Source organism: Vigna unguiculata, chromosome 5 (genome assembly GCF_004118075.2).
Source record: "Vigna unguiculata cultivar IT97K-499-35 chromosome 5, ASM411807v1, whole genome shotgun sequence".
Lineage (NCBI taxonomy): Eukaryota > Viridiplantae > Streptophyta > Magnoliopsida > Fabales > Fabaceae > Vigna > Vigna unguiculata.
Window position 1 is genome coordinate 1503851 of NC_040283.1, and position 143664 is coordinate 1647514.

Here is a 143664-nt window from a genome sequence, read left to right on the forward strand (position 1 = left end):
AGGATTATGCAGAGTGAAAAAAAAAAATCCGATGAAACTAAACTCATTGCCACTAAATCACAACAAACAAAACCAGAGCTCCAAACAGCGCGCATGCATGCTAAGTTGACTCCTTACACAAGACAAAAACAAAACCAAAGCCCAATCGAATCTAATTCAATAGAATCACACAGAACCAAACCTTCTGTTTTTCGGCATCTATGTATCCCTTCACGCCAGGAACCAATCTGTGAATTGAAACAGGGATCCCAAATTAGATTAATTAAAAGCACATAGAAAAGAGTAATTGACATGTATAATATGCGTGAATATTAATATTAATGTTAATTCGTGAGATATAGCATTGCATGGAGTGGTGTTTTGTACTTGACGGCGTTCATGATAAACCCTAGGAGCGTGGCTTTGAGCCCGTTCTCGGAGAGGAGGCGTAAGAAGGAGCGAAGCGAGTGAGCGAGAAAGAGAGAAAGCAGAGGAACGAGAAGCAGAGCAAGTGGTTCGTATTGAGAGAGGAAGGAATTCGCAGAGACTCTGAAGTGAGAGATCGAAGTAGAAGAAAAATCCATTGGGGTTGGTGAGAACGAAGAAAGGTAGCAATGGAGAAGAGAAAAAAACGGTAGTAGAAGACAGACAGAGAGAGAAGAGTAGTATATTATATACTGTTCAGTGTTTGTTTGGTGAAAGAAAGAGATAACAATGGTGTCATGTTGCGTGGACAAATGGGCTATGAGTTGCGTGGCGTGGCATAACACAACATTTTAAGGTTAAAATGTCTGATTCTTACTGATTTCAATAAAACATGTTTTCACGATCAACATAATATCATCGTCTTGTTTGGTTTTGGTTTGACTCACGGTTGAATTTTATCACCTTGGTGAAACAGTTTAAGATGGGTGATTTTTTTTTTTTACAAAATTACCAAAATAGATAGTTGAAAAAAATATGAAAATTGATAAGGTGTTAATTTTGTACAATTTTATTGTAAATAAATCATATAAAAATATAAAAATATTTTTAAGTTGAAATTGAGTTAAGATGATACAACTTTAACTCAATATACTTTAAATTAAAATCATGTTAAAATTACATTATTTTAACTCAATTTTAATAAAAATGATGTTAAGATGACACGATTTTAGTTAAAGTATTTTAAATTGATGTTATATAATTTTATATGACTTCAACTTTAAATGTCAACTTAATATTATTTTTTATTATAGAATTGTACCACCTTAATTAACTTGTTATTTTGGTTTTTTTTTAATTACTCATTTTAGTAATTTAAAAAAAAAGACAATTGTGCTAGAATACTTGTGAATTTATATTGGTTCTATGTTAATGTTTATAGTAAAATTTATGAGTTTTTTTTTCTTTCTTTTCAATTTCTTAGACATTTCAAAATATTTTACTTAATTAAATATGTTAGTTAAATACCATTTATTTATGTAACGTTTTGTTTATCTTAACTCCCTTTATTATATCATTGAAACTGAAAACTACAATGAATAAAAATTGAATTGGTTTTGAATAGTTAATTTTCGGTTAAATGTGATTTTAATCTTTAAATATTCGTTCCTATAAAAACTGTTTACATATTAGTCTTTGAATTTTAAAAATAAACTTATATGATTTTTTTAACTTAATTATGTCAAATTTTTGTAGTGTGTAAATAATCAAATTCTTTCGATTTATAAACAATTTTAATACAATTAAAACAATTTTAATATAATTAAGTTAAAAAGGTTGTATTAATTCATTTCTAAAATTTTTAAATCGAAATGTATCAAATTTTGTTAAATATAAACAAAATTATAATTTTACGTTAAATTTTAGAAATTAAAAATATATTTAATTTTTTAAATATTTAATGAATTATAATTTTATAGTATCTTTTTATTAATTAAAATATCCTTTCACAATATGTGTAAAGAGTAATTTAATTTGTTTAAAATATTAATTAACTTCCTTATACATGTAAAGGCATAATCTAATAAAATTTATATTTATCGGATAAATCTTTTGACGTTTTTAATCATTATAAATTTACTTTTATTACCATTACTTAATTAAGATTCTATATTCTTTAAAATTTATTATTTTTCTTGTGCATGTAAAAAGAACTTAGTGGGACACAACCTTACAAATTCCCATTGTTAAGTTCAATCTTTTAAAACGCTTACAGTATTGGAAAAATTAAAAGTCCTTTTATTAATATTAATTATTTAATAAATTTGTTTTTTTAATATTAATTACTTTCGTAAATAATCGCGTATTCATAAAAAGTAATATTGCAAAGTTTACCTTTTTAAAATATCTAATGGATTAAGAATTGTATAACGTGTTAATATCAATTAATTTAGAACTTCACATTTACGTGTAAATAGTATCAGATTCTTTCCTAACTAGAAGTATAATTACGTGAGGATTATTAATTATATTTTAAATATTGAGTATTAAAGGACAACTTTTTAATATTGTTTTAAAAGTTGAGTTTTAAAAACTATTTGAATAAAATGAAAAATGAAAAGCTTTAATTTTTAGAAATAACTATTTCACAAAATTTAAATTTTTTAAATTGTTACCGTGTGAAAATTATTATTTTTTCACTAATTTTTTAACATGGGTGAATCCTTTGAAGATTAAATAACTTTTTGAGAATACACTTTTAATAGTGTCTGCCGTAATTAAAGTCATTAAAGTGAGTTTTTATTTTATAATTCCACGACACATAGCTATTTTATCTATGCATATATCTTCTTTTTATGTAAATAAAATTGTTTGAACTCCAAATAAATAATTGAAATAATGTATTAAAAAAGAGTATGGGCAAAGAATTTCGTAGTTTAAAAAAGAAAAATATATTATATTTTTAATTATATTAATAATGTATAAATCATATCTTTTGTTTAGACATAACAATTCGAATGTATTCCATTTTATTTTTTCTTATTATACATTTGTTCTTCCCTAGTTGATAATTGGCATCTCAATTGATTAATTTGTTGAGAATTAGTTAGTTGATAATTTTCTTCTCATTTGATTAATTTATTGATAATTGGTTAGTTGACCAAACCTTTTTTTGTTTCTTATAAGGAATTGTAAAAATCAAACATTGGAAGGACAAAAGTACCAAATGTTATAGATGTGTTCATTATTTCTTCTTCTAGTACATGTTAACAAACATTGTTTTGTAAGTTTCTACGTTGTTCTTTCGACCTTTAGTTGTTAAGAAACATTATTTTCTAAGTTTCTCCTCTTCAAAAGGCCAAGGAGAGGATTATATGCTACCTAATCAAAATTATTTTCAAAAGATAATTACTATTTTTTAAATATATTAGATAAATGATCTTATAAATAATAACATATTATTAAAAAATTAATGCGTCCTTCTACATATATCATTCACAAATAGACCAATATTATTTTGTGTGATTTAAAAAAAAAATCATCCATATTTTGACTTAAACAAAATATTATGGACTAAACCATTATTACATAATTATTTAACTTATAAATTGATGGAAATAAAGTATTAAAGGGACTGTATTAATATTATGATTAAATATGTTTTTGTCCCTTAATTTTTAGTGAATTTTGGAATTAGTCCATTTCGAAACTTTGGACCAATTTAGTTATTTACAGTTCGAAATACGTAGATTTAGTCATTTTAATCAAATTTTGTTATGTTAAGTTTATTTGACATTTCAAGTGCATCATAATAGTATTTGACTTAACATTCAAGCAAAAATATGTCAAACAATATCAACAACTCAAATATAATATTGAAATGCATACGAAACATAAAATAAACCCAACAAAATTTGATTAAAATAACTAAATTCACGTATTTTGAAAGATGAATGACTAAATTGATATAAAATTTCAAAATAACTAATTACAAAGTTCACTAAAAGTTAAGGGACAAAAAACATATCTAACCCTTAATATTAAACTAATGGGATATTTCTGCTAATAAAATTACTTTGTGTAGTATGCACATAGAGAACTGAAAACTATATGTTCAAAACATACACCAAATAAGATTTGTTAAACATTTAATTAGTGACAATGATGGATAAAAATAGAAATTTTTGGTGACCTATGAGTTTTCAATCTTGACCAAATTTCATTTTCGAAACGTCAAAGGAGATTGAAGAGTGTCTTTCAAAATTTTGTTGTGTCCCTCTCTTTCTATTTTCATAAATAAACATGAAATAAAAGTCAAGTCCAATTTTTTTATATCATACCATTAATTTTAATATTTAATTTAAGTTGTAAGTTAGTAAATAAAATGTAATTTCATCATTCAATGGGATTGTAACTTTTTCTTGGCTAGAATGAACTTTTTTAGTATTTAAAAATATAAATAAAAATAAAATTTCAATACACTTGGACTAACTTAATATGAAAATAATGCTAAAAAATGTATTCTACATTTAAAAAGCAAATAAAATTTCCAACTATTAAATCCATCCATGTAACTACTAATCAACATATAAACGCAACCAACTAATATTATATTTAATTGCATGTTTTTTAATTTATCAGTTTTTAAATTTACATTATCATAAGATCTACTAGTTTTTTTATTGGTGGGAGTCATTTTCATATCATACTTCCCTCATTTATTACTTCTCGAAATAATATATATATATATATATATATATATATATATATATATATATATATATATAAAAGTTCCTAATATATATTGATATTGATATTTTAAAATACTATTAACAAAAATACGAAAACAATTTGTAGAGAAATCTTCGATTTATATTATTACATAGTCCAATATAATTTATTTTAAGATACCTAAACAAAAATTAATTATATATATATATATATATATATATATATATATATATATACGAAAACAATTATAATTTTGGTCTAATAATAATTTTATTGTGCACTATTTGAACAACAAGCAATATTCTATCGTCTATATGTTCGTTCGACGTTAAGTTTCTTCCTCTTACATATTCAAATTCCATAGCAATGCCTAGTTATTTCTATTTAAAAACATGGCTACAAGTATGATTACGCTCCCAATAATAGCTACGAATAATTATCTATTTCTTTCAAGTTATTATTATATAATTATATTTCGAGTGTAGGGATCAAACACCTATTAAGAACCACTTCAATTTTACTTCTCTTTTCTCTATGTCTTCTCTTTTCGTAATCCGCTCTAACTTCCTTGTCAAGAAATCTTCCTCCTGCTCGATTGGTTGAATAGACGATCAGAGTACCTGTCTAAAAGGCTCTGATGCTTAAGTTAGTTGAGGGACCGATCGGTGTATAAGTATAGCCGCTGTAATAAATGTGAATTAAAGATTCTCATCAACCTATCTTTGGACCCTATTTATAGTTTCCGGTGTGGGCCTGTAATTAGGGTTCCTTAATCACGACCCAATGATCCTTTAATCAAGATTACTTACTTGTTTAATGTTAATTAATCCAGCTGACTGGTCTCGTTTGGCCGATCGATCGATGACCGCTTGACTAGGTGGGTTATCTTTTAAGTTTAACAACCTTAAGTGAATATTTAATCTATATGGTCGATCGACTGATGATCATATGTAAAACAATACGTGAATCACCTATGGGGCCGATCGACTGATGGACCTTTATAGGATAACGCGTGGTCTATCTGGGGACCGATCGACCGATGGTCCCTTATGAAGTGACGCGATTCATCTGTGGGACCGATCAACCGATGGCCCCCTGTGAGGATGCGATTCATCCGTGGGACCGATCAACCGATGTCCCCCTGTGAGGATGCGTTTCATCAGTGGGACCGATCGACCGATGACCCCTTGTGACGCTCATATGTAGTTTATTTAAGTGACCGATTAATTCGACGGTCGATGGGTTCGCATGGTTTCTGTGGGCCGATCGACCGATGGTTCTGTTTCATAGATAAGCCCTCCCAGCCTTGTTCGATGGACCGGAGGATTGGGTGTTGCCGATGGTCTGATGGGACATACAATACAAATTATATTAATATTATATAAAGAACACTAATATGTTTTTGATCTCTCAAGTTTCAGTCAAATTTAGAATTAGTTTATCTTTAAAATTTTTGACCAATTTAGGCATTTATCTTCAAATATGTATGTATTTAGTCATTTTAACTAGATTTTAAGTTTATCTGACATTTTAAGCGCATTTCATGATAGTATTTGAATTGTTTAATCAATTTTCGCTTAAATGCTAACTCAAATATTATTAAAAAACACGTTTAAAACTTCAAATAAACTTAACAAAATTTGATTAAACTAATTAAATTCACGCATTTCTATATATGAAAGACTAGTTAAAAGTTTCGATGATGGACTAATTCTAAATTTCAATTAAACTTGAGGGACCAAAAACATATTTAACCCTATAAAAAATATTAAAATTTGTAAAGCCTTAAAAATAAAAATCTTACACATATCTAACTTCCATATCCCTCTTTCTATATGGATTTAGACTAAAGTTATGGCTTAGCCTATGAATTGATGTATATGGCAATATCACAAATATTAGAAATGAAAGAGATAAATATATCATAAGTGCCAAAGTATGTGTGATGACTTTCAACCACCTCTTATTGCAAGGTCATAGAATTTGTATGTCAAGTTCCATCCTAAAAAATTAGTCATCAATTTTATTTATCTTTCTATTGAGAAGATTTCAGGTGTGAAATAATTTCACATTATATCTCTAAGAAAATCCTAAATAATAAGTCATAAATTTTATTTATATTTCTGTTAAGAGATTCTCACTGTGAAATAAATCATCATTTTTCACGTTCTACTTCTTCCCTTACTATAGACAACTTAATCCAATCATCTAAATAAACTTGTATTATACTTCTACAATAGATAAACCAAAAATTCATATTTACAAAAGATCCATCTAATTAATCATTAATCATCAATACAATTTAATTAATGTGAATACGAAAAAACCTTACAATGTTTTTCTTAAAACTCATCAAATTGCAAGATCTACTACTAGATAAGAAGTTGGCAACCTTTAATTTTTTTTTATATATCTATAAAATTTCAATCATGTAATTAAAATATATTTGCTAAATTGAAGATATTAACATAACATATATAAGATATGTGATGTATTATAAAAACTAACAACAAATATTAAAAAATTTCTTTAGAGGACGAATATAATTTTTGTCAAATAAATAGTTTTATCATAAAAAACAGTATTTGTGTATATTATTATTATTTTAAATACAAGATAAAATAACTCATTAATATTTTTAACATTTTCAGTGTGATTTATTATTTAATTTGCATAAATATGATGCTAACATATCAAATTCTAATTGATATTTTTATATTATTTTATCTTTATTATGACTATATCGTTTTTTTAAAAAAATATTATATATATATATATATATATATATATATATATATATATATATATATATATATATCAAAATCAAAATTATCATGTGGTTTTTATTATATTATTTTTAAAATTGGGCTACGAGTAATTCTAGTGTGTACTATTTGAACCAATTGCAGACAAAACCCCTCTCTCTTGCTCGCGTTAGGGTTTCTTCCTCTTTCAAACTCTATCGCAGGTTGTTCGTTCTATTCAAGCCATGGCGACAAGTATGATTCACTCCTAACAATCTCTTTAGATTTTTGTTTCGCTCACTTAATGCCATTGAATGATTTATTGTTTTACGCATGCAGCTACGACTAGATCTTTTCTCCAAGTCGCAGCGACGGAGGAGGCGGCGCCGCCTCTTAGAGTCGTCCAGATTGAAGGACTGGTATGGATTCTATGCTTTACAAACTTCAATGGCTCCACTGTTGTTCAATTTTTGCTTTGTATATATGGGGTTAATTTGGAAGGGTATTTTGTTTAGCTTCAATTTGTTTATTGCTTGTGTTAATCTGTACTTGTTTTCTCCAATTATATGGATTTTCAAATGACAACATTTATTATGTTGATGGGGATCTGGTAGTAGGATTCATGTTATATGCTTTTGTGGCAGGTCCTTGTATTGTTAGTGAATATTCATTAATTCTTTGCTCTGTGAAGAAATACTGACGCCAATCTGGTGCTATTGTGTCTTGGTTGAACAGGTCATTCTTAAGATAATTAAGCATTGTAAGGACCATTCGCCTTCTTTAGTCACTGGACAACTTCTTGGGTTGGATGTTGGCAGTGTTCTTGAAGTTACCAACTGTTTCCCCTTTCCAGTATGATATTTCCTTACTTTTTCCTTTTTGTTTCTCCATTTTTTGAATCCTTCAGCACTGCCCTCCTAAATTCATCGTTGTTTCGGTTGCTAAAAATTGCAGATGAGGGAGGAGGACGAGGAAATTGAAGCTGATGGTGCTAATTACCAGTTGGAGATGATGAGATGCTTGAGGGAGGTTAATGTTGACAACAATACTGTTGGATGGTATGTATGATTAGTGGTTTGTTTGATGTGATGAAATTTTGGTTCAAGACGTTCTTTCTTTGTAATAATTTCTCCTACTCATGGGATAATTCTCCGAATCCAGGTACCAATCTACATTGCTCGGCTCCTTTCAGACTGTGGAACTTATTGAAACCTTTATGAATTACCAGGTAGCGAATGCTTGTCAATTTATTTAGTTTTGCATAAATTTGCTTCAGCTGGGATTTCATGCTAAATGACGTTATTCACAAATGCTCCGGTAGTTTGATATTTACCATAACATGCCTCTCATGACTATTTTACTTAGGTCAAATGAAGCCATTATTAGGAGGTGATTACTATATCATAATAACCTGTGAAACTATAAATTGGTAATGCCCAACTGGCCAACACAGGATACGGTCTGCACCGCCTAGGATTTGACCTTCTGTGAATTCATGATAATGTGGCACGATGCCATTCTTGACCAATTGTGTCAGATATGAAAGTTACCCGTTACTATTCACTTGGAATTTTATGCATGCTTAACTGTATTATATTTACAAACATGCTTATTATATTGCTTCGAATTAGAATTACTCTTTTCTGAAATTAGGGAAGTTGAGTGGAGTATGTACAATGACAAACATAACACAATGTTTGTATATAACCAGATGATGTGATGGCATGTATTTTCCGTTGTTCAGGTTTACTTTTACTTCAATTTATTGTAAAAGTGGCTGCTGGTGATTTCCGATATTTAAAATAGAAAAGTTTGTTTTTTGATGCAGTCTGTTGTGCACTTTTTCTTTTCTTTTTGCTGAAGACAATATTTTCAACAGTATCCAGTCCGGTGAAATGACCTTTTGTTTCAAACTTAACAATGTTTTTCAGGAGAATATTAGACGTTGTGTTTGCATAATATATGATCCATCAAGGTCTGACCAAGGTGTTCTAGCTCTGAAGGCCTTGAAGCTTTCTGATTCATTCATGGAACTCTATCGCAGCAATAATTTTACTGGAGAGAAGTATGAATTTTCTTCTGTGTCTTCTTGTCTAAAAGTTGAACCTCATCTGATTTCTTATTTTTCTGTCTTGTGAAATAGATTGAGGGAGAAGAACTTATCATGGGTGGATATATTTGAGGAAATACCGGTAAGATTTTCCAGGAATTTGCCTTTCCTTTTTGGGTGGTTTGACCAATAGAATGGTAACAATCTTCGTCATATCTGTTAATGCAACAGTTAGGAATTAGCTAGAAATGCTACTGGCATTAAGATATATAATATTGTTGCATATTTTATAGATGGAAGTGTATTAATTGGTTTTGAATTTTTTTTGGTAGGTTTTTTATTAATGGTGACCATTCTTCATATTTTTTTTTTAATATATCAGATCAAAGTTTCAAATTCTGCCCTTATCAGTGCTTTCATGACCGAGCTGGAACCTGATACTCCAGTCACCCAGGTGAACAATGATTTTTAGTAGGGATTCTTTTGGCCATTTCAAATTTATTTTATGTTTACATCTGCTTTTGTGCCATTGCAGTGTGATTATGATCGTCTGCAATTGTCAACCAATTCATTAATGGAGAGGAATATGGAGTTTTTGATAGAATGCATGGATGACTTGTCACTAGAACAACAAAAGGTTATTTTAGCTCTTTTTGTGTGTGGGTGTTTCGTTGTTTCACAATGTAACTGACTGAAATTTGTTCTATCTTAGTTCCAATTCTACTATAGGAGCTTGTCTCGTCAACAAGCTCAGCAGCAAGCATGGCTTCAAAAGAGAAGGTACGTTTAAGATTTTGTCTTTTAACTAGAATCTTCATTATATTTTCTTTGTAAGACTAGGTTTCATAGATCACCAGTTAGTTTTTTATGTTGTTTGAAAATATGGTCAACGTTTGAATGGAGGCTTTTTTGCCACTAATGTTTATGTTTTAGTTTAGATTCCATGTCTTTGAATATGGGTTTTCTAATTGTTTTAGATTCTGTCTGTTCTCATGATTTATTGAATACTTTGTGAAATCTACATACATAGCCATTTAATATTAGATTTCCATTTTAGGAAGCTACAATATGCTACCTAGCGGGTGGCCAATCTGCATTACCCACCAATGATTTAAACACCGTTGTTAACATATATTTTATTTCGTTTATTTAAATAACTTTTTAAGTTTTTATCTATTTTTTTTATATGTTAGAATTTCCCCACCTTTTTTGATTTTTTTTATGAAAAAATCCTCTACCTACAAAATGGAAATGAAGGAGTTTTAGTGCCTTAGTTTTACAAAATAACTTGTGATTATACTTATGATTAAACTGATTTAACAAAGGTTTTTGCAAACAATAAAAAGCTAGCACATGAATATAGGTTGTTAGCTTTACAGAATTTTTCAAATTAGACGTCCATTCAAATTACAGCATGTCATTAGACAACATCATAGTTGCATGAATCTCGATTTTATTTACTGTTAATTTAGCACCGGCATCATAGTTGCATGAATCTCGATTTTATTTACTGTTAATTTAGCACCGGAGGTAGGAAGCACAAATGTTTATTGGGAAGAATTGTGACCTGTGATTCCTTTGAACTGCTACTGAATCAGCAGAATAGCAGTTTTTCTGCGTCATGCACTTTTGCTCTATTTCATTAGAGTTTTTGCTAAGTTTTAAATGAACTGGGGTTGAAGGGATAAACTTTTACACCTAATCATACAGAGTCAAAATATAAGGACAAGAAACTCAATTATTATATTTTTGAAATGGTCCCCTCCCTCTACATCTTTCTCATTGCGTGTGCTAAGGGTATGATATGATGCTCAGTGTATTATATGTTAGGAAATAGTGATTTACTGTTTTTTCTTTTGGAGGGGCTGGACCATTGCAATCGTTATACTTTGCTTTATCATTTTTTATTTTCTCATATCCCATATCCAATAAATGATAAATGTATGTATGGTAATTGTAGCACAATTTTTAACTTTTTATTTTCAACTGAACATTATGGTTATCCAGCAGTCTTTTGAATATTCACAGACCTGATCAACAATTTTAATATTGGCTGTTTTTTTTTAAGCACACATGAAAGTTAATGATTGCAATAGATAGCTTATCCTTGTATTCAATTATTGATTCAGCATATTATATATTTTTGTTTTTGTAACAATAGGGCGGAGAACATGGCTCGTAAAGCTGCTGGAGAAGAGCCCTTGCCGGAAGAAGATCCTTCAAATCCCGTTTTCAAGCCCCTCCCGGAGCCATCACGGTTGGAGAGCTTCCTCATAACAAATCAAATCTCCAACTACTGTAATCAAATCAATGGGTACGTGACTAGATTTTGATGATGACCATGCTCCTCTTTTTTCATGTTTGAGGAGCAAATATACGAAGTTACCGATTTGAAGTTTCTGACTTTATTTTGTTACTTGTCATTGCCTTTAGCCGATTGAGTTTAATCGTCCGCACATTTTCTGTTGCATATTCTGCAGGGTGTCAGGGCAGAGCTTTAACAGGCTGTATTTGATGAAGGCTTTGCATGAGGATTGAGAAGGGAATTTTTGTCTGCCATTCTTATGGTTTAGTCCAATTTCTTTTCCATATAGGACGAGACTTTTCTGGTGAATTTGGCAGTATATTAGAGGATTATGATTTTAAGGCGACGCAATTTTTGTTTATTTTATGAACCCACCCATTATATGTATAATCTGTTCTTTAGAGATACATGCTGTGCCACTTTTTGCTTGTTATTTGAGTTGTGCCGCAAAATTGAGCATTCAGTTGTATTTTTTCCAGCTAATTATTTTGTGGAAAATATAAGCACCATTAAGGAAAATAAGGAGGTTTCTTTTATTTGAAGTTAGAAGACCAATGATCGCACTTTCTAATGCATTTACTGGCAGAGAATACTTTTTTGAAAATCCAAGTGGGCCTTGTAATGCGCAGGATACGTATTTAAGGAATAAACATTTCAGAATAAGCAAATCTGAAACCACTTGATTTCACATTCTCTGAATGCGATAAGTATTTGAAGCATTTTACCCTTTTGTGGAAGCTTTTACGATTGGATGGAAAATTCTGTTTTTATTGGGTATTAATTTTCATTTATCGGCTATCTCTTTCTATATACAGGGAGACTTATCAAAATTGATACATTCCAATAAACCTTAACCATTCATAAAAACAAATAAAAAAGAAAGTATAAGTAAAATTCCTCTTCTGCGTATCTTGCCGGATAAAAATTACGTCTATAACAATGCATAAGTTTTGGTTCTTTAATTCCATATTATTACGTGGTAAACTTTTCTTTCCTAGAACTCACCCTGTCCTCTCCGATGAACAACGTTTGTGATATGATTAAAAATTTGGTAAATGAAATTCGTAAAGCTTGTGTCAGTATAAGAGAAATCAAGAGTTGAGAATAACGGATTTATATAACGATTTCCATTTATGCGAGGAAAATCTGCTTGTACTTAAAAGAACAATCCACATAAACCAAATGGCTAAGGAAATTGAAAAGGATACACAACATAAAAAGAAAAAAAAAATCTTAGTAGTTAACAGATATTTTTCTATATGACAAGCTAGTTTATCAGAACACTTCCATCCTTTGAGGAACTGGGGTTTTAATGACCTGCAGTATTTGCACCACTTCAGCCATAGTTGGTCTGCTAGAAGGAATTTGAGAGGTGCATACCATTGCTAGCTTCAGAACAGGCAATACCTCATCTTCTGGGTACTCATTCATACTTTGATCAACACACTCCAAGACATTACCTTGCTCAAGCAGCACCCTCACATGGTCATTCAGTATAAGCACATTGTCTTCACCATACTCCACTGGCCTCCTACCTGTCACCAGCTCAAGGATCATCACCCCAAAACCATACACATCACATTTCTCATTCACCCTTAGGCTCTGGCATGCCAATTCTGGTGCCACATACCCTAATGCACTCTGAAACCTATTACTCATCACATGCCTGTCCAGCTTTGTCAGAAGCCGAGCTAACCCGAAATCTGAGATCTTGGGGTTGCAATTTTCATCTAGCAGAATATTACTTGGCTTTATGTTGTAGTGTATGATTGGTGGACGGAAAGAATGGTGCAAATGAGCAAGCCCTTTTGCTGTTCCAAGCAAAATTTTGAACCTTAAAGGCCAAGAAAGAGGAGGACTAGAAGGAAGCCTCTCATGTAGCTTGGCTTGCAAGCTACCATTTGGTGCAAACTCAGTTACTAAAAGCTGTAATTGAGGAGTCCAATAGTATCCTTTCAATGCTATTAGATTTGGGTGCCTTGCTTTCCCTAGGATTCGAACCTCCCTATCAAAGTCTTCTGGATATTGGATTATGTTTGTGGATATAAGCTTCTTGATTGCTACCATTCTACCTTGTGATCCCAATGGAACCTTGTAGAGGGTTCCAAACACTCCTTCTCCAATCTCTGATGCCTTGTTGAGCAAGGACTCAGGATTGCCGATCCAATCTGGTGAGGACTGGGAATCAAACAGGATCAACTTTCCTGTGGCTGGACTCCCTGATCTTGAAGAGCTTGAGCACATGCTTTCCAAAGCATTATCCACAAATGATAGCCTTCTCCTCACAGAAACATTAAGCAGGCTAACAGCAATCACTCCTAATACAATCACAAAAGATGCAGATATTGCTACAATGGCAGATACGCTGAGGAACCTGTGGCGGTGGACCGATCCGGACTCAGATGATTCGTTTCTTTGCCTTTGAGGGCTTATTTGGTTGTTATATGCATTTGGGTCAAGCACTAGTGGCTTTGGGACATTCATCTTGCAGGGTCCCTGCAACAAGGGTGAGCATAGACCCAGGTTTCCTTCCAAGGAACTTTTGTCCAAGTTCTGAAATATGCTACCTGTGGGAAGCCTTCCTGTGAGCCTGTTGTATGATATGTTCACAGCAAGTAGACTCTGAAGCATTCCAAGCTCCATTGGTATCTCTCCACTTAGTTCATTGAATTCCAGTTTGAGGATTTTTAGCTTGTTTAGCTTTGACATGGACTTTGGAATTGAACCAGTCAAGTTATTGTGAGACAAACTCCTGCATAAAAGTAGAACAAATTAGTATCTTCCAAAAGAGTCTTGCACAAAAAGTAAAACTTTGGCTTGAGAAATAGGATGCATACAGCAAGTAAAGAGAGCTACAATTCCCAATCTCTTCTGGAATATTCCCTTGCAATGAATTTCCATCTAGTTGGAGAACAGCCAAATTGCCTGAGTCGCATATATCTGCTGGAACTGAACCACGCAAGGCACTGTTTCGAATGTCCAAAACTGCTAGATTCTGAAGGAGGCCAAATTCTGGAGGCATCTGTGATTGAAGATCATTCCAAGACAGATTCAAATAACTCAGTTTTGAAAGAAGGCCGGTTTCTGCAGGGATATTTCCTTGGAGATGGTTATCAGAAAGATCCAAGCTTGATAGAGTTTCCAAGAGCCTGCTTGATCCTTCTGGAATTGAGCCACTCAGTTCATTTCTGGACAAGTCCATTTCCTCCAATCCTAGGCCAAACAAACCCTCTGGAATGGAGCCATTGAAACCATTGCCTCTGAGATGGATCACAGATAACTTTGTGCAGGAACTTAATGATGATGGAATAGTTCCAACAAGCTTGTTACTTGAAAGTCTCAGATGAGACAGTGATCCCAGTTCCCCTATTGACTGTGGAATGCTTCCAGTGAACTGATTGTGATCCAGCTCTAGGTACTCCAGACTGGTAAGGTTACCAATCCATGGAGGGAATTCGCTGGTGAAAAAATTATTTGATGCCTTGAAATAGCTCAAAGAGCTAAGCCTCCCAAGTGACTCAGGTAGTGCTCCACTGAACTGATTATCACTAAAATCCAACCTACTCAGATGCAGGCAGAATCCAATATCAGTGGATAAAGGACCTGAAAACTGGTTACCTTGTAGTAAGATCTCCTTCAAGTTATGTATGGATGAAACTCCATTAGGTAAAGACCCAGATAAGGCATTGTTGGATAGATCCAAAGTTCTAAGCCTGGTCAGTGACCAAATCCCATTAAAGTCCACATTACCAGAGAAACGATTATTGGAAAGATTAAGGCTATTCAATGAGGAACATCTAGACAGTGAGCCAGGAACCGGCCCATCAAACATGTTCCTAGCTAGAGAAATCTGATGAAGGGAAGAACAAGTATCAAAAAAATTCTCAGGGATTGGTCCCGAGAATGAATTCTGAGAAAGATCAAGAAACTTGATTGAATTCATATTCACAAAAGAAGTAGGGATTGAACCAGAAAGAGCATTGTGACTAAGGTTGAGTCTCTCAAGAGTATTGGAAAGAGTAAGAGATGGACTAATACTCCCACTCAAGTTGTTATGAGAAAGGGACAATACCGTAAGATGCTGCAACTTCTCAAGCCCTCTTCCAATTTTCCCAGATAATCCCAAGCCATCCAATGAGACCTCAGAAACTCTTCCGCTCTGAGGATTGCACTGCACGAACTGCCATGAACAAGGATTCGCATCGTCTTCATTCCATGAAGCAAGATGAGAAGAAGGGTCTTGAAGGTCTGATTTGAACACAATCAAGCCAAGAACATCATCATTCAACTGAACAGGCACGTCATTGTTTCCCAAACATGTCAGAAAACAGGAAACTGAAATCAGCAAACTCAAAACTGTCGATTGAAACCGAGAAAGACTCATTCTTTTTCTTCTTCCTCTTGATGGGGCTGTGGTGGAGTTATGTTTCTATGTTTAGCAGTTAGCTATGGTTATGAATTATTTCTCTTTGGGATAGCATAGTATGTGAAAACTGTAATGACCGGTAGATGTTACACTACATTTGCGAAAACGATTTTACATGTGTGTTCACGAGAAGGAGAGAAGAATATTTTACAAAAATGGACATTGAAGAAAGCAAATAATGGGTGAATATGGTATTGTTAGTGAAGTCCGTGATCAAACAGTTTTGGTCCAACAAACGTGGCTAAGCTACTGACAAATTGCCACCCCATTACACCTTACAAAAACAAGCCTTTGTCGTGTCCTACAACCTCAACCTCCTTGTTCCTTCCCTTTCTCTTGTTTTCGAATATTCAGTGAGTTAAATATGCATTTTTTTTAGTGTAAATTCCAGAATAGTTTTGTGACGTGTTAACTCTTTCCTTGTGAGGTTTTGTAGTTTTACTATCATTCAAATGGTGTTGTTGAATGATATGATTCATTGATCTTGATGCCTCTGTGAGGAGGAGGAACCATTTTTTAGTTGAAACTGCTGATACTATGACACTTCCTTCTCTTGTCTCTGCAAAATGTTCTGTGTGTGTGGTTTGTTTTTCTCTGCTGATTTCAAGATTTGAGAAAAGAAAAATAGGTACTCTTCTTCAATCTAGAGAAAAGAATCTGGTAGAGTCAATTCTGATTTTGTTAGAGAGGGATGAAAAATAATATTCTATTTGGTATACATAGAATAAAAAATAATATAGCAGCAACTAGATGGGTAGAAAATGTTAACATAGCTTGAGCAAGAGTGTATAAAGAATAAGGTAAGTGAATGATAAATTTATGCAGAAGAAAATTAAATAATTGAACTACGTCATCAGAATTTTTTGGTTGGAAATATTGTTTAACCCGAGTCACAGTCACTCCATTATTATAGTAATGCTATGCTGTAGATGAAGAGATATATAGCAGTAGGTGACAAAAACCATGTTGCTATCTTGTGAAATGCAAATCAGAAACTCATTTAAATTTTTCAGTGTATCACCTTCCTAAGTGAAGAAACACATGACAGTTACAACTTTTTCTTTTTTTCATGGTTTAACTCTTGCAGAGTATAGAGAAATATTACTGGGGAGATTTTTATGAGAATATCTTCTTCACTTTAGCTACAATTTTCATCTGCCAGATAAGTGTAATCCATGAAATAAAGATCTGAGTTGTAATTTCTTTTTATTTCTAGTAAATTTTAGTTAAAAATAAAAATATATTGTTAATATTCTCTTATTTGTTACTATAATAATTGTTTTAAGGTTATTATAATATATATATAAATATATATATATATATATATATATATATATATATATATATATATATATATATATATATATAAGCATTTGATATTCTCACTTCTTTTAGATGGACTTTTATTTAACTTCCAAAACTCTTCTTTAACAAAATGAAATCATTAAATAGCAATTAATTGTAGGGACTAACATAAGAAGTTACTACATTAAATAATATATTATAAATTAAAATTTATTGATACGTAAAATATTTTATTATAAATAAAAAGTAATAATTGATCTGTGAAATATGTTCTAAAATGATTTTTAACTTTAACTATCAAAGTTTTTAGTTATTTAATATTATTAATTTTAAATTAGAATATGGTTTAGATATTAATTTCTTTCATACTTTTATGACTAAAATTGCACTAATTAATTTCAGAAACTAATTATAATTTTTTATTTATAATAAAAATTATTTTAAATACTAATAATTTTATATTTTAAACATAATATCAAATTAATTTAATATATTAAATAGTTATTTTTTAATCTCTAGAAGTAATTACTGTTTAAGTATTTTCTTTTAATGAAGCTACTCTTTCATACACGAGACATTACAAGAGTTAAATATACAATTATGTACAATTTTCACCATCAACTTCAGAAATATATAATTAATGTACAAATTTACTTATAAAAAGTTGAAATCTTATGATTCGTTATTAGTTGTTTGTGGGTCTTTTAAGAAAGATTATGTTCACAAATATTTGATACTAATGAATGAGATACATTCTCTTAAAATGAACCATTTTGGTCGAATAATAAATTTTTAAAATTTGTTTACCTATTATATATATATATATATACTCATCCAAACTCTTACAAAAAAACTACCACTGATTTTTTTATAAGAAGAGACACCAAAAAAATTTGTATGTGAACAAATATATATTAAAAATTAGGACAACCTTCAAATCAGAAACTCATATTTATATGTATTTCTACTTATAAATAATTTATATTACTCATTTTTATACTATATAAAACTTTCAAGTTATCTTAACCTTATTCTAACTCGAAATCTTGAAAACAATATATTCATAAACTTTTTTTGACTATATATTATTGAATTTGTTTCCTTGTACTTAAAGTAAATAAACTTATTATTTTGCAATTCTTTATTTATTGAATTGAAAGTTTGAAAAATCCGTGCAATAAGTGAATATTTGTACATCTTCTTTTGATTGTGAACGTAAAGCAAAGTGGACCATGAAAGTACTGTGTCAGGATGAAGCAAAAGTCCTCTATTAATTCTACTTTTCTTTTTTCAGTTCAATCTTTCATGACTTTTATGTATCCCAAATCTAAATGTTTTTATGCTCTTGATTTATAGAAAACTATGTTAGGTATAAAATTAAAATATATACATGCTTTTTATACTACTACCAGAATCTATTATTTATAAGTATTTCTTATATTGAATGAAATTATATTTTATGTTTTTTGTTCAAATCAACACTTATTTAAAAATAAAAATCAATATGCTTATTTCTATTCCTATGAAAGAGAGTGAGTATTTTATGAATATTCTTTTTAGAGGACAACAAAGGTACCGTGTTATTGTGAAAAAAATTACCAAAACAAAGTTATGAATATGACATGTCGAAAAAAAAAATATATATATATATATATATTATCAAATTTAATTCAAAGCTTTAAGATAATAACTAGGATAAAAATTATCTCATTAATAATATATTATAGTTCTAATCAAATGAAGGAATAAAAAACTTTTACAATATTAGTAGATATATTGTTTATATATACAACTTTATTTTCATCCCATCACAGGGTTGTTGGCAAGATTTATGTTTTCTATTTTTTTTCTTCTTCTGATAATTTTTTGGGTTTGCCCCCACAAATTGAAATTTTAAAAATAAAATGAAATGATTAATATTTTTAAAACAAAAAAAGCCCGCTTGTTTGCTTTAGTTTATTATTCAAAAAAAAATAATAATTAAAATAACCAATCTAATCCAAACGTATTTTATTTAATATAGACTTTTCTTAATCATTTAGCAGGTTAAGAAAATATTAAGAGATTTTTGTTTTAATTTATTTTTTAATTGAATTTTTGTACAATGAACACTGTTCACGAGTACATGAAATGATGCACCAACATGTATCTTATGATGTTTAACTAACATGATTAACTGCAGAAACATAAATTACCTTTTAAAGTTACTTTTTACTATTGATTAATGATACATAATTATCTTTTATTTTCAAACACCAAAACAACATCTAAACTTTCCTATACTTAAAAGATAAAGGAAAGTTTCATTATTCGAACAAATAATAAAGAAAAAAATAATGATCGATTTGTTTTGATGATATAAATATATCCTATGATTAATTTCTATACTCTTTCAATACTTTCCAAAACTATCAGGACCCATAAAGAGTAATAGCAATGGTAATTGAATTTGATTTAATGAAATATTACCTAGAAAAAGTTTTTCTCCACACATTTTACCATATATTTTTAAACATCTATAGGTTTTACCTTTTCATTAAATTTTGTAATTAAATCCAAAGATTGGAGTCTCAAGACACTTTTGTAAAACCCTAGAATTCGTAGGTTACCATATTTAAATCTCATTGAGTTTGGTATTGACATAATTATATAACATCAGAATTAACATCAGAATTAAGTTAGAATCTATTACGAATAACTATTGTCTTGTTTAGTTAGTTTAATGGTTGGATAAATTAGCATTAGGTTAAAAAATTAGAATGCAACTTTGATATTATACTCTTTCAATTATAATTATTTAGGATACATATATCTGTAACAAAATATAATAAGATTTAATTATTTAGCGTATCAATTTTTTTTCAAAACTATCTTTAATTCTAACTATTTATTCTATGTAAAAGACGTACAACACAGCTATTTATTTATTTTTTATTGTTTACAATAAATACAAGAAAAAATAAAAAGCATATTTGTTTTGTTGGTGTGTGTGTGGGTCCAAGGCAACATGGGTTGCGCGTGAATGTGGTCACAAATCACAACATAAGATCCAAATTTCATTCACGGGATTCTTCTGTCACTCTCTCTCTCTCTTGTCTTTGTCCCCATTTTTTCAATTGCCTCTTTCAAATTTCAATTTCAACCAACCATCCCTTCAAAACCCTATTTTAATTTCATTCTTCTAAATCATGTGCATTTCCAAAGCTTCAATCTTTATCCTAAAATCTCTTGCTTTCTAACAGGTAAAAGTCCAAGTCAAATAGAACAGACACTTGTTCTCTTGCCTCAAATATTTCCTATGAAAATGTGCTGATTCAATACTGCATAAACAAATCTCAATTACATCCTAAATTAAAAAATATAAGATATTTTTAGTTTCTAAATTTTGATTTAAAATTATAATTTGTTTATATTCAAAATTTTGATATATTTTGGTTTCTAAATTTTAAAAGTAATGAATACAATCATTTTAATTTCAATTATGTTAATTTTTTTGAACGTGTCTAATACGTTTTATGTTAATATTGAAATTATTTACATTATTTGACACATTTTTAATTTTATATTTACTGAAAAATGTGTTCGACATTTAAAAAAATTAACATATTTAAATTAAAATAATTATATTCATTATTTTTTAAGTTTAAATATTATAATAGATCAAAATTTTAAATATGAACTAATTCTAAATTTGATTCAAAGCTCATAAATTAAAAAGATATTTGAGGTTAAAGAAAAATCTAATAAATGAGTTAAAATAAGAATGTTTTCTATTAGAAGAATAATTGATCTCAGAAATACGGTAAAATTCTACTTTTGTGACAAGACACATACTACAGATGAAGATTTAACTCTGCTCAGTAGTGAAGGATCACCAACTTCAGCTTTATTCATTCTTTCTGTTTTTCTTTTTTCTTTCAAATTTTGAACTCTGAATGAATGATTAGTTCGGTACTTTGTTGCTCAGAAATGGTGTATATTTTTAGTGACCTTCCTGCTACAAAACAAGCATTATTGAGCATAGTCATCATAAGGAAAGTGCATTGTGACACATTGTGTTGTAATGCATAATTATTTTATATGATTTCAAAGTTAATGTAATGGAATGGATAAGCAAACATCTAAAGTTGGTTAGTGTCCTTTATTAAGTTGGAAGTATACACACAATGATACCTAATTAGGGTGCTTCAGAAGAGCCATAAACATTTCTCTGATTTATTCTCATTCTTTGGAATGTTGAAAAAGGACACTACACTTCTTTCAAAAGAAAATTAGTCTCTATCTACAGCAAAGAGGGTTTGTCAGCAATTCAGTGACAAAAGATGTGATAAATCCAACAGTTTGAGTTTTTTTTTTTTTTTTTTTTTTTTTTTTTAAATACAAAAATCTGTAATTTTTATTTTAAAATCGTGTTAATTTGATACAATTTTAATTGATTGTAACTTTTGTATTTTTATTTAAAGTAATGTGATATAAATTAAAATGGTATCGAGCACAATTTTAATTTATCTAATATAAAGTGAAGTTGTATCAGTTTGGTATATAATGCTGTAATTTTTCTTTTTTAATTTAAATTAAAATCAGACTAATTTAGTGTAATTTTTCAATAACATGACTTCAAAATTATATCATTACAGTAGTTTTGAAGTTAAGATGTTGTGGAGTTTTTTGTTTCTCACTCTTTATTAGTTAAAATTTTAAATAGAGAAGAAAAAAAATAGAGGCATTTGATGGAAATAATGGAGAACCATTTATTCTAATTTTTTGTGCATTTTTATGTGATGTGATATGTCACTAAATTGTTCTCAAAGAAAATGTCTCTTATTGACCAGCTTCTTAACAACATTAGCTCCTACAAAATCATTCACATTTCAATGTGTTTTTTTTTTTCTCTCTGCATGATTTGTTTTCTCAGCTTTACCTGAATTTCATGCACCTTATCTCCTTATTATCTGCATGCCAACACATTAAAACCAGGAACCTTCCCACTTTCCATTTTTGTCTGTTGTTCACAGATTCTTTCCATTAAATCATACTCTACCATGTGTTTGGAAGAACAAAAATATACCCTCAGAAAGACTTCACATAACTTGTTTTAGTTTATTAAGTGTTCTTAAGTTTGAGAGAAAATTTTGTATAATAATCTTATTTCATACAAAAATAAATAAATAAATGTTCTCTTATCAGTTCAAGGTGGTGATTATGTTTCCGTTAGGTATGGGCCAGCTGAACACTGTAGTGTTATACCATTCAATTTCAAACCATTCCTCTCGCACATAATATTTCTTTTTTGAAAACTTAGTGTGTTTAAATTTAACTCATTCTTATAAAATTAGTTTGAATGATAAGACTTGTTTCTTCTTATATACTAGTTATTGTTAACTTCTTTACAAATGCACTAGTAGTAGGAATAGTATAAAGGATAAATCAAGTTGCCTCTACCATGATTAATGCTAGTTAGACAATTTTTTTACTAACTAATCTTTTAAGAACTTTAAATAAATAGTGTTTTTTATCAGCACTTTAAATAAATAGTTAAGTTGAGAGAATAACTTCTTTCCTTAAATTTGAACAATAAATTAAACAAGATGTGCATAAATTTTCTAAAAGTGTTGTAAAAGGGGAAAATGCTGATGAAGAAGACAAAAAAGGTTATCTATCTAGGAAAAGAGAAAATTATAAACGAAATCTTTGCCATTGATTTAAAAATAAAGTAATCTCACAGTCCTCAATTTGTTTCTCCGTTTTTCAACACTACCAATCACCATTTTTCCATCCATTTTTGTTTACTTTCCACACATAGAATGAATTTTTTCACTTTCTTCTTTCTATTATTCTCTTTACCTTGTGCACTCTCCCTTCTTATAGATTTCAATTCATATTAAGAAAAAACATCATGGCCTAAGCAATCAATGACGTTTCCTTAATAAACAACATATAAACTATTTACAGAAGGAGAGAAATGTTTTCAACATACCATTTTAATATAAACTACACTAATTAACTTGCACTTCTTTTTTACTTAGTTTAAGTCTACATAAAACTTGTATACTAGTGAAGAATTTGTTCCAAGCATTTATCCAGAAAAAGGACATTCAACATGCCAAGGCACGGCCACACCTTAGAAGTTTGCTTAGCCGAACACCATTTGCTTTCCAAATAATATAAACCAAACTATAACCACTGTTGGATGCAGATGAAGACAATGTATATAACATTAAAACCATGCAATTCTGTGATTTCTGCAGGTGGCATTCACATGAAAAACTCAGAAATAAAGGGAAGGTGAGGCATGATTTCATTGTACAACTATCTTATGATGCTGTGGTCTTGATTAATCAGACTGACCTACATCAAGTACTGAGAAAGGAGAAGGACCTAGAATATCAAACTGCTCTATAAATCAACATCAATGATTTTTCCTAAATCAACAGGCAGGAATAAAGATCAATAGTAAGCATCAAGATATTGATATTGGTGCTTCCTATTATACTGTAGCAAGCTTGCATATGTCCTGTCCCAGATTCCAATATACATACACTCATCATCAGGACTCAGACAAACCCCAGAAATTTCCCCAAAGAAATCAATCTCTTGCCTTTTTTTGTAGTCTGCCTTTGTGCTGTAAACGTGCACAAAATCTGCAGGCTCAGCAACCACCATATATTGACCATCTGAAGAAAACCGAATAGACCGGGTTGCCCCTAGGTTACCCCTGAGAATGGCAACAGGAGACGATAAGTTTCTAACATCCCATACTCTGCAAGTCTTGTCCTGATTCCCCGTTGCAAAGGTACATCCATTGGGATGCCATGCAGAAGCAAAGGAGTAATCTCGATGACCCACCAAAGTAGCAACAGTCTAAGAAATCAAACAAGTCACAAAGATGTTAGAGGAAGTTTCTTCAGCATGGTATGCTGTTTTTGGAATGTACAAATCTACAAGGTAACTACATAATGCTTAATTATTTCATTATATTCGTATCTTCATCTCCCTTTCCCAACACTTTTCATATCTAGCATGCATTCACTATCCCTTGGAGATGTTTAACAATGAATACCCGTATGACCATATCATAGCATATATGTTCAATGAAAGTTTTACTTGTTTCACATTCACTACTCATACTGATCCATTAGCAAATGCATGAACTAAATCAAAGACAGCATTCACCGGGAAAAAGACAAAAAGAACATACTTGAACAAAAATTTCCAATAAATGTATGATCAAGAGAAACCAAGTACCTTCCCATTCTGAGGATCCACCAGCAGCCCATCTAGGTTATCTCCAACAACAGTCATAAGCTTACGGTCTGGACTGATTGATGTGTGCTGCATAAGGAATCAAGGCAGATCAAAAATTGAATTTTCTTGAAGTAGAAATGAAGTAGAAAAAATAGTTGAAGTTCATACAAATTGTGAATGCAACTGCCATGCTCAAATCAAGAAAACCAGTTTAAGATAATCAAACAGTAGAAGAAAAAATTTAACAACATGGAAACTAGTTAACTTCAATCCATATTGGCTTTAATTGGTTATGCTCTCTTTCCTTTTAATCAAGACATGCAATTTGGAATCTGAATTCCTGTGGTATTTTTCAAAATTTCAAACAAATATTATTTCAATTTCTCACTTATCCTCCTATAACGGAAAGATTATCCCCATATAAGTCCATTTGGAAATCAAAAGATTCTTAAAAGGTCAACTTTTTGAGCAAGAAATGAGTTTGTCCAAGTGGGATGAATCAGTTTCTTCATGTTCCCTTTTAAGGGTTTGGAAATACAAAAAAAATGAAAATCAAAACAATATGGCTGGATAGTTTGTAGGGTGTATGAAAGGAATGCTTGTATTTATGATTACAAGGGTACATCATATCCTTTAAATTTGTCATGGGTAGAGTATTGTTTATGCGGTTTCTCTTCAGTGTTCTGCACAGTTATTATTTCATGGAATCAACATATAAGATATGCAAAGAGATTGGACAACACTCCTACACTAACTAGGTTTTACAGTTATAGGACTTCAGTATTTTGGTGTCTTTGTTTTTGTTTTCTTTATAAGTCCTAACAGTTCTTATCCTGAAACATTTGGTACTGTTTTCTTTTTCTCTTTCTAATATATTTTCTTCTAACCAACTGAAAAAAGAAAGAAGGAACTATATATAAGAAAGGAAAATTTGAAATGAACCTGAGTGAGAGAATAATTAGCTAACAAGCAGCAATTAAAAAAGAAAATAAAATAAAAAATATACTACATAAGCCAGATTTCTCTTAGAGGTGCTTACATTCACTGGCCAAGAGAACTGGAAGTTATTCAAAAGCTGAAACCTTTCTGTGTCATATTCTCTCACACCACAATCATTATTGGAAGCAATAATATGTGTCGCGCCACTGCAAAAGTTTTAATGTCAATCCATGTTCATGTTCCAAACAGACAAATAAACTTGGTATGAAAAATACCTCAAGCTGTCATATATTTCAATTGCATTTGTTATAGCATTATCATCATGTGTGGTCCGTGTACAAAAGCTTACTCCTTTCTGATCCAAACGCTGCATTCAGAATAGACACTATAAGTTGCATCACACAATCCTAATCTTAGTATGATAATTGAGAATGGGGAGAAATAGTAGTCTTGCGTAGTAGCAATAATTCCTATCACATACCCAATAAAAGGAAACAATTAATCTATATACTATATATATATTGCCAACCCAAATAGAAGGAAGCCCCAAGAAGAGAACAAAGGAGAAAAGGAAAAACACGACAATCATAGAATGAGCTTGATTGAGAAGTTACTGTGAATTATGATAGAAACAAGAGTATTGGAAATAAGGGAGAGCAAGCTCCTCACAAGTAGAGGTAGTAATTTTAAAGTGAAAACAAGATGGTATTCCTGTAATTATCAGTAAAATAAAAATGAATATCAAGAAACACTTTTTTGAGCCTAACCGATCCAAACAGATCTTTTGTTCACAAGATTCACTAATAAATCTAGATATTAGTCCTCAAAGTCAAAGTTCAACAATATTTAACAGGGAATCTAACAGAAAATGAAATCTGACAAAAATGTTTCCCTCTTTAGAACATATAAGAATTTTCGCACAATAAGAGTGAGTTTAAACAAAAACTTTTAGTAACTTAATGCAAAGGACCACCTATCAACAAAACCCTACATAACACTGATTCCATATTGATAACCTGCTATTCTTTTAATGAACACGTAGCCCTTTATGACCACCTGCCTTATATTTTACATGGGAGAATTTATTCACAGCAACCCGCACATTCAACAAAATTTAATGTCTCCCATTGGATAGATGTTCAAGCAATACATAAATATATCATCAATAATACAAAGTCATTCATCTTTTAATAGAGTATCGGAAGCATAAATCATGTGAACTCACCTTACAAGTAAGCTCTCCTTGGAAGCCACCAGCAACAAGAAGTTTATCCTTGACAGCCAATGTGCTAATTTGGGTCTGAGAAAATCCTTCCAACAAATTTCCTGCATGTCTCTACAAGACCAAAGAATGCACAGTTAAGTAAAGCAAAGAAATAAGATACGTATACTTAAATAAAGCAATGCTGAAGCCATTTTGATTGTTCTAGTATAAAATTCGTTATAATTTGCACTCTTAACTAAATTATTTTTTAAAATGAACCATGTTAACTTCTCTGATTCATTAACCACACATGTATACTCATCAACTGTAGGTTTTTTAAGTTTAAAGAAAATATAGGTTCCGCATAAGTCTTGCATTCATAAAGCACGGAAAAGACACAAATAACACTTCAATTCCTCTTATAGATGAACAAGATTGTGTAAGAGACTGCATTACCTCTGTTGGGGCCACATGCCCAGCAAAATTGATTATCTCAGACAAGACACCACTTATAGATGACCAGTGATTAACTGAGTAGTTGGAGACAAGGTAGACATCATGCTTTGAAGTTGCCCATACTAAGTTTCTCAGCTGCATGCCACAAACAAATGTCACTAGGGTAGATTTTTTTCTTCTTCAGTAAAAGCCATTACATTAAGCTTGAAAATTATTTAGAAAAGGAACTCAAACCTACTTTTGTAAGACCACAAACTATACAGAGAAACAGAACCGCTGTGTCAAATGAAAATGGACACATGCTTGTTTTATTTTTATTTGATATAATATAAAACAAACCCAATCCATCTTCTACAGGACTGCTGTTTCTCAATATCCACGAATAAAATCAATGTACAAGAGGTACAGCCACACACAAGCCATAACATTTTGGTTAATTATATAACACAGAAAACCACCCAAACAACATATATCCTTGCACACGCTCAAGTTTAAATTTTCAAATCATGTTAAAGCAAAGTTTATCAGCCATTCAAATCGCAGGAAAATAACTAGGTACATCACCACATGAAAAAGTCAACAAACCTGAAAATGAAGGATGGTAGGCTTAACCATTCTTGTGTTATAGAAGAATTCATAGTAATTGCCACCCTTCTCCATTTGCTTGCACTCCTGGACCCCAAATAAGAGAAAAATAAATAAATAAACTTTGAACATCAAAACATTTAGTCAAACGAATTCACTGCTATTTCCCTGCTCCCAACAACCCTAAACAAAGGACAATAAAAAAGGGCAAAGAAGAAAAAAAAAAGGAAAAGACCTTGTCCACAGCATCCCCAGATGTAAGAATGTTCTCAAAATTCCTGTATTGCTCAAGCCTTGTCAACCTGTACCTTTCCCTTGATATGTTCAACCTCTCCCATGGAATTCCCTGAATGTCCTTTCCCTTTCTTGCTTGAGCAGCTGATGTATCAGTCACCTTTGTAAGCTGTTCCAATCACCAAACACATACACAAAAAAAAAATAATAATAAACCAAATTCCCTCTCAGTTCAATGAATAGATACATAAAACAACTCAAAAAACTAAAAATTAAAAATAAAAATGCAAACCTAAAAAGAGAATAGGAAATACCATTTCATATTCATCAAGAGCAGCATCCCCACCATGGTTTTGGTAATCAATTTCGTCAAAGAAATCGTCTTCGTCCATTTGATCAAAAGGGTTCATGTCATCATGGTTGGACATGGTGCTTTTGTGCGTCCAAGTTCAACCCTTTTTCTATAGATTGCAGTGTGTCCGTGCATTCGTTATAGGCATAGAAAGGAGAATGAAGAAACGAAAAAAACACGGTTACCTCTTCTCCTGAATCTTAATATATCAATATAAAATTTCTGAGCGAAGGAATAAAGCAATAAATGGGATAAAAGGGTTTCTTCTGTACCGTGTGCTTCCAAAGAAAAAAACTAAAATATCCACATAAATAATTAATATCTCATTATGAAGGCAGTTATTTTTCTTATTTTAATACGTAAGTCCAAAAGAAACGTTATAAATCCTGTGAAAAAATACAACAAAAAATTAATATAATGTTTAATTTTAATAAATTAAATATATTGATAACGTATAAATTTTGCAGTCAATAAATTTATATTACCGTTTAAAAATATTAACAATGTTAAATTTAATTGAAATTTATTCATATCTTTTGATATATTTTTTATTTTTAAATTTAAAAATAAATTTTAACTTAAATATTTTAAGACAGACATTTGAACTTGAACATGTTATACAAGTTAAAAAACTTTAGTATATTTGGATTTAAGAACTGTATTTCTTCATTTTTAAGATTTAGAGAATAAAATATATAAAAATTTGAGAAAAACTAAATTCTAATTTTACTTCAAGGATAGAAATTAAATATCTATTTAAACTCAAACATATTTAACAAATAAAAAAAAACTTTAATTAAAATAATCGTATTTAGTTATTTTTAAAATTTGGAGATTAAAATATATGAAAATTTGAGAGTGAAACTGAATTTGAATCTCATATTCAAGGATAGAAATTACATACCTATTTAATTTTAAATTTATTTATTATAGGTGAAATTTATTTAAAAAAGTGATGGAGGTGATTAATTAAGTTGATGTTGAATGGGTTGATATAGAAGTAAAAAGGTGTGAAGATGATAAGAATATTAGTGGTGATAATTACCAAGGCAGGGAAAGGCATTGGGTAGTATCGATTGCATTGCGAATTGCGATGGTAATGGGAATGTGGATATGAATTGAGTAAAGAGACATTTATTGATTATGTTTTGTGTTTTGTTGTGTTGTGTGTGTGGACAAAAAAGAAAGAGATGATGACAACCTCGTGCTCTCTCTTCTCTTCATCTTCTTTCTTTTTCTTCTATTTATTTATTCATTATCTTCCACCGCACTACCTAATACCTTATCCCTACCACCAATCTTTAGCAATAGTAATAATAATCTACTACTCTACTTTCTACGTAATTATTTGAAACATTTCTTCACTACTAGTAAATTATTGCAACATCCGCAATCAATTTTTTTTTTTTCAAATTTTCAGGTTCTGTGGTTCTTAGATTGTGTAGTCAGTATATAAAAAATTTGGACGAAAAAAGACATGCCCATTCAAAAAGTGAAAACATGCCACAAACCGCAATCAAAAGCTTCCTATTTTATTCATCAAACCTACTTACTATACCTCATCGACAAAACCAAACAGAAACAACAAGCTTTCTGTTCACTTCTTTAATCTTAGTTACAACCTACTTAACACTCCCTCCAGTGCCTTATAAAGATACAAGTGGGTTTATTATTTTATTCTACTTACATTATTTAATCGAATATTTAAAAATAAAATTTAAATTAATGATATTACTAATTAACTTATTTATTTCTTATAGAAAAGAGGAATGAATGTAGCTTGTAGGGATAGGTTCTATGAAATGAACAAAGAACCTTAACAGAGACGAAATGGCTTACGTAAAGGATGTTTACTGAATCAATTGACAGGAATATGCTATGCTGTGCTGTGCTACAGAGTTTTGACAAAGACAAAAGAGTTGAAAGTGTCACTTCTTATGTGTTGGTGGGGTTATCCCAGTTACATTACTCGTGCGATTGATCTTGACATTACTATTCATTTTCATTTATAGACAATGATACTTTAATTTACACAAGTAATCTCCCTAACATCCATAGTAAATACTTGATAAGGCACGGAACCGAATAATTAAATGACGATCAGCAAGAGCAAAAATAATTGCATAATTAAATGAAGAATCAGCATGAGAAAAAATAATTGCATAATTAGATGAAGAATCAGCAACAAGAATTTACTGCATGAACGAATTTCAATCTCTCCAATGCGTCAATGGTTCATGGACTCTATTGGCATTTGCTTCTCTACAACACCATTACAGGTGTGGGAAAATGTCCAAATTGTTTATGGATTGGATTCCAGGTTATAAAATTCAAAAAGCTATTTCAGATTTTTCAATCAGAAAATCTTTCCCTAGATTGGACAATCTAAAATTTAAAAATATACTTCAGATTGGACAATCTAAAATAAATATAAGAGGAAGCAACCGTGAGAATGGAAGAAGAAATACCCTCCTCTTCTGGCTGGGCACCTATTACTACTTTCGGTCTAGAGTAGAGTAGTTCATATGTCGTATAGAGCCGTTCCTCTTCTTTCCAAGAGTATTGCTTGTAAATGAATAATGAACTTCATCAAATGTACCAGAGAAATAAACTTCAACGTGTGGTAATAATAAGCAACTTACAAAGGTTTCACTTTACAAACCTCAACCGAAAATCCACAATCCATGAGCAGCAATAGCCATGCTCTCTGCTGCTCCGAGAGTCGGTCACTGTGGCCTTTAACTTCAACAAGCTTGGCTTCACCACTGTATTCTCCATGGAAACGCCATAGCAGCAAATCAGGCATCCCACTAGACCAGCTCCGATAATCTTGAGCCAGAAGTTGGCAGAGAGATGCCAAACAAGTGCCCCCAACACAAGTAACAACAGCCCGAAGTACATCCAAAGAATGGGAGTCCCAATTAACTCCTCTACATGCTGTTCCAATATGTGTTTCCCATGACTTAATAAGAAACTCCTCAGCCATGCCATCACGAATCTGCTGCAGATGGGATTCTATGACACTCTTTCTTGAAGTATAAAAACCATCAGTACCAAAATCTAAAGGAGCATTCTGTAAATTCAAGACCAATAAGTAAAATTACAATGAATGAATGTCTGTTCATAGCAAACACTAAATACGAGTTTTCTAACAATATTTTTTTAACCCTAATTGAGTAAAAGGCAAAAGTACATATAATCAACATTAAGTGCTGATGATAAAAAATGATGGCATCAGGTAAAGGAAGGCGCAACGACGTCAAAAGTGGTAATTCTAGCATAACACAGTTAAACAAATGTCTTTGGTTAAACTACAACAGAATAACCAAGAAAATAATCAGATTCATGACGGATGATGAAAAATATCCATGTAAAGAAAAATATCCTCTATCCCTTAATTTGTCATGCATTAATTTTAAAGGTAGGAAGAGCCAACGAGGCTTCCCTAAACCAGCTTCTGAGAAGTGACTTGAAAGACTTCTTCAGATAGTGAACTCGAGCACGGGTCAAAAAGGCTCAGCAAACTGGTAACGTAAAGGAACAATGGAAAGGGGACTAGAGACAGGTAAAAAGGGAAAAGTAAAACTTGAAAATGACCTTTGTCAACAATCTATATATAGTTGAAACTGCTATGGAAATTTTATTCTACAAAATCTCCAAGACATCGTACACGAAATATAGTAATGCAGCACAAAGTTGAAAGCTGAGAAAGATGGGAAGGTTAATTACTGAATAAAATGTACCTGAAATCTAGTATAAAAGACATTTGGTACATCAGCATATACGACATCCCACATAAGTAGCCCAAAAATGGTTAACCATATCCCACTCTCTGCGTGAACACCTTGCCATCCACCTCCGTCCGCAGCATAGTAATTCAAAGCAAGCTCTTCCACTCCACATTGTTTCCCCTCTTCATTGTAGTACCTACTCTTTCCTCCCAAATCAGAATTCAATGGTCTCCCTTGAACAAAAACCTGAACCATTACGACAGCCACAATGAGAAGGCCTTGTTAAAGAAAATCAGAAATGTTAGGACACGAGCAAATTATAGGTAAGAATCAATGAATCATAAAACAATAAAGCAATTTACCTGAGGGATCTTCTGCAGTGCAGACCTAGAAAAACTAGGAACTTTCCAGCGCCTTGGTGGTTTACCTAGACGAAGAACCCGCCTTTGCAGTGCCATTCTTGAACCAGCACGTATCCATGGATCCAGCAACCCGTTTTCAGCTACTTGGAGACTCTCATCAATGAAGCCCAGGTGCTCCAAATCAATTGATAACCTCAGTGTCCAATATCCTCTTCTTAAATCAGAAGGGAAACCATTTAGCAGCCATCTGAGCAAATTAATTGCGTCAGTGTACCTGAGAAGCAAATGTCAGTTCTTCTATGTACCCATGTAAGCAAATGCATATGCTCCACCTATTTCTACATAAATGAAAACCATGCTTACTTAACATCGTTAGAGTTAAGGCTGTATGGAAACGTAACATTATTGGAGTTCATTCCATTAGGAGCACGATCTAGAGTTCATCTTTTATATGTGACGCTATTTCACTCAGTAAATATGGACAAAATCTATTGTTGAGGTTGAGGATGAAATGGTGCAGGAAGATGAGTTGTGCAGACCTAGAGTTGATAAATCAATGACAGTAAGTGGACAGGGCATGTAAAGCAATGAGGTGTGCCCAAAGAGACCTGAAACTTTGCATTCATAGTACTCATAAGTTGACATAGCAATCGTTTGATCATCACACTTGACCAGATTTTATGGTGTAAGTGGTTATAGAAGATAGACCAGGCAGCTTAGAACAAGTTTGTTTGAATACTTCGTATGACCAGTTTCAACATTGTTGAGATGTAGTATTTTTATTTATCATGTATGGGATCCTTTCTTTAGGGTTAGGGGTTAGGACTGGGCCTTGACCCTTTGTATTCTACTTACTATCTTCTTATATAAACAGTAGTAAAACAGTAACAGTGAGATGTTTTTTCACTGTTTCATTTATCTGAAATCTCTTCAAGATGGTATCAAGAGCCAGAACATGAGTCTGGTTCGTCTTCACTGTTTGTCACAGTGACTGTCATCGTCCGCCGTCTTCCGCAACTGTCCGCCGCGGCCGTCCGCCGCGCCGTCCGCCGTCGCCGCCGTCGCCGCCGGCGAGTATACTCCGGCGAAGTCAGGGTTAGGTGCGCCTCGAGGAGCGCAACCCATCCCCGCAAGTCACGTCCCCGGAAACCTCCGCACGCGCCGCCACGCTCCGCTTCTCTCCGGCGACCTTCACGCGCGTGTACACCACGCGCCGCCTTCCCGGCGCCGGAATCGCGCCGCGCCACCGTCGTTCGTCTCGCCGGAGCCTCCTGGTCTTATATCTGCTCTTGGTTCTCTGTTTCGGTGACCATATCTTGACCCTAGGGTTTCTTCTCAAAAGTTAAGTTTTTTTTTAATGGCTTCTACGGGTGGAATGTCTCCCTCTCTATCAGCTACTCCTATTATTACCTCTGCGAAACTGAACTGGAAAAATTACTCCTCTTGGTCAGCTTCGGTGGAGTTGTGGTTTCTTGGTCAAGGTTATCATGATCATCTTGAAAAAGAGGTCTCTAATATTTCAGAGGAAGAGAAACCTAAGTGGCAGAAATTGGATTTTCAGTTGTGTGCTGTTTTATGGCAATCAGTTGAGCAAGAGGTCTTAGACATTTTGAGACCTTACAAGACATGCTTCTCTTTTTGGAAAAGGGCACAAGATATTTTTGCTAACGACATTCAACGCCTCTTTGATGCAACTCAAAGAGTAGCCTCACTCAAACAAATCAATCATGATATGGTTTCTCATATCGGAAAGGCTAGGGCTGCAGTAGAAGAATTGAAGAGTTTTTTTGTGGCTGATTCATTAGAAGATATCAACAAAAAACTTGATAAGTTTTACATGGTCTTAATTCTGAGGAGCCTACACTCAACTTTTGATCATGTGCGTGATCAAGTTTTAGCCGGTGATCAAATCCCTTCGATGGACAACTTAGTTACTAGACTTCTTCGTGTACCTACATTGGTCAAAGATGAAAGTTCAACTGATGTTTTTGAAACATCAGCAATGGTAGCACCACGAGGAAGAGGAGGAGGTCGGAGCAACCGTGGAGGACGTGGTGGTCGAAGTGGGCGTCCTCAATGCTCATATTGTAATAGAATGGGCCATACCCAAGACAAGTGTTATTCCTTACATGGTTTTCCCGATAAAGCTGCTCATGTGTCCAAGTCTGATCATTCAGAATCTAGAATTTCTGATGAAGAGTACCAAGAATTCTTGAGGTACAAATCTGAGAAATCCAACAATCCTGGCCCATCCTCTTCAATGTCAACTGCATGCATCTCTCAATCTGTGGAAGGTCTTAGTCCATGGATTCTTGACTCAGGTGCCTCAGATCATGTCTCTGGTAACATTTCCTCATTTTCCTCCATTTCCTCTCCCAAAAGTCCTCATTTTATTACTGTTGCAAGTGGATCCAAAGTGGCATCTCAAGGAATTGGCAAAGTTTCTTTATCACCTTCACTAAATTTAAACTCTGTTTTGTACATTCCTCATTGTCCTTACAATTTAATCTCTTTGAGTCAATTGACTCGTTCCTTAAATTGTTCTGTAACCTTTACTGCTAATTCCTTTGCTATACAGGAACATGGTACGGGTCGTCTGATTGGAGAAGGACATGAGTCACGGGGACTTTATTTCCTAAAACCAAGCTCCTCAGTATCTTGTTTTGCAACTTCATCCCCAAAACTTTTGCATGATCGTTTAGGTCACCCAAATTTGTCTAAGTTGAAGATGATGGTTCCGAGTCTCCAACACATTCAAGCCTTAGATTGTGAATCGTGTCAGTTAGGAAAGCATGTTAGATCTTCCTTCCCTAAAAAGTCTGAGACACGATGTAATTTTGCTTTTTCTACTGTTCATTCTGATGTTTGGGGACCAAGTCGTGTCACTTCTTTTGGTTTTAACTATTTTGTAACGTTCATTGATGAATTCTCTCGATGTACTTGGGTTTATCTAATGAAAGAAAGATCGGAACTTTTATCCATATTTGTGTCCTTCTTTAATGAAATTAAGAACCAATTTGGGAAGACAATTAAAATTCTCAGAAGTGATAATGCTAAGGAATATTTTTCTGCTGCGTTTTCCTCATTTTTATCTTCCCAAGGAATTTTACATCAGTCAACATGTCCTCATACTCCACAACAAAATGGCATAGCCGAAAGAAAGAATAGACACCTTATCGAAACTGCACGCTCTCTCATGTTGAATACCAATGTTCCTATTCATCATTGGGGAGATGCAGTCCTCACTGCTTGTTTTCTAATCAATAGGATGCCTTCTTCTTCTATTGAAAATAAAATTCCTCACTCGATAATTTTTCCAAATGATCCTTTGTATCGTGTTTCTCCACGTGTGTTTGGATGTACTTGTTTTGTTCATAATGTCTCTCCAGGTCTTGATAAACTTTCTGCAAAGGCTATTAAGTGTGTCTTTTTGGGATATTCTCGCCTTCAGAAAGGGTATAAATGTTATTCTCCCTCAACCAAAAGGTATTATATGTCTGCTGATGTTACATTCTTTGAGGACACACCTTTTTTCTTGTCCTCCATGGAGGAGAGTTCATCTATTCAACAAGTCCTTCCTTTACCATCCTGTGATCCCTTGGTTCTTCCTGAAACTCAACCTCAAAATGCCAATGACATTGTTCAACCACCTCTTCTCACATATCAGCGTCGCACTCCAGTGACTCCTTCCTTGCCTGAAGACCCCTGTGACTCAAATCCTTCTCCACCAGATTCTCGAATCATGGATCCTTCATCCTCTTCATCTTCTCTTGACTCCGATCACACTTGGCCTATTGCCCTTCGGAAAGGTACTCGCTCTACTCGTAATCCACATCCTATTTATAACTTTTTGAGTTATCATCGTTTGTCTCCTCCATATTTCTCTTTTGTTTCCTCCTTGTCTACCATTAAGGTTCCTAAGAATGTTGATGAGGCACTTGGTCATCCTGGATGGAGACAAGCCATGATTGATGAAATGCAGGCACTTGAACACAGTGGGACTTGGGAACTTGTCTCTCTTCCTCCTGGTAAGAAGTCTGTGGGCTGTAGATGGGTCTACGCTATTAAGGTTGGTCCGACTGGCGCTGTAGACCGACTCAAAGCCCGTCTCGTCGCTAAGGGGTATACTCAGGTTTACGGTCTTGACTATTGTGATACTTTTTCTCCTGTGGCTAAAATAAGTTCTGTTCGTCTTTTCCTTGCTATGGCTGCCATTCGCCAATGGCCTCTGTATCAGTTGGACATTAAAAATGCCTTTCTTCATGGTGATCTGGAAGAGGAGATATACATGGAGCAACCTCCTGGGTTTGTTGCTCAGGGGGAGTCTGGGTTAGTTTGTAAGTTGCATCGTTCTCTCTATGGCTTGAAGCAATCTCCTCGAGCTTGGTTTGGTAAATTTAGTCGTGTTGTGCAAAATTTTGGATTGAAACGTTGTGAAGCGGATCATTCAGTATTTTATGGTCATACTTCTCCTGACAAATGTGTTTATCTTATGGTTTATGTTGATGATATTGTTATCACAGGAAATGATATCACTAGAATTGCTCAATTGAAGAACCATTTGTTTAGCCACTTTCAGACCAAAGATTTGGGTCGTCTTAAATATTTTCTTGGTATTGAAGTGGCGCAATCAAAAGAAGGTGTCATCATTGCACAGAGAAAATATGCTCTTGATATTTTGGAAGAAACAGGTCTGACAAATTGCAAGCCCATTGATAGCCCTATGGACTCAAATCAAAAATTAACAAGAGATCAAAGTGAACTTTTCTCAGATCCAGAGAGGTATAGAAGGTTGGTTGGAAAACTCATCTACCTTACTATAACAAGACCTGATCTTTCTTATCCAGTGGGAGTTGTTAGTCAATTTATGCAAAATCCCCACATTGATCATTGGAATGCTGTGATTCGCATTCTCAGATATGTAAAAGGGAACCCAGGACAAGGATTGTTGTATGAGAACAAGGGAAGTACTCAAGTTGAAGCGTATTGTGATGCAGATTGGGCTGGTTGTCCAATTGATAGAAGATCTACCACAGGGTATTGTGTATTCCTTGGAGGGAACCTTGTATCTTGGAAAAGTAAGAAACAAAGTGTTGTTGCTCGATCTAGTGCAGAGGCGGAATATCGATCTATGGCTCTAGCTACATGTGAACTAGTATGGATTAAACAACTCCTTCAAGAGTTGAAATTTTGTGAAAATGAGCAGATGAAGTTATATTGTGACAACCAAGCAGCCCTTCACATTGCCTCCAATCCGGTGTTTCATGAGAGAACAAAGCATATAGAAATTGATTGTCATTTTGTTAGAGAGAAATTACTATCCAAGGATCTTGTTACAGAGTTTGTCGGCTCTAATGAACAACTTGCAGACATTCTGACTAAATCTTTAAGAGGGCCTAGAATTCAATTTATATGTTCCAAGCTTGGAGCATATGATCTATATGCTCCAGCTTGAGGGGGAGTGTTGAGATGTAGTATTTTTATTTATCATGTATGGGATCCTTTCTTTAGGGTTAGGGGTTAGGACTGGGCCTTGACCCTTTGTATTCTACTTACTATCTTCTTATATAAACAGTAGTAAAACAGTAACAGTGAGATGTTTTTTCACTGTTTCATTTATCTGAAATCTCTTCAAGAAACATAAACTATAACAAAAGAGAGCATCAGCGAATTAGCAATCATCACATTTCAAATTGGTTCTTAAAGACAGTAATCACTAGAATCAAAGGCTTTGTCATAATCATTACATAAAGAAGCATAAGATATTGGTGCCATTAGGGCAGAACCAAGACCGGTAAGAAACATTCAATTACAGTTCTAGCTTCTACTTCTCCACATCATTAGTAACAAGAAACAGGGATCTGACATGACTCATACAGCTTCAAGGAAATAGATACAGAAAAAATCCATCACATAGTACACATTCAAATTGTTTCCACTGTAACAATGTGAGCTGGACTGCCGACTCTATTTCACACATTCACAGCTATTTCGACACTTCTCACATAGCAGTCTTAGATCCACAAAAAGGAGATAGGCCACAAATAGTGCTTCGAGTACTTCTGGGTCTTAATGTCAAAGATTGTACTACTGTTCATGGCATGGGCAACTGGCAGCAACATGGGTTTCTTCTTCTACAGATTGGGGTTTGCAGTACTTCTAGTATTGAAAAGTACCATATCACTACAATAGTACTCACAGGTTGCAGCAAATGAATTCTGTTTTGGCCACTAGCTCACGCAACAAGATTCATTAGGGCTTGTACAATTGGGTTTGTATCAGTTCTGTTCTGTGTGTAATTGAAGAAAATCTTCTTCCTCTGATTTTGTATTTCACTGCAACTATAGTAATAAGAGAAACTCGACCAGATTTTATGTTTACATTATCCACTTTATAACAACTATGGTGCAAGGAATTGATCTTACTATTTTTTATTTTACAGAAACTGTTTGTAGAATAAATATAAAGGAAAATGGTTGAAGTAAATGGGGAAAGAAGTCGCTGTTGTTGTGTAAATTCTAGAACATACAATACATTTAAATGTATGTAAGCCATATCATATGTTGGTTTTTTAAGACTTCCCATATCCTCGTATCATTAGGATTTAACTATCTGGGGTTCATAGTTAAACTATGATAGTTCACACCTAAAGAGCATTATAGTGCTAGATACAGTCATCCATGGAAGGATCTAATAAATTCTATAACAGAAACCGTTAAAAGTTAAAATACCATCATCCGCTTTTGTCTTAGGTAGTAGACTAGACATGAGAGTGAGTCCTTGTCGAGTGGAAGGAACAGTAGATAAATAATAAGTGAGTTCTTGTCAAGTGGATGGAACAATAGATAAATAATTGAGGATAATTTGCATTGATTTAGTGCAACTCTACTGCCCCACTGATTTATGATTGCCGTTCCTAAAACTGATTCTAATAATACCATACTACACAAGCTCCAAAACATTTTTACCATGATTTTTAAAGACTTCACTCTCATACATGTTTACTACATGCCGTATAGGTTTTGATGTCGTTATGTATCCATTTGAACAAGATTTAAGAGTTTGCTGATAAACCTCAAAACTCCATACCTGCGCTCCTGCTCAAGGAAGGAAATCCCCACGGTGACCACTTTGGAGTATACCCATGATGCTGTAAATAAGTGCCGAATTGAAGATACTGATTCAGAAGTTGAGTACCGATCTGGAAAATCAGTAGATACACGGGATTCAGCTATCTTTATGCACCTTAATACCACTTCAATTTTGTTTGTATCAAGAGCTTCATCCATAATTTGTGCCACTTCAATAGCCTGAAAACCTAATGTCATACATGGAAGAAGGAACGGAAGACCACTAACATCTCTGCACTTGAACATGTACCTCTTCATAAGAAAGCAGATTCCTGCGATTTGAGAAAATTGGTTCTGATATTATGCAGTTGTAAGCTGGATACTTAATTTTTCCCATATCCACAAGTAAAAAGGATGACAGATCTTGTTCTCCATTTAAGAAGAAAAGTCTCTGCAAAAGGAATATCACTTGCATAAGACCTAAATATTATCCAATTTGAATAAATCCTTCAATAAAAATTACTAGAGATCAAAGAGGCACCTCAATACGCCACATAAGAGATTCTGCTTTTGATGAAATCCTAATACAAGAACCAGATCTTTCCAAAATCATAGTTGATAATTGTGACCTGCACTCAACGGGAAGCAAATATTAAATAAAACATATTTGACTCCACAAATTATAAAAGCACAACTAGAAGTTTAATACCAAGGCACACCAGCGTCTCTAGAAATAATGGATGAAATCAAATGCTGCTTCTTCAATCCATGACCACCACCCTAGAACATTTATAGAATATACTATATTCAATAGCTAGTTCATAAGAAAACTGACAAGGAGACAGAGCAAATAACACACATCAGATGCATTACCTAATTAATTTTTTAACATCTAGGTTTGTATAGAGAAACAAAAAATATTCAATTGTTTGGCCCGTATCTGTCCACACAGCTCTCTTACTATGTAGTCATCAGAAGCCAATTTTCTATTTAGGAACTTCTACAGTGGATACAACCAAATTTAGAAGGATCCATCCAAAAAGCTCCACTCACTTGTGACAGGAGACACATTATGATCAGGATGCACTCCTATCTAAGGATAACAAACTAAGAAAAAAAAAAAGTGAACCAAAAAGAAAAAAAAAAGGTTGGCAATGTGTCAAGAAAATGTAAGAACTGAAATATTGACACTTAACTTGGCTCCATAAGTACAAACCATCCATTTGACAACATTTTGCAATCGAAGATAGGCTATGTAGCTGATCAAATCAAATCAATGCAAATCATACAGAACCAATTTTCCTAAAACTTAAAGGCAAACGATCTTATGCACTCATTTAATTTAGAAAATAACAGAAAAACGCAATAACCTAATAGGTAGGCACTGAACATCAACTCATGTCATTGCCCTTAACTTCTTTGGAAGCAAAGTAACAAACGGTAAACTCAGAACCTTCAAAAACAATAAATTTGACCACGACAGATTTCACAACAGGCAAATTCATATCACTTAATGTGTATCAGAGGATACAACTACTATTTAATAGCAAAAAGAAATTGACACACAGGTAACTTGCACACAACGACCAACTGCCTACTATAAAAATTAATAAGAAAAACATCATTTGCACAACTAGCTCAATCCATTCATAATGAAGTTTCATACCGGGAATACATATACACACACATATGTGTGTGTGTGTGCATACATATATGTATATATACATATATATAGTCCTAAAAGAAGCAATTAAGTCTTACCTTCTTTAGTGAAATGCTCCAAATTTCACGCAATTCAGAAACATTGAGGACGTGCAAGATATCTTTCACATCACTCATACATAGTTGATTCGCACCTTCAATAAAATGTATGTATTCTTTCTCTGAAATATGTATACCATACAGGTTACAAAGGTTGAATAAGATTTAATAGCGAAAGATCGAATCATATTTGTATGGAAAGAAGAAATGAGCCTTACGAATTATATTGAATTACCAGCAAGTTCCTTGACTGCCTTTTGAGTATCCACTATTTCAGAATATGATATGCTAGACATGCGAAACCAAGGTCCTTCATGAGAACCCAATATGAAAAATATATCAATTCCAAATCAACAAAAACTTCAAAAATGATTAATAGGCAGCTCAGAAAATCTCTTTAAACAATAGACATATTCTCTTTTAACACGTTGCACAAAAAGATATCTATTTAGATACAAACAGAAGCATTTCTTTTAGAGACGAGTGGGACTGTCACGACATGAATAATCAGGGTATCAACATTTGTGATGTGATATATGTTTTAGTGCCCCATGGAAGACAACAGGAATTTGAAATAAGTATGAAACAAGTTCAATTTCAAAATTCAAATAACCTTTTCTAGTGTGTAGCCGGATAAAAAGCCTCTGACTGTCATTTGAGAGTAAAGTGAATGAATCTGTCCAATCATCCATAGATGAGACACTGTTTAAAATATTTGACTAAGAATTTAAAATAAAATAAAAGTCACAAGTATTAATACCCATATAGGTTTTTTCATCTTCAGTTAAAAGGTGAATATTATTTCTTAACACTTCTTGTAGCATAAGACAAAAATTCAGCTGATACTTTACAGATGAAGGAGGATTCCTGCTTTCAAATTTAACAACATGTTGAACATTTTTCCATAAGCATATAAAGGTCTCATCAGCGTGCTTGCTTTCACCATCTGCTGTTTTGTGGCACGTAACCTGAATTGGGACGATTTCAAGAGAATGTTTTGGAACAGAAGTAACATGCCCCTGGGACAAGTTCCAAAGAGAAAAATGATGAGGCTGAGTATTAAGTTGCTTAATCCACAATCTTTTGAGTAATTAGAAGAATTGTCAAGTGATCTTTAGTATAAATGAGTAGACCAAACAAGTGGGCCAGTAATTTCAAAAGAATGCCAGCCATTACGTAATTAGAGCACTTATCCAATAATTCTAGAAGAATGCCAGTCATCACTAATAGGTGGTTATTGAGTTATACTACAACGTCTTTAGTTTCCTTTATATGCTGTGAAACCCAAAACGCTAAACTTACCCTGTTGAGAACAACAATAATCAAAAATTTAACGTTGAAACCACCTGAAAAATCCCTTTAAGTATACATCCAATGAAACTACAGCCACCCATTATCATTTATTCGTATATTCTAGAAAACTTTACAAATTATATTGAACTCCCCCCCACCCCCCAAGCTATCTTCCAACAATCAATTTCAGTAACATACATGTGACAACGTATAAACTACAGATATTTACAACTATGTCAAAGAATTTGACTGCAATAATCAACAAAAACTGCTCAGACAATCTGGCTCCAAGCATTAATGACATTTAACAGACCACTCACATACTTCAAAAAGAGTATCAGAACTAGAACAATCACATAATCCAAAACTCTACTCTTCAAGCACCTTCTATTGCAATAATCCAATTGACACAGCTGAAAGAAAAAAGAGAAGTGACAAAGGCACATTAATACATAAAAAGCTCATTAACATTCCAAAATGTTGAATACCTGAAATCCAAGGCCATAGTTGTCAATAAGAGGAGATAGGTACTGGGCTAGATGGCGGGGAAGAAAACCTAACGACTTACAGCACGCAGAATCCCCAGAAACAACCTGAACCAAGAGCAACAATGAGGTCCTTCAAACTACATACAGAAGATACCACAATTACATAGGGAAAAAAAGGAACAAACCTTAACGGCATTGGGATCCTTAACATTTTCAGGGTCCCGCAAAAGAGATATAGCGGTTCCAGCACATATTTCATCTGGGTTATCAGCGTGCCTCCGGCCAACGATGAAAGTTTCAAGCGTGGCGCCAAGCACGTCAACTGGTTTAGAATCATCAGGCACAAGCACGTCAACTGGTTTAGAATCATCAGGCACAAACACGTCAACTGGTTTAGAATCATCAGGCACCCCACTGTTCACGGGCGAGGAAGATGAGGAAGTGGCAACAATTGTAGTATTAACTACAGTCTCGTGTTTTTGAGGCAGTTCTTGTTCATCGCATTTTTCTTCTTCTTCACAACCGTTGTTTGGAAGAGGAAGGAAGGAGGCACTGTCAGATTCGTGAGTGAGACTCTGGAGTTTAGGTTTGGAATTGGATGGGGAAAAGTTTAACTCAAGGAGGGTGCGTTGGGAAAGCTTTCGTTTTGTTGCTGGTTTTGGTTGTGAATGAGAAAGACACGCATCTGAGAGTGAAAATCGAGATGTGAGAGTTTAAAGAAACATTGATGTAAACGAGAACATAAACGAGAATAGCGTGCACACATACCAAGATGAGAGTTTATGCGGTTGTGATCATCACCGGGAAGGTTGCAGCCGCAAACAGGGCATTGCACGTCGCCGTTTTGATCTGGTTGCTGTGATGGTTCTTCCGCAACCTGAAAATGAAAACGATGAGACGAGGATGTGTCACTCAAAAGATCAGCAAAAAGAAAGAGATCCGATGCAATACCGGGTTGGGGCTGGGGTTGGGGCTAAGGTTAGGGTTAGGATTAGGGTTAGGGATGGGATAGGAGAGGATAGAGCGGCGATTGGGGAGGAAGCGCCTCCGTCTGCCGATTAATCGAATCAAGCTTTCTCTGCCTGTGAGCACCATTCCTAATGTCACTACTGCACACACGCTTCACACAGGGAAAGAGAGGGAAAAATAACCAGACCCTTAAATCTCCCGCCATTTTCACCATTTTTATTATGATTCGTGAAAAATAAATTAAATGAAATTGATTCAAGTCTCCCACTGTCTTCTGTTTTAATATTTTATAATAATGATAATAACCAAAGGACAGCAAAGTCCCAGCACTATATTATTTTACTACATATATTATATACATTTGTTTATATACTATAATAATACGTTTATATTATTTTACATATTTTATTTAAACGACAATATATGTATAAGAGGGAAAACAATATATGTATAAGAGGGAAAACACGATTACATATGTTTAATTTTTTATTACACAATTAAAATTATATTTACTTCCAGAAAACCGTTCGTATTTCAATTATCATCATATATCTAAGCAAGTGTGATGATAATTACTAGGTACACAAGTTCGATTATTGTGTACACATATTTATGATAATATATTAAGAGGTTATAATAGTATAATATTATTAAATTAATATATAAAATAAAATAAAATAAATAGATAAATTAATTATTAATAAATAAAAAATTATAAATAATTTTATAAAAAATAAGTAAAAGTAAATATTAATTTTAAAAAAATAATAAATAATTATATTATAAAAATAGAATTGATATTATGAAATAAAAACAAAATAGAAAATTCTTGTCGTATATTTTTTGTAAATATTTGTTGAAAAAGTTAGGTACGCAAAAAAGAAACGTTCATAAAAAAGTTAATACTGTCGTCAAATGTAAGTATAGATAATTAAGTTATTATGTATGTACTCATTGAAGCATAAATGTATTATTAAAAATGTAGTAAATATATCATCATTTATACTATTTGCAGTATTATTCTCTCTCTCCCTCTATATATTCAATATTCATTTTTATATATTCACATTTTAAATATATAAATGTATTATTATAAAGGTACATAATACTTAAACTACTCCCTATAATAAATACTTTTCTCGTTCAATATAATAAATATATTTATCTCTTTTAATATATTTACAAAGTTCATTATATAATTAATTGGTGACTGGCTAAGGACAAGACTATAAATTCGAGAATAATTGAGAGAGCTCATTACCACAGTTTAATGTAATTAAGGGTTTTTTTTTTTTTCTCTCATGGGTATGAAAACTGAATCGATCCATCAATTTTATTAAGAATGTCTAGTTATCGATTAGCTGGTTAGCTAACATTAAAGTAAGACCAGTTCATAATTGGTAAAGAATTCTCGTTAAACTAATCTAAAATTACTTAAATTTAATGCAAAATATCGTTTTGAACAAAAGGATTAAGAAAGAAATAAACATTTAAAAACTCACATAAATATGAATTATCTTCTCAATTAATATTGATTTTAATTGATAAAACTAACAGATTAGCCATCATATAACTCTACAATTAAAAATATTTAATTTTTCATTATTTAAATTAATGTACTATTTAAAATATTTCATAATAGTAAAAATATAATTCAAACATTGAATGAATCTCTTACCAATCCAAGGACCAGTCTTCTATAAAGATTACTAACAGTAGTATTTTAATTTTGAACACTGGTATTTTTCTTAATTTTTGTTTAAAATTATTTTATCCTTACAAAAGATGTCAAATAATCATCAAATGGTGTCAAATAACATTTTTTCCTATATTGAACAATTCATACAAAAAATCAAGCACTCATGATATGCCTTAAACCGTAAAATCATTCATCAAGTAGTAATTTCTCACCGAGAATTATTTGTGTAGAAAATATTTATTAATTATTGATTTTTATATTTAAGTATGTCAGATTTGGTAAAGCACCAATATTATTTCCAACAGCTCTGTTTTGCTCTTTCCACCTTCCAAAAGAATCATTATCAAAATGCAGCAGACCTGCTAATATATCCATATAACAGAATGATCCAAACAACAAAAATGCACTTACAACGGTTTCTAAGCCGTTTTGTATAATTAGGGCTATGCGAAAATTTGTTAACAAGATTTGTATAAAATTCACATATAATAGGCTGAACAAAAGAGTTCGCGACAACTCAATGGTCACTCTTTCCTTGACCAGCTTTCCCAGTTCAATATTGGACAGATTCTTATTTAGTTTAATCCTAATGAAACTCGAGAGAAACATCTCTGCAAAATTCAATGCCCAGTCGTTTATAATCTGGCCTGGGCATACTATAATTGATGGTGCATACTTCTTTTGAACAGTCACCAACTGGTGAGGATTTTCACCCCCACCATAGGTCCAATAATCTATGGTTGTTTACTGCAGAATAAAAAAAGGAAAAAGGGACATGCTATTACTGTTAACTAGTCGAACGAGTTTGTTGGACTACTGAATCTGTGGCACTGCGGGTTCTGCTCAGAAATGGAGCATAGACGCCAGATAACCTACTCAGCCCAAACAAGCCAGAACTAGATCCATTGGTTCTACTCTCCTGAAAAGACATGCCCAGACTAACAAGGTCAACACTCAAAAACATGTATTTAAGAAAAATGTGGGTAACAGACAATAAAATCAGACAAATACCAATGTAAATTACAACTACAGACAACTGTAATCAAATGGAAGATATTTTTTTTTTATTGTGAAAGTCACATCCATAAAAATATAACTGGGTTTTCCAAGGAAAATGCATAATTTCACAAATACGAAAACAAACTTGTCAACATTTAGCCACACATCCCACAAATATGTAAAATGAAAAACCACGGTAGCAAAAAACATAGCCAAGCATCCCTAAACGAGGTAATGTGAAACAACGTTCCCACTTCACACCTCTCTAGTAAATTAATCCGAGTTAGCAAAACAGAATATTGCAAACCTGGACAGATCCACCGGAATTTGATGGAGATGGTTGATCAGTCGATACTGTTGATGGTGATCCAGCCTGTTAAGAAAACAAAAAAAATGGTAGGAAAAACTAACAATTAGCACAAGTAGTGAAGCTGTAGTAAAAGCATTCAATTAAAAGTAAAACACAGTTACAAAGACTGCACAACTTATTTGAGGGATTTGGATGAGTTGAGAGAAGAGAAAAGTGACAAAACCCCTGATGTAGAAGACTTTTATGAGAGGAAGGGATGGGGAAGTCATGACAAGGAGCACAAATAAACAAATACACCAAAAGCCACGCCCTTAATTTGGACTTGTTTATGTGATTCTTTACAAATACCAATTGCATTACTAGATTCAGAGTTTGATTGGTTGAGCAAGAGACAATAAGTTGGAATGAAGAAAAAAATATTTAAGTCATGGTCCAAACTGAAAATAAGTACATTTTTTTCCAGCTTCCCCTGTAGGCAAGTGTAACCTTCATCTCAACTCCCCTAAGGTCCACCTTCGAACCATGCAGATACTAAGACTATACATACTCGGGAAGTATAATTTCTATATCGAAGTTACCTTAGCTGATGGCGTAACAGATGGTAGCTCAAGAGACAGCCTAGACGAACCCGACTGTGAACCCTGTATAATACAGACTAGGAGTAAGCATAGGAACAATTTTCAAAGGAAGTGAACAAGCTAAAGTCTTCGGGTGGGGGTGAGGGGGCTACAATACAAAACCAAACTTGATGACTGCATTCATTCTTTAGCTTACAGCTTTATTTTCTAGGTCAATGAATAAAATATACTGTTAAACTAACAGCAAGACATCCTATAAATTTACAACATAATATACCAGCGTGTCTAATTGATAAGAACAGTTCACCCGCAGTCAAATTGCACTCATAAAATGAAAGTGGGGAAAAATGCTTACCCTGGAAGAGGGTGAAACGGGTGGCAGTTCAATGGCTGGCCTGGAAGAACTGGATGATGATGGCTATATAATAAAAACAGAAGTGTTAGCAAATTATATGGTCAAAAACCAGTAACATAATAGACCCCAAATCTGAAGTTAAGACCGCAAAGCCAAGACAAACAAATAAAAATGACATTGCAACAAACGTTTGGTTCATGCCTGGATATACTCTGTGGGTCTGCTATTTTCCAAAGTCTTGGTAAATTGACACAACATGGTCACTCCTTCGGTTGTGGCCACCTACACGGATTAAAGTTAGTAAATAATAAATCACAGATATAATATAACCAATACTCATAGCATAAAAAATTAAATTATGCAGTGACCGAAGTCAAATTGGCTATACCTGCTTCTCTTCTATTTCTTTAATTCTAGATTCCTGAGAAGAAAAGTAATCAAGCTAAGTTAAACAAGTAACAAAAAAATTAAAAGAAATAACAATATTCTAGCAATTGATTTACCAGAACACGGACTGCAACATGAACAGACTTGAAATTTCCACTTATCGTGTCTGCCTTCTGTTGAGTTACGGATATCTGTAACAGAAGATGTTCTAATGTTAAACAATGAAGAAGGAAAAACTAGAAATCATAAAATCTTTACTTACCTCCTCCCTGGTACTTTCAGTAAGGGCAGCACATTCGTCTAAATTTTCATCCAAACGGTTCATTCTTGAAGATAATTTCTTCTTTACGTCCTGAAATCATAGCAGATGACTAAATATTATTCATTCTCACTATTAGTAAAAGAACTGTTAGTATTATTCTGAATGGCCGGAGAAAGTCGGAAAAGTAATCCGACCAGAAAACAAGATTTAGAAGCATTATCTTTTATAGAGCACACAAAGTTCCATTAAAAAAAATTGTTTGAAATATAGGAAATAATATATTTTGACAATGGAAACATACTAATTTTAATGATGATAAATATTGCACTTAAAGCTGTCAGAAAATGTTTACATGAATAATATTAAACTCAAAGGCTTGAAAGAGAAATCAAGCTCAAAAATTATTTGAAAGCAGTCATAAAAGAGAGAACAAAATTAGAGTTCAGCAGGTTTACTACCAAATCTACTCACAAAAATTATATTGTCATTGATAAAAGTCCCATAATACATATCATAATATGCACTTTCAGTGTTCTAGAGGATTCGCACATGGGCTCAATATCAAAAAAATGAACAAACTAAGATCCTCATCAAGTTCATGTTTTGTATATTTTCTAGTCCACAAACATCTGAACAAATACTACATAGTTGTATTATTAAAAATATTTACTCGTTTGCTACTTGACATTTTGCTTTATACTATATAGCTATTCTACCCAAGAGACAGTTGTCATTCATTGTCATCTCTAAAAGAAAATGCCTGGTTTTGACACAATCAAAGAAGAAGAAACTATACAATAGAAAAGAAAAATTACATCAATTGTTCCATACAGCTTCCCCATCTGATTACCAATAGATGTGCAAGCGTCAGACAGACTACGTTTAGTTGCAAACATCAAATCAGGAAGCTTCCATCCCTGCAAGCACAACAAGAGTCATAAAACGGAATCACAAGAGTGGGAAATTGAAGATTTGGAGAAAGTAAGGTAATAAGATTACAGTAAGATTAATTATTAAAAAGGATAGAGAAAAAGTGAACAAGCATCCAACTTCTGGCATAAAATTCAGTTTAGACAATTTTACGCACAATGACAGACCTTTGCATAAGAGGGGACAAAACCTTTGAGAAGTTGGAGCAATAATACATGTAGATTGTTGCACTATTACTACCCAACAATTTCAATGATTTGCTCTCATAGTTTTAAGAGTTTTCACTTTTGGTATACAAACTTCGTTCCTGAACTTTTCACTCCAACTAACAATCATCTAACAGCAAGCAATGACACGATGAATTGAGCTAAAACTAAACCAGTGAAGACATTTCTAAGAAAAGAATGATAAATGTAATTTGGCTAACTTAAAAAGATTATTTGCAACAACTCAAACAAACATGAATGATTGCTATGCGAACAGGTCATAATATAAATTTTAGAAAATACCCTCTCAAAAAAGGTTTATATATTTTACAACATTGGAAAACTTTCAATCATATGCTTGACATCCATCAATGGCAGAAGCCAAAACTTCATTTTATAATCCCAATATTGCAGCATATGACACAGTCGTAGTGGGGGGACCTTCACAACTTTCCTATGGCATGAGGGTATAAACAAGAATTCAGATTCTCCAAAGCCTCTCCAGCTAGGCTTCTCTCCATCCCAAATATCAACTATCCATCACGTTCTCTAGTTACTATGTTCAATTTCAAAAGTTGAGATCATGGCTGGATCCATGTTCATATAGCAGATAGCACTTATTGAAAGCACCAATAAAAAAATTCAATTTTTATCCCTAAAAGCTCCCAACCTGAATGTATCACTACAGCATCCAGTTACTTAAATCAATGATTGAGAGAATAAAAGATATTACCTTCCACCATACGTATCCATATCCAACCACAACAATAACAACCACTGTTACATATTTTTTTCCACCTGTGCATTTCTCAAACATGTCAGAAAAGAACACTGGCGTAAAGAAAACAAGGAAACACAGGTTAACTTGTGCAAAGTATGGAGACACCCACAGGATTTGCAAACTAACACGTCAGCTTTTATTAAATTGCTGAAGAAATAAAAGGCACCCCACAAAGTGTAAAAGAAAGTAGTTAACCAGCACCTGTCCCACTTGCATTTACAATGGTGATTGATCTATCTCTAGCAAGAAGCTGTAGTTCCTGACGAAGACTGTTTACCTGTAGATGAACAGTTAGCAATTTCAATTACCCCGTATTTCTGTTTATTTACAAATACAGCATTTGTTTTTGTAGCCAACTCAAAAGGGAAATAAAAAGCCCACTTCAACTACTAAAAGTTATATCTCTTATAATATAAACTGAGAAATGTGGTCATGCTTTCATTATTCAATTCAAAGACAGGAACAATGTTTAAGGTTAGCACTTACATTATACATTTACTTACACAGAACATATTTTCATAATACAACTTAATTGCTATAAATGAGACAATTAAAAGTAAAAGATTATTGCATATTGCTCAGAACTATGTATTATAAGATTCACTAAATGATGTTCTGCATGATGCATGCAATTTAACTGAATAAAGAACTATTCCTCATTAAATTTAAATATAATGAATAACTAAAAGGCAGCAGAAACAACATGCAAACCTGAGCCATCAAAGCATCATTATATGGCAGCTTTTTAACAGCTGGAGCAGGATCACTGCTTTTGAATTGATTCAAAACAACCTGGTCAAAAAGTCTACAATCAGCAAAAAACCCGCACATTTCACTGACAATAAATGCTAGTTGAAATATACTGATTATATTGATGGATATTGAAACCAATCACTAATATAAAATAATAGCATCCAGAATATTACCGAACTTGGGATTTTAGAATATAACAAAGGTTGAAAGAATATGACTGAACTTCTCAAGTATATATGACAACCAACTGTATCCCAGCAGGTGGAATAAGCCAAGTTGACGAAGCAGGTTTCTAATGAAAAACCAAAGTTTTGGTAAAACTAATTAGAATGCTTTATTATTTAATAGTGTCTCATAACATTTTCATGTTCTTCATCTGCCTTTGTTGGTCTTCTCACATGACTAAACAACGTTGGGAAAGTTCCCACCATCACCTACTCCTCAATAGATGCAACTCCAACTGTCTTCAACAAACTAGACCTTCATCATCACTTACACATCCACCTCAGTGCTCTAAACTCAGCTCCTTTCTCTTTTTCTTCTTGATAAGTTTCCAATGATCTATTTATTCTCAATAATAGGCGTGAGCCTCTGCTGGTCTTCTCTCACTAGACAAAACAACTTGGGAAAGTTTCCATCGTCCTTTCCTAAATAGATGCTACTCCAACTGTCTCCCACAAACTTTAATTTGCAATATTACCTTACTCATCCACCTCAGGGCTCCACACCCAGATACTCTTTTTTTCTCCCTGATGACCATAAAAATTAGCAGCAAAAATTCACAACCATTCATCCAGCAAAACTTTCCTTTAGAGTTTGATAGACACCTTACAATCACATATCAAAACTTATACATGTAGTCCCCCAAAAAATGAACCCCATATGTATTACATTCTCATCAATCCCTATATCACTTTGAAGTGTACATTGTAGAATAGTGGATCTAATTCCAGAAACCTAAATCATATGACTTGGGCTCTGTCTAATCCACAATTTTCGCCATCAAAACACTTTTATCTCACATCTTCCTACATTTACATGTCATATACTTTTTCTTACTCCTACTAAGTCAAATATCCTCTGATTCCAGATGAAGTTTAGCTCAAATAAATAAAAAGCACTGTAACAATTCAAGTCAAGACAAGAACAATGGACCATGTATTCAAATAATATGATCTTAAAGCTTAGCTTGGCCAGCTTTGAAAAAATAAAACTTCAGCTAGACTTGTTTAACTTGTTCATGGATTCATTCTTGTTTAAATGAGTTAGAGTGTTATGATATCATTTTAACACATTATTTTTAATGTTTTGTTAGAATTTTGAAATACAATCCCACACCGTAACCAATTCTACCCTCCCTACCCAAATCCCCAGTTCCCGTAGCTACAGCACATACTAGGTCTCCTTGAACTTCTGCTAATTTGCACAATATCCCATACATACCAAAAGAGGAGAACCGCATTGTATATGTGAAAGAAAAACACTATAAAATTAAAAAAACAATCATAACACATTAAACACACAATTCACTAAAAGCTTACATAAGAAATAACAAAAACAACGCCAACCAGAGAAACAAACTCTCGGGAACTAACCTTGAAAGCACCGGAGACGAGACCAGAAAAGTCAGGCAGACTGCCTTCCTTAGCAATTACTGAACCAACAACACCTAAAACACAAAAGAATTTTGAATTTCAGCCAAAGGTTCTGTCTAATCCTAGCCTAAGAAACACCATGAACACACCTACGAGAACGTCACCACGTTCACTAATCCTAGCTTACAAAACACCATGCACACACCTACGAGAACGTCACCACGTTCACTAATCTCTGACATTCCAACACTCAATATACAAATGCAACACAATAACCCTACCAATAGACAAATTGTTGTTCCATAAAAAACAAAGGAACCTAAATTGCGATGGAACAAAATTTGGAATAAAGCAATTGAAATAAAAGAAAAAGAGGGAGATGATTAATTGGAGCAAGTGATGCGAGAGTGAACCTGCACCGATGAGAATGGTGAGCTTGCCGAGTGGGAGAGCCATCGCACCGCAGTGAGTCTCAGCAAGTAGCTAGCACTCTGTTGCAAAGCATTTAGAGCGAAACGCTGCGTTTGGGCTGACGATGTGATGTGAAATTGTGCGTTTAGGGTTCTTCGCTGTTTGTGTTTCCCGGTGGTGTGAATTGATCAGCGAGCCAGAAGAGACCACGAAACCCTTGGCAACCCTTGGCTATGGAAGGCACACACTGCTCCTATTTTTCCTCACTGGACCCTAGTTTTGAAGTTGTGGAAAAAATTAAATAATGGTATATTAATAGTATATTCTCTTTACTTGGGTAACAAACAATACATAAAATATAATTTAGGGTTAATAATTATAATAGTATACATTTTGTTACTCAATTATAATTATTTTGTAAGTTATTTGTGTTAGGTGTTTCCATGTTCTTTAACTTTTCACCTCCGTAAATACATACGCGGTGCATGTGTTTATGATTTTTTTAATATTATATCAGTAGGTGATGATATTGTAATATTATTAAGTTAATATATAAATTAGATATATAAACTAAAATTATATTTATTAAGAATAAAATAAAATATATTAGAATAAATGAAAAAATAACCATTGATAAATAAAGAAATAAAAAAAATAGAGATCCGATCTTATAAAAAAATTTGTAAAATATAACGGTCAACTTTTAAAAAATTAATAAATTATTAAATTTAAAGAATAAATTTGATATTTTAAAATGTAAATACGAAAGGGGGAATTCCTCTATATTTTGTCGTAGATTATAAAAAGGTTAGAAATATGGAATCTCTTGATTATAATATTTGTTAAAATAGACGACATTGTTTTGATGTTTTGTCATCATTTTTCAGTGCATACATATAATATTTAATCGGCAGCTAAACTAAACAAAAGAGATGTGAAAATGAAATAAAAGTGAATAGAAACTTAACATTGGCAAAAAAGCCTAACTTAATATTTATTTATTTTTAATTTTATTTATTTATTTATCTTATAATTTATATCTATGTATAAAGGATTTTTTTCATATTTACTTTTCAAATTTATCTATAAATAAAACAAATTTAAATGAAAATTATTATTTTATTATTTTTACTATTTTTAAAATTTAATCGTTTTTTTCAATTTAATAAATTTTATCATTTTTTCATTTTTTCATTATAAAATTATTTATAAATAAAATTAATTTACAATAAAATTATAAAAATTATTTACTTTTAGTTTTATAATCATAATAATAATTCATTTTTTTATAAAAAAATAACTATACATATGTGTGTAATATGTTTTTATTAATTTATATATTATATTATATAAAAGACATTCATTTTTCTAATGTATATTTTTTTTTCAAATTTATCCTTTAGTAAGTTAATGTTTATAATTATAATAAAATATAAAATGTTATCTGCAAAAACTATATATAATATAAAAAATAGTTTTTCTGATTATGTATTATTTTTCCAAGCTTACCTTTTACTACGTTGGTATTTATATTTATAATAAAATATAAAACTATCTACAAAATAAATAAAAATTATCTAAATAATATAATAAAAATATTTATATTTAGTTTTATAATTTTAATTTTATTATTTTTTATTATCATTTAAAAAATAACATACACGAAAAATATGTTTTTACTAATATTCTTTTAATAGTAACTAACGAAAACACATACATTATTATTGCGTCTGTCTTTGTAATTTTTGTATAAGGTTGAGTTAAGATTAATAATATTTATTTCTGGAATATATAATTAAATTTTAAAATAATTGTTAAAAGACAAAATAATTTGTTAATAACGGTTAAAGGTGAAATATTTATAAAAAAATTAATTTTTAAATTAATAATTAAGGGTAAAATTAGAATAATGAAATGTGAAAATAAAATAAGGAATCTTCTTTATATATTGTTGTAGATAAATATAAAAAATTAACTCTTTTGTATTTGTTGAAATAAAAAATAATTATTAGATTTAAAAAAATATGTTCATAAGAAATAGTTTTGAAATAAATAACTTCCGTAATTTTGTTATAGATAGTGGATTGAGTCTTACAAAAATTAACTAAAAACGCAAAGGATAATTTATTTAATAAACTGTGTATATTAAAAACTATGGTTATAAACTGTTATAAAAAAATAATCTTTATTAATATGTACAGATAAAAAATGAATTGTTTTTTTTATTAAATATTAAACCAAAACTTAAACCTATCATTAAGATAGAGAAATAAGATGATTAAGCTTTAGAACTTTGTTTCTCTTTTGTTGAAGATCGTGGTGTTTAGGTTTGAATAATAGTAAAAAAGCATCGCGTTATCTCAATTGATAATAAATATTTAATTAAAATATATAAAAATTATGAATATTCAATAAAACAAAATTTAAGAAAATTTAACCAAAAACATTTAAATTTATGAATAAGTTAATTTTAGAATTAAATATATTTTTAATTTATATATTTATATACCGAATTAGAATTTGTGTTTTTGAAAATTTTATATAGAATTTATTTGTATACTTTCATAATACTTTAAATACATCTTTTAAAAGCATTAATTTTTAGGTGACATAGCTAATAGTCATGCTGATTGCATTAAAATGTATAATTTGTGACTGATACATGTCAGCTACATGTAATTTAAACAAAATGAGTTTTCTATTATTTTTTTTTTATATATTATTTTTTCTTTTGGTTTTATATGACATATTTCATGTATTACTAAAATTTACACATAATTTTTATATAAACGTTTAAATGAAGATGAATTTCAGTTTTGCATGGAAGTTAAAAAGCTAAAAACATCCATAGAAAAAATATGTTTTTATTAATCATAAAATATCAATATTTAACTCACAATGTAACATTAGCAAAAATATGTCCACAAATTCAATGTAATATCAGAAAAAAATTTACTTGGTCATTATAATGGAGGTTGAATTCTTTTGTAAAAATTCAACATTTATTTAGTATGCATGTTAAAGGACTAAAAAGTGCATGTTTCTTAAAACATAATGTATCATCTATATGAATAACATAATAGCAAATGCTACAAAAATGATTGCATATGATAAAGTTAATCAATTATGGGTGTCATGCAACAAAATATTTGTTTCGTTGTCCTTTTCACGCAGTAAATAAAGACTAAGGAAAACAACATTAAATCCAATTATATAACTTGTCAAAACGTGTTTCCATTGAAAAATCTTTTTTGACAATCTTATGGATTATGTTTTGACAATTAAATTTTATAATAAAAAATTGAATTAAATATGTTTTTAATTCATCGGCTTACATGAAAAATTGAATTTCATTTATATATTTTAACGATGAAGTACGTTATCCAGAATTAACAGAAAAAAAATATAAAATAAAAGAAAAAAAAAACAAAATAAATAAATAAAAAAAATTACACGTAACCTTTTAATTCAATTAACATGTTCATTAAACACATCACTTAATATTAACGTTATTGATTTTGAAATACTTCATGCATCACTTAAATATAAAAATGTTTTATATAAATTTTAAAATATTGACGAATCCTAATTTCACGTATATTTAGTACAAAAATAAAAGAAAAAACTTGATTAACCCTAAATTTAAATTAGACCATATTTTTATTTTTTATATATAAACGTATATATAAACGCGTAACTAACGACAAAATACAATAACAATATCACCTTAATTGATGACAAAATAAACAACAAAAATTCAATTAAGAAATATACAAAATTTAGATACTCAATAAAATAGATAATTATAACATTGAAACTTTAAATTGTGATTCTCAATAAAAATACTAAAGTTTATCATTAACTTCAAATTTAATTAACAGCGTAATGTTATTATTGTGTAATTATGGAATTATTTATGAATAAATAGGTTAACTAAGTAAAACCTCTAAAAGAAATTGAAATTATAAAATTCTATTATATAATCAATAAATTATTTAAAAACAAATCATTTTTAATTTCACCTAGAAAAAAAGTAAAAATTGCATTTTTTATTTTTTTTCTGTTTTTTCTCTTTACGTTCTCTTACCTTCTTAACTTTAGGTATTGTTCCTCTATTAATTCAAAATACATTCATTTTGATATATTAAAAAATTAATATTTTTTGAAATATCAAAATCAATGTATATCCGAAGATACGATACAACAACAAATAAAAAATTAATAAAAAATTTAAATTTACTTTAGTTTGAGCATAATCGACTTGACTAAGACAAAGAAATTGTTGGAATAATTATTATTTGACAAAAGTATTTTCTATTAATGTTAATATAAGTTATTTTTTTATTTGAATTATTATAATTATATTTTGTTTATACCATTCATGTATCTAGTTCAATACTAGTATATTTCATGGTTAATGCTAAAGATGTTTTTTTAGACATAAACTAACTTTTTTCAATAGATGTCTATTGTATTTTGTTTTTCAATTATACTAAGAGCATAAAAAATAGTTAAAAGTGAAAGTGAAATCTGAAGTGAAGTTTGAACATTTTATTATTCAAATATCGAGCTTATAAGTAGAAAAAACAAATGATTATAGTTTTATTTTGTAATAATAGTTATTTTTATAAATTGTTATATTTTTTTCCTTCTTTAACTTTCTATGAGATTTTTATCAACCTATTAATCTTTTTAAATATCAATGACCATCACAGAGATTTAAGTTACAGTTGAACAATCATAGTCAATCAAAATTTTTTTTTGAATAAGTTTATCTTTACTGTTTTTCTTGAGTCAGTTTTTTAAGTTTTGCATGGATGGGTGGATAGTTGTTGTATGTGACTCAAAAGAATTTAAGATGAATATTTCTTTATCTAAGATTATTAGAATGTGTTCATATATATATATATATATATATATATATATATATATATATATATATATATATATATATATTGTTGATTAAATGAGATGTTGATTTAGATATTAGGTTTGAAAAAGTAATGTTTGTCTCGTTAATTGCTAAATTAAATGAAAAGTTGTTAAGGATTACTTTATACATGTTATGTTTTATAGGTTGTGATAGAATTAATGAATTATTCTTGTAATGATGAATTAAATCGACTTTTGGAAATGAAAATTGTCTTCAAGAAAGGGTTCTTCGGTGTCGCTCAAAGAGAGGTTTACCACATGGAGAAGAACGAAAAGGTTAGCAAACTCTATGTATACAAACTATTCCAAATAAATATTTTAATAAGAAATATAAGAACAAAGAAAATGAAGGCAAAAAGTGAATATAAAAGATGCAAAGAAGTTGAATATAATAGAAAGGCAGTTGGCTAGTGTACTATGTACTGGCCACCAAACCTAGACGTACTCGATACATAATATACATTGACGACTACATGACAGATGGACTAACACTATGTTGGCTAGGTCAACCCACATGACAAATATTGACGAAGTTAAAATTATGGTTAAAATATGATTGATTGAGTGATGATCCAAGATTAATCAAAGTAAAAAACTACATTGATCATGCTTATTCATTCAGGTGTATTTAGGTATGTAAAAACAACTTTCAATAAAAAAGGACATGATTTTATTATTAAAAATGTGAAATGTTATAATTATATAAAAAATGGGTCCTATTGCCAAGTATTATAGGCAACCAAATTCAATAAAAGATGAAGTCCAAATGGCTTGAGAAGAGGAGGATGTCTTAAAATAAGTTATATTAATTTATGGTGACCACCACCAAGCAAAGTCAAAGAAAAAAAATTGTTGGTATATATGACTACAAGATGTTCGCTATATATGTGACATAAGGAAATATTGTTTTGAAAACCTTGATGCACCTATTAAGAGTAAATAGAGAAGGTGATACTATTAGGATTTGAAGAGGCCATTTCAAAAACTTGTAATTGATATTAAAGAGGTATTTGCACAAATCGCTTGAATTCAAACAATATTTAATCCACCCAAAAAGCATAATATAAAAATAAAGATGTTTATTAACAAACATGTAATAAACTTATCAAAGAACTTTATAATCGTGATAGGAATAAACATATTGAAAATAAAGTCCACCATATAATAAATAAAGTAAATGAGAAGTTGTAAATGTTTTTATTAAGTCGGCAAAAGGAGAGAATTTCAAAATTTTGAGAGATAAGTTAAATTTTTCATATTAAAAACTGATTCGAGAGGAAATATTGAAATGTAATTCAATTCCAAACTTATCTTATCTATGTGAAGAGTGCATGAAACACAATTTCTGTGTAACATCAAGGACATTGTGCTTTTCACAAAAGTTACTTTATTTGTTCTTTTTATTATTCCATTCCATTAGCATCACAACATATAGATAACATCAATGCCTAATAATAACATTTTGTCGGGACTCTACTTTCAACAAATTTCAAAATGAGAAAACTGTTTGAGTTGTAAAACCTTTTGAGGTGTTCATTATTTCAAAGGGTCACGTGTTTTTTGTGCATATGTGTTTTACTAAAACAACTTCGATACGTTTTCTCTCATCTCAAATAATACAAAAATTTAAGGGTTAAATATATTTTTGTCCCCTTAAAATTTAGAATTAGTTTGTCTTTGAAATTTTAGACCAATTTAGTCATTTATTTTTAAAAATGTGTAAATTTAATATTTTTAACCAAATTTTATTAAGTTTATCTGACATTTCAAACACGATTTACGATAATATTTGAGCTAATATTAAAGAGAAAATATGTCAAAAGGTGTAAACATTTTAAATATTAACATGAAATGCGCTTGAAACGTCACATAAACTAAAATTTGGTTAAAAAAACTAAATTCACGCATGTCTAAAGATGAAAGATTAAATTGATTTAAAATTTCGAAAAGAAACTAATTCAAAATTTCACTGAAACTTGAAGGAGCAATCACATATTTTTATTTTTATTAAGACAAATATCCAAAATACTTTTCCTACTAACTTTAAAATATTTAAACAATACTTTTTTTAAAAGGACTTAATGTAAAAGAAATATATTTTTTTCTTCAATAGAAACTAAATTAAGCGAAGAGAAAAGAAAATTAAAAACAAACAAATTATAGACTTTAATGTAAAACCCAAATTAATAATGAAGCTTCAAAGTACATGTTTGAAATAATGTAATGTCCTGGACCACACATTTACTTAGACCTACGAGAAGGACAGTGGATGAGACAAGTGCATGAAGCACAACCTTTTGTAGGGTCCGTAGAATAATTTAATCTTTCTGGAATGGTCATATAAGGGACTCCGCCATAGTTAAAACCAATTCAAGTTCTTCAAAGCAAGCAGAAACAGTGGAGTTATAGTGTTGCGGTAGAGGAAGAAGAATCGGTGAGAGCATCATCATCAGAGTGATGGCGAGAGTGGGTAGAATGAAGCTGGGTTCTCAAGGGTTGGAGGTGTCTGTGCAGGGACTGGGGTGCATGGGAATGTCTTCGAACTATGGTCCTGCTAAGCCAGAACCTGATATGATTGCTCTTATTCACCATGCTGTTCAAAGTGGTGTAACTTTTCTTGACAGTGCTGACATCTACGGCCCTTACACCAACGAAGTCCTGTTAGGAAAGGTTCATTCTTTAAGCTGTTTGATAAGCAATGTTACCGTTTTTCTCTCTTATTGTTGTTGCTATGAAATGATATGATAAAATGATGTGTGCATATTATGTGTTTGATTATTGCAGGCTCTGAAGGAAGGGTGGAGAGATAAGGTTGAATTGGCTACCAAGTTTGCAATCAGAGTCACACCAGAAGGGAAAAAGGAGATACGTGGTGATCCAGAATATGTGAGGTCTGCTTGTGAGGACAGCTTGAAGAGACTTGAGGTCGATTGCATTGATCTCTATTACCAACATCGAGTTGATACTCGTGTTCCTATTGAAGTCACGGTTTCACCCTCTCTCTGTGCTTCGTTCTATTTATCTTTTCTTTGGGTGTGACATATTAATAACATGCTTGTAGGAAATTTTAAACTCTCCTATGTATTTTGACATCATGAAACTGGTGTTTGACATGAGATATAATATAACCATTTGTTCACATATGTATAAGGACAACCTATGATGACTTCAAGTTTTTGCATTGTAAGGTTGGGGAGCTTAAGAAACTTGTTGAGGAGGGAAAGGTAAAATATATTGGTCTGTCTGAGGCTTCAGCTTCAACCATCAGAAGAGCACATGCAGTTCATCCGATAACAGCAGTGCAGTTGGAGTGGTCGCTATGGTCAAGAGATGTTGAAGAAGAAATAGTTCCAACTTGCAGGTATGAATTAATAATATACATTATATCAAACAGTTCTCTTTCTGACTCAACTTTTACTTCTCAGGGAACTTGGCATCGGAATTGTTGCATATAGTCCTCTTGGGCGAGGATTCTTTTCATCAGGAACAAAGTTGCTTGAGAATTTGGCACCGGATGATTCCCGGAAGGTTTGTGAATTACTTGTAGATGGGTTTATATATTTCATACAGAGGTCGTAGTTATTGAAAGATCGCGGTTTTAGATATCACTTATAAAATATTTGACACCACTTTTAATCCAAAACTTTAAGAAAATGATGTTATGAATCTTTAATTTTTTATATAGTGATTAACTTTTTCTGTTTTATTTTACGTGAGATTTTTTGACTATTCCCAACATAATCTTCTATTGCAGTTTTTGCCCAGATTCAAACCTGGAAATGTAGAGCATAATAACATCATATTTGAGAAGGTTAAGGAACTGGCTACAAAAAAGGGATGTACTACATCTCAACTTGCGCTGGCCTGGGTTCATCACCAAGGAAACGACGTGTGTCCAATACCTGGAACAACAAAAATTGAGAACTTTAATGATAACCTTGGGGCTCTGTCTGTGAAACTAACACCAGAAGAAATAGCAGAACTTGAGTCCTTTGCTGCTGAAGATATCAAGGGTGGTAGATACATGGAAGGGGCAAATACATGGAAGACTGGTCATACTCCACCACTTTCTTCTTGGAAAACTGCATAATCACTGCATTACTTAATGCTTGTACTATTGAGTACCTTGTGCATTTGCTGCTTAAATAATTTTATCTCTTTCGAACTCTTCTAGTTTCTAGCAGCAGCTGGTGTATTTTCAAGTGGTTTGAATGAACTCTGTCGTATGATTCCATATTGCTTCACTTGTGTACAAGTTCAGCGGAAATGAGTTTATATAAATAAATGTTCTGAAATTCTTAACAACAGTAAAATCTATACAGATAACTAACAAGGTTTTTTTGTCAACCGTAAAATCTATACACACACATACTCACAACAGTATAGTACCCAGAACATGACCGTATTATTAGAGTTAAGATCAAACCTTCGCGTTAAAAATGAATGAATAGCTGTGAAATATTGTACAAAGAGGATATATCTATTCTCAAAATCAAAGTGAAAAAAAATAAAAAATGAGGCTAAATAGCAACATCTTCTGCCTGCAACACCTTCTTCCCAAGTTCTGATTCAAAATAGTGCTTCAAAATCCATGTGGAAGAATGCCACACACTAGGAACTGGAATCATTGACTTTTGTAGTGTCCCTTTTTATGGCTTCTATTCTCCCAAGAATTCCCTTAACTGCTATATCAAATGCATCTTCAACAGTCTCTAATCTAGAACTTGGATAACGATATATTATTCTTGGAATAAGCCTTATGATCTCCTTTTTCATAGCCAACACTTGACGTCTTGGAACTCTAGACAATCTCTCATTGATGATTACCCTCTTCTGTGTGACATCTGTTACTGGTATATATACAGAGTAGCTAGAAGCATTTTTGGGTAAATGCCAGAAATATTGGTTATATGCTGAGTTTGGATCAAAGAAAACAGGAATGCAACCAGCTAGAATAGAGTCAAAAGTTGATCTTCTGGTGAATGAATCCCCCGGAGGCTGGATACAGAAAACTGAGCTTTGAAACACCTTTGTGACTTGCACAGGATCATTGCAGTTGTTATGATGATGACTATCATGACAATTCAGAAATCTGCAACTCCTAGAGGATTGACATTGTTTGATTATCTCATTTCTGATGGAGGATGACAATGAATTAGAATCAGGCCTTGGAGCACCTACAAAAGAAAACAAGTAAGGCCTTTTCACATTTCTCATTTTCTTCTGCCACTGAAAAATCTCCCTCTCCTTGGTGGGGTGAAAGTAAGTTGGATATGGGATAGGAAACTCATTTTCCTTTGAACCAGCAGATTCTATTAGCAGAATTGACATGTTTTTTGCTTCTGGCAAAAGCATTAGTTTGTTGCCCCAATCATCATTGCTATCTGTTACTCTCCTGAAGTCCCAGCTAATTCTCCCTCCAACTATGAAATGATCCCTACCCCACATTCTCTTCCATTCTGGTTGTTGTGCCAGCCACTTCACAAGTTCTTTTGGTGAAGCATCTCTTGTTGAAACATTGAATCCACCCCAAAGGTACTGACCAACATCAAGCCCAGCATAATATGGCACATATATAGCAGAAGCCAGAGAAGAATCCTTGGTTAAGCACTTGTAGTGCTTCATTGTGTTATGAAAAATAACTTCAAGTGAGAATTGGTTAGTTGCATACCAGTTTTCCTTCAGCAGAACCTTCTCCTTTGATTTCTCAGTAACCTTAGGTCCAAGGCCTAAGTTGTTCATGTAAGGGCACATATCAAACCACCTCATCAGAGAGTGACAACCCTTCACTAAATCCTCATTGAACCTGCTACCAAGATCATGAACATAGATATATTTGCCTGAACAAGAATCCAAATTTCTTGATACAGGATTTGCAACAACTCCAACATTGCTTCTCTTATGAACTTCACCTTGTGCTGCAGGAATTGCAGATACATCGTTTTGATTTGCATGGATTCTTTTCTCAGTACAATCGCCAGTTTCGTTAAAAGTGGAAGAAGAATTTGAAGGTTCAGCCATCATGGTGTGCCTCTGAGCATGGTGTGTACCATTCATGTGGAAAATTAAAAACTCCATGCCACGATCACAGACAGACACATAATAATCCAACAGAAGCAATGAGAAACAGAACATAAAGGATATTAGAAACACAAACCGTAGGTTATCAAAGAACTTAGGCTTGTCCATGTTCTGTGTTTGGCCTTTTTGACATTCAGTGAAAGAACATTTTTTTTTTCTGAGGGATTATGAAATGCAAAGTTTATGTAGGAATGAATGCTAATATGGAAAGAAAAAAAAAAAAAAAAAGGAAAGAAAGGAAAGAACGTAACTTTTGGCTTCAAAAAATCATTAATGAATATTAATTTTCCTTTTCTGCATTAAAGGGAAGGACTGAATAACAATGGAAAGTAATTAAAGTCTTAAGATTTAATTCAAGAAGCCATTAAAGGAATGAAATCATTGAACAGATCAAAAACCATAAACTTGCCATTTCATATGTATTGATGAGAAAAGATGATGTGCTGCACAACGTGTGCATTTGATGCATTATGATTTAGATTGTATTAATGGTGTGAGACTGAAACTGAAACTGAAACTGATACTGATACTAATATTGACTCATATATATGTTAATTTTTCTGATTTCCCTTTGAATATTACTTATGGAGAAGTTTTAATCAAATACACTTCCGACAACTGTAGAAAATCTTAGTTGTGTGTGTGAATGAATATAACTTCCTGGTTTACTATTTTCTTATTCAAATATATAATATATGTTTTATTATCAAATTAATATTTTCTATCCTTTTAGGTAATTATTTAATGTTTTTGGCATATTCCTTATTCATTTTGATATCAAATCAATAATTGTTCACTTAATTAACCATTTAATGTTAAATTAATAGGTAACGTAATATGATTAAGCGAATTTATATTTAGTTTTGGCATTATATCAAAAGATAATCTGAATATTTTTATTAAAAAGTTGATTCCAGATTATAATTTTTTTTTGCTTTAGTTATACAGAATAAGATATATCTCATTTAAAAAAATTTATGTTATCAGAATTAATACATTTTAAGATATGGTCTCTATAATGCTTTTGTTTTATTTGTCATTATGTACACATTCTATTCTTCTTTTCTAATTCCTTGCCTTATATATTATCTTTCTTGGATATTCTACACATATAAAACTTTTCAAGTAGATATAAATAAATCCTAGCATTCCAATCATAATTTTAGAATAATGATCGAGCTTAAACAAGAATAAAAGGAAGATTTTTGTTATTTGTTTGAATAAAATAATTTGAAACTTTGTATATAATAACGTCTTTCTTGGTAATTAGCGAAACACAGATGCGTTCTATTTTTTATTTTTTATAAAAATTTGAATTAAAATTAATAAAAATTATATAATTAATTTTAATTAAATTTTAAAATAATTGTTAAATATAAAATTAGAAAAATAAAATATATATACAAAAATAAATTTTAAAGAAACTGTTAAGACATTTTTTATAAATAATAGTTAAAAGTAAATTATTAATAAAATAATTAATTTTTAAAATAATAATTAAAATTAAAATTAAAATAATAAAATACAAAAAAAATATATCTCTTTATATTTTATTATAGATTATTTTAATTTCTTATAATTTTTTTATATATTAACTTGTCGATAAAATCTTCGTAATCTTACCTTTGACTTTACTCCAAGTTTCGTTTAGGTCCATATTATTATTATTTTTCTGTCGTAAATATTGTTAAAATTCATTACTTTTTTTAGTTAATTTTTTATTGACAATATTTTATTTTATTTTTCTGGGTATCAAACAAAAAAAATCCTCATTTATTTTTTTAATATTAAAATGATTCCGTCAATATTAATTTGAATGAAATATCTACGTGTCATCATTATTATAATAGAATGATATTTTATTACTTAAACCAGTCTTTTAAGAACGTTTATATTTTATTCTTTTATTAGTAAAATATTTTTCATAATTTAATTGAGGGTTCAAATTCTCATATTTGAAACATTGGAACAAGGCGTAAAGATTTTCATTGATGACTGAAATTTATTGAAATATATTACTAGTTCTTTATACGGAATTGGTGGGTTAAAATAGTAGAGTATTTTCATAAAATTAAATGAAGAACATAAAGTTAAAAGGTAAAAATATTTAAATAATTTCTACAAAGCTTTGGATTTAAATATTATAATAATATTTTTTTTAAATATTATTATGACATTATAATTTTTTATTAGACAGGGCATAATTCGTAATTAACTTTATTTTAATCATTTGACTGGTTACATGCAACTTAATTATTGAAGAAATGATCACTTGAAAATGAAGAAAATAAATTTGGTATGAATCGAATTGTTCTTTATGTCATCTTAAAAAGCATTTAAAAAAAAAAAAATCGATTGAACAAACAGATAAAAACATGGATAATATTAAGGGCTGTATCTTAAATTTTAAATTTAACACATAAGTTTTGTACTAATACATTGATATATGAGACAACAACGGTACTAAAATTAAATAATTTATTTTTGCGAGAGCATTTAAATGGATGTGCTTTATTCATTATATTAAACTTAAGTGAGTATTAACTTTAAGTCTTCAGTATTATATAACATTTTTACTCTTAATAATTAAAAAAAGTAATTATAATAATTAAATTAATTTTTTAAGTTATAAAAAAATGAATTGCAAATGAAAAATTATAAAAGTATGTTATTTATAAATCTCATAATTGTAACAAAGCTTACAAGGTTATCTTGAAATGGTATGACACATGAAATTCAATTAAGGTAAAACAAAATCCCATGCTTTTAAAACCATTGAAATAGAGATATTCTTAGACCCTAACTCTTAAAAATAAAAAATAATTATTCAAGATCAACAATATGTGTTTAGAACATCAAAAATTTAAGTTAGTATTTAGTTATAATAATTATATTACTTTTTAAGTCGTAAACAATTACAATAAAAAAATGTAAAACTATAAACAACACTTTATTATTTGTAAAACATTCTTAAAAATAATAACATTACATTACACTATAAGATATCATTATCATTTGTTACCAGCAAAGTTCTAATACTCAAACTTTGACGATAAACAAAGGACAAAAAAAAAAGAAAAGAATGTGTGAAACATTTTTTGGTCTAAATAAACAAACATCAAAACATGAAAAAAATATATACAAATGTGTGTGTTTTCATGTGAATTATTAAATAAACAAAAAACACATTCACCTTATTGAGAAAAACGATAGACACATTACAATGTAACTAAATAAAAGACAAAACCAACCAAATGTAGCACATTCAATATAAGAAACACACACTCATGAAAACTAAAAACATAAGCAATTTGACAACACTTCTTAGTTACTTATAATATGAACCTTGCTTTAAGTTCGTATTAAATCCTAGGTGACATTGTGTTGGATAAGTATACAAATACAAAAGTTAATTTTTTTTAATGACTAAAATATTTTAAAAAATGTTTGTCAACCAATTCAAGTAGTATAAAACAAAAAAAAAAAATTCATATAATTATGTGATCATATAATTTATTCATAATATTTCAATAAAACAACTAATTAGACATAAGACCAACTTGTTGGCTTGACATACCATAAAACCAAGGAATTTAAATTCTCTACTAAGTTTTGTTATGTTGTTTCTCTACTGTATCTTCATAATACACTGATTAAACTCAAAACCAGTAAAAAATCTGGACTCAAAACCAAGTCATGTGGCAGTGACTTAATCCAAGTCAAAATAAAAGATATATTTAAACTTATATTCTATTAATCCAACTAACTCTATTTCATCAACTTATTATTCCTCCACTGATTGGACTCAATTTTTTTTTTACAATAGTTGTTAATGCCATTGGAATAATTAGGTTTACTTGGAGACTTGGCTCTTGCTTCACACCATGCATTTGAAAACACTTCCAGTACTTTGTGCCTTGTGATGATGGTAACTTTTTTCCAAGTAATTTATCTTACCTTTCAATGCACACATCAGTGAAAATTTTGTTTTCTGATTAAGATTCCCTAAAAACGCTTCACTTCACAAAAACACATCAACATTCTGAAGTTCTCTTATCATATTTTCACACACAAAAAAAAACACATGTAACAACATCATTGAAACTTTCAACCCCCACAGAAAAAAAAAAAACAGTACTCCAAACTCATTACTGGAAATCGTCTTTGACCACACCACCCAACGAAGCAAAAAAAGGTTAATTGTGTTTAATTTAAGAAAGAAAAAAGAATGGAGGGCACGTGCATGAACATTACTTGCAGAGCTCCCTTGTGATTCACTCTATGATGTTGATATACACAAGTTAAGTAAGGTGAATGATAGAGTCTGATTAAGTTAGCATATGATTTCAAAATGAGACACTTATAAAGGAAATAAAGTGAAGGGAACAAAGGGTTGATGATGATGATGACGATGATGATGATGCAAAGATGTGAAAAATCTGCAAAAGAATGCCTTAGTACACAAGTGATGCTAGTTAGGAGGAGCCCACTTTGGAATATGGTGATTATGATGATTATTTGGGAGCTTGTAGAAGAACAAAAGTTAGTTTTAGAACTAATTATTATTAATTTTGGTGCAAATTCCTAAAGCAGGTTGAGTTGCACAGTTTAACCAACTACCCACTCTATTACTCTAACACACACACACCCACTCCATTATCATTTATATATCACATACCAAACTTGGATTCAAAATAATTTCTTTCCCCACGTAAATCATTCTTACTTGCTCATAAAGACAAACAGGAACCTAAATATAGCCACATTCTAGGCATTCATAGCTATCTAGGTTAAGGTTTGGAGCATAATAAGAAGTTGTTGGTACACACTTTTGGTTTTGGGAGAGATGAGAAAACGCATGGAGAGAATTGTTGTTCCTTGCTCTTTCAGCTGTGCTTCCCATTCGAGTGTGGAATTGGGTGCACCCAATGGACCAAAAGAAGATTCAAAAGCCACTGTTGGTTCAAGTAGTTTCTTCTCTCTGCATCTCACTATCTCTCTCTGTTAATTTTTTTTTTCTTTTTGTTGCTGTTGTTCTTGAGTGATTATTCGTTGTGCAAGAAGGACATGATAGATCAATAGTGAGAGCCAATATGAAGAGAGGGAAGCTTTCTGGGTTTCTGGCTCTACCAAAACCTAATGTAGCTGCTGGCATACACAGAATAATCAAGGGCTTCAAGAATTTGTCTCAATTATTTTGTGAGTTCATCAACTCTTGATCAATAACTACATCAAATTTCGATCTCAATTTATACGTCTTTGTTTCGTACATGATTATGTTTTGAATATGTGTTTCCAATTGTACAATTGGAAATGATTTTGATGTCGGACTTTCAACACGTCCCCTCATGTCGAAGTATATACGTCTGGTGTGTGAGACTAGAAATCAATGGATGATGTCAAAGAAATCTTGTTAGGATAGGTTTTTTTTTTTTTAAAAATAACTCTGATATTATGTAAGAAGTGCACTTTAAGTCTAACTCAATCCCACCAAAACCGGCTTGTCAAATAAGGTTTGCACCTCACTCATATACTATAAAATTGTCTTATTTCTAATAGTCGATGTGAGACTTCCAACAAAATATATACATCATAATAGTATTTAACAGCATCTTTGTGTTGTTGAATATTTTCTTCACTTAATGTAGTTTACAGAGAGAATGTGGAGGAAATGGAAGCTGAGATGGAGATTGGGTTTCCAACAGATGTGAAGCATGTGACACATATTGGAATTGATGGGTCAACCATTACAAATAATGTAAAGGGTTGGGACAATCTTAAAGCACCTGAATTGTTGTCTCTGTCTCCAATTTCATTCAAGCAATTTGAATTGGCCATGGCTACCCAAGCTCAGTGTTCTCTCATTGATGATGATGCTACTAATTCCTCAAAATGTGGTTAAAACAGTTGTGGGAATGTTTCTAATTGTAGATTAATGGTGATGATTGATGACTATGTACCTAGGAGTTTATACATGCACAGATTGAAAATTCATGAATGCTTGTGTCTTTCACTGTTTGTTTTGTTCAGTTCTTGAGATTGCCCAAGCTTCATTACATTTTTTTTTTAATATTGAAGTATTCAATTTTAAAGTTGAGTTCTTTTCTTTCTTTCTGTAATTTCTTTATTAATTAAAAGAAACAAACAGAAAGCTCAATGAGATTGACTTTGTAGAAAAAAATTTGGATCCTTCAGCCATTGGTTTTCTAGTAACTTAACTGTTCTTATGTTGGTTTATATATTTATTTATGTCTCATGTTCACCGTATAAGTTATACTTTTAAAGTTTTTAATTTAAGAAATCACATTGAAACATGAAAGAGTCTTAAATTTAAGATAATGAGTCTTAAATATATAAATTCTTAAGTTATAAGAATAAAAAGTTGATATTGTATGATTAGAATAATTTATATTAAAAACATTTAATAGAATATAAATTATACGCAAAATTTTGTAATCATAAGAGGTTGAAAAGACATAGATAGTAGTATTATTATATGACGACAATAATTAAAATATAGTATTCTTAAAATAATTATGAGTGATACAATCATCCTTAGCACAAGTGTATATTTAATATTTGAGAAATTAAAATCATGTATTCAACTACAATAATTATATCACTTGATAATACATGATTTGATGTTAAACAAAAGTAGGATCAATGAATTAATTATGTTATATAATAATGTAGGCTTAAATACCTTTTTCATTCTCATTTTCGTAGCGTTTGTTGCGGATGGTCCTCATTTTGACAGAATATTTAAAATGATCCTCATTCTTACCGACAGTTTAAAATGATCCTCATTCTCGCAATTCGTGTTTTATTTGGTCATTTTCTGTGACACCATTTAATTCAGTAACGGAGCATTGTACATGTGACATTGTTTGTATTACGTTGCATTGGAGTGTGTTACGTGTAACACACCTCAATGCAGCGTGATACAAACATGCCACCTGTAAAGTGCTTCGTTACTAAGTCAAAAAAAATGACCAAATAAAACACGAATTGCGAGAATGAAGACCATTTTAAACAGTTTGTAACAATGAGGACCATTTTAAACATTCTGTCAAAATGAAGATCATCCGCAACAAATACTACGAAAATGAGAACAAAAAAGGTATTTAAGTGAATAATGTAAACCAATAGTTAGATGTTGAGATAATTATATACTGATATAACAAAATTATAACTTTTAGATTAATTGCAACATAACGTTCAAATTCAACCCATTGCCACACCTGTTTTTTTTTTTCCAAAATTATAATTTTACATTATTCTCACTTAAACATTAAACATGTAGCAATTTAATTTCGTGTTTAAGAGTACCATATACTTTACATGTAAATAAAACAAAAAATCAATAGTTTAGTAAAAGATCTAAAAACATGTTACTGTTAATAATGAAGGAAAAATGTAAATGATTAAACATGCAAAATCCAAACCCAAATAATTTTCTTTTGAAATAATTTATCAAAAATGTAAAACAATGTTAAGCTCTTCTCATCTTAGTTAAGTTTATATTCTATATAAGAGTTTTTATAATTTAGAGTGTACTATTAAGCATAATTATCAGAAGATAATTTGTTATTAAGGTTGTGTCGGTTGTCGTTAGTTATGTTATGTCCTTCTCTTTGTTCATTTACCATCACCGACACCTCTCTTCTCTCTATATTTCCACACTTAAAACCTTCTATTTTCAAATTAGTGAGTTTCAATTTTAAAATAAATTTAATTTTTAAATGGAAAATTTATCACAAAAAAGTGTTAATAAAATAAATTAATGGCAAATACTTGGCTGTGAATTTGTAATAAATTTTTTTAATTATTATAATTTATGCTTAGAAAAGACCCGCGAGAACGAGGCTAAAAAAATAGACTTACCAACTAACCAAGTAATGGTGCAACGAAGGGCAAGAAGGACATTTCACGTGCGCTGCTTGGGTGTCGGTGGAGAAATGAGGTTCTTTGCCTCAAAGCCAGTCTGTTATCACTTAAACATCGAACACTTCGTGTCCCACCAACGCATTATCCACCGTCGATTCCTCTAAAGTGTTCGATCTATAATCTCACACAGAGTAAGCACGCATAACGCCATAGGAGAAGGACCTTTTACCAGAAAAACTCGTAGTGTTATTATTATTTGGTCGATTCTCCTTCTTCTCTGTACGTGAAGAGAGAGAGAGAGAGAGAGAGAGAGAGAGAGAGAAATGGAGAGGGCGAAGCGAAACGCTGTTTTGGCAATCGCGTTGGTGGTACTCGCGGTGGCGGCGGCGCGTGTGGAGGCGCAGGAGAACTCAGACGTGAAGACGCTGGTGAAATACAAGCGCGGGAAGAAGTACTGCGACAAAGGGTGGGAATGCAAGGGGTGGTCAATTTACTGTTGTAACCTCACTATAACCGACTATTTCCAGACCTACCAGTTCGAGAATCTGTTCTCCAAGCGGAACACTCCGGTGGCGCACGCTGTCGGATTCTGGGACTACCACTCATTCATCGCCGCTGCCGCGCTCTTCGAGCCTCAAGGTTTCGGCACCACCGGCAACAAGACCATGCAGATGATGGAGATTGCCGCTTTCCTCGGACATGTCGGCAGCAAGACCTCTTGTGAGTTTTCTACCATCCACATTTTGTGAATTTTGTTTGTGGATTGTGTGTGTCTGGTTTGGAGTGTGAAAATTTTTGTTTAGGCTGGGCTTGCGGTTTTGAGATTGTGAGATCTGTGTGTGCTGTTGTGCTTGAGTTGAGACTTTGGATGGTTTTGATTTGTTTCTGTGTGGTCTGGTTTTATTGCTGTGCTGTAAAGCCTGATTTGTCTGGAACTGAGTCAGTGCAGTCAAATTTTCACGCATTCTCGCCGTTTTCGCATTTGTAAGTGTTGAATGACGATTGGGCTTCTCTGATTTTGAATGTGGTTTTTAAGTTTGATTTGTCGAAATGAACATGAGTGATCTGATCTTGTCTCTGTCTGATTTTTCTTTGACGGTTGAGTTGTTGAAGGTGCGAGTGTGGGATAGAAATAATTAGGTCGAGCTAGCAATTTTGAGATTGTGCGATGTTTGTGGGTGGTGTTTGAAACTTTGAATGATTTGGATTTCTTATTGTGTGTGATTTTATCACTATGCGGTAACCTTGGTTTCTTTGGAACTGGAGTCGGGGGTGTCAATTTTTTCATGCATTCACTCAGTTATAACATTTGTAATTCCCGGATGAACAATGGGCCAATCAGATTTTGAATGTGTGCTTTGAGTCTGGTTTATTGAATTAAAACATATGTTGTCTCTGTCCAACGGTTGAGTTGTTGAATGTGTGAATCTGTGGAAAATTGAATGCGGGGAAGGGAATTGGATCTTTAGTTGGTTTGGCACGTATTGTCTGTAGATGATTTGATTTGTGATTGACATATGGTGTCTGATGTGTTGAACCACGTTTTGAGGTAGAGAGATGTCTGGTGAGAGATGATAAGTCGGAGACATCTGATTTGGATTCATTGTTTGCGTTTTGAGAGTTGCACGTAGTAAGGTGATTGATTTAGATTTGTTTTAATTGGACAACTGTGTGGTGTTGATTGCTCTTATAATACTGGTACCAGGTGGTTATGGAGTGGCTACTGGAGGACCTCTTGCTTGGGGTCTTTGTTACAATCATGAAATGAGTCCTATGCAGTCATACTGTGATGAGTATTTCAAACTCACATATCCCTGTACTCCCGGTGCTGAGTACTACGGACGTGGAGCTATTCCCATTTTCTGGTATGTGTATGTTTGTTTAGCTGTACGGATAATCGAAGCATGTTTTCCTGGTTTTGGAATTCCCGTTTTATTTTTCATTGTTGACTAAATTACTTTTAATCCATAAGAGATAACAAAAGGTACCTAAGCTAGGCTTAGTTTCTTTCTCATTCCTGAAAATTGTGATTTGTCTCAAATGTAACCAGTGTTGTTAAAAGGTTTCTGCAATATCCCTGAGCAATCTTTATCAAATCAATCACACTTGTTGAAGGGTTAACACACACCGCAAATTTATTTGTTAATTCATAGTTTCCTCTCTTGTCTGAAAAAAATGTAGTTCATGGATAGCAGTTAGGTTCTGGTGCTATCACCAACTAAGTTAGGCTCTGGTGCTATCACCAATTAATTCATCCAAAGTACATCAATGATCATGATCATCAAACTCACTTTAGCAAAGAAACTAATTGTTTTAGCAATCTAAATGACACATTTCATGAACAGATAACTACTATAGGGTTAAGGCAATTGTAGTTCCTTCAAATCATAACAAAGTAAAGATAGAAGTTAAATGGGCATTCTCATGAATTTATAAAGGACCTGGGCATTACATTACAAAGTTTGAAGATTATAGTAATAAGAAAGATCCTGATGCAACAAGGGATGAAGTAGGATAAGAGTGAATAAAAAGAAAAAACGGTAATTATCAGTAATTGGGAGATACAGAGAGATGTATTTCTGGGTTTGTGCAGATGAATTTTGAAATTATCAGTGATATCAATGAAAATTATGAACAGTTATATTGCATGTGCAGATTTTTCTGTGACACCAATACAATCTTAAGCCTGATTCCTTACCTTTATTGTTCTTATATACGAGTTCTGTTTGGTCTGAATAGGTAGATATTTGGCCATCTCATCAAATTAAGCAGCATCTAAGGCTACTTGTATTTTATGAAGGCAGTTCTGGTTATATTTTATTGGAGCATTTTTTTATTTGAAAGTTGAAACATATAAATAGTCAATAAGAAAAAGATTCATTAGGTTTTATCACCATCGCTGTGCTTGTTGAATGTGGAGGTTATACTTAATGACATGGTGAATTCAGGAACTACAACTATGGTGCTGTTGGAGAAGCTTTGAAGGTGGATCTTCTAAGCCATCCAGAATACATAGAGCAGAATGCAACCCTTGCTTTCCAGGCTGCAATATGGAGATGGATGACACCAATAAAGAAGTATCAACCCTCTGCTCATGATGCCTTCGTTGGCAACTGGAAGCCTACCAAGAATGACACTATGGAGAATCGCGTTCCTGGTTTTGGCACTACAATGAACATTCTCTATGGGGATGGTGTTTGTGGTCAAGGTGATGTGGACACCATGAACAATATCGTTTCCCATTACATGTACTATCTTGATCTTCTTGGAGTTGGTAGAGAAGAGGCCGGACCCCATGAATTACTTACATGCGCTGAGCAGGTTCCTTTCAATCCATCTTCCAAAGCTGCCTCATCAACTTAGATTACATTTATTAGCATGCGATGATACTGTTGTGCCAATCCCTTTTAAAGTGTAAGTTAATAAGGGTTCTTTAAATTATTGGTATGCAATAATTTTGAACTGTGTATGGCAGTGTGCGGATTCATTTAGCTTTTCTTCGTTGCTGTGTAGTAGTTAAGTCATATTGTAATACCATACGGCGTGAAAAATTTGTATCTGGTATATATGTACGTTGTGGGGGCATTTTGTCGTTATCATTATTACATATACATTCCTTGGTTGCAATGTAAATTTGAATATCTTCATTTCTTTGAAGTCATATTGGTCTTCATTAGTGGCTAACCATATAAGTTGTTTATGCCACTTGTTTAAAATTACAAGTAAATAGAACTATTACGCATTCGTTAATCTCTTTGTGTGTAATTTAATTTAATTACACGCTTAGTTATTCTTTAAGTTTCATTATTCATTTGTTTTATTTTATATGGTTCTTAAATTTTTAAAAGTGTAAGAAAATTATGATTTTTCATCCAATTAGCAGGAAAACTATTAACTAATAAACATTAACATTTTTAACTTGTGTTTAACGTAATTTATCATCAAACTATACGACAATTTACAAAAGACTTGATTGAACTTTTGTTAATGAAAATCTCGTGAAAAATAAATCTAAAGAATACTTGAAAGTTAAAAAATATAATATCACATTCATTTAATTTGTGGGATTTACTTTTCCCGTGAACTTTGTTATAATCATAGTCTTTTTAAACATCAATCGAGTTTCATAGCTTTTATAAAAGTGAATTCAAGGAATAAGGTTCACATTTTGAACCAATTAAAAAGATACACAAAAAAACGTTCTCAACTATCTCTATTTCAAAAGAACTAAATTGATATTATTTATAAAATAAAAAGGCTAAAATGAATTTGAAAATAAAAGGCAAAAGAATAATTTAAATTCTTTCTTTCTAAACAACTATATTTTAATTTAAATAAGTAATGATGAACATACACCTTCATTTTATCTATACCAATTATACACTTTTTTTTTTCTATTTCTCTTTTTATCACATCATATAACTATAAATTTACCATTTTTATCATCTCTTATGTATATATTAAATGTTGATATTTATTTTTGTGTGTGTCCATGAATCATTTTTCAATCTAAATATTCAAACATTCTTTTTCAGACAGTTGTCTTGTGTTCATCAAATATAATATAGCAAGCACGAGATAGTATTACATTCCTCTGTGGCCCAATTTTGGAAAATGGATAGAAGTGCCCAGAAATTGAAGGGGTGCAAAAAGAAAAAAAATCCAAATATAAGGACTTGGTCATTCTCACCCATTGTTATATCTAAACTCCTAAAGTTGGTATTTTATAAATTCATGAGATTGTCCTTTACAACTTTTCGTTATATTGTTGGGTATTTTAAAGAAAATATTTATGTATAACAAAAGCAGATTATATTTATGCAGAGGGGGTGTGAATACTTAAGATTTCTTTTTAAATTCTGGTAAATATTTTTAAAAAAATAACTTAAAAAATATAGATGAATGCGATAATGTAAAATAAATCATACCAAATTAAAAAAAAGATTAGGATAAAAACATGAATGAGATGTTCAATAACAAATATAAAAAGAAAAAAAAGTGAATTAAAACAATTATATAATTGAAAACAAAACATAAATCAACAACAATTGTTGTTCTCTTTTATGTCTAGGTTGTCGATTTGTTCTCTTGTTAATATTCTTAAGGCTTATAATAGAGTGAATATGGATTTTTTAGAGACTAATATATTTATAAATTATAACATAAATATTTAAAATAAATCCAGAAACTTCTGAGGTAAATAAGATTATTTAAAATTTAAAAACAATTTAAATTTTTATATTATTTTTTATCTCATATAAATGACTTTCATCTTCATACATTTTCTTATTTAAGTTAATGTTGTTATCTAAATTCTAGTTAGACATATTTTTTAAGATTTTAATTGGAATTTATTAATGCAAAATCAGTACCAAAATATAAAGATGCCACATTTTAAAAAACCGTCGTTAAAAGTAGGTTCCAAGAAAAACAATATTAGTTAAAGAAGAAAAGAAGGAGAACGTCATTGAAAGTGAGAAATGACTGGTTTGTTAGAAGAACTTTTGTCAATTTCCCTATTATTTTGTAAAAGAATTTTTGCCGCCCATATTAGTTGAAAATCGACTAAATAATAATAATTTATTTAATATCCAATCTTTATAAATAACTAAAATATTTAAATTTAATCATTTTTAATATTTTCTTAAAATTTATTGAACGTTTTATATACGTTTCATCGTTCATATTTAAGTGAAGTTGTGTTAAATTGATAAATAAATTTAACTACGATTATAAAATACATATGAAACATTAAATTAATTTCACATAATTTAATTATAAAAACTCAGTTCACACATTTTTTAAGTTAATTGATTAAATTTGATTAAAATTTTAAAAAATAACTAATTTTAATTTTTATTAAAAATTAAGAGATAAAAATATATATAACTCTCATCTTATTATGATTTAATTTTCTTAAAGTTATAATTTTTTTGTCAAAACACGAACTTAGTTTTTGTGACACTTTCCTAGTATAGACTATAACAAGATATAGCACAGAAAACACTAAATCCATTGATTTTCATTTTTCAAATTCGTTAACAAACATTACATCAGATAAAAAGGAAAATGAAAGGAGACTTTTTTTTTTCGTGAAAACTTCCTTAAAAAATAAAACTTTCCATAACTTAAGATTTGATTAAGCACGATTACGATCTGTATTAGGTACTGATAAAGACACAGCAGAGAGAAATTCATACATGGCTGTTTCGTCTTTTTTATGATTTTTTTATTTGGTTATAATGTGGCAGTTCAATTATTATGATCGAAGAAGTTGACGAAGAGAGGTGAATTATAAGAAACATGGAAAATGAGTGTTTTATCTTTCTCCCATGATATGATTTAAGAGTTTTCGAAAGTCCCACGTGAATCCTCCTTAAAAAATGTTGTCGGGACAAACTTGTTTGCCAGATTTACAGTCAAATAATTCTGAGTTTGGACAGACATCGTTCAACACCTCATGTCATGCATAAACTCTTTCTTTCTTTTTCCAATTTTAATGCAATGAATGATCTTTCGTGTTGGATCCAATGTTACTTTGCTAATTAATAATACGAGTAAATCGCTAAATCCAAACACTAGTTTGTAAACGCTGAAGAAACGTGTGAGTGAATGAAAATTTTTAAATTAAATAATTGTATACAAATTTAGGTAGATGTGTGCTTATTGTTATTAAAACAACACTTTTAAGTGAATCACAAGTATACTAATGTAGAATAATAATTCTTCATAGTCGAGTCCAACAATAGTTTAAGTTTATTTTTGTTTTTCTAATGATTTAGATTGTACACTTATAAAATTATAGTTGATAATTAGATCGTAAAATTTTAATAATCTTCATCGTAACTCGAGTAATTTCTTTGGATTTATAGATAATATATGCCACATATAACAATTTTTTTCAACAATTATCTTAGTAATAATAACACTTTTTATTTTGATTTTGATTTTATTTATCTAATCTACACAAGTGTCAATTATGCAAATCACAACAATACTTCAAATACAATAATTGATTTTATTATTTAAAGATATTTACAATAACAATGCAAATTCTAAAGTAGCTATTAAAAGAATAGTTAAATTTGTTTTGAAATTTCGATACATTTTTTTCCTATACTTTAGAAATGGATGAATATAATTTTTTTAACCTAATTAAGTTAATTATTTTTTAGGTGTCAAACACATTTCCCATCTGATATTGAACCAAGAATATGTCAAACCGTATAAATAACTCCAATACTAACATGAAGCATATTCAAAATATCAACAAAATTTAACGTAATTGGATTAAAATAACTATATTCATTTATTTCTAAAGTTTAGAAACCAAAATTTATCAAAGTTTTGGACAATAATGAATTTCAGTTTTAGATTAAAGTTCATTGACTAAAACATATTTAACTCTTAAAAGAACATGCAATGAAAAAATATATTTCATTTACAATTCTTCTTATGTGAAATGTAATTAAGATTGATTTTTAAACAATAAATTAAAAAGAATCGTGATAGATAGAGAATATTAGTTTATAAATATAAATTTGTGTTATTTGACCTAAAACATAAAGATTTTCTTTTATGAAAATATAACGTATTATCGATTCTTTTAACTCTTTTATAAATACTAGTGTAAACAAATCGCGTCTGTGTGTACGCATTTTTTGAATTATATTAATAATTGATGATATTGTAATATTAAGTTAATAAATAAAACAAAAGTATATTTATAAAAAATAAAGTGAAATGTATGGAGAAAATATGAGAAAAATAACTATTTATGAATAGTAGAAGAAAAAAGAAGAAAGAGATAAGTAAATAGTTTTATAAAAACTTGTAAAAGTAACTGTTAATTTTAAAAAATTTAATAAATAATTAAATTGTAAAGAATAAAGTTGGAATTATGAAATACCAAAAGAGGAAATCCCCTTTATATATAGTTATAGATTTATTTAATAATTAAAAAAACATTTATTATTATAAAAATTATTGTATTCAAATAATGGAGGTTGGGGGATTGAAATCGTGGACTTTGTTGACCGAGTCACCAACATGCTCACGTTCTTAAGTTTTTTAATAAATTTGTGAAAGTGAAGTTGATAGAAACAAATAACCAGCACCATTTATGATTAAAAAATTATCAAACTTCATTGTGGTAAATTTAAGCACATAGTAAAAATAAACGATAAAAATAAATAATAGAAATACAGTGAGAATATATTGTTTGATGAAGAGGAAATAAAAGTAAAAATTAAATTTTAAAATTGTTTAAATTGTTTTAACGTTAATCTTATATAATCAATTATATAACATGTTTGTTTGTAAAAAATAAAGTAAGAAGTGATAATAATAATAATAATAATAATAATAATAATAATAATAATAATAATAATAATAATAAACATTATTAATACAAATAATGTTAATAAATAGTAATAACAATGATTTTTTTAATCATCATTCTACCTTTTTTTCATATTTTACTATCCAACAACTTTTATTTCTGATTTATTTTTCATTTTACCCAATAAAAATTCCGTCTCACTCGTGTATTAATTTAGCATTAATTTATGGTAGAACGAAAAAGACCACTCTTTCATATTAATAAATAAAACTTGGAGATGGTATTGCATAATTTTTTAAGTAAAGTCTCTGTCCTTTTTACATAGTCAATAATTGAGCCTCAATTAAGGTATTTAAAAACCACGTTTTTAAGTACATAGATCACAATTAATATAAATTTTCTTAACATTATTTTATACACAATAATTAATATATTTAAGGGATTATTGTGTAACAACAAGTTTAGTATATCCAAACTTAAAACCAAATTAAAAATAAATTAAAATTGAATTACATACCACTTTATAGAATTTTGATTATTTACTAGATTTTGTTGTGTTATTTTTTTATGTGTCTCCATAATACACTGATTACTACTGATTTTAACGTTTTAATATATATCAAAAAAGTATTTAAAATACCAAGAGGATAGCATAAAAAAAATTAATAGAAAACCTGGACTCCACTTTATAATATTTTTTGAAATGATGAAACTTCTTCCTTAAAATTAAAAGAAAAAGCTTAAGTGAGTTATTTAAGGATAAAATCAAAGTACTTTTTTTGGACATGAAATCAATGTACTCTATAAACATTATTTTTGGTCTTTAACAGATTTGATTTTTTTTGGATTGTAGCACAGAAGAAAAAGGTCTAAGTAATGATTAACAACATTGAACTTGGTCAATTGAAGAGTTGTTACGTACTTTAGCTATTTACGAAATTCAACACTCTCTTTGAACCGATACCTAGACAACTACACCATCTTCATCCTTAATATTAACTACATATTTCTATATAAAATTAATTTTGTGATACAATAATTGATGAAATTGTTCCAAATATTTAAAAGAACTGAAACTTTTGATTAGAAAATCTGCATTATTATTTTTTCAACTGGGTTTTTGAACTTGTACGTTTCGTTTTAGAAAAATAATTTCAAGGCATGGATATATGAAGATAAAATTTTATTAAATATTTGAAAAAAAAAATTAAATCATATTTACAAGTGGACTCTTTAGATGTTCCCATTTTAATTTTAAATTCAAAATCCAATCAACGAGTCAAACCATTCCAAAATTTTTCTTTAATTTAAACATATTAAATCATTGGATCAATTCTAGACCTCAAAACCCTATTAAAGTGTGGAGAAAAAAAAAGTTGAATCTATTTTTATTATTACATTTTCGGTTAAAAAGTGTGGGTTAGTTATATAATATAATATTAATATAATATAATCTATAACAATATATAAAAAGGATTCTCTCTTTTGTGTCCACATTTCATAATACTAAATATACCCTTTACAATATTATTATTTATTAATTTTTTAAAATTAATAATTATTTTTATCTATTTTTTATAAAATTATTTATCTTTTTTTATTCATCAACAATTATTCTCTCTATTTATTTCATTTTATTTTTAATAAATATACATTTATTTTATATATTAACTTAATAACATTATACTATTATCATCTACTAATATAATATCATTCATATTTAAAAAATACACACACAGGCGCGATAGCGCCTGTGTTTACACTAGTAAAAAATAATGATTATATGTTTTTATGATTGTATAATCCTATCCATCCACTTCCGAGAAACGGAATAATCGGCACCGTCCAAGCCACGTGTCAGTGTTATTTATCACAACCTTGTTTTGTTTTTGCCTTTTTTTTAATCTGAGACTCTGCTATTACACGTTGTCGTTCTGATCCACTCTCTTATTTTGCCTCAACCAATATATTCCTTATTTTTCGTGGCGGAGAAACAAAACTTGTCTTCTTGTCTCACCCATTGGTCCAAAGCCATCACCACCTGCCGGTGACGCACCCGCTCGTGACGGTAGCGCTACCCTCTTCGTTTTCCACAAACAGCACCAACACCAGCACCAACGCCACTTTCATTTCATCTTCATTCCAGGTTTCTGTTGCATTCCTCGATTCGGTTATCGGTTTTCGCGAGTGATTCTCAGGGCATCAAAGGAGAAAGGGAGAGAGCGCTGGATCGAGACTCTCGATTCACTTTTTTCTGATTTCACGGTTTCATTTTACTGTATTTGAATTACGCGTTTTCAGTTCTGATTCACGCGCTTTTCGACAAGGATACTGCTGCATAGGTGGATACGCTATTGACTCTCTTTTGATTCGATCGAATCGGATTTCATTGCAATCATGACTCAGGTTCCGTTTCTAATTGTTTCTTTTTTCGCGCTTGATAGTGTTATTTTTTTTTTTCTGAATCTGAACGTGTGGTGCCGTGATTTGTGATTTTCTGAAATGGTTATGATGATGATGATGGCAGGCGGTGGAGGTTCTGAATAGGTATGGGACGGATATGGTGGGGGAGCCCAGAGGTTCTGATTCGGAGTGTTTGGCGGGTTTCGAGTGTTTTCTGAACATTGTGAGGGCACTGGGCATGGGATCGTGCATCTCGGAGGTTGGGGCTGGTGGTAGCTCCCCTCCTCTTCTTTCTGATTCCAATACGGATGGGAAGAGGAGGAGGTTGAGGGGTTCCTCGTCCTTTGATTTCAGAGTGCCTGGGAGGATGTTCTCCAATGGGTCAAGCGAGGTTGCATCCATGTTTTGTAAGCAAGGAAGAAAAGGGATCAACCAAGATGCTATGCTTGTGTGGGAGGTTAGTCCCTCCCCTCCCCTTCTATGAATGTTGATTTGGGATGTTACTCCTTTAACATTGGATTTGTATACTTGTATACTTTCGGTTTGCGCCTATAGAAATGAAGGCTTTTTTATTTTTCTCCATTTTGGAAGTTAAAAAGTTATATATTTGAAAGGGAGCCAAACTTGAGGAGGTGTTCTGCTTTATTTGGAAGGTTTTTTCTTTTTTAAAAAATTAATGAACGGGTTAGAAATGCCTTCATTTTTTTTTATTATTTAGCATATCTTTCAGCTTGATCAATTGTGCATGATTTAGTGTTTTAAATATGAGCTGATATGTGGAGCCATGTAGACCTTTGTCTGACCTTTACCTATGTTCATTTCTTTTCCAAACACTCATCAATCTTCTTAGGTAGTTAGTAGTGTCAAGTCATGTCCTCAATTCCTCCGTCTGTTTCTCTCTAATAGATATTGGCGTTCTCCACCTCATCCCACTTCAACCCATTTTGAATGGGATACATCAATTTTACAGAAACTAGTTTTAATTATTTTGTAAGAATGTTCTTCATCAGCTAAAAACATGGCCGGAATACTCATAAAACTAGAAATGTCCCCTCTCCTCGAGTTAACTTTTGTGTTTGAGTTAGACCTAACACATCTTTCATGGTTTCTTTTGAGTTTTCAGATACTCACAGTTTGTTGTTACAGTCTGCTATAAGACTAATGATATATATGTTGATAGTGTGCACAAAACTTTGTCTATTTTCCTTGTGCAGAACTTTTGCTCCAAGGAAGACACCATTTTTTGTGGTGTTTTTGATGGTCACGGACCTTATGGCCACAAAGTTGCGAGGAAAGTTAGGGATTCTTTTCCTTTAAAGCTTAATGCCCAATGGGATTTGCATCATAAGAATAGAGATGGAGTCAGTGATCATAGCAGTGCCAACGGAAGTTATAAATCTGAAGGGAATGGATTTAGACTGGTGGATGAGAAAACTTGCCCCACTTATCATGAATTTGATGAAACAGATATTACATTGACATTGAAAGAGTCTTATCTGAAAGCTTGTAAGCTCATGGACAAAGAACTGAAAATGCATCCTGATATTGACTGCTTTTGTAGTGGGACTACAGCAGTTACCTTGGTCAAGCAAGTAAGAAATATAAATTACAATGTACTGTTTTCTTGATCATTTCCTTGTTTGTTATTTACACTTGGTTTACTTCTTATGGTCTTTCAGGGGCTGGACCTTATTATTGGAAATATTGGGGACTCGAGAGCTATTTTGGCTACCAGAGATCAAGATGATTCTCTTATTGCTGTTCAGTTGACCGTTGACCTTAAGCCAAATCTTCCAAGTACATTTCTTTCTCTCTCCTCCGTCCTTCGCTGTGTGTGTTTGTTAAATTCTTTACAATGTTTTTCTTTTTTCAAAACTATTTAATAAAACAATTTTCAAAATCTAATTTTAGAAAGCAGAAGTTGGGAGAAGACATGAGAAGAAATGTTCTTCCTTTTTAACTTTAGAAGTCCGAAAAGACAACAGTTTTCAAAGCTGTTTAAAAAAAATTACTCTTATCGAACAAGTATTTTAACTTAATAAAAAAATAGAAATTAGTTATCAAAAAAGAAAACAATCAGACCCTTTGTTTTAGCATATGTCGTGTTAAAAGGAAACTAAACAAATTGATTATTATTATTCTTTTCTTTATGAATTGGCATTTGTTTTGATTTCTGCTACATCAGTCAGTGAGGTATATCTCTGTATGGATGATACGAGCTTGTTTTTACGTAGGGGAAGAAGAGAGAATTAGGCTTCGTAGAGGAAGGGTTTTTTCCCTTCAGAATGAACCTGAGGTGTCTCGAGTTTGGCTGCCTAACTCTGATTTCCCTGGTCTTGCTATGGCTCGTGCATTTGGAGACTTTTGCCTGAAAGACTTTGGATTGATTTCTGTTCCAGATATCTCATATCACCACCTTACCGAGAAGGATGAATTTGTTGTGCTAGCGACAGATGGGGTAAGGCCTTAAGGGACTCTTATTTTTTTTTATTTTTTTTATTCTGTCTTCTATGATCTACATTTGTTGAAACCGATTCATTTCAAAATCGTATTTGTACTCAGCCAATTCTAGACTGAAAATATGAATAGGACTCTAAATAGCAATTGAACTGCAATTTGCAACGTTAAGTTAGTTGAAAAACTAAATTTGCAAGTTTACCGCCTTTAAATTGACATCGTACTGTTTAAGCTAACCACTTATCATGTAAAACTTATTACTCCTCCGTCCCTATTTATAAGATCTTTTAAACTAACTCACTTTTAACAAATTTTTAGTTGAAAATAACAAATTGGTTAGTATTTTTTCTATTGCTTTTCCAAAATTTGTTTTATTTATCATATTTATAGCTAAATTAGACTATTAGAACTTTGATATTCATGAGTACTTGTATTTTCAAATCAGATTAGGATAATAAAACTTTATCCCATTCCTTTCAGATATTTATAGCGGTATTTTAGGAAAAAAATAATAATTAATGCATTATTCACCTTTGTAAAATGGGACAACAAATTTTCTGAACAGGGTCATTAGGGTCGGAGGGAGGGAGTAATTATTACTAATGTAAATAGTTAACCCCAAACTTTCTAAATATCAAAAGCTTTATGAATAATGCATATTTTTTATTCAGCTGTATCTCAAAAACCCATGTTTATATACAGACATGCACGTTATTTGTACCCTCTTTCGAACTGGAATTTTTAAACAGTTGAGCTTTTTGGAGACCTCGTTGCTTACATCAATATATATTTTTTCTCTCATCGTCCTTATTATGCTGTAGCTTGAAATTTTATATTTTCCATATTGTCGTGCAATTAAATATGTTTCAGACTGTTGTCTAGCAGTTGATATCCTGGCATCTTTTGTGCACCTAACTGGGTTATGAGATATAATTTTCTGTTGTGATATACTTGAATAGATGGATGGAAATTACTGTAGCATTTTGTAAAAGCAAAAGAAATTCATATTAGAAGGAAAAAAAATGCAAAATTGTTGAGTAAAACAATCTTGACTTAATGATATTATAAAGATGAGCTTCCCCTGAAACTTCCGAGAACTTCTTCCTTAACCATATATAGCATATGTTGCATCCTGCCATTGAGCTTCTGATTTTTGAGAGAGTAAGAGTTCCCTGTTGGAGTTGTCTCGTAGTTGGAGATATTATAACTGTTTTAAACTGTTTGATTGCTTTGAGCAGATTTGGGATGTTTTATCAAATGAAGAAGTGGTGGACATTGTAGCATCTGCTCCACGGTCTACTGCTGCTAGAGCACTGGTTGAGTCAGCTGTTCAGTCATGGAGGACAAAATATCCTTTTTGCAAGGTTGATGATTGTGCCGCGGTTTGCCTCTTCTTTGATCCAGATACAGATTTCGAGTCAAATGATACCAAAGGCAAGTTGGTACCGGAGGCATCTGTTGACCAATCTAAGGATTTATCTTGATGAAAAGGGGAATTGGAAGGAAAGCTGAAAAACAGCTGCAATAGCACAAGTTTTGTACCGTGTCTCTCCCAAGCCTTGCTGGTTTTATTGAGAAGGTTTGGAAAATTGTGCTGCAAAAGTCAAAAGAGAAGGGATCATTATTTTGATGATTTTTCGGTAGTTTTCTGCCAGTATTCTTTTCATTATTTATCTTTTATTTCCTTCGACAGCATTTGAGGGGCGAAAGAGGGGGGCTTATATATATAAATATATTTCATATCTGGAGGAAAAGGGGTACCGGGCTTTTTTTATGCTGGAGGTCATTTTCCTTCTCTGTATATTTGGTAGATTTGGAGTTTTTGTAAATCCAAGTCACTAGATTCATATTATATAGTCTGTTCAATCTGTCGTTTTTCATTTTGCATCATTCTTAGGATGTTGTTCATATTTCCAATTTGGTCAGTGAAAACATGAGAACTGAATAGAATTGGATTATTTCTTATGGACCTTTTTGAGTCAGGTTTTTGTACCTCCATGTTGGGTTGCTGTCAGAGATTAATGATATTTTCCAGTGTGATTCTATTGTGTGGAAAAAATTATGTTCTGAAGGAAATTTGTCTTTAATGTATACAAAATCAAAACTGTACTTACCTTATGATTTGATTTATCTTTTTACACGATTTTAACTTAGTTTAAGATGGAAGGAATGTTTTTTTTATGCAAGTAAAGCCATGCACTGTCTTCGGGGGATTGTACTATAGTTTAAGATCTTTTAATTAGGATATGTCCAAAAGCATAAAATTTATGATATGAATTTTGAATCATATTTGAGTTATAAAAGTACGCATTTTTTTTATTTTGAAAATATTAATAACCTGTTTTATTCAAAGTAAGTGTTACATAAGATTCGATGAAAATGAAGAGATAGGAATTAAAGTGAAGATGTTTTACAGGTTGGAGGCTTAGGGCATTTTTGATAACAGTTTTAAATATTTCATTTACTATTTATTAGTTCAAATTCATAAGAAATGATAATTTATGGGTAGTTTTCCTTTCATTAATGCAAAGCAGATTAAGTGTTTTCGAAAAGTAATTTGCTTATGTAATCTCATGGTTACACCCACTTTTTGTAGAAAGAAAAAAAGTACCATTTTAATAGAACTTTCTGAACTATACAAAAAGTTGGGTTGAACAATCGTTGACTAAATCATCTTATCCGTACTTTTATAGTTATGTTTCATTTATTTCCATAGGCATATGTGAACACCTCACAACTAACTTATAAATTTAATTTATTTTCAATCAGAATCATCCGACATTTATATAATGAAAATGAAATGAGTGAGTTGACTGACCCGAAGAAGACTGAAGAAGAAATATATTGATGAGTTAGAAAAGAAAAAGGAAACAAATAATATATATGAATTAAATACTAATATTATTTAAATTAAATATATATGAATTTAATCACATTTAAATCCAAAATTGAACTAAATTATTTTTTTAAAAAACATGATCCTATTAAATAAAGGGTTATTTGCAAAAGATGTAGAAAAGGAATTGTCATTGCCTAACTTTGAAGTTATGTTTCCTTACCATTACCACAATATCTAAGCATTATACCTTTGTTAAAGTTGTGCCCTTCTCTTCCACAAGTAAGAATCGATTCCTTGGTACATTTTGAGTTTTGGTAAATCCGAGCCTCTATATCTACATTATATGTTTGTTCCTCAGTTAACTCTTCTGCATTAATTTTATTTATACATTCGTTAAAAACACGAGCACTGGAAATGATATTTACTTGTCATATGGTTTCAAATCAGGTTTATGTTTACTCAACTTGTATTGTGCTCTTGTCAAATTTTTAGATTTATTGTGAGTTTGAAGCATGATTATTATATTATGTATATATTTCGTAGGCACATCCATAACATTCAAATCTTTGGTAGAAGAAGACGAATTTTAGGTAGGTATGGCATATTTATGATCATAACTAAGAGGTAAGTTGAGTGTTATTTCATTTGTTTTAGCTTCTTTTCTTTCATATTCTATATGCTATTCTTGCACAACTAAAATAGTATTTTTCAGAAATGTGAAAACATTAACTGCAAAGTTATAGTAGTGGAGGAACAATTTTTAGATTACGTGCCAAATCACTCAAAGTTACATGAATTGTATTGTAGAGATTTAGATATATGTGAGTGAACCTAAAAGTAGCCATAGTAGAAAAAATTATCACTTGCAATTAAGATTCTTATATGATATGCACTAGAACATTGTGGAAAACAGTTTTAAACAGATTGTGATGTGATAAGGGAGCTTTAGAATTTTGTTTGTTACTAAGTGCATGTTTAGTTAGAGTTGCGTTGAAAATTGATTGTATTGAATCTATTTCATGTTGTAGCTTCTTTTAAAAGTGAATTTTTTAGTTTTAAATTGATTTTAAGACCAACCATATTAGATTTTGTGTTAGAAGTTTATAATCACGTTAGTATACGTAAACCAAACACACTCTAAGAAAAGTAAAACAAGAGATAAATTATACCTTTTGGACTAAGAGAATATGATGATGATTCAAGTAGTTTTTTAGTTGAAAATAACTTGCAAAGTGCTCCAATTGTTCTGCAATAGAAGGAAAGTGAATATGACAATTTAAGTAGTTTTTTCTTTTTTCTTTTGGTTCTGCTTCTTATTTAGGTTCCTAATTTTTACTATGGCTAAGATGTTTAATTGATTGTAACAAAAAAATATAGGTAATTTTTTGTGTATAAAATCCTATTTTTGAAAAAGTTATATAATTAGAATATTGATGTAAATATAATAGATAAACTAATTCAAATGAATATAAATATTAAAATTTTGTAAGTAGTAGTACTATTATATATATATATATATATATATATATATATATATATGTTATAATTTACTGCTATTGTATAAAACCAACAGGGACAACATAATGATTAAACTTATTGAAAAAGATATACCGATACCCTTTCTAAAAATAATGTTTACTGTAAAATGGATTTTAAATAAACTAGCATGATAATTAATTATATCACAATTCAAAAAAAAGAAGCTTACATCATATAAAAAAGAAGATTATACTTTAATAGTATGGCGTTTCTTTAAGTTTTTTTCCCATGTCTAAAGTAACAATTAATTTAAATAGTTTGTAATTTTTTAATCAGATGTTAACTTTCTATTCATTAATTAACCTTTCTATTCAAGTTTTGTAAATTCAGTATAATATAGTTCTCTAAACAAAACAAAAAGAAAAAAAATCAAGTTTTCAAATAACTCTAGACACAGTAATATAAAGAATTTTAGTGACATCATATTTTTCGTCCTCTCTTCTCTATAAGTTAAATTTCGCATGTACCATAATTGAGAATAAGAATGATTTTATAAATGTTAACAACCACTATAAATTGATCCATGCTCATATACTTGGTTACAGATATAATAAAAATGGCAGAAAGTGTTGTTAGCTTCCTGGTGCAGAACTTGTCAAACCTACTTGACAGTGAAATAAAGCTTCTTTCTGGTGTGGAAGGAAAAGTTAAGTCCTTGTGTAATGAATTGAAATTCATGGACATCTTTCTCAAGAGCTCAGAGGGGAAATACAAAGACGCAATGGTGAAAGAAGTGGTGACCCAAATAAGAGATGTCGCCTACAAAGCAGAAGATGTGGTGGACACATACATTCTCAACATCGCCAAACACAAACGTAGAAACAAACTCTGTCGATTATTCCACCTCAAAGAAAAATTCACTATTCCCCATGAAATCGATGCTGAGATAGAGGAGATCAAGAGTCGTATCGATGAGATCTATAAAAACAAGGAGAGGTATGGCATCAAAGAAGGTGAGTTCCAAAGCGAAGAAACAGAATGGCACCGCAAAAGGAGGATGTATGTGGAAGAAGAAGATGTAGTGGGCTTAGTAAATGACTCCAACATTGTGATTGAACAACTCCAGAAAGATGATGTGCGTCTTAATGTTGCTTCTATATTAGGAATGGGAGGACTGGGTAAAACCACTCTTGCTCGTAAGATCTTTAACAAAGACAATGTAAAGGAGCTATTTCATTGTCGTGCATGGGGTAATGTGTCTAACGATTACAGACCCAAGGAGCTTTTTCTAAGTCTTCTCAGGAGTTTAAATCTTTCTGAATTTGAAAAAAACGAGGAGGATCTGAACAAAAAAAGCGAGGAGGATCTGAAGAAGGAGGTAGCCAAATGGCTAAAGGGGAAGAAATATCTGGTAGTGCTCGATGATATCTGGGAAACCCGGGTATGGGATGACATAAAAGGAGCCTTTCAAGATGAGAAAAGAGGTAGCAGAATATTGATCACAAGTCGTAACAAGGATGTTGCACGCTATTCAGGAACCACTTCTCCATACGAACTTCCGTTCCTGACCGAAGATCAAAGTTGGGAACTATTTTGTAAAAAGGTGTTTAGAGATGAAGAATGCCCCTCTGATTTAGAGCATTTGGGTAGATCCATTGCGAAAAGTTGTGGGGGTTTACCACTTGCGATTGTGGTGTTAGGTGGGGTGTATGCGACGAAGGAGAAGTCAGAAAGAGAGTGGTTGAGAATGAAGGAAATGAGAGGGCATCCAACTGAGGACAAGAGTGAGGTGATGGATATACTGAGGTTGAGTTACGACAGCTTGCCTCCAAAGCTAAAGCCTTGTTTTTTATATTTTGGAATGTATCCTGAAGATTATGAGATGAATGCAAGAGAAATGATCCGACTGTGGGTAGCAGAAGGGTTGGTGAAACCGCATGAAGACGCAGAGCCTGAAGTTGTAGCTGACTTTTACTTGGATGAACTTGTGGATCGAAGCTTAGTGCAAGTGACTCGTAGGAGGACTGATGGGGGTGTGAAGATATGTCAGCTTCATGATCTTCTCCGTGATCTCTGCATATCAGAGAGCAAATCCAACAAGTTTCTACAGGTTTTGAAAACGTCCAATATTGACACCTTGAGCGATACCAATCCACGTAGGTTGTCCCTGCAGTGCCAACCGCAGTCTAATATCTCTGCTGTGTCATTTCACAAATCAATGTCAAGCACTCGCTCTGTGATCATTTTTACTAAACAAGGTAAGTTGATGAATGATTTTTTGAAAAGGTTATTGTTAGCCCGAGTTATTCATGGTTTTTTTCCACCATTCTACTACATTTCCTTTTCCCACCATTACAAGAGGATGATCCATATAAGATACTTGAAAATATGTGTCATCAGTGTTCCAGCTTGCGTATGCAACCTCTGGAATTTAGAAACACTATTTGTACGGTACACAAAGACAGTGTCCAGTGAAATTTGGAAGCTGAAACGACTGAGACATCTTCACTTAGAAGGGAGAGGTATGTTACCTAAGTTGCCTAACGGAACTATATTAGAGAATCTCCGAACCCTTGTGTTGTCCCGTTATTGTGGTTCAAAAATGATTTCCTTGTTGAAGAGTGGCATATTTCCTAGGTTGGTAAAATTAGATTTAATAAATAGGGAAGTACCTGATTTGTTACGTGAAGTAATTTCATTATCTAATCTAGTAAACCTAAGCCATTTTAGTCTAAGAGGATTTGACATTCAACGTCTTCCATCAGACACCAATGCGTTTCCATCAAAACTTACCAAGATAACCTTTGAATCGATAGAGGGGGATGCAAGCCCTTTGATGAAGACACTAAGTCAACTTCCCAACCTTCAAATTTTGAAACTGTTAGAAGACTATTTTCGTGTGCTGCTTAATATTGATGTTGGCAAGGGAGAATTTCCTAAACTTCAAGTGTTTCATATGAGAAAGTTGCATAGCATAAAGTCATGGAAATTAGAAGAAGGTGCAATGCCTTGTCTTCGACATTTGCACATTACAGATTGTTCTAGTTTGTTTGAGCTTCCCCAACAGCTTTGGTCGTTGAGAACCTTGCAACTTGTGCGTATTGTGAGACCCTCCCCACAATTGGCTTCCACCCTCCAAAATGTGGAGTTCAACAACAATTGTAAACTCATATTGGAACAAATCTCACTCCCTTAACCTCTTCTTTTGTGTTTTTAATATAACTGGTGCAATTTTATTTGTATTAATTCCATACGCAATTTCTCTTCTACTTTCCTTTTATTCAAATTGTGCTTACTCCCACTAATATCTAATAATAAGTGATTACATGTATTTAGTTATTTTTTTCTTCTTCTTCTTTTCAGATTTAACTATTAGGTAATTTCTTTTGCAAATATTGTAGATATAACTTGTAGGTAACTCAGATAAGTAATTCCTAGGCACATGTCAACTTAAACCTCTCAATTAAGTGAATTACAAGTTTAATTTATTTTCATTTTGTCTGCAGACTATTTCTGATTAGGGGGATTTTTTTCTTCATGTTCAAAACCTTTGATTTATACTACTCGATGACAACGTAAAAATAAAAACAAAAATTGTGAAAAAGAGTAATATATACCAAGGGGAAAAAAAGAAAAAAAAATCAATTAAACTCATCCAACATTTTTATTATGTAAAAATTTGTATCAACTAAATTATTTCAAATAAAACATGATTTAAACCTTTCAAACTATCTTACCAATTTGAACATTTTTTTTTTTAATTTTTGTGGTGAAGTGAATGACGTGGTCATTATTTTGTATTTTTATGTTTAACTCACTGATCAACTTTTTTTCTTTCATATCATACAACTTTTATAACTTGTTCCTGAAAATGAAACGAGTGAGTTGACCGTTTGAGAAGATTGTCAGCATCAGCAAATACAAAGGGAGATTGGAATCCTACATCAATAATCTAAGATTGAAGAACTGTGACAAGACTTTTGAAACTCACGTATTAAGATATTTAATGCAGATGAAACTCACGTATAACTTGACGTACATACCTACTTTTACGTTAAACTTAGAATCAGGTCGTAAATGTCTAATTAGGTTCCAAATAGTTCAACATAAATAAATTTAACATATTTACAAAATTATTACCGCCTTTTTTTTTCATAATTTTTCTTGAATGTGGTGTAAAAGATTAATTTTACACTAATTAATGTGAACTCCCTAATTGTGTGTTGGTTTTCAAGTGGGTATTCACCAAAGTCCCACATCGAGTAATATGAAGAAGAGAGTAGCAGAAACATATTATAAAAGTAAAGAGTGGGTAGTTGTAGTAAATAGTTGGTTTTAGAGTTGTCACCACAACTCAATAGGTCTCTTGGGTGTATGAGGGGCTTGGGTAGTTGTGTGTCATTTGAAAGTTTGCAATTTTTGCTAGAAAAATTGCACTATAAAGGGTTTGCACTTTTGGTCCATAAAAATTGTATGAAGGTTTGCAATTTTTGCCAGAAAAATTGCATTTAGGTGATAATATACTTCTTGTTGAGTGGTTGTGGATGTAGGCCTTGAGGTGCCGAACCACATGCTTTTATTTATTTTTCTGCTCTTATTTTTTCTGCTCTTATTTGTGGGTATGCTTCTGCTTGAAGAGATTATTATTTTTAGTGCGTGATTTCCCAACAGTGGTATCAGAGCTGAGGTTCTGACCAAGGGTTTCTAATCAAGGGAGGAAGAGGAGCAGTTTGACATATTGACTAGTATCAACGTCCAGTTCTGACAAAGGGTTTCTAATCAAGGGAGAAAGATGAGCAGTTTGACATATTGACTAGTATCAACGTCCTTTGAAGAGAGTGGAGTTCATGTGTGGTGAGATGCTCCCAGATCTACGAAGGAGGTTGCAAATGGTGCTCATATGGCCTAATGAGTGATGTACCATGGAGATCTGATCCGTGTGAGTCATGGTTTGCGACATGTGCGTGGAGAAAGTGCTCTACGGCTTACAAATCTGCGTTGCTGTGTCTAGTAGACTGCGATGTTTGATAATGTTGGATCTGCATGGTGAGTGTGGAGCTCAAAATGTCCAATGGTGGTGTTTTGCATGACTCACACGATGCTTCGTTGTGTTGTGACAGTGTCGTGGCTTGACCAAGGTGGTGTTATGATGGATTCCCCTTGAGTATTAGTGAATTGTTAGTGACAATGATGTGAAAGTTGCCGACAACGAGTCTGATATGCAAGGCGGTGATGGTCGATGATGGGGAAAGATTGTCATCGTCAGTGAGTCCGTGCAGATCACCAGTGACAAGAGTGGTTCAAGCAGATCTGTTGGATCACTAATAGCAAGAGTGGTTCAAGCATATCTGTTGGTGGTGTGTCAAATGTTTGTTCCATAGCATGTGAGAGTGAAGGGAGGATATGTTGGTTCTCAAGTGGGTATTCACTAAAGTCCCACATCGAGTAATATGAAGAAGAGAGTAGCAGAAAAATACTATAAAAGTAAAGAGTGGGTTTTAGAGTTGTCACCACAACTCAATAGGTCTCTTGGGTGTATGAGGTGCTTGGGTAGTTGTAGTAAAGAGTTGGTTTTAGAGTTGTCACCACAACTCAATAGGTCTCTTGGGTGTATGAGGGGCTTGGGTAGTTGTGTGTCATTTGAAAGTTTACAATTTTTGCTAGAAAAATTGCACTATGAAGGGTTTGCACTTTTGGTCCATAAAAATAATACTTCTTGTTGAGTGATTGTGGATGTAGGCCTTGAGGTGCCGAACCAAACCACGTTAAATTTTCTGTGTGCTTTTATTTATTTTTCTGCTTTTACTTGTGGGTGTACTTCCGCTTGAAGAGATTATTATTTTTAATGCGTGATTTCCCAACATTGTGATCATCTAATAATTAGAATTTGTATATAATACGAGACAATTATCAAACCAACATATACATCTTCCCATAAGTTTATTCTTTTTCCTATCTCTCCTCTAAGATATATCCTTTCCCACCATGTCCTCTTTTTTCCCTGTGTAAATAAATATTCTATCCTTAACTTCCAATTACAAGTCTGAATATCACTTTATTCCCTTTTGCCCTCAATTTGTTTTTCTCTTGTAATAATCGTTATATAATGAAAATGAAATGAGTGAGTTTACTGAGTTGAATAAGATTGAAGAAATAAATATCATTGATGAGTTAGAAATGAAAAGATAAAAATAATACTTACGAAATGAAAAGATAGCTAAATTATAAATGACAAGATATTATTTAAGAATCAGAATAATATTATATAAATTAACTATATATGAATTTAATCACATTTAATTCGAAAATTAAACTAAATTCTTTTTTTAAATATCCAATTAAATAAAGTCTAATGATTCCCTAAAGTTATTTGCGAGATGTTAAAAGGAATTGCCTAATTATTAAGTCATTTCCTTAACGTAATATATAAGCATTTAAATTTAAAGTTGTGGACTTTCTCCTCTACAAGTAAGAATCAATTCCTTCTCTATATATATTGGGTAGATTTTGAGTTTTGGAAAATCCAAGTCTCTACATCCACACTATATATGTTTGTTCCTCAGTTATCTAAACTCTTCTGCATTAATTTTGTCCACATTTTCCGTTTTAACACGTAAAAACACAAGAAGTGGAAATGAGGTTTGGAATCAGGTTTAGGTTGGCTCAACTTGTATGTGTTCTTGTCAAACTTTTAAATGCATTGTGAGTTAGAAGCATGATTATTATTATATCGTATATTTTTTAGGTACATCCATAACATTCGAATCTTTGGAGGGATATGGAGTTTGAAAACTTGGTAGAAGAAAAGGATTTTTAGGGTAGAGGTAGGTATGACATATTTATATTCATTGTGATTTTGAATCTTGTAACCGTAATATCTTGCTTGAATTGTGAAAGGAGGTAAAGTGCAGATATATTGTGGAGGCAGAGAAAGCAGATTATGCAGAAGATGTGAAGAAGGTCGAACTTGAGGACTATAACTGATTAAGAAGGTAAGTTGAGTGTTATTTCATTTGTTTTAGCTTCTTTTCTTTCATATTCTATATGCTATTCTTGCACAACTAAAATAGTATTTTTCAGAAATGTGAAAACATTAACTGCAAAGTTATAGTAGTGGAGGAACAATTTTTAGATTACGTGCCAAATCACTCAAAGTTACATGAATTGTATTGTAGAGATTTAGATATATGTGAGTGAACCTAAAAGTAGCCATAGTAGAAAAAATTATCACTTGCAATTAAGATTCTTATATGATATGCACTAGAACATTGTGGAAAACAGTTTTAAACAGATTGTGATGTGATAAGGGAGCTTTAGAATTTTGTTCGGTACTAAGAAGAGTAAAACAAGAGATAAATTATACCTTTTGGACTACTGAATATGACAATTTAAGTAGCTTTTTCTTTTTGATTTTGGTTCTGCTTCTTATTTAGGTTGCTAATTTTAACTATGGCTAAGATGTTTGATTGATTGTAATAATAGCATATAGATAAATTTTTGTGTATAAAATCCTATTTTGAAAAAGTTATGTAATAGTCATTAGAATATCGTTATAAATATAACAGATCAACTAATTCAAATGAATATAAATATTAAAATTTTGTAAGTAGTAGTACTATAATATATATATATATATATATATATATATATATATATATATAATAATTTTCTGCTATTGTATAAAACCAACATACACAACATAATGATTAAACTTATTGAAATATATAATAATTTGGCGTTTGTTCAAGTTTTTTTTCTCATGTTTCAAGTAACAATTAATTTAAATAGTTTATAATTTGTTAATTAGATGTTAACTTTTTATTCCGTTGTTAATTAACCTTTCTATTTAAGTTTTGTAAATTCAGTATAATATAGTTCTCTAAACAAAAACAAAAAAGGAAAAATCAAGTTTTCAAATAAGTCTTGACACATAGTAATATCAAGAATTTTGCTGACATCATATTTTTCGTCTTCTTTTCTCTATATGTTAAATTTTGCATGTACAATAATTGACAATAAGAATGATTTTATAAATGTTAACAACTGCTATAATTTAATCCATGCTCATATAATTGGATACAGATATAATAAAAATGGCAGAAAGTGTTGTTAGCTTCCTGGTGCAGAACTTGTCACAACTACTTGTCAGTGAAATAAAGCTTCTTTCTGGTGTGGAAGGAAAAGTTAAGTCCTTGCATAATGACTTGAAGTTGATGGATATCTTCTTGAGGAGCTCAGAGGGGAAGTACAAAGACGCAATGGTGAAAGAAGTGGTGACCCAAATAAGAGATGTCGCCTACAGAGCAGAAGATGTGGTGGACACATACATTCTCAACATCGCCAAACACAAACGTAGAAACAAATTGTGTCGATTATTCCACTTCAAAGAAAAATTCATTGTGCCCCATGAAATCGATGCTGAGATAGAGGAGATCAAGAGTCGTATCGATGAGATCTATAAAAACAAGGAGAGGTATGGCATCAAAGAAGGTGAGTTCCAAAGCGAAGAAGCAGTTACAACAGAATGGCGCCGCAAGAGGAGGATTAATGTGGAGGAAGAAGATGTAGTGGGCTTAGTGAATGATTCCAACATTGTGATTCAACAACTCCAGAAAGATTATGTGCGTCTTAATGTTGCTTCTATATTAGGAATGGGAGGACTGGGTAAAACCACTCTTGCTCGTAAGATCTTTAACAAGGACAATGTAAAAAAGTTATTTCCTTGTCGTGCATGGGGTAATGTGTCTAATGATTACAGACCCAAGGAGCTTTTTCTAAGTCTTCTCAGGAGTTTGAATCTTTCTGCATCGGAAAATTTAAGCGAGGAGGATCTGAAGAAGGAGGTAGCCAAAGGGTTGAAGGGGAAGAAATATCTGGTAGTGCTCGATGATATCTGGGAAACCCGGGTATGGGATGACATAAAAGGAGCCTTTCCAGATGAGAAAAGAGGTAGCAGAATATTGATCACAAGTCGTAACAAGGATGTTGCACGCTATTCAGGAACCACTTCTCCATACGATCTTCCGTTCCTGACCGAAGATCAAAGTTGGGAACTATTTTGTAAAAAGGTGTTTAGAGGTGAAGAGTGCCCCTCTGATTTAGAGCTTTTGGGTAGATCCATTGCGAAAAGTTGTGGGGGTTTACCACTTGCGATTGTGGTGTTAGGTGGGGTGTATGCGATGAAGGAGAAGTCAGAAAGAGAGTGGTCGAGAATGAAGAAAATGAGATGGCATCCTACTGAGGATAAGAGTGAGGTGATGGATATATTGAGGTTGAGTTACGACAACTTGCCTCTAAGACTAAAGCCTTGTTTTTTATATTTTGGAATGTATCCTGAAGATTATGAGATGAATGCAAGAGAAATGATCCGACTGTGGGTAGCAGAAGGGTTCGTGAAACCGCATGAAGACGCAGAGCCTGAAGTTGTAGCTGACTTTTACTTGGATGAACTTGTGGATCGAAGCTTAGTGCAAGTGACTCGTAGGAGGACTGATGGGGGTGTGAAGATATGTCAGCTTCATGATCTTCTCCGTGATCTCTGCATATCAGAGAGCGAATCCAGCAAGTTTCTACAGGTTTGGAAAACGTCCAATATTGACACATTGAGCGATACCAATCCTCGTAGGTTGTCCCTGCAGTGCCAACCGCAGTCTAATATCTCTGCTGTGTCATTTCAAAAATCAATGTCAAGCACTCGCTCTATGATCATTTTTACTGACCTAGGTAAGTCTGTGAATGATTTTGTGAAAAGGTTAATGTTAGCCCGAGTTATTGGTAGTTTTCATCCAGCATACTATGTTTCCTTTTCCCACCATTACAAGAGGATGATCCATATAAGATACTTGAAAATATGTGTCATCAGTGTTCCTGCATGCATATGCAACCTTTCGAATTTAGAAACACTATTTGTAATCTATGCAAAGACAGTGTCCAGTGAAATTTGGAAGCTGAAACGACTGAGACATCTTCACTTAGAACGGGGAGATGTTTTACCTATGTTGCCTAACGGAACTATAATTGAGAATCTCCGAACCCTTCAGTTGTTCCATGGGGTTTCAGAAATTATTTCCTTGTTCAAGAGTGGCATATTTCCTAGGTTGGTAAAATTAGGTTTAAGACCTAGGGGGCCAGTATTTCATAGTTTTGGTGAGGTAATTTCACTTTCTAGTGTAGTCAACATAAGCCATTTTACTCTAAAAGCATTTAACGCAGGACGTCTTCCATCAGACACCAATGCTTTTCCATCAAAACTTACCAAGATAACCTTTGAATCGATAGAGGGGGATGCAAGCCCTTTGATGAAGACACTAAGTCAACTTCCCAACCTTCAAATTTTGAAACTGTTAGAACACTTTGGTGTACTGCTTAATATTGATGTTGGCAATGGAGAATTTCCTAAACTTCAAGTCTTTCATATGAGAGGATTGGATCAAATAAAGTCATGGAAATTAGAAGAAGGTGCAATGCCTTGTCTTCAACTTTTGCACATTAAAGATTGTCCTAATTTGTTTGAGCTTCCCCAACAACTTTGGTCGTTGAGGACCTTGCAACTTGTGCATATTGTGGCACCCTCCCAACAATTGGCTACCACCCTCCAAAATGTGAAGTTCAACAACAATTGTAAACTCATATTGGAACAAAATTGACTCCCTCCTCATCCTATATTTTAACCTCTTTTGTGTTTTTAATATAAGTGGAGCAATTTTATTTGTAATAATTTTATACACAATTTCTCTTATACTTTCCTTTTATTAAAATTGTGTTTTTTTCTGCTAATTATTCTTTTAATATCTAATAATAACGATTTTATATATATGACATTAGTCTTACACATATAAGACATTTGACATCACTTCTAACCCAAAACTTTAAGACAATGGGGTTATGGACCTTTAATCTTATATAGTGTTTAACTTTGTCTTTTCTACCCAATGTGGAACTTTGACTCACACTTGGAGTTTTTCCAACACGATCGACTAAGTTCATCCTTTAATTAGGACCTACTCGACTAAGCCTTCGACCCGAGTTTCAATCCATACTGACTCTACTAGACCCAAGTCGACTTTACTCGACTTTTAACTTGGGCCAACTGTGACGACTTTTAACATCCACTAACTATACCAATTTGTCATAAAACAAATTGAATTTTATCAACTTTAGATTATTATAATTGTTCTTGTTGCTCGTTTTAACCTGATAAAATTCATGATTAATATTTATTAATATTTATGTAATTACTTTTAAATATTCTTAACTAATTTTTTATTCTCCATTCTTTTTCGGCTTTTATCATGTTTTTATATTTTACCCAATCACCCAGCATTTTTAAAATTCAATTTAGATTCAATCTAAATATAATAAATAGATTCCATTTATAATCCCAATGTATTTTAACTAGATTAAATAAAGTTGGATTTTTTTAATCCAATTCAAATTTCATTAAATCTAGATTGCAATCAATTTATTAATTGAATTAAATTTAATGAGATTGATCTAATATACTCGTCCCGATGTCCAGTCTCAGCCGATTAGACATGACAACTCAGCTCAACCTTTGATTCAAGAAGACTCAACTCAATCGAGACAACTTGACTCAACTTTCGATCCAAGATAACTAAGCTCAACCTTCGACCTTAGAAAGCTTGACTTGACCTCTAGTCATGATTGACTAAGCTCAGCCTTCGACTAGGATCTACTCAATTAGGCCTTCAGCTCAAGTCAACTCAACGACCTTCAATCCATGTTGACTTTACTAGACCTTTAACCAAAGCCCACTATACTCGACCTTTGACCTGGGTCAACTCATCTCGACCTTCATATTAGGTCAATTCGTTTCAACTATCAGTTGGGACGAACCCGACTCGACCTTTAACTTAAAGTCAACTCTACTCAACTTTTGACACTGACCGACTAAGCTCGACTTTCAACCTCAATTGATTTGTCTCAATACTTTGACTCGAACCGACTCGAGTTGACCCTGTAAAATTAATTAAGGATCTTTAAGATTTATAATTCTCACTCGATAAAACATAATAGAGCACTAACCTTGATCCATGAGAGATCATGTGAATATGCGTTCTTCAATTTATAATATTGCGTGCTCTTCAACCACCGTTTCCCAATCTATCTCTTTGCCTTTCTTTCTCTTCTCACACGTTCTTGATGGGTTACAGTGAAAAGAACCTTATGGCCAGAGATAGAACCCTTATTCCTTTTATAAACCAACGTCTATCAAGTTGGTTTTTATTTTATCTTTATCTTTATTTTATTTTATTATCACTTCCCATAATAATAACCAATAAGTCTTTATATTTTATTAAATTACAATTGGGCCCATCATAATATTTCAAATGAGTCACTAATAGAATTAATTCGTCAATTAATTCTAACATTCTCCCACTCGACTCATATGATGTCATAACATTATGTGATTTAATACATAAACATAATGCGCAATAAAAGACCTTGCATAAATTGGTTCCATCATTATTCATAATTAAAGATACAGAAATAATAAGAGTCATGGCGGTCACACATCATTTGATCGACATGATCCCTTCCATGTACTACTATATCATCCTTTTCTCCTTAATATGACCTTAAAAACGAGAAGTCCATAATGGGTTCAAACATAATGTCATTTTACAAAGTAATAACATAACATAATTTGTTTTCTTCATCATAATTTGCATGCATAAACATAAAGAAGAAAACACAGATTTCAGAAATTTATACATTAGGGAGCTCAAAGTGTCACATAAACATTAAAAACATTAACATTCAACATTTAACATTCACTAGTAGACATAATGTTCATATTCTTTACATGACCAGCATAGAATTTGGGCGGTAACCCTTTTGTTAAAGGGTCAGCAATCATAAGATCTGTGCTAATATGTTCTATTGACACTTTACGTTTCTGAACTTCTTCTTTAACAGCAAAGTATTTCAACTCCATATGTTTAGCACCTTTAGAATACTTGTCGTTTTTAGAAAAGAAGACTGCTGCGGAATTATCACAATAAATTTTCAGCGGCTTGGAAATACTGTCGACTACTCCAAGTCCTGAAATAAAGTTCCGCAACCAATTAGCCTGAACTGTGGCCTCAAAGCATGCCACAAATTCAGCTTCCATGGTGGATGCAGCAATGACAGACTGCTTCGCACTTTTCCATGAAATCGCTCCTCCGGCTAAAAGATACACATAACCAAATGTAGACTTTCTTGTATCCACACAGCCGGCAAAGTCTGAATCTGTATAACCTATCACCTCAAGGTGATCAGATTTTCTATAAGTAAGCATGTGATTCTTTGTTCCTTGTAGGTATCTTAAAACTTTCTTTGCAGCTTTCCAATGCTCCATACCTGGATTACTTTGGTATCTACCAAGCATACCAACTGCAAAGCTAATATATGGTCTCGTACAGGTTTGAGCATACATCAAACTCCCAACAATAGATGCATAAGGGATATTTTCCATCTGTTTCCGTTCCAAATCATTCTTTGGACATTGCATGAGACTAAACTTGTCTCCTTTCTGTATTGAAACAGGAGATGCTGAACATTTATCCATTTTGAATCTCTCTAAAACTTTATTAATATATGCATTCTGAGACAAACCTAACAGTCCTTGTGATCTATCACGGAATATTTCTATTCCAATCACATAGTATGCCTCACCCATATCTTTCATTTCAAAGTTATTAGAGAGAAACCTCTTAGTCTCACTTAATAGACTAAGATCATTAGTCGCAAGCAAGATATCATCAACATACAGAATCAGAAATATAAACTTACTCCCACTGACCTTCAGATATATACACCGATCAACGGTGTTTTCCTTAAATCCAAAGGACACAATAGTATCATTGAACTTAAGATACCATTGCCGAGAAGCTTGTTTAAGTCCATATATCGATCTCTTAAGTTTACACACCATGTGCTCCTTTCCTTCTTCAGCGAACCCCACCGGTTGGTCCATATAGACATCCTCTTCTAAATCCCCATTCAGAAAAGCAGTTTTAACATCCATTTGATGCAACTCAAGATCATAATGAGCTACTAATGCCATGATAATTCTAAAAGAATCTTTCTTAGAAACAGGCGAAAATGTTTCCTTATAGTCAATGTCATCTTTCTGAGTAAAACCTTTGGCAACAAGACGGGCCTTGTATCGTTCAATATTGCCTTGAGAGTTACGCTTAATCTTAAAGACTCATTTACACCCAACTCTCTTGCATCCTTCTGGCAATTCCACAAGGTCCCATACGTCATTATGTGTCATTGATTTAAGCTCATCTTTCATGGCATCTAACCACTTATCAGAATTATCACCATTAATGGCTTCTGAAAAAGAAATTGGATCATTATCAATGCTTAAGTCATTTTCTGACTCTTGTAGATAAACCACATAATCATTCGAAATAGCAGACTTTCTATCTTTGTGAGATCTTCTTAATACTATTTCTTGTGGTTGTTCTACTATCGGTTCATTATTAACCTCGGGATCATTAATTTGTTGTTCTTCTTGATTGTTGTGAGTTTCTACAACATGTGGAACAACAACTCTTGATAAAGAAGTACTAGTTATAGGAACTTGTACTCTAACTTCCTTAATCTCCACATTTCGTGAAGCTTCACTCCCACTAGTTTCACCATTTTCAATGAACTGAGCATTTCCAGTTTCAACGATTCTAGTACTATGGGTAGGACAGTAAAACATATACCCCTTTGATTTTTCTGGATAACCAATGAAAAATCCACTGATTGTTCTTTCATCCAGTTTCTTTTCTTGCGGATTGTATATTCTTACTTCTGCCTGACAACCCCAAACATGCAGGTGTCTCAAACTGGGTTTCCTATTCGTCCATAACTCAAAAGGAGTCTTTTGAACAGCTTTACTAGGAACCATGTTCAACAAATACATGGCAGTCTTTAAAGCATACATCCACAATAATACAGGTAAACATGAATTACTTAACATACTCCTAACCATATCCATTAAGGTTCGATTACGCCTTTCTAATACACCATTTTGTTGTGATGTGCCTGACATTGTGTATTGAGCACAAATACCACGTTTCTCAAGGAACTTAGCGAACAGACCAGGGTGTTGTCCACTTTCATCATATCTTCCATAATACTCACCACCTCTATCAGACCTTACGATTTTCACCTTTCTGTCTAATTGTCTTTCCACTTCATTTATATAAACTTCCAAGACATTTACTGACTGAGATTTCTCATGCAGTAGATAGACATGTCCATAACGCGAAAAATCATCAATAAAGGTGATGAAGTACTTCTCTTTATTGAAAGAATTTACATCAAACGGACCACATATATCGGTGTGTATGATTTCAAGAAGCTGAGTGCTTCTCATGGCTCCTTTCTTTGTGTGTTTAGTTTGTTTGCCTTTAATACAATCCACACATACATTCAGATCAGTAAAATCTAAATCCGGAAGGATTTCATTCTCTACTAATCTTTGCATTCTTTCTTTGGAAATATGTCACAAACGTTTATCCCACAAGTAAGCAGATCGTTCATCCACTAAACTACGTTTAGTGCCAACATTGTGATGCAAAGTCATAAGAGTTTCAGCATATAAATTATCCAAATTCAATTTATATAAACCATCATAAAGTGTACCAGATCCAATCATAAAAGTACGCTTAAACAAACTGAAACAACCATTCCCAAACTTAAAAGAATATCCAACAATATCAAGCTTAGACAAAGAAATTAAATTCCTAGTGATACTAGGTACATAAAAAGTATCCATAAGGTCTAAGTGATATCCAGTGTCGAGGATTAGACGATAAGTCCCGACCGCTTCCACTGGAACTTTCTCTTTATTGCCCATGAAGACAAACTTCTCATTTGGGTTTATGGTTCGGGTTGTAAGAAATCCCTGCATCACATTAGAAACATGAGTCGTACATCCAGAATCAATCCACCACGTATTATGGGGAACTTCAGTAAGTTTGATTCAAAACATACGTAAGCATTATGTTCACCTTTCTTTTCGAACCAAGCCTTACGCTTTATGCAATCCTTCTGGAAATGTCCAGACTTCCCGCATAAATGACATTTGTCATTTTTCTTCTGGATTTTGGTTGAGGACTCGTCAATCTTCAGTGGTCCTTTACCCTTTCCATGTTTCTTAGCAACTTTCTTTCCAACAGCACCTTGATTCTTCACATACTGAATAGAGTGGTTTTCTAAGTTCTTCAGTCGGGTCTCCTCCTGAACTAGCATACTGTGCAACTCATGCACATTCCACTTGTCTTTCATGGTGTTGTAGTTCATCTGGAACGGACCATACTCAGACGGTAATGAGTTCAGAATGAACTGCACGAGAAAACATTCATCCACTACCATTCCTAAAGACTTAAGTCTTGCTGTGATATTTGTCATCTCGATCACATGCTCATGCATAGTACGCGAACCGTCAAACTTCATAGTGGTCAACGTACTCATCAGTGTCCCAGCGAGAGACTTATCAGTAGTTTGGGAGCGCTCTTCCACAAATTTCATAAATTCTTTTGCGTCACCAATTTTGGGAAGAGCTGACTTTATATTACTTGCTATGCTCATTCTCATAAACATTAAGCTAAGTCTATTTGATCTTGCCCAAGCTTTGTAATGGGCTTTCTCTTCATTGCTACTAGCATCCGTGATAGCAGCCGGCTTTTCAACTAGAAGAGCTAGATCAAGATCCAACACACCTAAGTGAAATTGAACTTGCTCACTCCAGTCAGGGAAATTCAACCCATTAAAGACTGGAACAGACGAAGCATGCGCGTGTAAAGATACCGGAACAGAGACTGCAATTAACACATGCCTAACATTAATGCTTTGAGTCATAAAACTAAACGTAAAAAACAGATTCAGATATAAACAATCATTCTATGCATACTAATGTTCTCCTTTGGGAGATCCAATAATATACAAACATAAGCATAATGATGCTAATCATATTATAACATTATTGATAATTAAAATATGCATCAACTAGAATCACCTATTACCTTTGGGTATATAAATAAAACTAGTGACGCATAAAAAATTATCTACAATTATGTTCATTAATTATGAGAACAATTAATCAACCTTTGGGCGATCCTTAAATGTCTTATAATTAATGAATTTTAATTAACCCATAAATTTAATTATTCATAATTTAGCATCCATACTATGGGTAATTAAAATAAAAAAAAAAAACATTAATAATTTGAAATCATATAAACTTTAAAATTTTGGCCACTTTGGTGACTAACAAAATTTATCATACTTAATTTCAAATAAATAAATACACATTTAATTGCTATAAACTTTATATAGCATACTCATTAATTTTAATTTAACAATAACAAACATGAATATTATTGCAAATTAAAATAAAATTATTAATTATTTATATAAATAAAATAATTAATATTAATTTTATTAGTGAGATAAACTAATAAAAACATTACGCATTTTTCTGATGCACGTTCACGCATTGGCAGTTCATTCCATTCATGTTCACACATTACCATTCCCACACTCCATTCCACAGTAAACAAGCGGTTTGCAATCCACGTAAAAAACCGACTTCTTCATGTGAGGAAAAAAAAATGCACGCAGTACGATGAAACACATTCTATTAATTCCAAATAAAAGGTTCATGCCTTTGACATAGCAAAGCTTTACGTGAATTTCTTTCAAGTATGTACAAAAACTTTTCTAATTCAATTAGGCACCCATTCTACTTGCAGTTTAATCACACACGCAATTCCAGCAACGAGAATCAATTCTCGTTTCCAACATGGCATTCATATTCTATTTTAAAGCAGCGGAACACTTAAATAACCCTTCAAACTTGAATTAGGGTTCATAAAAAAAAAACGGAAACAAACATCATAAAAGGAGAATCATAAATCCTACAACATAGGCTCTGATACCACATGTAAAATTAATTAAGGATCTTTAAGATTTATAATTCTCACTCGATAAAACATAATAGAGCACTAATCTTGATCCATGAGAGATCCTGTGAATATGCGTTCTTCAATTTATAATATTGTGTGCTCTTCAACCACCGTTTCCCAATCTATCTCTTTGCCTTTCTTTCTCTTCTCACACGTTCTTGATGGGTTACAGTGAAAAGAACCTTATGGCCAGAGACAGAACCCTTATTCCTTTTATAAACCAACGTCCATCAAGTTGGTTTTTATTTTATCTTTATCTTTATTTTATTTTATTATCACTTCCCATAATAATAACCAATAAGTCTTTATATTTTATTAAATCACAATTGGGCCCATCATAATATTTCAAATGAGTCACTAATAGAATTAATTCGTCAATTAATTCTAACAGACCCTTCGACTCGAATCGTTGAGCTCGATTTTTCAACTTAAGCCAATTCAACTTGACCTTTAGTCTAAGTTGACTTGACTCAACCCTTCAATCTAATATGACATTGCTTGATTTGGTCTTCGATCGTCTTGACTCGACTTAAATGCACTTTAATTTTGAATTTTCCCATCCAAATCAAATTAAATAGGTTAGGTTAAAATATAAAAACATAGATTTTAATTTTAAAAAAATCTATTTAAAATCATCTTTGTCCATCATCAGGCAACTTCGAATGCAAGTTCTGCATCTTCGTTATCCTTCTTGCATTGATATAGAGTTTTTTTTATTTTTCATCTTTAAAATGTTTTTGAATGTATTACAAACTTTCAAAAATTAAAACAAATACCAGTTCAATCCTCAAATTAATTTTCTATTATTCTAAATTTTTCTGCATAATTTTGTGGAAATTAAGTTTCTCTTGAGTGTTAAATATAACATATTCATAATACTACCAATAAAGCGGTGTCAAACCTACAAATCCTTACAACAACAACAACAAAGTGAAAAATAATGGTTACAAACAATGCTCGAACTTGTAGGAACAAATCTATAATCACATATAACTATTTGAAGGAAAAAATATCTTCTTTAAATAAAGAAACTTCTGTTATAAAATAAAGGTAATAAGAGAGACAAAGGAGAGGAAGAATAGAGAATGAGAGAGTAGGGAGCAACTTCTGTTTGTATGTGTGTCTTATTACTGATAGGACGAGTCCTATTTATAGGTACAATATGGTAACCCAGAAAGGATATAAAATCAAATAGTAAATACAAAATATTACATCATAAAGAGTAATGAATAATATGATTATCAATCATATGAGTAATTGTATAAATCAATGGACGACCATTAATTCATAACACTCCCCCTTGGGTGTCCATTGATAAAAGAATGTGCCTCGTTAAAACCTTACTAGGAAAAACCCTTTGGGATAAAAACCTAGTGAAGGAAAAAGAGTACATCATTCTATATAATATTGTTCTTTGCATCTTCTATTTCTCCCCCTCATGTAAACTTACATCATTAAGATGGCGGAGTCCAATCCTATGAACCAATTGCTCAAAAGTTCTCCTTGGCAAAGATTTTGTAAATAAATCTGCTAGATTTTCACATGAGCGAATCTTTTGGATCTCTACATCACCATTTCTTTGAAGATCATGAGTGAAAAAGAATTTTGGAAGACTATGTTTTGTTCTGTCTCCTTTAATATATTCTTCTTTCAATTGAGCAATGCATGCACTATTGTCTTCATATATCGTTGTTGGTTTCATTTTTCCCAAGGATAAACCACAAGTTTGTCGCACATGTTGAATTATAGACCTTAACCAAACGCATTCACGACTTGCCTCATGTAATGCTAAAATTTCTGCATGATTTGACGATGTTGCTGTTATTGTTTGTTTTACAGATCGCCATGAAATCGCTGTGCCACCACATGTGAACAAATATCCTGTTTGTGATCGACCATTATGAGGATCTGATAAATAACCTGCATCTGCATAACCCATTAGATCTAATTTTGAATCATTTGGGTAAAACAAGCCCATATTCATAGTGCCTTTAAGGTAACGGAGTATTTGTTTTACTCCATTCCAATGTCTTTTTGTAGGTGAAGAACTATATCTTGCTAACAAATTTACAGCAAATGCTATATCGGGTCGAGTATAATTAGCAAGATACATTAGTGCTCCTATAGCACTAAGATATGGTACTTCAGGACCAAGTAGTTCTTCATCTTTTTCTTGAGGTCTAAAAGGGTCTTTATCAACATCTAATGACCTCACCACCATTGGAGTGCATAGTGAATGTGATTTGTCCATATAGAACTTTTTAAGCACTTTCGTTATATAAGCTTCTTGATGTACAAGAACACCTTTGTTTAAATACTCAATTTGTAATCCCAAACAAAACTTTGTCCTTCCAAGATCCTTCATCTCAAATTCTTTCTTTAAACAATCAATTGCCTTTGTGAGCTCATTAGGAGTTCCAACTATGTTTATGTCATCTACATAAACAGCAATTATGGCAAATTCATTCTCGGATCTTTTCATATAAATACAAGGACAAATAGGGTCATTTTTATACCCTTCCTTTAATAAGTACTCACTTAGACGGTTATACCACATACGTCCTGATTGTTTCAATCCATAAAGGGACTTATTCAATTTTATTGAATAATCCTTTTTAGAATTTGCTTTGTTGGGCACATTAAATCCTTCAGGGAGTTTCATATAAATATCATTTTCCAAAGAGCCATACAAATAGGCTGTAACAACATCCATGAGGTGCAAATTCAAACCTTCTTGTGCAACAAGGCTAATTAAATATCTAAATGTTGTTGCATCCAATACTGGAGAATATGTCTCCTCAAAATCAATACCAGGTCTTTGTGAAAAACCTTGAGCAACTAACCGTGCTTTGTATCTAACAATTTCACCATTCTCATTTCGTTTTTGTACAAAAACCCATCTGTACCCAATAGGTTTTACACCCTCAGGTGTGCGAACTACAGGTCCAAAAACCTTTCGTTTAGCAAGCGAATCTAATTCTGCTTGGATTGCATCTTTCCATTTTGGCCAATCATTTCTTTGCCGACAATCTTTAATTGTCATTGGTTCTTGATCATCATTGTCACTTATAACATCCTTTGCTACATTATATGCAAAAAACCTCGTCAATATTGACTTTATTTCGATTCCATATTTTATGATTCATGACATAATTTATTGAGATCTCATCATTTTCAACAATTTCAGGTACCTGAGGTTCTTTTGGAACCGAATCATTGATTATGTCAAAATAATCTTTTGGGACTTTTACCCCCTCGATTAGGCCATCTTGCCTTTTTTCCCTTTTTCTCACACGAGGATTTTTATCTTTGGAACCCAAAGGCCTACCACGCTTTAGGCGTGTTTGAGATTCATTTGCTATATTAGATTGTCCAACAGGAATATCAATTCTGATTGGAGTATTAGCAGCGGGTATATGCGACTTAGATACCCTTTTTGTGTCAGTAAAAGCATCTGGTAATTGGTTGGCCAATTTTTGTAAATGAATTATCCGTTGAACTTCTAGTTCACACTCTTTTGTACGAGGATCAAGATGAGATAATGATAATTCATTCCAACCAATATCTTTTTCCAGTTTCTTTCTTTCTCCCCCTAACGTTGGAAAAATTGATTCATCAAAATGACTATCAGCAAATCGAGCTGTAAATAAGTCACCTGTTGATGGTTCAAGATATTTTATTATCGATGGAGAATCATATCCAACATATATTCCCAAACGTCTTTGAGGACCCATCATAGTCCTTTTTGGTGGGGAAATTGGGACATATACAGCACACCCAAAAATTCTTAAATGAGAAATATTTGGTTGTTGACCAAAAACCAACTGTAAAGGAGAGTATTTGTGATAACTTGTTGGTCTGATGCGAATCAATACTGCAGCATGCAGAATTGCATATCCCCAAGTAGTCATTGGAAGATTAGATTTCATAAGTAAAGGTCGTGCAATCAATTTTAGACGTTTTATCAATGATTCTGCAAGTCCATTTTGAGTATGAACATGTGCTACTGGATGTTCAACTTCAATTCCAATTGACATACAATACTCATTAAAAGCATGAGATGTAAATTCACCAGCATTATCAAGACGAATTTTCTTAATTGGATAATCTGGGAAGTGGGCTCTTAACTTGATCAATTGTGCTAATAACTTAGCAAATGCTTGATTTCGAGTTGATAGTAAACAAATATGTGACCATCTAGTGGACGCATCAATTAATACCATGAAATATCTAAATGATCCACATGGTGGGTGTATTGGACCACAAATATCACCTTGTATTCGTTCTAAAAATGAGATTGACTCATTTCTAATTTTTTTTTTTTGGTGATGGTCTTATTATCAATTTTCCCTGCGAACATGCAGTACATGAGAAATCATTGGACTGAAGAAGCTTTTGACTTTTAAGTGGATGTCCACATGAGTTTTCAGCTATTTTTCGCATCATGATATATCCAGGATGACCCAACCGATCATGCCAAACAAGAAATTCATTCTTATTTGTAAGCTTCTGGCTTACAATAACATGCGTCTCAATCGCATTAATATATGTGTAGTACAAGCCATAAGAGAAGGCTGATAATTTCTCCAATACACATTTTTTATTTGACTCAATTTGAGTGATATAAAGATATTCAACATCTCCTTCATTATTTGTCTCAATATGATATCCATTTAGACGAATATCCTTGAAACTTAATAAGTTTCTATTGGACTTAGGAGAATAAAATGCATTTTTAATATGCAATCTTGTACCTCTTGGCAGAAGTACTGTAGCTCTTCCAGAGCCTTCAATTATATTTGTAGTACCAGAAATAGTACTAACATTGACTTCTCGCATTACCAAAGTAGAGAAAAATTTATTACTCTTGAGAATTGTATGAGTTGTTGCACTATCAGCAAGGCACAGATCCTCATCATTGGTGTTAATGCCAATATTCATTCTTCATATAAACATAAAAACAGGCACGGGTCCAATGACCTTTACTACCACAACGATAACATATATTTTCAGCCTTTTTGCCATTATTTTCACCCCTTTCTTTTTCCTTTTTCGCATTCTTGTTCCACTTCTGTTGATGAAGTTTCTCTTTGAAATTTCCTTTATAACCATGTCCACGACCATGATTAATAGCACGACCACGACCACGACCATGGCTACGACCACGGCCAAAATTACGACCACGATTATTATTATGGTCTTGACCTCGTCCATGATTATATGGATCAGATGTTGCTGCATTCACTTCTGGGAATGGAGCAGAACCAGTTGGTCGGGCCTCATGATTTTTCATCAAGAGCTCATTATTTTGTTCAGCCACAAGAAGGCATGAAATCAATTCATAATATTGATTGCTCCATTCACTTATGGGAATGGAGCAGATTAGGCGGATCTCATGATTTTTCATCAAAAGCTTTATTGCTTTGTCCAGCCAGCCATGCATAGGCATGAAATAAATTCACAATATTTGTGAAGTCTCTTTTCACAATATTTTTGTTATGAGCAAATTAGTTGCTTTATTTCTTTATTTAATGGTATCCCAATATCCATTGCATCTAAATATATTTCAACATTTAAAATCCAATATAAGGAATTCTTCCTTACAATATCAAGGGTCACAAATCCAAATTTTGCAACGTTTCGCGTGTTTAAAACTAACACATAAAATAATAATATTAATAATAATCATCATCATCAAAATAATAATATTAATAATAATCATCGTCATAATAAAAATATTATGACAGAGAATTTTGCAACGTTTCGCGTGTTTAAAACTAGCACATAAAATATTAATATAATCAAATTTCATGTATGAAATTATTAAAATCAAATAATAATAATAATAATAATATGACAGAGAAAAATAAATCAAACAATTATCATTACACAAAAAAAAAATGAGATAAAGTTTGTGAATGAGAAAAAGATTAGAAAGAACCTCGGTTAAGGAATATAGAGCGTTGTTCTTAGGGAGAAAAAAAAAAATGCCTTCACGCTCAGTTGGATAACCCTCGTGCTGATAACGTGTTATAAAATAAAGGTAATAAGAGAGACAAAGGAGAGGAAGAATAGAGAATGAGAGAGTAGGGAGCAACTTCTGTTTGTATGTGTGTCTTATTACTGATAGGACGAGTCCTATTTATAGGTACAATATGGTAACCCAGAAAGGATATAAAATCAAATAGTAAATACAAAATATTACATCATAAAGAGTAATGAATAATATGATTATCAATCATATGAGTAATTGTATAAATCAATGGACGACCATTAATTCATAACAACTTCGACATTATTATCAAGTCTACACACACAACATACAAAAATTAAAAAGAAAAAGAAAATCATATATTTTAGAAACCTTGTGAATCATAGAGGAATCCCACTAGTCGTAATTCCAAAGATCATAAGAAAAAAAAAATATCGGAAATTCAAATTAAAAAACAGTGAAACTTCAATATTTTAACAGAGATTTTGATAATGAAAATACTATCAAGTCTCACAACATACAAAAATGAAAGAAAAAAAAAAAAAAAACTATATATGGTGGAACCTGCGGGAATCATAGAGGAATCCCACCCGTCCTAATTTCAAATATCATAAGAAAAAAAACACAACTATAGAAACACGCGTACTCTACAACAAAAATTTAAAGGAAATTCAAAATTAAAACCAGTGAAGCTTCAATATTTTAAAAGAGATTTTGATAATGAAAAAAATGAAAGAAAAATCAAATAAATATTTCAATTTAAAGGAGGGATAGAGTAAGTGAAATCCTGAATATAATTACATGAGGTTGAAAATTCAATTAAAAGGGCATTTCAATTGAAGATTGTATAGACATGTATTATTTTAATATAATAGAAATCCAATAGCTAGCACAGAATGCTCTACAATAACTAACGTAAATATTTGCAATTAAAACTTGCGATACATGCGTAGCTTGTCGCATGACAATTATACATTTGGCATAAAGACCCAAGCTAAGTCTAATAACATATACAATTGGTGGTTGCAATTTACATATTCACCATGGGGATTCGGATGAAAAATTTTACCCACAGCGAAGGTTCCCAATGGTCAGTGTCCTAGTCTCCCTTGAAGATTACATTTTAAAATCATGCAAGTTCATGAAAACTCAATTTCTCACTTTGCATTTTTTTTGTCCTTTCTATTTCCAAATCCTGTTGCCATAATTTTGACCTTAGTATATGTGTTTGCTGTTCTGTTTCAATGAAGCAGTGTATGTAGCAGAGGAAGTAGAAACAAGATCATGATTCCGTTGATGTTTAAAACGCATGCAAAAGAATTAATGTAGTGGAAACCAACTAAATGGACCGTTCCCGTTCGTTCATCCTTCACTTTAATGCTTGAAGAACCTGAGATACACCATCCAAAATATTATTAAATCACCAATTATCAGAATGAAGTAATACAACTCATTTCAAATTAAGATATGATACTCACAGTTGTACTCAGTCCATCCAATAGCCTGATTTTCAAGGTCGTAGAAGACAAGTTTATTTGAAAGCACTAAATCTGCAACAAATAAATATATAGATGAAGCTGCAGAGTAAGGTCATGGAAAGCAAACTTTCTGGAGATCCAAAATTATTACTGATACTGATTCAGCTATAATTTACATCAAGAAAAAAAATATATATCAGGAAAATTCTTCCACCAGTAAAAATAATACATTTATCCGAATATTTAGGTTGTAAAGTACCTAGTATTTTTATCTCAGTACATAAACATTTGCTCCACATCAGACTCACAATAGGGAATTTAAGTTGGTATAGCACAAAGTATTCAACACTAGCGGACAAAGATCTGGCTATAGGCCCCAAAGTAAAACCCCATCATAAATAGGAGAGGGCCACGAGCACTCTATTGTTTTGGTAATTCACCAGATGAGCCAGAAAACGCATTTGTTTAATTAAAATTTCAAGTTTCACCTCTGGAAAAAAATAGTTGGCCCATTCAGAGGTTAATGCAGTAATATGCTTAAATAATAAAGACCCAGTCAAGAAACTCGAGTTATCCCACAAAAAATGTTCCACGATATGCATTTATGATGTATTTGTCTTGTTTATTTCAGAAATCAGATTTAACCAGGTTCAAAAATGTTTCATCTCAAAATGCTGTTACAAAACTCGCCCTTTCTTCCCTTCATAATGGCTATGGCAGTCTCATTCTAAAGCAGGAAGCAATATTTAGAAAATTAGCGGCAAATGTCTACTGGTACAAAAAAAGATTTGAAGAGAATACCTCCTAATAAGGTCATATTTTTGTTATCTCTTGATTGTGTCCCACTATTTTGCCAACCAATACACCAGAAATCTCCCTGCAGATGCACATCAGTATTTAATTCATAGTATAGTATATAAAGATTTTGAATATAAAAGTCATTGACATATAAAATCTGTCTGTTTCCAGAACTCATTCCGGAACTCACAAAAAACTAAGCTCGGTGTAGATGGAACACAAAAGGTTTCTAGTATGCACTGTAGACACTTTAGGTAGAAGCTACTTTTTCTTACTTTAGTCCAGAATATCAGTTAGGGCACGATGCAGTTGGGTCATATTTGGGGACAAAAGAATTAGACCAGTTTTGTATACACTTTTCAAGGGGACTCGAAACTGAATATAAATGTAAATTGTAATGGATTCTTTTTATTTATTTGGATACAATCATTTTCACACCTAAAACTTGTTTCACATGGTATTATATATCCAAATAGTGTATTCCAACAAAATTACTTTTAGGTGAACAGTATCACTTCCAAAACACATTCAACGGAAACGAATTTTAACAAATTTATGACATTATTGAAAAGCACAAGTAGCAAATGCCAGAGTTCCAAAAGCATGATCATAAAAAAATTAAAAATATTAGTTAAAAGATGTCATGCCGGTTATAGAACCGAAAGTGTATATATGTTGCTCTGTTTCATCCTATAGTGTAGACGGGCATTCTAAAACCATAATAAGTAATTGTAGTTGGAATGCAGACCCAAACACAAAACTATACGCAATACTTGAGAAAGGGATAACCAACATAAGGCATGAGCAACAAATAATGACAGAAGGCTGATAATAGGTCCCAAAACAAGCCAAATAAAATTCTCATACACCACAACAAAACAAAAAGCAACTAGACTTGCAATATACTTACAGAGGGAAATAAGTAATCATGTGGATAAACCTTTAACGAGAGTCCATTTTCAAAAAAAAATGTGACAGCTGGGAATCCATCATCAACACTGCAACAATAAATACAATAGCCATTACAGTCCTGAATGAAACTGATACAGACATAAAGGCATAGCGTATACAAAGGGAGCAGTCCAGTTATCAAAGCACTCCAACAAAGTTCTTAACTTAAACTAAAGAAACGTCATGGAAGACATCAGTCAAATCAAGAAGTCATAAGCAGAGTCCGTATATTATTTATTAGAATCATGCGACAATTTACAGGTTAATTGTCCAAAAATAATATAAGTTTACACCTTAACAAAAAAATACATTTTATCTTAAACATAGTCGATAGCATTGTGGGAGAAAAATGCCTCTTTACCTGACTAGTAGCATATTTCCTGCACCTTGCACCTTAAAATTAAATTAAAAAAATGTGGTATTTTTAAATTGTAAATTTTTTAGAAAGTAGCAAAAAAAGGATATTATTACAAAACATTAATGAAACAAAAATAGAAGAAAAAAATAATGAAACATACTATAACCCAATGAAAAAAATATTTACCTATAAATAGATACAAACTGTTCTAAAAGTAAAACGAAGAATTATTATCAGGTATCACACATAATTAGTTAAAAAAAAGAAGATATAATTATTGAATACTTTAGAATTAATATTGTATACATTTTCACATGAAAGCTTGTAATATGTATGAATCCTATTTCCCAAAAAATTCAGAAAATATAAGCAGATAAAAGTGATTTCACTTTGTAAATGTTATTGAAGTAAAAAGTGAATCTTGTTTTGAATATAAATCACAATATTTTTATGAAAATATCTACTAACACCTTCAAAAACAGTACCAATCTATTAAATTATCCAGTTTGAGATCATAAACTGTTTGATTGATTAAAACGAAAATGAACAAATTTTCAACTTTTTTATTAATATTTAAATTCATTTGTGACATGAATCGGCTAAAAAGATTGAAAAAAGCAGAAAACAAGAGTAGTTAAGATTGTTTAAAAATAAAAACAAATAAAATACAAAGATTTCGTATATTAGGATTACGAAGAGAATTTGCCCAAAAATAATTAGAATACTTCATCAATATGGATTACAAAAAATTGTATTTAACTACTACTAGAGATGGGATCTCTCCTTTTAAAAGAAATCAAGTAAAAATTAGAAGCCATAAATAACGAAAAATGGAACAAATTTGTTCTATTGCAAGGAGTATATTTAAAAAAAAAATTAACATTAAAATTCAAATAATATGCAATATGTTTGTTAACTTTATGTAATATAAAGTGTCATTGTGGTTATAATAGTTGAAAATGAGATTTTTTATTTTAAAAATTAAAAATTTTAAACATTGAAAAGGTTGCATAATTGCAGCATTAACAGTGTCATGTTGAAATGACTAAAACATCAAACCATTAAGAACTTAATATTTCAAAAACAAAACCACTAAACATAATTTCCGAAAAATGTAATGTCAAGCACAGAAATAATGTAATAATATGTAGTTGTTTTCAGGGTATAACATTAATGCATCACGTAAGTGGTCATGTTGATTGGGTGGTTTCCAAAAGTCTTTGCAATACAAAAATAAGAATTGAAATGGCAAATAGACTACAAACCCAAAGATTTCCTAGACAAACCCCTTTAACATATAATATAGACTACACGTAATATTGTTACTATTGTTATTATCAAGAAAAAAAGTTAAGTCAGAAAAAAAAAAGGATACAGAGAGAGGATAAGAAATCTTCAAGGACTAAAGATGACACCACTAAAAGAAGAAAAAAGAAATAGAACTCGGGAAATGTGCAACAGAGCAAACCAACAAAGAGCATAAAACCTCAAACCAGCTATTGCAGATTAAGGTAAGAACATTAACTGATCAATAAATATCATAAAACAATTTGTGAACCAATACTGTAAAACCAGAAACAGAACTATACGAAATTTCAGAGCATACAATCATAACTGTGTCCTACAAGAGGAAAACACATCTACCAAAATGGAAATAGAAGGATAAGACATCTACCAAAATGGAAAACATATGAAAGGGAACAGAAAAAATTTTCCAAGTGCAATTTAGAAGTGGAGAGTGAAAAGTCCTATCCTGGATAACTTGCTATGCCATGAAAAAGCTACTTGAAAATTCAGGAATATAAGCTCAAACACCAACAACCAGTAGAGAAGCCAATGCTGATGACAGAAAGCTTAAACAAAGCCAACATGGCATCACGGTTGCCATATTGAAGGATGGTGACCAGTCCTAATGGAATTATAACAACAAAACATGAAATGAGTGAGTGAAGAACAGAGTTGATAGTAGATGACCAGGTCTGGTTAACTTAATGGTGATTTCACCCTGTTAAAAAAGATTTATCACCAGACAAATTTCGAAGGAGATAAGTACAACAGAATTTGTCAAAAGTCAAAACCACTTTTTGATTTGTTTTCCTCCGATCTTTTTATTACTTTACCACACATTGTTGAAGGGCAATTCTACCTTAGAAAGAATAGACAAACGCTCACCTCCCTGCCATTTTTGTGACACATGTCACACATCATGAAGAGAAACTATAACAGTGTGGACTGAACCACCATTATCAAAACCATAATATATAGGCCCTTCCTTCCAAAACTAACCATCCAACAAAGAAATCTTTTAAACACAATATGCCAAAGTAAGCTAGCAAAACACCTGAGCTTGTTCCCAACCAACAACAACACACCATTTACATGCAATATACATGCATGCACATTTCTCTTCAGATGTGTTCAACAAAATGAGAGAGAGAGAGATTGCGTTAAACCCCCAGTTATAGTATCAGTACAGTATGAGGATTAATGAATATACACGTTATGCTTCATACCTCTCAGAATATTGAAAGCATGTATACTCGTCATGGAGAGTCTGAACTTTTAGACCAGTTTGCTGAGAAATTATCTAACAAGAGAAAGCAATTCAGATAAGTGTATGATAAACTGTCATGTAAATTTAGTAATGAATAGAAAATAAGTCTTTCAGTAAAAAAAAGGGAAACTGTATATTGATTGTGTATTTCGTACATTCAGTGATCTCCCTTTTATAGGGTAAATGACTACGCATAAAAAAGGAAACAACAATAATAAAGAGGAAGGGAAACAATTTTTTAAAGAAATTTACAGATATTTCACCTCCTGAATGTTTATGATATTTATAACACTTTTATATACCTTGGATACTAGCGGATCATAAATCCCTTCAGGCAGATAGGCCAAGGTTGTACCACTGTCAATTATTGTCCCTTTTCCATCCCCTTGTGCCGAAGCATCTGTTGATAGACTAAGGAAAGTTTGGCCAACTTGAACTGCTGTCATATTGACACTGTAGTGTGGCCTAAAATAAATTTTCAAATGTCATATCTTCTCAAAATATAGATTTCTGTAAACCAATATCTGAATAGAAGAGAGACAACAAGTATCAAATTTGTTAAGATCCCATTAGTTAAGGTTATGTTGGACCCAGCTTTCTACTTACTTAAAAGCTACTTTAAAGTTAAGGCTAAAAATAAAAAGTTTAAATATAAGGTAGAAGTTGTTTGGTAGTCTTAGCTTAAAAACTCCTTCTAAGCAAAAAGATTTGGTTCATTGTTCTACATCAATTAGTTCAGGAAGAAAGGGAGAAAGAGACTAAGGAATGCAATTAGTAAAAACTGATGTAGTTACCATTCTTTTAAAAGCTATTCTTCCTCCCTTTTTTCCTTTATTAAAATCAAGGTCCTCATCTTTTAAGAGCTTGTGTTTGGCTCAACTGCTCCTTTTAAGGGGAAGAAAAGCCAAAAAAAGTTGGCCAAACCTACATTTATGGCTTAGATACTACTTATAATGACTTGGGCAAGCTTCCAAGGCTGATTCAGTCCATCAGATGTCAATTCTAATAATAGTAAACCAAACTATCATCACAAATTTAGCAATTCAGCCCATCAGATGTCAATTCTCATGAGCTAGTTTTAGGGTTAAATTAGCCCAAATTAAAAATAAAAAACAGTGTTCTATCATCACAAAACATACTACAATATCTGCAAAAGATATAATGTGGATGGACACTAACAAAAAAAATGATAAGAAAACTGAAGAATTAATCCCCAAAAGAGTAATTAATAACAACATAAGAAAAAGTAATCTAATTCCGAAATGTATTAAAAGAATCGCATACTGGTCTGGTAATAATGGAGTCATATTCACTTTAGGTTGCACAACATGCCCAATAGCAAATATACCACCTCCATTTACTCCATTTAAACAATGAGCAAACATCTTTTTCACTTTGCCAGAAGAAGCAAGTTGTGAAATCATTGAAGAATTAGCTTTTCCAAATCCAAGTATTCCGTCAAGTGCTTCTTCATTTGAAGAACTTAGATCTCCAGATTGTCTAGCACCACACCTACAAAATATTCATTTTAAATATAAATAGCACCCAACATTAAAGTATTGAACACAATAATAATCACCAAAACCATTACAACCTAAGTGCCTCCAGAATCACATCAAGCTGCTATTAGAAAAGGCACTTCCAGGAGTGTTCCATATGTTAAGGTGTTCTATTCACCAACTCAGTATTATTCAATGAATTAAGGTGTTCTACATCATTGATAGGACAAATTGCTGAATTATTCAATACTTTTTTGCATAAATTTATTTTCAGTCTGACTAAGGTTCACATTACACAACTTAGCTAATAAACCTACAGTAAATTCCAGGTTGGAACACTGCAAGAAGTACAGACGTCACCATTCTTCTCACTCTCAATCTTACTCAAATAGACAGCTGATTGAAAATTACAGCCAAAGCCAAGTATTTTCTCAGGTACCAACATCAATTTTGGTTTTGGTGAGGACTTAGACCAAATTTGTACGCTTCTTAGTCAAACAAAAATCAAAATCAACACCTTTGAAAAGTAATACCTGCACACCGGCCAGTGCATCCACTTTATGTTAAGATAATATCTATATGTGAGAAATTATGGTATTTCAAGTTTGCAACTAAAGCATCAGGTTAAATTACTATCAACACACATGTGTGGTTTGAGTTCATTCCTTATGAGAAATTGATACCCACTAGCAGCAACAGATTAAAAGTAATAGCACGCATTACTGCCACATGAAAACTCACCCAAATATAATACTTCCATTAGCTGAATCGGTTTTAAGGTCCCCAGACACTTGCTCGTAAAGTACAATATCCTTTACGAAGTTACCAGCAGTTGAGCTCCCATCACCATATATCTCCAGATATGGACAGGTCGTATTAGTAGTGCATCCGGACAGAAGACCTCCATTGACCTCTTTGCAGAACTCTTGATCACATGGAACAGATTTACCAGAGGAGGACTCCCTTATGTCATAGAGTGTAAGGTCCATCTGTGATACACAAAAAAAAAAATCAAATGAATAAAAACATCAGAGTTAACTGAGGAGACACACAACCAGAACATACATGGTAAGGACAGAAAAAGACAACATTGACCCACATAGCTACCAAGGGACAATCAAAATGATACATGGTATGAGAATGATCATCTCGCAGACATAGAATGCATATAAGGAACTATTTGGCATGTAAAGAGAATGTAACAAAGCAAAAAAACACCCTTGAGTGTTTTATTCTTTTTGGCTCCAAGTACTTAGGTTGATTTCACCGTGAACAGTCAAAGTAGATTTCTATATTGCTACAAAACAAGCACTTGGTGAATCCAAAAAATACCACATTAACCCTGTGTTATAAGAGTAAAAATAGTGCATTCCCTGACAGTGTAAAAGGTTTTTACAACATGTCAACCAATTAGAAACTGCCATGTACGGTAATTTTGTAGACTTTAACAATACCTATCTTTAAAATCATCCCTAACATGATTTCTTACATAGGGCATAGATTTTAGGTTTAATTATTCATGTCCTTGTACTTGCACGTCTTTTACGTTTTAATCCCAACACCTAGAAGCTACTCATCTTGTCCCTATACGTACACTTATTTACCCGGTTGATTCTCTGTCATCCAAAATTGTAAGGACTACCATGGATTAATGAGTGTGTATAAGGGAAAAAAAATTAGTTAAAAAGTGTACATGTAGCGACTAAAATTTGTAGTTTGTAAGTGTAGGAGGTAAAATGTAAAAAATGTATATGTATAGGGACAAAATGAGTAATTAAATCTTATTAAACTCATGTTCTAATCAGTTATAATTTTATGAGTTTTGATTCTCTACAGGTTTTTCTCTGCTATTTTTCTGTTGTGTCTTCAAAATCAACTGATGGTCACTGATTTTAAAGTTTTAAAATATATTAAAATTATCTTTAAAATACCAAAATTGTGTGTTTTTAACGTTTAACAGAGAACAGCACCAAAAAACTTAGTGGATAAACTGGACTCTAATTTTATAATACACATAAACAAAATAAACCCAGGCAACCACGTTAGCCAAGTGATGAAGGCAGTAAAGTAGCACTAAGCTAAACTAAAAACATGGCATAAACCAGCATTTTACTACCCAGAAGTGTAATACACTTTTAAAAGTACGAAAACTCAAAATAAATCTCAACGTTGTGACTTTAGTTTCTAACTCAACTATTCATTGTCACTTGTGTTCCTAAAAGTATGTTAATAGCGCCCCTAAAAGTTATGAGATATTTCTAATTTTCTACTAAAATATTGTGATTGCGTTTTCAAAGACTAAATGAAAACGTCTCACACTATCAAGAACCAAACTGGGAATTCACCCTAAAACGATGAAAAGCTTACACCAAGGCTACTTCTGGTGGGGCATTCTTTGCACTGAATGCAATTGACCCACATAATGTCAGTGCCAGTGTCCACCTGCAAGTAGTAATTCTTCGGAGGAGTTCCAATCCCAATTTTAGCATAGTAAAGCCTACAAACAAAAGACACAAACACAACAAATCAGTTCAGAAGATGATCGAACCAAATTTGAAGAAAGAAAGGAAAGAATTGATTAGTGGCAACGAACGGACCCAACGGCGTCGGGGCGGCCGCTTCCGCCGAGGGGGAGGTCGACTCCGGCGAGGAGGGAGAGCTGGCGGCGGTAGTCATGGGCTTTGAGGGCAGAAAGGGTGCGCTCCTGGTACTTGCACTTGACGTTGAAGACACCGTGGGTGGCGCTAACGACACTCGCCGGTGACAGCGACGGTAACAGTGACAGAAAAAACCACACGCAGGCGGAGACGAAGATTGTTCTTCTGCTCCCGGGAAGCATCTCCATGGACGTAGTTGTCACGCGATGCAGCGAGCGTCGCGAGGTGTTGTGTTTGTTGGGAGAGTGAAGAGGACTCCAGAGGGGAGAAGGAGGAAATGGAGATTGGGGTCCACGCGCCAGCACGAGAATGGAGAATTAATTGGTGGGTGATAGAAAATAAAAATCATAATATTATAAAAATAATATTTAATTAAGTTTTAATTTTTTTTTATTTTCAATTGAGTACTGTTGAGTTTTTTATTTTATTGAATAATTAAAAATTATATATTTTTCAATAATTCAGCTTTTAATCATTGTTTACTTCTGTTATTAATTGTACAATATAATTTATAATACCATCTTAATTATTTAATCTTATCAGTAATATAAAATGATAATTTTTTATTTATTTAAAAATATTTTAGATAATAAGATTCTTAATACCTTCCTTTCTTATCAAAGATATTTTAAATAAAATTAATAAAAGTCATCATTTTACGTCGTGCTTTCAACCAAAATATATTTGACACTTTGACTAATGAAAAGATTTTTTTCCTTTCATGAAGTGGTTATAATATAACTCATTTCATATTCTCCAAACTAAAATTTGACGAGTACATACAGTTTTAAATTATTAGAGTTTAAATGAAGTGCCTTTTAATCACGTGTTTAAGTCAAGGATATATTAAAATATCGTTACAAATCTTTAAAAAATTGATTTTTTTTCATTAAAAAATGTTTTCTTTTTACATGATTCAAGGTAGGATTGTTTGAAATAAAGTTTTGTTTTTTGGCTGATGAAAATATTGTCCTTTTTAACAAATTAATAACAGATTTGAATTATCATCTAATTGGTAGGAGAAGAGAGTGTTTAAAATGTGAGAAGTTGATAATGTTACCAATTTTCAACTTCAATTTAAAATGTTGTATTTTTCAGACTAAAGAATTATATGCATTTAAAACTGTAAAAACTGGTGAAAGTATTTTGTTGCATTTAAAAATATGCATTTTTTTCATACATAGTTTTAATCTTGCACTATATCTATATGCATATTTATTAGAAACTAATGTTAATTGCTAAAATGATAACTTTAATTATGCATCATAATTAAGTTATGATTGTTTGATGGAATAATTTTTGCTATATTAACAATCTAATAAACGATTCTAAATAATAATGGAAAACTACTTTGTATTTGAAATCTTGTTTCCATTTCTATACATAATATCAATAAATTCATTGAAATAATATAATATGTTAATCGTTATATATGAGATATTAACCGTTTTAAAACTTAAAACTCTGTCACAATTTGAACTTAAAGTGTTCGACTCTTAATTATATATAACTATTTGATATACAGAAACATATTTAAATAAGTCTAACTCAATCCACTAATCTACATAGAGTATACTTAGGTAAAAAAGATTTTTATTTAAAAAAATGGATTAAAATGAGTTACACTTGTATAAACAAATTGACTAATTGTGATGTCATATGCATAATTTGAATACATGGAGTGGTGTATTTCCATTATGCTATTGAAGAAAGCAAAGATGACTTGCTTTCTCTATGTGATTGAACTTCTTGTGCATTGTATAACTTGTAAAAAAGTGTATTCGTGTCCAATTTGTTTTGTAAATATAATTGAGTTAACTATGTGAATTTAAGCAAGTATAGAAATGAAGTATGTAAAGACTTGTGAAAAGAATAGTACGTTTGAGTGAACTTAATATTGAGTTCAAAACCTGCAAAAGTTGGGATATTAGCCTAAAGTTTATGGTACTGCCACAACAAAGTTATAATATTTGGTGTAGATCTACAAAGTCACAGTACAAAATTCAAATCAATGTCAGGGCTTGAGAAGAATATTTGCGTCTTTGAAGAACATAATAAACTCACTAAATCTCTTAACTATTTGCAAAATTTTAAATTAGGTTTGTACACAGTTTTTAAAGTTGGTTATTAGTCTTCTATTTATTTTATAACAAAGTGGTTAAAGTTAATTCTTCATTAACAAAATTCATAATAAATAAGAGAAAGGATCGAACAAAAAAATAAGTTGAAGGACAAAGTACGAAAGTTTTTTTTTTTTTTTTACCTTTCATTTCCTTTTTTCCATCTAACCACTTAATCACCTTATTTTTTTATTCTTATCACATTATATCAGCTTTTAACGAGGAGTATACAATGGCAGTAAAACTGAAGAATTCGAAGAGTTTTAAATCATTAAAAGAAGATGCAATATTAATTACTATATATTACATACACGGTGTCCATATGACTAATATTCAAAATTGTCGGATTTTCGATCTTAAATGCTCAAAGAGTTCAAACATAACATTTAAAGTTCAGATGTGAACGTGTAAACGAAAATTCTTTTTTAACTTGAAAACAAACATCGGGAAATTGAATTTTCCATCTCTGTGGTGACGTTTCAAAGAAGAACGTAACGTTTCCTACGCGTTCTTCTTGGAATTATTCACACACATTGATCTTGATTTATATACTAAGAAAGTCCATCCTTACTTTACGCGCATACTACTTTACAGTACTCACTAATTTAGCAAATAAAAATGTCGTGTTTGACGTGCGATGAGTAGAGCCGTCAACGACACACTGGTATTGTTTCTTTAACATAATACATTTCCGAGGAGAGTTCATTCAATATCATTGTAATTTGTAAACAGGTAGGTAAAACAATGAAAAATATCAGCCTTCCAATGGGTCGTTATAATATTACTAAAATACCGATTTCAGCTGTCTAAAAAACTTGCATATAAATACAGTGATGAAAGCAATTTTTTTGGGGTTGCATAATCGTAATTGCAAACAAAATATTGTAAATCGAGCTGATTTGCTTCTTCCCACAAAACATTATATAATGAATGAACATAACTGTTTTACAACCTGCTGCATTATGGGACCCTTGAAAAGCTTTGTATAACCCAAAACTGATACCTTGATACCTTGATCAATACTCATGGACTATACTCTCAACCCCAAAACAATGACCGAAAAAGAGTGTAAAAAACAAAATTTTTTATATCATCCCTCACCAAAAATTACCAATAAAGCAATTGGCGACCTACGTACCTGTCTATGTGACAGGCGACAAATATTACAGAACTCGTATCCATGAAACATAAATACGGTTGACACATAGATGGTGACCATAAAAGGAGCCCGCGAAAGGGAAAGGGGAAGAAGGGGTAGCGGGGACAACATAGTCTTGGCAAGAATGGGCACTTTACTCCAAAAACACAGCCCAAAAGCACCAAATAATAAGTTGAACTACCTGAAGAATGGAGAAAGCGCTAACTCCACAGTTCCGTCAATGCATCACCCTCCCCATAGTCAATGGGAGCTTCGCTGCACAGATCTCCAAGCACTTCAAAACTGCAAACTCTTCATGATCAAGCCCCAACTGGCGATCACAAAGCCCACAAATGCCTCAAATATAGGCAACCCTCTGATTCTCTCCTAAAGAATGGGCGACATCTGAGAACTCGAGAATAAAATAAGCAACAGTACTAATGTACACTCAGAAGCTTAAGCAGTTGTAGCAGCCGTTGACTTCTCTAGCTTTTCCTTTTCAATTTCTGCCCTTCTCTGCTCGGCATGCTGGGCAACACCATTGGCGAGAGCTTGATAATTGAACTCAAGTGTCTGGGTGAGGTTCTCAAACCTCAATGGATCCGATGATTGTACCACTACAGTAAAAATTATATTGTAAGGTTAGTCTGTCACATGATGACATCGAGAATTATGATGACGGTGGGGAACGCTAAACATTTTAGCTTACCTTTGATTGTATCCACAAAGAACACAAAAGGATCAACCTCATCAATTGGGGACTGCAACTCTTCATCATCACTATAGTCATCATCTGAATCATCATCGTCCTCATCATTGGGCCGGAATGACTTCGCCTACATCCAACAGATGTAGAATGAAAATAAAATTCAAAGATTCAACAACAAATAATTATAAGACAAAACCAAGTATAACAACGGTGTTATGAATAATTATAAGATGAAATGAAGAGCAATAATTGTATTTGGAATTGTGGGGGAGGAAAGGGGCACGGATTAGCTCATTTGTTCAACTCATTTTGGAGAAAGAATTGCTAGTTTTTATCAACTTCCTGAATGAAACTTTGATCCTATCTCCAGCATTTTTCACCGGATCAGTCAGTGAACTCAGTGTTGACATGGACCATAATGTTTTACTAGGTGTACAGATCTTCAAGCATAAGAAATCAGTATGGGAAATAAAAAGAAACAAAATGCTGCCACTAAACATCGGCAGCAGCTGTAACAAGAGCCTAGATGGTTAATGTAATGAATAAAATATTCCAACAAAAACAACAGCTAAAATTACAAGATTGGTTTCAAAATTAACAACTAAAAATATTTTAACGTTAAATTTTAGGTTTTTCATTTGTTCTCTACACTTATTTCACTATTGAACTTCATGATAAATATATTTACAGGCATACCTACAATTCAATAAAAACCGAACCACATAAGGATGAACGGTTCTTTAAATTCACTAGTTCAAATTTCGAATTTAACTAACTGGGTCTTTCAAAATCCAATGAATTCTTCAGGACAAAGTTACTGTACAATGACCTGAGCAGAAGATGAACTTCTAGAACATCCATCTTGCACATCCTCTATATACATGTATATAGACATACTATAGAACTCGTTTATACCTGCTCAGCCAACTTTCGAAGTGTGATAGTATCAGCATCGTCCCCGTCATCAGCATCAACTCCCATTTCTTTGTCAAAACCACTGCCATCCTCATCTTCGTCATCAGTTTGAAAACCATCCATATCATCATCATCTTCAGCTTCTTCCTCCTTAGCAGCTTCTGCAATCATTACAAAATACATGAAGATTAGGAACTTATAAAACAACTACACTATTAGGAGTTTAGGCCAAGCAACCAATAGAAATGACATCAATCTAACCCCCATGAATATCATTTTTACAACTTAGTTACAGAGACAAGGGAAACATACGACCTGCAACTTGCTCTTTGTAAGCAACTAGAAGATCAAGGTTTGCTCGGAACACCCTTCCTAAAGCCTCTGCCGGTAATTGATCAGAAGGGAGTGCCAGTAATGATGTCAAACCAAGGCAGCATACTTTCTTTTCATGTTCCCTGCACATACGCCATTAGTTTACCATCTCAAGACACATTCAAATTGTCATTAGACAATCTATAAATTGTTGTACGGAAGCGCAGTAGCAACATACAAAGTAAAATGGGAACAAGTGATAACAAAAGGTAAAGATAACAAACCTTTTAAAATTAGCACGCATTCCACTTTTCTTAACTTGTTGCAGTAACTGGAACCAAAGATGGAAGATTTCTGATGCAACACCTAACTTTTGCAATATGCTGAGAGTCAGGGCTGCGTTGTAGTAAAGAGCATCTGCAATCTGAAAAAAGTATCTCCTCTTAGAAGGAATTCCTTTATGATTTAAGGAGACAAATAATATTTGAAAACCTGGGCAAACATATAGCAGATAAACTAAACCCATTGGGAGATCAGGAAAGGCCTCAGATTTGTTAACAATATCCCTATATTTAATTTCTTCCTTTTTAAATAAAGAAACCTAGAAATTATAGCACTCAAGGAAGTATAATCCATATTTGGTTAACTAAAAGAGTTAGGTATACATTTCCTCAGGACAGATTTGTTGGAAAATCCTAGCAGGAGAATACCAGTAGACATTTACTAATGAGTCACAAGTTAACTACAGAACAAAACATCACACTACACTCAATCCCAAACATTAAGGCAATAGTGCGTGAATACTTCTCACGTAAATGTAGTTCAACTTGTCCAATTTTATACAATGAGAGATGAGAACTCACACTTGAGCTCCAACAACTACCCATTAAGTGTAGGTCTCTTACACATTGCAGACTCCCCCTTAAATATGAGTCACTTCAACAATAATAAACACCCCGCAAGTGGAAGCTCTTACTCGTCCGCAAGTGACTCTTATATTGTAATTTAACTCAGAAACACACTGCCTAGATTCACTAGCAGATACAAGGGCCCCACACCAAGATTCACCATTAACTCTACTCGTTTTAGCCGACTACCATGAACCATTGGCTCTTATACTACTTTTGGAAGATCCAAGGAGGAGAAACAACAAGGAGATATTCACTAGTGAGTCACGAATCAACTACATAGGAGAACATGACATCACACTCAAACAAAAAAATCATAAGAGGTTTGAGGGTCTTTTTCATTTATATATTACTGAATTTACTCATTTCCATTGAACGTGAGAAAACTACCATTCAAAAATACCTGACAACTTTTTATAAGCCAACACCCATTTAATAAACTGGAAATTCAAAATAAATCTTTCAACTACAATCTAAAATATTTAATGAAACTTCCAAGTCAACAGCCCCAGCACAATCAAGATATTGGCTATATCAGAACATTATAGCCCAGGAGCACAAAAATCTGTTACTTTAGTCATTCGTGTAATGTAACTATTGCATGTAACATCCCCTTACCACTTGCATGAAAAGGCATTTCAAATATGATTTTTCAGTGTGACGCAGGCGTTCAACAGTAATTCTAAGATATGGTTCAACCCAGTGATCCACATGTCCTTTGCAATTCTGGAACACAACTTCTATAAGCTTGGGAGCTGGTATAATATCATTGTCCTCCATATTTTTATCTGACATAATCTACAATACAATATAAAAATCAGAGACCTCAGTAATAACATAAAAAATAATAATGATCATTAATAAACCACTAGGCTCCAACCAAAAAGTTGATGCTTTAAGTAATAAGGTAAAATATCTCACAGATGAAATCATGTTCCACAAACTCTGTTGATAGTCCGGTTCTTTGCAAGAAAGGAATTGAGCAGTTCCCCTTGAAATATAATTGTCCAAGGGAACCAAAATATCTGCAGAAGTTTAAAGCTTAACAAATAAATGCCAAAAACAAGATCATATAGAAGGATGATAAAATTTCCAACCAGATCAAGATAAGATAGATTAGAAATATGCGTGTCTTTGAAAGAGAAGGCAAAAAAATATTTGAGACCCGAGTTCAATGTAAAAAAACCAAAGTCTAGAGTTGAGACCAATAATTACAAGTCTGAGGAGAAGTATATGAATTAAGTTATTATACCATGGGTTGTTCCAAAATAAGTTCTGAAGAAATACAACACTTACTGATAGAATCATTTTCACTTATACTTCATAAACAAGAAAACAACGTGGAATGTAAATTAATTTGCTACTGCATTGAAGAAAAATTGTCCATGTTGTATTTTTAGCTTGTTTTTCTTTATTAATAGATGTTTTGTAAACAGTCCATTGTTGTGTTCATCTTCTGGTTAAAAGTGAACAGCTTGTCTCCGGCAAAAATAGATAATTCACAAAACTATGTATTACGACATTAGCAGATGAAAAAGAGAGTTAAAATTTGTTGAGAACCACCATACTTGGAAAGAAATCAATAGCCCAATCAGCCAGTGCTTCAATCATCAATGGCCAAAGACTCCACATATCCAACGATATTGTTGGAGAGAAAAAAGTCATATAAGATACAATCTCCAAAACTTCTTCAAAAACCTCTGTAGACACAATAGAAGATAGTAGAAATAAGTGAAAATTCAAACAAAATTAAAATATACAAACCATTGTTTATATATCAGTCTAATAATTAAACTAAGACAAATACAGGGTTCATGAATTTAAAGAAGCAAATATATACAAACTTAACAAGTTTGTCAGCATCACATTCATTTTAATAAGTGATCACCTAAGGATATGGAGGAAGTCCTAAATTCCTCCAGTGATCAACTACTTCATACATCCATATTAAAGTGTTATGAAACATTATTAGAAGGGTTACCAGAATCCATTAGTATTGCCTATTTCTTACAGAAAAAATATACCTACACAAGCCATAACAACAAGAATAACTGTATGGTTGGACAACTGCCAAAAAGAGCAAGATGGGTTTTCCTTGGAGCATTTTGACTAATCGGAATTCTAAAGTAATTGGACTGGGTTTTTACGATTAGATTCAATGGTTTAGACAGAATAACAGAATTCTTTTGGGGAAATGTGCAACGTACACAAATGCTTTGGTGTATAAGGTCAGAGACTGAAACTTAGAGTTTTTAAAATGGCTGTTGTAGCACACTACCTGTTTGATATAAGATAAAGCATTTGGTCTTCTTTTGGTAAAAACACCTATAGTCTTTTTTAAGGAGTTTTCCCAAACTGACATGCTGGGATATTTTAGAAGCTTTGCTCAATTAGTGATTCCGTTTTCTTTGTATTTTGTGCAGCAAAATGTCATTTTATGTTCAAGCAGGAGTACATACACATAACACAATCACAAAATAACATCAGAGGAAAATGTAGGACAAAGATTGTCACGAGAGAGAGGGCAGTATGGGGAGAGGTACCTTGACCATCAGTTGTCAACATTCTGCGCATTATAGGAAGCAAAGTTGGCTCAATTTGAACAAAAAGGTGAGGAAGCCTGCTCACTGATTCAAGTATTGTACTAATAGCACGTAAACAACCCACAGCAGCCAAAGCACCTGGTTCATCAGCTTCATCATCAGCTTCTGCAGTGCTCATACACCTCCAAAATGCAGCAGCCTGTTATTTAAAATAAAACCAAATTATTTTTACATTACCTCTAGAAATTATTAAAAGTTAAAAATTTCTATAAATTATTAAAAATTAAAATTTTCTAAACAAATTGTGAAAGGCAAAAGAAATATTACCAAATTTTGGCACAACCCAAGTGCATAAGGGGCCATCTCTTCCCCAAACTTGTCTACAATAGTCTCCAATGTGAACACAAGGTCCTCATTCTCAACCTCATTCATAAGTTTGAAAAACTCTGGATAAAATTTCACTTAGTTAAAACTTATTCAGTAAGCCGAATAATAATTCTGGAGTGAAACAAAATTCTCACACCCTCATACCATCAAGGAGTTGAGGAAGGATAGGACGAATTTCATTCAAATCTGCACAAACATGTCATAAGAAAAATAAGCATATAGAAAAAAAATAATTCATAATAATTACAAAAACAAAATGTAAAAACCACCTTTACAAGCTTCAATAAAAGAGCGCAAAGCAAAAACGGAATCAACGCGCACAGGAAGTTCTGAATCCTGCATTCTGGATACCACACACTGCAAAGCCTTCCGGAAATTGTTCTGATCTGAAAAGTTAATATGGGCATACTGCCCAGCAACCCATGCTGCCTGTTTTTCAAAGAAAAACTAAATTATACTTTAAACAATAATTCCATAACCAGAGTAAGCTTTGGAATAACTTGAACAAAATCAAATAAACCTATGCATTTGCAAATAATACTTCATTTATTTAGTTTAGAACACAGTGAATGACAGCCTAAAACCTTTTTTTTTCCAACCGTGGGGTAAGGGTGATAATTGGGCCATTAAACAAATATGCCCATTTTGTGTGAGCCTTTTTCATCCATATAAAGCACTCAACACTGCATAGATCATATCTACTCTGATTATACGAAGCATAAGTTGAGATACTTAGAAGTATGGATCCTGTTGATATGAGTAACTTTTGGAAGCAGATCAAGAAAACTTTGGGGACTGATCACAGATTATGTTCCTCTTATCATCCCACGTGAAGCTCAAGACCCTTGAGGGCATTGTATCCTTTTTTGGAGGGAGGGTAACGGTATGTAAATATGAATAGAAGAAGAATGTTAGTCAAGTATTGTTAAATTCGTTTTCATAGCTGTTGAGTACCTGGTTACAAATAAAGCTCAGTTGTTGTATTTTAGGAGACTGAAATAGTAATAAAAAAATGGATTAAATATGTTTTTTTGTCCCTTAACTTTCAGTAAAAATTAGAATTAGTCCATTTTTAAAACTTTGACCTAATTTAGTCCCTTAACCTTAGAAATGCGTGGCTTTAGTCCTTTTAACCAAATTTTGTTAAGTTTATTTGACGTTTCAAATGCATTTCTTTATAATATTTGAGTTAACATTAAAGCGAAAATGTGTCAAACGGTATAAATAACACAAATATAACTATGAATTGTGTTTAAAATGTCAAATAAACTTAACAAAATTTGGTTAAAAAGACTAAATTCACACATTTCTAAAGATGGAGGACTAAATTGGTCAAATGTTTCAAATAGGAATTAATTCCAAATTTTACTGAAAGTTAAGGGACAAAAAACATATTTAACTCTAAAAAAAATGCAGCACACAGTTATTTGATTTCTGTCCCCCCCCCCCTTTCTCTGATATGTTCTTCATCCATATTTGTTTCATTCTATCAAAGTCCTATATCACATGGCAATATATGGAGATAAAAACTATAATAGGAAATCATACCTTAGCCCTAAGGTGGCCAACAGGACTGCTGAACTCGGGAAAGACATGTTGCACTAACATTCGCTCAAGTTCAGACTTGTATGGCTCAGTCTGCTTCAATTTGTCACAAAGTGCCCCAATGGCAAGGAGGGCCCCATCTTTCTGTCTATAGGGCTTGTACTCTGCAGAAGCTTCATCATACCTAATGCACAACAGATCATAAATATTGCACCCAATTATAGATCATTCATTCTAACAGTAAACCATTACCTTCTGAAAATTTCAACAATAAATTGAATAAATTTTTGAAGATTTTCTTTCCCTCGTTTCCGAACCAACTCACTCACAAAATCCATGGAAGCAGTTCTAGGACTATACAAATCTTCAATAATATCTGCAACAAAGAATAAGAAGCTATAAGAAATCCCAGTGCATATTGAAATACTGTTTTCATACACACCAACACAACTTACCGTAGCCTTTCCTTACATACTCATGCGGATCTTCCTCCCAAAGCTTTTGATCATTATCATTAAAGCACATAAGGGGGAACACTATTTCAAAAAGAAGGACATCAAGCCGTGGTTGCAGCAGAGTATACATACTATTCCTTGAGATACTGCATGTGATGCAAAAATTACAAAGAAATAATTAGTATGTGCTATCTGGTGGCACCAAATAAAGCACTCAACAACTCATGCTTTCTATTCAAATAGATAATAACAACTTTATTCCTGGTCTGATTTGACATTCAGAAATGAGAAAGATACATTCATTAAGAACCAATAGCAAAAATATAAAAGCATCATACATGGGGCTCTCATTTCCATAGTAACAGCTATAGGTACAAAGCCTCAAGACCCCATGACCAAAGATGCTCTATTCCAATGTCAAGCATCTACTCCTCCTTTAACTTAATGAAAATCTAATAAAGCACGTGAGCATCTGAAAAGTTTTTTGAAACCAAACTTTTGATGTTTACTAGGCTCGTGTTATAGGAGTCTCTGAAAAAGTTCACTGAAATCCTGAATTTATGATGAGCAGCAACTGTGGAATAAGTCTTGTGAGCGGGATTTATTTAATGCATTAACTTACCAACCACATGCTTATAATTGCAGATAAAATATCAGCTGATATTTGAGAAATAATAGGATATAATGCAGAACACAAAAGTCACACATATAATGCACCTGTCTTCATAGAGACAAAAGTCTTCGATAACCACAGACTTCAAATATCGACACCTTCTATGTACACCCCCACTATCATCAACAGCCATCAGTTATTTTCTATGAATAATGGTCATTGATGCAGTTTCTAATTCTATACAGATTAATGTGGGACAGTTAATGAAGGATAAATTATCTTCTATAACAATTCAAGTAATACTAACTGCTTCTAACTCCTAAGAGAACTACTATGACACATATCTAACAATAGATCAGGACCCATCAACTGTCCATACCCCACCCCGCAATTGCACTGACCAGCACACTATTGTCATATACTTTCTATCTTTCTTTCTTTTGCTATTTATCTTCTTTCTCTATATCAATTCAACGTGGTACCAAATCTTTAATAATCTTTTGTGGCAATCTTCTTTCTCCTCCTAAACTCATGGTGGTCGTGACTTTAGATATCAAGGAAGTGGATGTTGCCAATATTCAATGTCACGTGTGGCTTAAATAATAATGCTTTCTGCTATCATATGTTACATCAAAGTTATCGAACTAAGGCAAACTCTAGTCAACTTTTACAAAGGCTTGAAACCAGAACCATCAAGAAAATCTCAGTTTTCTTTATCATAATGGTTCTTACAATTTCCACAGTAGCAGCATTCCCTAAGTCAAGAGCTCTTTGAATTATGCATAATGCATAAAACCACCTGCCATTTGCTGAATTTCAACTTTTTATTGGAAGAATGGGGGCAGCAATCTAGACCCCTAGGTCAAAAAACCTCAAATAACATATCATGAACCAACAATCATAAAAGCCAATCCTGTTAGTTGGAGAGACCTTAATGGCTTTTATATTTCATCTCAAAACCAGGCCATTAGAGTAAAAAATAAAATGCATTTACCAATAGATGTGTGCCATTGATCAGAACTAACAGCACGCAGTTAACGAAAGTAGGCTAGAATATTATATAATATGACGGTGCAAAATGAGACTGCAAAGGATACCCACCTGTTGCTTAGATATTGAAGAATCAAGTTGATAACTCTGTCGGGTAAATAGCCCCCTACTCTAACGACATTTAACAGATTTAAGTGGCACTCTAAGATTTTCCCAGCGTAATGCTTCTGAAACATTTGGGCAAAGGCTCTGTTTTCAGGGTTTTGAAGCTTCAAGTCTCCAAAACTGTCATGTGGTAATTTAAACAACCATAGAAATTCAGAATAAGTCACACAGCAAAAAATCTTTTTATATATAAATCAATCCACACCTCAACATACCGAGTGTAGAGCCTATTTAGAATGTGAACTGTCCATTTCTTGACCTTCCACCAACCCCATGATTTTCTAAGATCGGGATCAACGGGCTGACCTTCAGAAGGGACAGGTCTCTCCAATATATTTAAAAAAAGCATCATCCAAGCATTGAAGATATTTTGATCAAACAACAGCTTAGGAATCTCCAACTGAATAAATTCAACAAAATCCATAACTTCACATGTCAACTATCAGAAATTTGAGTGGTGAGAAGCATCAAAATAAGTGAGGTGGCCGAACGTTATCTCAAATGTAAAAGATGCTCTCCTTTATTTCATTTTATCCCCAGTGACATGGTCAACCAAAAACAAATGAAACCAAGATTTATTCAAATAAAAACACATAAATAAAGACCTCCTAGACTAGGATTCACATGGACTGTAGTTTTGACTATTTTTGTTCTTCTAACTTTATTATCACATTAACTCCACCCCATATTAGACGTGAGAGGAAAACACGATACTAGAGATATAACAATCCCACAATAACTTTCCACTCTTTGCTTATGCATATATAATGGCAATATAAACACAATGGCAAGGGATGAAAAGATTGTAAAATACAGTGGACAATAAAGCATCAATTTCTTAAAAGGCATTACCCCAAAGTAACAAAAGGGTATCATGTATTTCAATTAAAATTTAATAGAATGGTACCATTCCGTTTTGTAAAACAAAGGCAGTGCATCAATTCTAATGAAGATTTGATTAACTGCAGTTAGTTTATCAGTAAGATGAAAGGGGAGAACTCATAAAAAGGTAAAACAACTAAGAGAAGGATATCATGTATCTTAGTATGCGCTGGAGAGAAGAGCCCCAAGACTCTTGTATCACCACAGAATTCATTCAATCCTTCTATTTGTCCCCTTCCCTATTCAAGACTTTGATAACAGATTGGGGATCAAGGTTCTCTGTCGATAAAAATTTCAGGTAGTGCTGTTTCTGATCCGGTTACAATATATGGTTTGCTTAGTTATGAAGCTAGAATGTTGAATACTTATTATGCAAGATGTTATTATTTGTTTGGATAAGAGTGTTTTAAAGTGGCCTGAATTGTGGTCACCCCCGGCCACCTTAATTATGTCCTCTTTAGGAGATGGCTAAATTGCAACAAAAGTAGTGTTTAATCCTATATCAACTAGAAGTATGACTTAAATAGAACTTACAAAGCATGCACAATCCTCATCTTACAAGTAAATCTCATGATGTTAAAGTTGAGCCCAACTTCTAAGATGGCTTTAGAGCCAATTCCAAAGCCATCATTGAGCCACTTGCATTTAGCCACGCTCCATGCCATTAACCTTAGGCAAGAGGAGGTTATTGGAAAGTCACCTTACTTGCAATTGCCTTTGTTAAAACCTGTTTGGGAGGTTGCCTTAGTTGGTTGCAGCCTCGAGGGTGGCGTTGAATTCTATATCAAATAAAGCTATGTTTTAAATAGAGCTTACAGAGTTTGGCAGAACTCACATTCCAAGTCGATTTTGTAAAATTGAGTTTAAGCTCAAATTCTAAGACTATGATTAGGCTTCCTCTAAAATATTACTTTTGTTTTAGGTAAACTCTATAAGTCCAATACAATCTAAAGGATGTGATCGGGACAGAGTTATGCTTAACATTATGCACACTAACTTCAATGACACAAGGGAGTTGCTTCTCTTTTCACTGCTTTGAAATATGCAAACTTATGCCTGAACACTTCCAGACATTAATCCAAACACACTTACTCCCTCAGATTTGACAGCCTTGACCACCTTGGGCTAAAATAGAATGCATTGTACACCCTAACTAATAATAATCACATGTTTAACATAATGACTATAAATAAGTAACATGAATCTGAACAAGGTTTGATCTACAGCATAATGCATAAAATAGACTCCTTTATTTAAGGATACATATGAGGACAGAGAGAGCGTACATAAATGGAGGACCAGAATATTTTACAGATAAGCTTGATAAGATCAGCTACTTCAAGTGATGGATTAACAATCTGGACAAGCCCGTTAAATATATTGAGAAGATGAGGAAATGTCTCGTCAACAATGCGATAAACTGGTACCCTTTCCTCATCTGACTTGAACCTGAGAAGAAAAAATAAAAGAGCTTATGAACCTAACACATACTAGACTAATTGATCTGGACCACTATTTAAGGATCACAGGGTACTTTTGAAAATATGAGCTCTTGCAAAATCAGAAATCTAATACTTTGAAATAGAAATTTTTTTAACAACGTTATTAGTAGAGAATATTTATTAGCTTTGCCAGTAATTATTCTCCATTGTGAAACCTGCATAGTCAACTCTAGCGGGGTCTCCCCTCCAACAACCTTTTTGAAATGGAAACTTCGAAACTTATTAACGAACATAGCAAAATAATAATAATGGCCAAAACGCATGGAATGAGGTTTGTCCCTTCCATTTAAAACGTTGTAAACTCTAGTCTGAAATCTGAAATTTGTGGTGATATCCTAATCCTCATTCATTTTCTTCAACCCCTCAAAATGAAGATGAAATTAACATTCAAAAAATAATTATTGTTAATCATTTCTTTGTTGACTTTTCTATTAGTACTGGAAAAGCAGACAACTTTTTAGGTGACATGCAAAACTAGACTATAGTTCATTCTTATTTTAATATTGTCGCTCCCCTTTTTTGTGACATTTTTTATTATTGAGAGTTTATCATTGTCTTAGATTGTATCTTTCTCCACATTCTTATTAAATCCTTTTTTCCATCCATACAACACATACATATATAACAAATTTATAGTTCAACGAAATGATCTAAGCAACATAGTACAACATATTCCTGTGTAAATGCCATTGTAACTGTACAGTAAAAAATGAAAACCAAACAGGATTTTGCGTACAGTATGGAAATACAATTATTAATAATAACGGACAAAGTAGCAAATAGTGAGAAAATTTCACAACAGAACTGGGTAAGAATATCAGCCCAATTGTTTAGGTTGAGGTATAATAGATATGAAATCACAAGCTTACTCGTATTTTCTAGAAAGAATCCGAAGCACAAACAATGCCCCATAGACTTGTTGATCCTGTAAGTTATGCTTCACCCAGTCAAGAAGATGTGGCCACTGCTCAGGATAATCACAATGTATAACTGTTTTAAGGCACTCGCCAAGCTGTACCCTACAGACGTAAATGTAAGCAATGAACGCAAGTCAACACAACGGAGAATTGGAAAAAAAAAAAAAAAAAAAGTTGTTTAAAAGAGAAAGAAATATGGCACTAATTTAAACCCTCATTAGTTGTCATCACACACTAGGTGAAGAGAGAAATGACAGCAAGAAATCAACACATATCAGAATATACAAATTAGCCACCAGATATGAGGCACCAAAAGTGAACAATCGTACCTCAACAGAGGAGGAACCTGGGTTACAAACACGAGAATGTGATCTCTCACCACATCTTTATCACTCTGTGAAATCTTCTGCTGCGTTTCTACATAAACAACCCACAAAAATGAAGAATACGATAAGCAAACATCCCACTTCATTATCTAACTTGAACCAATGATAAAAAGTGCATACCATCAAGAGGAGACCAATTTTTCGCAATAAAGTTCTTGAAATGAATACTAGCCACTTGTCGTACACCCATGTCAACGTTGTTGTCAACAATGATTTGCAACAGCCTCACCAGATGCTGAGGCGCATACTGAAACTGTATTCAAATTCAACAACAAGCATATAAAAGTTAAAAGAAGTCAACAAACTGCAACATTCATACATTCAATTACAACCGCAAACAGGGACGCCAATGCCAACAGACAACAAAGACTAATGTTTTCAACTTCATTTCCCAGTGCGCGAGCTTCATAAACGCTAAAAAAAGAAACTCATGATTGAAAAAGATCATCAACAAACACAGCCAAATTTAAATTCATCAAATCAAAGCACTGCTAGATTCAATAAACAATCATACACCAAAATTCAATTAACAACCGACGACTCAGTAAGACACTAAAAGAATCATCACGTTTCACAACCATCCGTACTTCTTAAACACTTAACCGGAAGTGAATCAAGTAAATACAAAGCAACGAAAACTCTGATCAGAAAAGAGATTCAAGAATCGGAAGGAGCCGCACCTGATTCAAGCTCTGCTCAGCAGCTTTCCGTTCATCCGGATTGGGACTGAAAGCGGCTTGCAGTATAACAGCGAGACTCGGAAGATCCATGGAACCGAAAATTCGATCAAAAAACCTCCGCTACGAACTCCGATCAGCGCGCAAACCGAGAATTGCGAAAGCGATTAGAAGTTGAAATCTAAACCCTAGAAATAGCGTCCTCTAGGGTTTAGAGCGCGAGCGATAGCGAGAGCAACGAGAATCGAACAGAGTAAGTGTGGCTTGCGATTTGTGTTATGTTGTTGAGTTGTGTTGAGAGAGAGAAAGCGCAACAGGAAAAGCTGGAGGCTATTTAAACTACTAGGGTTTACGTTTACGGGTTTTTAACCATCTTCATACTACTAGCTGGGAGTACTTTTCATTGCGTTGAGAAAAATAAAATAAAATAAAGAATAAATATATGAATGAAGTGATACTCTGCTTGTGTAGAGACTTAGCGGCTTGTTTGGGTACGAAGATACGTTAGAGGCGTACGGGATAGGTTAAACCCCGTGACGTATGTTAAAACCGTTATTGAGTAATTTCTTAATTCCGTTTGCGATTTTGGTGTTTGGTGCGTACATTTGTAGCGGTTGGACGATCTTTCACGCTTCTCGACTCGCATCCAGGAAGCTGCCGTTTTGATGGGTTGGCTGCCAACTCCACCTAATTACAGAACTCATTACTAAAGTTTGTTTAAGTTTATTTATTTTAAATTATTCAGTTACTTTAAAAGATATTTAAAGCTTACAAAATTAATATCTTTCAACCCGTTTTTTCAACAATGTAATAAATAAAGATCATATAATCATCACCATAAAAGATAAAATATGTTTCCATAAAATATTACTAAAGATAGAATACTTTAATATCATAACAGATAATATCATTAAATCTTTAAGATGGTTAGCATAAAAAATAATTGGATTAAATATGTTTTACTTCAATAATATAATTTTTTTTATGTTATTTTACTATTAAATTGCATTCAAACTTATGTTTGAGTTATTTATAATAGTTCATTTTTTAACAAGTAAAAAGACTGACATTATTAAATTATTATGACTATATTTAGTCATTTTTAATTTAATAACAAATATATATTAAAGTTTATTATAAAGATTAATTCTAATTTTGTGTTTAAATTTAATAATTAAAAATGTATTTTTATTTCAAAGTAATTTATGTATATGATTTTTAATTTGTAAATTATATATCGATATAAATCGTGAAAAAATTAGTTTACTCAATTTTTGGTTGTGATAAACCTTTTATTTATTATACTTACCTATTTGGTCCTTATAAAATTCCTCGTGTATAAGTGGTAGGGAAGAATAACACAACCATATATAAGTAAAAGTGTCTCTTAAATTACCTTAAAAAATATATAAGTATGTAATAATATTATGTCTGTCTGGATTAATGGTTATAAAATGGGAAAATTTGAACATATGTATATATCATGATTGTGCTCTTATATTGAGATATATAATTATTTAAAAGAAAAATTTAGGATAATCAAATGACAATTAAAACAACTGATATGAAAAATATATGGTATATAATTTTTTCCTTCGTATTTATCAAATAATAAATATACAAACAACTCATGAAAAATACTATTTATTAAGTTAATACTTTACTAGGTGAAACAAAAGAGAGTTACTTACTATTTCAATAATGAAAAAAATATATGGAAAATAAGAATAGAAAGCATGACTTTTTCTCTAACTTTCTATTTTTCTTCACAAACAAAATGAAACAGAATTACTTTTTATTTTCAATAATGAAAAAAATATATATAAGAAATAAGAATATGAAGCGAGTTTGTGTCTAACCTCTTATTATTTTTCACAAACAAAAAGAAGTATGAGTTTCATAAACAAAAGAAACATGAGTTTGTATCTAACTTTCATTTTTTTCTTCATGAACAAAAGAAAACATTTGGAGGTGAGGATATATGAGAAACAAAAAAATATTAAAGAAAACATAAAAAATATTTCAATAAATTTGTTTACTTTTAATTACTTTTAATTTTTTGTTTTATTATTCATTAACATTAAATGTTATATTTTATAAAAGAAAAAAAATCTGCATAATCTAATTTCCACCAATATAATATATATACTACTACTTTAAAAAAAAAAATGAACAATTTAGGAGGGCCATGGCCCTACACCAATAATAAAATATGTCATGAAGTTGACATCTGGGTTGTTTAAATAGGTTGACACGTTATTACATATAAAAAAATAATATTGTTGGATTAGAACAATTATATATATATATATATTAAAATTTAAAAGCTAAAATATATCAAAATTTAAAATGTAAATAAATTTTAATTTTGTGTCAAAAAACTTTAACTCCGAAACAAC

The 143664-nt window shown here is 32.2% G+C and overlaps 14 protein-coding genes across 28 annotated transcripts in view; 6 read left to right on the forward strand and 8 right to left on the reverse strand.

Annotated features, from left to right (window-relative positions):
- Positions 1–663, reverse strand: part of LOC114184961 (sphingosine-1-phosphate lyase) — a 6495-nt gene extending 5832 nt beyond the window's left edge. Inside the window, exons 1-2 of the mRNA XM_028072397.1 lie at positions 367–663; positions 182–227 (exon numbers count right to left, since the gene is read on the reverse strand). Of these exons, the coding sequence (XP_027928198.1) occupies positions 182–227; positions 367–563 (243 nt within the window). The 5' untranslated portion in view covers positions 564–663. The remainder of the gene's footprint in view (positions 1–181; positions 228–366) is intronic.
- A 6822-nt stretch (positions 664–7485) lies between these two features.
- On the forward strand, positions 7486–12253 carry LOC114182916 (eukaryotic translation initiation factor 3 subunit H). Its single transcript, XM_028069714.1, has 12 exons — positions 7486–7634; positions 7719–7798; positions 8115–8231; positions 8334–8437; positions 8541–8607; positions 9311–9444; positions 9523–9571; positions 9812–9883; positions 9965–10066; positions 10142–10209; positions 11591–11743; positions 11910–12253. The coding sequence occupies exons 1-12, from the start codon at positions 7625–7627 to the stop codon at positions 11965–11967; spliced, it is 1014 nt and encodes a 337-aa protein (XP_027925515.1). The 5' UTR covers positions 7486–7624; the 3' UTR covers positions 11968–12253.
- A 579-nt stretch (positions 12254–12832) lies between these two features.
- On the reverse strand, positions 12833–16467 carry LOC114186259 (probably inactive leucine-rich repeat receptor-like protein kinase At3g28040). Its single transcript, XM_028074302.1, has 2 exons — positions 14572–16467; positions 12833–14486 (listed from the first exon to the last, which is right to left on the reverse strand). The coding sequence occupies exons 1-2, from the start codon at positions 16116–16118 to the stop codon at positions 13010–13012; spliced, it is 3024 nt and encodes a 1007-aa protein (XP_027930103.1). The 5' UTR covers positions 16119–16467; the 3' UTR covers positions 12833–13009.
- A 7184-nt stretch (positions 16468–23651) lies between these two features.
- LOC114186264 (uncharacterized WD repeat-containing protein C2A9.03-like) lies at positions 23652–28717 on the reverse strand. Its single transcript, XM_028074322.1, has 9 exons — positions 28443–28717; positions 28130–28297; positions 27895–27981; positions 27310–27444; positions 26875–26985; positions 25925–26016; positions 25750–25855; positions 24711–24797; positions 23652–24326 (listed from the first exon to the last, which is right to left on the reverse strand). Exons 1-9 carry the CDS (start codon positions 28554–28556, stop codon positions 23913–23915), a joined length of 1314 nt encoding a protein of 437 aa, XP_027930123.1. The 5' UTR covers positions 28557–28717; the 3' UTR covers positions 23652–23912.
- Positions 28718–30646: 1929 nt separating this feature from the next.
- On the reverse strand, positions 30647–44372 carry LOC114186260 (fanconi-associated nuclease 1 homolog). 3 transcript variants are annotated; one of them, XM_028074304.1, is made up of 15 exons: positions 44137–44364; positions 43954–44062; positions 43371–43870; positions 43186–43290; positions 42165–42423; positions 42018–42080; positions 41640–41714; positions 41405–41526; positions 40353–40423; positions 40185–40272; positions 39954–40094; positions 39663–39883; positions 32574–32847; positions 32224–32457; positions 30647–31478 (listed from the first exon to the last, which is right to left on the reverse strand). In XM_028074304.1, the coding sequence occupies exons 1-15, from the start codon at positions 44278–44280 to the stop codon at positions 31119–31121; spliced, it is 2766 nt and encodes a 921-aa protein (XP_027930105.1). In that variant the 5' UTR covers positions 44281–44364; the 3' UTR covers positions 30647–31118. The 3 variants fall into 3 exon arrangements, with proteins under 3 accessions (XP_027930105.1, XP_027930104.1, XP_027930106.1); XM_028074303.1 differs by having other exon boundaries at positions 30647–31553; positions 44137–44360; XM_028074305.1 differs by lacking the exon at positions 30647–31478 and having other exon boundaries at positions 32305–32489; positions 44137–44372.
- A 1821-nt stretch (positions 44373–46193) lies between these two features.
- LOC114186266 lies at positions 46194–53691 on the reverse strand. Its single transcript, XM_028074324.1, has 14 exons — positions 53423–53691; positions 53010–53083; positions 51373–51453; positions 50863–50938; positions 50614–50678; positions 49560–49661; positions 48745–48834; positions 48599–48673; positions 48484–48516; positions 48297–48377; positions 48096–48158; positions 47741–47803; positions 47160–47225; positions 46194–46772 (listed from the first exon to the last, which is right to left on the reverse strand). Exons 1-14 carry the CDS (start codon positions 53463–53465, stop codon positions 46641–46643), a joined length of 1044 nt encoding a protein of 347 aa, XP_027930125.1. The 5' UTR covers positions 53466–53691; the 3' UTR covers positions 46194–46640.
- Positions 53692–60662: 6971 nt separating this feature from the next.
- Positions 60663–62647, forward strand: LOC114186267 (probable aldo-keto reductase 2). Its single transcript, XM_028074325.1, has 5 exons — positions 60663–61022; positions 61137–61340; positions 61541–61713; positions 61778–61880; positions 62107–62647. Exons 1-5 carry the CDS (start codon positions 60810–60812, stop codon positions 62440–62442), a joined length of 1029 nt encoding a protein of 342 aa, XP_027930126.1. The 5' UTR covers positions 60663–60809; the 3' UTR covers positions 62443–62647.
- Positions 62648–62750: 103 nt separating this feature from the next.
- On the reverse strand, positions 62751–64684 carry LOC114186263 (probable xyloglucan galactosyltransferase GT12). The gene has a single exon (XM_028074320.1). The coding sequence runs from the start codon at positions 64539–64541 to the stop codon at positions 62964–62966; it is 1578 nt and encodes a 525-aa protein (XP_027930121.1). The 5' UTR covers positions 64542–64684; the 3' UTR covers positions 62751–62963.
- A 4423-nt stretch (positions 64685–69107) lies between these two features.
- Positions 69108–70446, forward strand: LOC114186269 (CRIB domain-containing protein RIC4-like). 2 transcript variants are annotated; one of them, XM_028074327.1, is made up of 3 exons: positions 69108–69400; positions 69495–69632; positions 70082–70446. In XM_028074327.1, exons 1-3 carry the CDS (start codon positions 69280–69282, stop codon positions 70333–70335), a joined length of 513 nt encoding a protein of 170 aa, XP_027930128.1. In that variant the 5' UTR covers positions 69108–69279; the 3' UTR covers positions 70336–70446. The 2 variants fall into 2 exon arrangements, with proteins under 2 accessions (XP_027930128.1, XP_027930129.1); XM_028074328.1 differs by having other exon boundaries at positions 69111–69400; positions 69498–69632.
- Positions 70447–72460: 2014 nt separating this feature from the next.
- On the forward strand, positions 72461–75981 carry LOC114186268 (chitinase-like protein 1). The gene is made up of 3 exons (XM_028074326.1): positions 72461–73040; positions 74026–74185; positions 75269–75981. The coding sequence occupies exons 1-3, from the start codon at positions 72644–72646 to the stop codon at positions 75681–75683; spliced, it is 972 nt and encodes a 323-aa protein (XP_027930127.1). The 5' UTR covers positions 72461–72643; the 3' UTR covers positions 75684–75981.
- A 6606-nt stretch (positions 75982–82587) lies between these two features.
- LOC114186265 (probable protein phosphatase 2C 33) lies at positions 82588–87597 on the forward strand. Its single transcript, XM_028074323.1, has 7 exons — positions 82588–82807; positions 82963–83067; positions 83189–83521; positions 84279–84656; positions 84744–84861; positions 85299–85522; positions 86760–87597. Exons 2-7 carry the CDS (start codon positions 83059–83061, stop codon positions 87003–87005), a joined length of 1308 nt encoding a protein of 435 aa, XP_027930124.1. The 5' UTR covers positions 82588–82807; positions 82963–83058; the 3' UTR covers positions 87006–87597.
- Positions 87598–88730: 1133 nt separating this feature from the next.
- LOC114186262 (disease resistance protein RPP13-like) lies at positions 88731–100556 on the forward strand. Of its 12 annotated transcripts, none has more exons than XM_028074319.1 (4): positions 88731–88807; positions 88904–88984; positions 90445–90835; positions 98313–100556. In XM_028074319.1, the coding sequence occupies exons 3-4, from the start codon at positions 90456–90458 to the stop codon at positions 100483–100485; spliced, it is 2553 nt and encodes an 850-aa protein (XP_027930120.1). In that variant the 5' UTR covers positions 88731–88807; positions 88904–88984; positions 90445–90455; the 3' UTR covers positions 100486–100556. The 12 variants fall into 12 exon arrangements, with proteins under 12 accessions (XP_027930120.1, XP_027930107.1, XP_027930119.1 ...); XM_028074318.1 differs by lacking the exons at positions 88731–88807; positions 88904–88984; positions 90445–90835 and adding exons at positions 96375–96509; positions 96585–96663; positions 96751–96831 and having other exon boundaries at positions 97922–100556; XM_028074312.1 differs by lacking the exons at positions 88731–88807; positions 88904–88984; positions 90445–90835 and adding exons at positions 96375–96496; positions 96585–96663; positions 96737–96831 and having other exon boundaries at positions 97922–100556.
- Positions 100557–114642: 14086 nt separating this feature from the next.
- On the reverse strand, positions 114643–124397 carry LOC114185312 (aspartic proteinase-like protein 2). The gene is made up of 10 exons (XM_028072971.1): positions 124042–124397; positions 123812–123941; positions 122186–122433; positions 121230–121457; positions 120248–120410; positions 119905–119978; positions 116993–117080; positions 116086–116161; positions 115285–115356; positions 114643–115196 (listed from the first exon to the last, which is right to left on the reverse strand). Exons 1-10 carry the CDS (start codon positions 124287–124289, stop codon positions 115048–115050), a joined length of 1476 nt encoding a protein of 491 aa, XP_027928772.1. The 5' UTR covers positions 124290–124397; the 3' UTR covers positions 114643–115047.
- Positions 124398–127101: 2704 nt separating this feature from the next.
- Positions 127102–141664, reverse strand: LOC114183152 (importin beta-like SAD2). Its single transcript, XM_028070062.1, has 22 exons — positions 141269–141664; positions 140709–140841; positions 140532–140619; positions 140155–140304; positions 139070–139232; positions 137117–137301; positions 136848–137021; positions 135134–135279; positions 134931–135054; positions 134682–134862; positions 133403–133562; positions 133278–133319; positions 133074–133192; positions 132747–132945; positions 131772–131903; positions 131125–131228; positions 130822–131001; positions 129580–129719; positions 129299–129438; positions 128984–129144; positions 128069–128195; positions 127102–127976 (listed from the first exon to the last, which is right to left on the reverse strand). Exons 1-22 carry the CDS (start codon positions 141356–141358, stop codon positions 127816–127818), a joined length of 3099 nt encoding a protein of 1032 aa, XP_027925863.1. The 5' UTR covers positions 141359–141664; the 3' UTR covers positions 127102–127815.
- Between the last annotated feature and the right edge of the window lie 2000 nt (positions 141665–143664).

Excerpts from the sequence above, each read along its gene's own strand:
- LOC114182916 (XM_028069714.1), top strand. Across the intron at positions 9,572-9,811 it reads ATATATTTGAGGAAATACCG|ATCAAAGTTTCAAATTCTGC; the intron begins GTAAGATTTTCC and ends TTAATATATCAG. Across the intron at positions 10,067-10,141 it reads TGTCACTAGAACAACAAAAG|TTCCAATTCTACTATAGGAG; the intron begins GTTATTTTAGCT and ends GTTCTATCTTAG.
- LOC114186268 (XM_028074326.1), top strand. The coding sequence starts at position 72,644 with ATGGAGAGGGCGAAGCGAAACGCTGTTTTGGCAATCGCGTTGGTGGTA. Across the intron at positions 73,041-74,025 it reads TGTCGGCAGCAAGACCTCTT|GTGGTTATGGAGTGGCTACT; the intron begins GTGAGTTTTCTA and ends TACTGGTACCAG. Across the intron at positions 74,186-75,268 it reads GGAGCTATTCCCATTTTCTG|GAACTACAACTATGGTGCTG; the intron begins GTATGTGTATGT and ends TGGTGAATTCAG.
- LOC114186262 (XM_028074306.1), top strand. The coding sequence starts at position 90,456 with ATGGCAGAAAGTGTTGTTAGCTTCCTGGTGCAGAACTTGTCAAACCTA.
- LOC114186259 (XM_028074302.1), bottom strand. The coding sequence starts at position 16,118 with ATGAGTCTTTCTCGGTTTCAATCGACAGTTTTGAGTTTGCTGATTTCA. Across the intron at positions 14,487-14,571 it reads TGTAGCTCTCTTTACTTGCT|GAGTTTGTCTCACAATAACT; the intron begins GTATGCATCCTA and ends ACTTTTATGCAG.
- LOC114186267 (XM_028074325.1), top strand. The coding sequence starts at position 60,810 with ATGGCGAGAGTGGGTAGAATGAAGCTGGGTTCTCAAGGGTTGGAGGTG. Across the intron at positions 61,341-61,540 it reads GTGTTCCTATTGAAGTCACG|GTTGGGGAGCTTAAGAAACT; the intron begins GTTTCACCCTCT and ends TTGCATTGTAAG. Across the intron at positions 61,714-61,777 it reads GAAATAGTTCCAACTTGCAG|GGAACTTGGCATCGGAATTG; the intron begins GTATGAATTAAT and ends TTTACTTCTCAG.
- LOC114186266 (XM_028074324.1), bottom strand. The coding sequence starts at position 53,465 with ATGGCTCTCCCACTCGGCAAGCTCACCATTCTCATCGGTGCAG. Across the intron at positions 48,835-49,559 it reads AGCTGTATGGAACAATTGAT|GACGTAAAGAAGAAATTATC; the intron begins GTAATTTTTCTT and ends CTATGATTTCAG. Across the intron at positions 48,378-48,483 it reads AAGAAATAGAAGAGAAGCAG|GTGGCCACAACCGAAGGAGT; the intron begins GTATAGCCAATT and ends TAATCCGTGTAG.
- LOC114183152 (XM_028070062.1), bottom strand. The coding sequence starts at position 141,358 with ATGGATCTTCCGAGTCTCGCTGTTATACTGCAAGCCGCTTTCAGTCCC. Across the intron at positions 140,620-140,708 it reads AAATTGGTCTCCTCTTGATG|AAACGCAGCAGAAGATTTCA; the intron begins GTATGCACTTTT and ends TTGTTTATGTAG. Across the intron at positions 137,302-139,069 it reads TATTCTGGTCCTCCATTTAT|TTGGAGATTCCTAAGCTGTT; the intron begins GTACGCTCTCTC and ends GAATTTATTCAG.
- LOC114186264 (XM_028074322.1), bottom strand. The coding sequence starts at position 28,556 with ATGTCCAACCATGATGACATGAACCCTTTTGATCAAATGGACGAAGAC. Across the intron at positions 27,982-28,129 it reads CTGGGGATGCTGTGGACAAG|GAGTGCAAGCAAATGGAGAA; the intron begins GTCTTTTCCTTT and ends TTTGGGGTCCAG. Across the intron at positions 24,327-24,710 it reads TGGATCCTCAGAATGGGAAG|ACTGTTGCTACTTTGGTGGG; the intron begins GTACTTGGTTTC and ends TTGATTTCTTAG.
- LOC114185312 (XM_028072971.1), bottom strand. The coding sequence starts at position 124,289 with ATGGAGATGCTTCCCGGGAGCAGAAGAACAATCTTCGTCTCCGCCTGC. Across the intron at positions 121,458-122,185 it reads AATGGAAGTATTATATTTGG|GTGTGGTGCTAGACAATCTG; the intron begins GTGAGTTTTCAT and ends AATATTTTGTAG. Across the intron at positions 119,979-120,247 it reads ATGATCCGCTAGTATCCAAG|ATAATTTCTCAGCAAACTGG; the intron begins GTATATAAAAGT and ends TTCTCTTGTTAG.
- LOC114186269 (XM_028074327.1), top strand. The coding sequence starts at position 69,280 with ATGAGAAAACGCATGGAGAGAATTGTTGTTCCTTGCTCTTTCAGCTGT. Across the intron at positions 69,401-69,494 it reads AAAAGCCACTGTTGGTTCAA|AAGGACATGATAGATCAATA; the intron begins GTAGTTTCTTCT and ends TCGTTGTGCAAG. Across the intron at positions 69,633-70,081 it reads GAATTTGTCTCAATTATTTT|TTTACAGAGAGAATGTGGAG; the intron begins GTGAGTTCATCA and ends CACTTAATGTAG.
- LOC114186263 (XM_028074320.1), bottom strand. The coding sequence starts at position 64,541 with ATGGACAAGCCTAAGTTCTTTGATAACCTACGGTTTGTGTTTCTAATA.
- LOC114186265 (XM_028074323.1), top strand. Across the intron at positions 84,862-85,298 it reads CCTTAAGCCAAATCTTCCAA|GGGAAGAAGAGAGAATTAGG; the intron begins GTACATTTCTTT and ends GTTTTTACGTAG. Across the intron at positions 85,523-86,759 it reads TTGTGCTAGCGACAGATGGG|ATTTGGGATGTTTTATCAAA; the intron begins GTAAGGCCTTAA and ends TGCTTTGAGCAG.
- LOC114186260 (XM_028074303.1), bottom strand. The coding sequence starts at position 44,280 with ATGGTGCTCACAGGCAGAGAAAGCTTGATTCGATTAATCGGCAGACGG. Across the intron at positions 39,884-39,953 it reads ATCTGCTTTCTTATGAAGAG|GCTATTGAAGTGGCACAAAT; the intron begins GTACATGTTCAA and ends TTAGGTTTTCAG. Across the intron at positions 31,554-32,223 it reads TCTTTTATACTAGATTTCAG|AATGCTCCTTTAGATTTTGG; the intron begins GTACATTTTATT and ends TTGAATTTACAG.